General features: G+C 34.0%; 1 pseudogene; it reads right to left on the bottom strand.

Annotated features, from left to right (window-relative positions):
• Positions 1–28314: 28314 nt before the first annotated feature.
• Positions 28315–100717, bottom strand: LOC149569821 (chaperone protein ClpB1-like; annotated as a pseudogene).
• Between the last annotated feature and the right edge of the window lie 43462 nt (positions 100718–144179).

Genomic DNA, 144179 nt, shown 5'->3' on the forward strand with positions numbered 1-144179 from the left:
TACTATCTGAGTATCCTATTAGGATTAAATCATGGACCAAAATAACAATTGCATGCAAATATATCCAATAATAGAAAATAATATATCACATAGAAAAAAACACAAGACACTAAGATTTAATGTGGTTCACCCAATCCTTGGGCTACGTCCACCAAACAACAAGTATGATATTATTATGATCTAGTGATTATAACTTGATTACAATCTGTAATCTCTTACAGCTCAATACTGCCACAAGAACCAATTTCACATCACAAATATGAAACAATCCCTAACCCTAAGCTCTTTTATACAAATATTTTTACCACTTTAGGGTTATAATTAATAATTACATGTCATCCTAAAATACTAATAAAATAGGGCCCAAATTTTTTTCGGGCCGATGCCTTGAGCCCCAAAGAATTTATGAAGTATGTACAGTAATTTTTTGATTAGTCACCACAATCTAACAATCCCCCACTTGGGGACTAATCAAACTCCACACTAAACAACAATCTCCCACTTGGAGACTAATCCTGTAGCTATGCTACTACTCCATGAAGCTCCCACTAGATCAAACCACCCTAGACTCTGCTATTTTTTTAGTAATGTTTAGTCAAGAAGACCAACTAAAGCTGAAGATGACTTCAACTTCTCCCTTGTTACTACCTTTGTCAACATATCTGCTGGATTGTCATTTGTATGTATCTTCTTCTGCTTTAACTATCCATCCTCCAAAACTGACCGATTGAAATGATACCGCAACTATATATTTTTGGTCTTTGAATGTAGAGCTAAATCCTTTGCAAGATGAATGGCACTTTGACTATCTATAAAGAAATAATTATCCTTTTGAGGGTGTCCCAATTCTTCCAAGAAGAACTGAAGCCATATCATCTCCTTGGCTACCTCTGTAGCAGCTACATACTCTACCTCTGTAGTGGATAAAACATTAACCTTTTGTAACTTAGAAACCCAACTCATGGCTACCCCACCAACAGTAAAGACATAACCTGTAGTACTCCACTTAGTATCAATATCCCCTGCCAAATTTGAATCAACATAGCCCTATAAATCAGTAGTATGTAGCTAACAACTCCCACTGCATGTGCAATATCTGGCCTAGTACATACCATAGCATACATTAAGCTTCCTACTGCTGAAACATAGGGTACCTTGGACATCTTATCCTCTTCTTCTTGTGTCTTGGGACACATCTCCTTAGTCAACTTCAAATGACTAGGTAAAGGTGTGCTGACAACTTTAACTTTTTCCATAGAGAAACATTGCAACACCTTCTCCACATAATCAGCCTGAGATAGCATCAATGTTCTATTCTTCCTATCTCTACAAATATTCATACCAAGGATTTGTTTTGCTGCCCCCAAATCCTTCATAGAAAATGCATGTGCTAACTGGCATTTCAACCCCTTAATGTGATCCATGTTAGATCAAGCTACAAGCATATCATCAACATATAAACATAAAATAATGTAACTGTCATCATCCACCCTCTTAAAATAAACATAATGATCTGAATGAAACCTATTGTATCCATGCTCATGCATACAACTATCAAATTTCAGATACCATTGCCGAGGTGCTTGCTTTAAGCCATATAAACTTTTCTTCAATTTGCACACTAAGTTCTCCTTACCTTTGATCACAAATCCCTGTGGCTGAGCCATACATATCTCTTCATCCAAATCACCATGAAGGAAGGCTATTTTGACATCAAGCTACTCTAAATGCAAATCTTCAGTAGCCACAAGACTTAAAACAGTATGAATAGAAGTCATCTTAACAACAGGAGAAAATATCTCATCAAAATCAATGCCCTTTTTCTATGCAAATCCTTTCACAACTAACCTGACTTTAAATCTTTTATGACCTCCTTCCTCTTCTTTCAACCTATAAACCCACTTATTCTATAAAGCTCTTTTACCTGTAAGAAACTTGCATAAATCCCATGTCTTATTCTTCCGCAAAGAGTCCATTTCATCTTTCATTATAGACTCCCACTGAATCTTAGTATCCACCTGCAAAAAATCATCATAACATTCAAGTTCACCAGCATCAGTAAGTAAAATTGAATATAAAGAGGGAGAGAATCTTTTTGGAGGTCTAATTTACCTTATTGACCATCTAACATTCATCAGTGTGTGTGGTATTTGTTGTTGCGGTTGTTGCACATCATGAGGAATGGCTGGAACATAAGCTTTTGAAGTATCATCCAACACTACATAATCATCTTCTTTCTTCTCATGTTGTTGCAACACATCTTTGTACAACACTTTCTCATTGAATATGACATCCCTGCTTCTTAAAATTTTATGATTTTTAAAATTTCAAAGCCTATAACCAAATTCATTAATGCCATATCCAACAAATACACATTTCTTTGACTTAGCTTCTAGCTTGGTTCTATTTTCAGAATCTATGTGAGTAAATGCTTCACAACCAAATGTTTTGAGAAAAGAATAACTCACCTTCTTACTAGTCCATGCTTCCTCTAGAATATCATAGCCCAAAGGAGTAGAGGGACATCTATTAATCAAATATATAGTAGTATTAACAGCCTCCGCTCACATGTGTAAGGGCAACCCAACATGCAACCTCATGCTCCTTGAGCTCTCCATTATAGTCCTATTCATGCATTCAACTATTCCATTTTCCTGTGGAGTCGAAACAATTTTCTATCTATGCATACCATTAGTAGAGCAATAATCTTCAAATTCACGACCGCAATACTCACCACCATTATCAAATCTGAGACATTTTAATTTATTACCAGTCTCATTTTCAACCAAGCATTTCCATTTCTTAAAAGTTTGAAATACATCAAATTTTTTTCCAAGGAAATAAACCCATACTTTTCTAGTTTCATCATCAATAAATGTAACATAATAATGAGAGCCACCATGGGAAGATACCTGATCTGGTCCCCATACATTTGTATGTACGAGCTCTAATTTCTCCTTTTTGTTTTCCTTCCCAGTCTTTACAAAACTCACTCTTTTTTTTTTTCCATACACAACTTTCACATAAATCCATATTAACACATTTTAGACCTGGTAAAAATTTCTTTGAATGAAGTACTTTCATACCTTTCTCACTCAAGTGCCCAAGTTTGTTGTGCCAAAACACTGTATCAAAATTTATAGCAACTGTTTGTTCTCCCTACTCAATTGCAACAATTGTTCCTGAACATTCATTTTTCTATGAAACAATTAAAGTGGAAGGAACAATATGACCTATACAAAGATATAAGGTGCCAACTTTCACACCTTTTTCTACTACAAGGGATCCTTTTGAAACATTCTAATTTTTATCATTAAAAGTAACTACACAACCTTCATCACCAGGTTACCTTGTTGAAATTAAATTCCTACTTAGCCTTGGAACATGTCTTACCTCATGTAGTAGCCAATGATTCCCATTTTGCAACTTAATCTAAATTTTTCCCTTTCCAACAATCTGACAGGGTTCATTACCCCCAAAATAAACAAGCCCAAAATCCCCTTGGACATAGCCAATAAAATAACCTCTATGAGGTGTAGCATGAAATGAAGCACCATAATCTAAAACCCATGAATCATCAACACTTTCTAAAGATAGAAGCAAAGCATCCTTTTCAAATTTGTTACTCACCACATTTTCCTCCTCTCCATCTGGTTTATCTCTTTCATTTTTCTTTCAATTTCAAGAATCTTTCTTTTTGTGCCCTAGTTTCCCACAGTACTAGTAGTCATTCAATCCTCTTGATTGAGACCTCCTCCCCTTTGACTTTCCTCTTGATTTCCCATGATTTCTAGAATTACTTCCTCTCTTAGACATTTTGCCCCTACTTTGTGCATTCAAAGCACTTTCTGATGTAGATCCACGTGAGGATTTCCTACGATTTTCCTCACTTAAAATAACATCGATCACATCATCATATTTTAGGGTACTAGATCCAGGAACATAATTACTCACAACCATTACCTAGCCATTCCAGCTTTCAAGCAAAGAACACAAAATCAAGAGAGCACTAATTTCTTCTTCAAAATTGATACCCACAAAAGATAACTGACTAGTAATAGTATTAAACTCATTTAAATGATCTGCAATAGATCCACCTTTTTCCATTTTCATATTAAATAAATGCTTCATGAGAAATACCTTGTTTGAAGCAGAGGGCTTTTCATATAGTTTCACTAGGTTTTGCATGAATTCTTCTATTGCCTTCACTTTTGTAATATTAAATGCCACCGATGGTGCCAAGCATAATCAAATTCTTCCAAGTGCCTTTCTATATAAAAGGTCCCATTCATCATTTGACGTAATCCCTGATTCTTGGTTTTGCCTTCCAACAGCTTCCATAAATCCTTCTGATAAAGATAGTCTTCCATTTGCATCTTCCATAACTAAAAGTTCTACCCATTAAACCTATCAACCCTAAACTTACCATCATCTACCATTGCTTCCACTCAATCATGAGACTCCCACCCAATTGTGAGACTTTCCTGCAGTGAATAACTGAAAAAAAACTAGGCTTTGATACCACTTGTTAGGATTAAACCAAGGACAAAAAAAAAATTACATGCAAATATATCCAATAATAGAAAATAATGTATCACATAAAAAAGAACAAAAGACACCAAGATTTAATGTGGTTCAAAAAATCCTTAGGCTACATCCACCAAACAACAAGTTTGATATTATTATGATCCAGAGATTATAACCTAATTATAATCTGTAATCCCTTACAGCTCAATACTGCCGCAAGAACCAATTTCACATCACAACTATGAAACAATCCCTAACCCTAAGCTCTTTTATACAAATTTTTTTACCACTTTAGGGTTATAATTAATAATTACATGTTCGCCCAAAATATCGATAAAATAGGGCCCAAATTTTTTTCCCCAAGAGTTTATGAAGTATGTATAGTACTTTCTTGATCAGTCACCACAATCTAACATATCCCTCACTATAAGCTTTATGTACAGCTCTCCTAGTTATTGATGTGTTGTCCTCACACATTGTCAAGATCTCCTTAGGGCCTCTTGGGTTTGTGCCAAGATATCTACACCTTGTGGCCCTACAGTAGGCTGATCCTACATCTCCTCATCACCTAGCCCCTGCTCTAGCTGCTCAACTAGCTCCTCTACCTCTATGCGCGGTCTCTGGGTGTCTCTTCTAATTGCTCCTAGATAGCCCATCTCACTTGGAGGATGCCTTTAACCTATCCCACTGCTGCCAACATCTAGGTCTAATCTCATCTACCGAGAAGGCATAGGCATCTAACTTGTCCTCTTTTTGAATCTCTCTTACCGTGTTGCTATAATGGTGGCTATGTTTCCTACACTGGCTATATCAATACAATCATCCCCACTAGGTTTGTGAATCAAGGGAAGGGATGACTCACATAGTATGCCTAATATGCTAGAGTCATCCCCCCATCTGCTACCACTAAAAGATAATCCCACTAGGTTGCTACTATGATTTGCAAATTAATCGTCAAATGGCTTGGGTCTAACCTCACTGACCACCCTCAATCTACATTTGTAGCCAGCTGTGCATATGAAAAATACTCTTGTGATATGTCCTACGGCTGACCATACTATTGCCACACTCATGTCAGTGGGAACCTCTCTATCACCTACACAGAGTGACCAATTAGTGGTCAAGATGTGAACATGTATCCCAGATCTTGGGGTGCATCATCCCAGGCCACTGTCTCCCTCCATGGTCTCCACACTACTACTACTAGGTCATTCAATCGACCTCTCCACTACTTAGTCTTCCCCAACACTATTTGGGTAAACTAGCCTCTATATCTACATATATATGGCTCCACAAGCTACCTCTCATCTACAAAAAAAGGTCTTGTCATAGGTAAATGCTTCCATGCCCATACCTGAAGAACATAGACCCTGACAACCATGCTCTTCATATCATGATAGAAAATCTCATGCATCTGATAGAACATATGGGTGAGCATGTGCTGATCCCATCCATATTAGTCAGCCACCCCTAGCATCATCTGCAATATTCATCCCCATCCACACTCTAACCCATGCTGATCTCTATTTGGAATCAGGAAGTAATTGATAAATATGCCTAATACTGATAGCAACTTGTGAATGGGCCCATATGTATGTATTATCTCATCCTAGGTGATGGCTCTACCCATGATAAGATCCTCCTAGAAAATGGCCCTCAATGCCTCTTTATCTGTCTGTGGTATTGTGTCATATACTACCCATGGCCCATGGAATGGGATCCATAGAATCCTATAGATGTCCTCTAGGGTGATGGTCATATCTCCCTAGGGTAGATGGAAGGTGTTCATCTCCGAATAGAAATGCTCAACCAGTGTAGTCAAAAGGCCATGATTCACTAGCAATGTGGAAATTTGGCAAAGTTATGATAGTCCAAGAGGATCGATATATGCCATGTCGACATTATCTAATTATCACAAAAATGCTTTGTAAGGTGGGTAATGTGATTTGACTCTGATATCAAGAAAGATAATCTGCATACACGAAAATAGTAGGCAAATGACCAATCTCAGATAGGAAAAATGATGAACAAAAATGCAAAATATCAACAAGAATATCAATTTTCAAAAACTAAACTTGCAATTTACACCAAATTTTTGCACGAGAATTCATGTTCTCGTGTGAGCTTGCACATCTTTGCATGAGAAAACATTTTCTCACACGAAAAGAGACAAAACTTGATGAAGGGTGCTCCCCTTAAAACCATAAATTTATAACAAAAAATAAAGAAACAACAAGAAGAAAAAATATGGACTTCTCATTTGTGTCACACATGAGGAACTATAGAATTGATAAGTGCAATATGCTAACCCACATGGGTGCCTTCATTACAATAATCTGCAAGACAAGTTGTGAACTATCACCCAGAGCTGTCCTGGATAATGTTCAAGCCTTTCTTAAATAGGTAGTTTTATGCCACCCGAGAAGGTTCTAGATGTTGAAACTTAATAACTAGGGCCAACAAACCCTAACAATACATATACAGTCAGATAAATACATCTTTGACAAATTATTTTAGAAATTTTGGTAGCCCAACTTTAGAAGGCCATAACTCTCAAACTATTGTTTTGATTGGCTATTATAACCACTTTTTGGAAATGCAAGCTTGTGATCTATAGGCTTGAAGCAATGCAAGCGCCCTCCCATCAAGTTTTCAGACCTCATCTAGGAACTCTAAGGCCTTCAATGGTGAGCCTAAAGATTTTTTTTCAATTTTTTCCATCGAGAATCCACAATAACTTCTCTGATACTTAAGTTGGACCAATGAAATTTTTATGGTAGGCTTGTAACTCTAAAATGAACCTTCTTGTAGAAAATGAGAACATTCTAAGCTCATATGAAAAACTTACTAAAAATTGCAAATTCCCATAAATAGTTACCATCCTATCTTCTAGTCCTTATTAAAATAGAATAGACTAAAAACAAAATATTTTTGGGTGATGCAACATTTCTCTTACACTCAGGATGCTCCTGCATTAGACACCCAGGGTAATTTGAGAAGTGACCCTGTCACATCTCAGGTGTGCAGAGGAAAACCAAGACAATTAACCTCTTCCTTTGCTAGCCATGATGAATCCTAAACTGGCCTCCCTTTCCATTTGAGTAGATATTCCTCATAAGTTTTATTTCTGTTACTTTTTCCAACATGACTATCTAGTATCTCCTCAATATTCTTTGTAGCTGAATTAGCTATTGGAATGCTCCATTGCACTTCTACAACTTAATCTCCATCACCTCTTTCATAATACTCTATGAAATCTGAAATATTAAATATTGGTGAAATATTCAATTCAACAAGCAACTCTGCTTCATACATATTTCTAGAATCATGCCTTTTCACTATCTTGCATGGTCCAAACTTCTTCATCTTCAACTTATTATATGTACCCACTAGAAAGCACTCCTTTCTCAAATGAACCATGAATTCATCTCCAATCTAAAATTTCTTATATCTCATTTTCACATCTGCCTTAGCCTTATACTATATATTCATCTTTATGATGTGGTTCCTCACCTCCTAATGGATGTTCTTCAAATGTTTAGCAAAATCTTCTACTTCAGCACTATATATCTCTCCTTTATCCAACTACCTCATTTTAGAAGCATTTCTGGGACTACTCCCATATACAATCGGGAATGGTGATTTACCAGTAATCCTATTTACAAAATTATTATATGCAAATTCTACATATGGTAAAATCATATCCCATCCTTTTGGTTTATCTCCAACTAAGTATCTCAACAAGTTTCCCAAATTGCGATTCATCGCTTCTATCCATCCATTAGTCCGTGGATGATGTGATAAATTGAAGTTCAAATATGTCTTCAACTTTTTCCACAATGCATGCCAGAAATACTTAAAAAATTTGGTATCTCAATTTGAAACTATACTCTTTGGTAGACCATGTAATCTCACCACTTCTCTAAAAAACCACTCTGCTACATGAACAACATCACTAGTCTTCTTGCAAGGAATAAAATGTACCATCTTTTAAACCCTATCAACCACCACAAAAATAGAATCATGCCCACACTGTGTCCTCAGTAATCCAAGAACAAAATCCATGCTAACATCCTCCCATGACATCTCTAGTCTAGGTAATGGCTAGTATAACCCTGCATTCTACTTCACTCCTTTTTCCATTTGACAAACTTTGTAACTTTTTACAAACTTCTTCAAATCTTGCTGCAACTATGGCTAGTAATAATTCTCAGCAACCAAATCTATGGTTTTATCTCTACCAAAATGTCTAGCCAATCCTCCACTATGCTTCTCTTTGATAAGATTCTGTCTCATTAAACTTTTGGGAATGCACAACTGGCTTCCTTTGAACAACATATTATCCTAGATCATGAAATTAAACCACTTTGTCCTATCAAGTGTAACAGGTTTTGTACAAGCCTTCTACACTTCACCAAAATCAAGATCATTTGGATACAAAGTACTGAGTTCCTTGAACCCAACCACCTCTATCCACATTTCTATTAGCAAAGGTTGCCTTCTACTAAGAGCATCTACAAATTTTTAATACTTTCCACTAGTGTGTTTCAAAAAAGATGTATAACTCTACAAAAACTCAACCCACTTCAAATGCCTTTGGTTCAATTTGTCTTGACTATTCAAATATTGCAAAGCTTGATGATAACAAACTCCTTAGGAAGAATATAGTGTCTCCACTTCTTCAATGCTTGAACTATAGCATAAAATTCCTAATCATAAACATAATATGTTCTTTTTGCATCATTCAACTTCTCACTGAAATAAGCAACAAGTCTACCTTCTTGGCTTAAAATAACTCCCATTGCAGTACCACTAGCATCACAGTCTAGTTGAAATACCTTGTTAAAATTTGGAAGTGCTAAAATAGGTTGCTCAGTAACTTTCTATTTCAACATATTAAAACTCTTATTTGCTCCTACAATCCACTTAAACTCTTTCCTATCCCCTCATTGTTTCATTCAAGGGTCCACAAATACTGCTAAAACCTCTTATGAACTTTATGTAAAAACTAGCCAATCCATGAAAAGATCTTACCTCGATCACACTCCTTGGAGTAGGCCATTCAAGGATAGCCTTCACTTTCTTTGGGTCCATTTTTAGACCTTTTGCTATGACTACAAATCCTAGGTACACCAACTCCTTTACAAAATTGCACTTCTTCAAGTTTATCAACAACTTTTCTTCCCTCCACTTATCAAACACCTTTCAAACATGAATCAAATGCCCCTCCAATGTGTTACTAAAGATCAATATATCATCTAGGTAAAAAATGACAAACTTACAAAGAAATTTCTTCAGTACCTCATTCATGGGCCTCATGAAAGTGCTTGATGCATTGGTTAGCCCAAAAAGCATGACTAACCACCCATGCAATCCTTCCCTTGTCTTGAAAGCAATCTTCTACTCATCACCTTCTCTGATACAAATCTAATGGTACCCACTCTTTAGATCTATCTTTTCAAAATACTCACTTCCACTCAAACAATCCATAATATCATCCATCCTTGGCAATGGAAATTTGTATTTGATTGTGATCTTGTTGATAGCGTGAGACTCTATGCACATCCTACATTCTCCATTCTTCTTTGGTGGTAATATAGTCGGTACTGCACATGGACTCAAACTTTCTCAAATCAACCCCTTCTACAACAACTCATGAACTTTTCTATTCAACTCTTCACTTTCTACTAGTGTCATTCTATGTGCTGCCTTGTTTGGAAAACTTGCTCTTGCAACCAAATCGATCTGGTGACTGATCTTCCTCATTAGGGGCAATCTATCAGGTACATTATCTGATAAAATATCAAAAAACTCTCTCAATATATTTGTAACTTGTTCAGGCATCTCCTCTACTTCTTCTTTACTATCTTTTGGAATTATAGCAAAACACATATGCTCACACTTCATACCTTTGTGAAACTCTTTTCCATCAACAAAACATATTCTACCAACACTACATACCTATCAAATTGCCACTACCTACCCAAAAACATATGACATATGTCCATAAGTATGATATCACAAAGTATCTCATCCTAGTATCTCCCAATCTTGAAATTCACTGAGCACTACTCATTGACCATGACCTTGTGGTCATCTTGCACCCAAGCAATATGGTATAGACATGGGTGTTTTTGCCTCTTTAGCTTCAACTTGGTGATTGTCATTTCTAACACCAAATTGTTAGTACTTCCACCATCAATGATCACATCACAACACTTATCTTAACAACTGTACCTTTTGCAAAATAAGCTCCTTCCTTGATTAGGTTCACTCTCACCACTTAGTAGGAATCTTCTATTAACTAAGACTTCTCCTCTTTCAGCATATCCAGAATGTGATGATTTGGCATCTTCATCAACATGTGTAACTTTGGCTTGGCCTTCTAGTCTTCGATCTATCCTTCCTTGGCACTGGGTACATTCAAATTCTCTATGCCCTTCTTCTCTGCAATGAAAAATATTTTCCATGGAAGCCTCCTCTTCCAGATCCTTGTCCTCTACCTCTTCCTCTCTAATTTCTATTGTTCTGATCAATGAAATGATTGGAATCTTTTTCCCTCGAGTTTTGACTGCTACTTCTAGCCTCATCCTTGTTCTTTTGATCATCATTATGACCACCATAAGATTGTCCACTAGATCTTCCACCATGACCTCTTCCACTATTCTTATTGTCAAACTTCTTGCTCAATTTATTGTCAACTCTTAGGGAAAACTGGTATGCCTCCTCAATACTATTCATTAAAACCAGACTCATCTCATTTTGAATGCTTGGCCTTAACCCATTAAGATAATGGGAAACTTTCTCCTTATCAACTTCCGCATGGACAGTTCTAATGAGAACTCTTACTCTTGAACAAATTTTCTTGCTTGCTTTAGCCCTTGCATTTTCTTCAATAAATCAAGCTAATAATCCACTAGAATAAATTGTTGCATCAGTTTAGCTATCATCCATTCTCATAAGATGATTTTTTCCTTTCCCTTTCTAGTTTTCTCCAACTAAACCTCCTACCACCAGATCTTCACATGTCCCTTCAGTTTTGCCTTCACAAACTTGACCCTATCAAGATCTTCAATATCTTCATACTCAAAGTACTCCTCTAGTTCATTGATCCAATCGATTAGCTCCTCTAGATTTAGATTTCCCAAAAATGTGGGAACTTCAAACTTTAGTGTTTTTCCAATCTTGGAGATGGCCCTAAAAAGCCTCTCTTGCTCTAGGTTTAGAACTTCCTCTACTTTGACATTTTCTTCTACTTCATCCTCATCCTCACTTTCATATCTTATAAGAAGATTTATTCCTCTATGCATTTGCCTTTGGAGGGCTCGAAAACCCTCAGGTCTAACACCTATAGCTCGTCTGCCACACACTCTTCATGGAGACATTTTCTTGCTTCCATTAAAACCCTAGTACAAACTACCTCATAATCAATGATCTATCTACACACTCAGCCCAAACCATGGTCTTGGTGTGAACTGCCTTAGAGTTAGTGATTTGTCCACACGCTCAAGAACCAGGATTTGATACCACTTGATGAAGGGTGCTCCCCTTTAAACCATAAACTCATAACAAAAACAAAGAAACAACAACAAATGCGAGAACAAAATGTGGACTTCTTATTTGCTCCATAAATGCGAAATTAAAGAATTCATAAGTGCAATATGCTAACCCACATGGGTGCCTTCATTATAATAATCTACAAGACAAGTTGCGAACTATCAGGCCTTTCTTAAATAGGTAGTTTTATGCTACCTAGGAAGGTTCTAGATGCTCAAAATTAATACCTAGGGCCAACAAACCCTAACAATACATAGAGTTGACTAAATACATCTTTGATAAATTATTTTAAAAATTTTGGTGGCCCAACTTTGGAAGGCAACAACTCTTGAACTGTTGCTCTGATTGGCTATTATTACCACTTTTTAGAAATGCCAGCTAATGATTTGCAAGCTTAGAACAATGCAAGTGCCCTTTCATCGAGTTTTTAGATCTCATCCGAGCACTCTAAGGCATCCAATGGTGAGAATATTTTTTTTTTTGCAAATTTTCCACTGAAAATCTGCAATAACTTCTCTAATACTTAAGCTGGAATAATGCAATTTTTATGGTAGGCTTATAACTCTAAAATAAACCTTCCTGTAGAAATGAGAACATTCTGAGCTCATATGACAAACTTAGTAAAAATAGCAAGCTCCAATAAATAGTAACCACCCTATCTACTAGTCCTTATTAAAATAGGAAAGATTGAAAATAGAATATTTTTGGGTGATGGAAGATTGCTCTTACACCCAAGATGCTCCTACATCAAAACTACTAATGAAAAAGTCATTAAATTTAGGGCTTCTTGCAAGAAAAATTGGTTTCTTCTGCACGAGAAAATTCATCAAACCAGGTGAAGAAGTATTGCCATGGTACTTCTTTTCATGAAAAGAGATTGGCTTCACATGAGGAATGACATCCTCATCTGAGAACTAATAGAAAAAATTAAAAAATGCCCTAAAACATGCTAAAAATGACTCAAAATGTGTAAAAAATTCAAAACAAAGCAACATTGTTGATGACTCACTGGATATCCATACTCTTGCAGGTGGCTGTGTTGTCTAGAGCACTCGAATTGATGTGAATGCATTGGGACCACCATCTTTCTCCTTAGAGCTCTCTTCCTCACAAAAGAAAAAAGCACAAATGAATTCAAAATGACCCTTTTCGACCTTATATAGGTTTTGACCCAATCTTTTCAAAGTGCTCTGATTGGCATGGAAATCACCCCTTAGCTATTTTGGCTGCATTGAACCCATTTTTGGGATCAAATTTGAAATCTGACACACTTAAACAACTCAAAATTGTACTTTAAAATTTTAGGATTGACACAATCGAATGCTTGTGTAGTCCATTTTTTTGATACTTTGTGCATCTTGTAATCTTTTCAAAATCACAATTTCTTCAAAATTTTCAAAAATTTTGGAAAAAGTAAACTCAAGTCAAATTTGGTCAAACTTACTCTTTTAGACCTCAAAATTGCTTTGAATTGACTCCAAATGTTCTTCTGATTCTTCTAATGTATTCTACATTCTTTTGGACCTTAAATTTCTTAAGGATCTTTCAATATACTACTTTGTATCACTGTTCTGGTATGTCATCTTTTGATTTCACTCCTAAGGGTGTAGGATGATTACATCATTGAATCTTTGAAAAATGGCTTCAATTCAATCTGAATCTTATGTCTTCATCACTCGGGGCATCTCATCACTCAGGACATCTTGATCCCCTCTATCTAGCATCTATGTCGCCTATCTCATATTCTAATCAACAGATCAATGTTATAACAGTTCTTGTTAGAGTTCGATGGATAAGTATCGTGATAGTATAACCTCAACTTCTAAAGATCAATCCTTGTTCTAGGGATGATTCTATGACTCATGATAGGTCTTTTTGTCTCTTTTTATGGACCAATATCTAGGTGTTCTATCTAGACTATGGGGGATTAAGCTCCATTCTAGAGATAATTCCAAATTCTTGCTGAGGATTAAGCTTCATTCCTAGAGATAATCCTAACTCTTGCTGAGAATTAAGCTTTGTTTTAGAGATAATTCTAAGCTCTTGCTTTTGATCACTATTCAATGGATAGGTATTCAGACAATCTAACCCTAATTCTTGAGGATTAAGCCTCATTTTGGGGATAATTCTATGAATCTTGATCAATCTCGTCAACTTCTAATGGACAAGTATCGGGACAGTCTAACCTCGATTCTTAAGAATCGAGTCTCATTTTGGGAATAAATCTATGAAGTTTGAAAATATTTGTTCTATCAATTTCAATATCTAGGTGTTCTATCTGGATTCCCTAAGGTGAAGCTTCATTCTAGAGATAACCTGAAAAAGCTTATCAATTGGTCTCTATATCATCAATTTTGAAACCAATCTCATTTCTTGATTTATGCTTCATACTTCTAATTTCTTTAAATCAACGTGCTTCTTGCACATTCATTCAAAGAGGGGAAAATGTAATACCCCAAAATTGGCACACTGCCATGCTAAACCAATTTTGGTCTATTTGATCTATCCTAAGTTCTATTTTACTAGGCAATTTTGATTTTGAAAATCGCTACTTGACCTAAGTGTCAAATGCAAAATACCCTAATTTGTATTAATTAAACTCTATTTAATTTCTAAGTATTGACTCAAATTACCTACATTAAACGTATTAATTAAGTTTAATTTAATTATACGTCTTGATACTTTAATTAAATTAAAATTACCTTTAGCTAATGTACAAAGAAATTAAATGTATTTGATTTAATAAGATTACATCCTCATTTTAATTTATTAAATTTTATTATTCAATTAATTAAAAATTATTCATTTATGAAATTGTATTCTACTTTATTATATTAAATACTCTCTCCAAGTTCTTTCTTCAGTTGGAACTCTAGGTGAACTAGAATTGGAAATGGAATTAATTCTGTTAACTCTTTCTCACACTCAAAAGAGAATCAATTAACTCTCCATGACACTTAGAATTGAATCAGTAAACTCCATCTACATAAGGAATTTTCCACTCTAATTGAATCTCATTTCAAATCTCAACCATTTTTTCTACTTGATCTTGACTATTGATTGATTTTTGGAATTATATTTAAGACGCCTTCAATTCCTCATTATAGAGGTTGAATTGATTTTACATTGAACTTATGCTAGACTATTCGTTCTCTCATATATTCATAGTTCTTCATTTTCTAGCATTATAATCTCATATTAGTGTTAAAATGCATTCATTTAGAAATAATATGCTCTTTTTATTCTTAGTTTAATAAATTAATTTCATATATATTAATTTGCATATTTCATCTAGATTAATCTACATTCTCATATAGCTTACTTAAATCCTTCATACTAGAGTTCTAGTTGCTGGCTTCTCATTCTGAGAGAAACAACATAATCCATCTAGTTAGGAGGCAATAGATTGGCTCACCAAATTATTTTAGATGAACAACACAATCTTCATTCCGAGATGATTCCGTATATGATGATCATGTTGAAGTGTGTGTGAAGAGTGAGGCCCACATTTCCCGTTTACAGCCTTCACTATTTTCCTTTGTCTAATATAGTCATCTTTCTATGCATACGATTTATTCATGGATTAGTTCCCAAATTTAAGCTCTTTAAGAAGTTAGTAATCCCTTTTCTATAGTTTTTTTTCATATAAATTATTTTAGGATGTCTACCTTCAAGATTAATTCCCTATCCTAATTCCAAAAATATCCTTTAAATTTACTTCTATCATCCTTGCCTCTATTTGGAATCTTTTTCTTTTTAGATATAACAAATGATTTTTTTTATGCCAATTCTATGTTCCTATTCCACCTTTCATCCTTAGTATAGATCATTTATCATTCCATTCTTGATTAAAGACATTAATTTTGGCACCCCTATTTAGGTTCTAGTTAAAGATATTCACTACTGCTAATTTTCATTTAGTCAAGGAACAAAAATCCTTAATGAGAAGTTTCAAACCCATGGCATCTACTATTTGAATACTATAAGTTGGGTTTGAAGGAAAAATGAGGTATTGGTCAATTGATTTTTCCTATGAACCATAAAAAATTACCTTGATTTTTGTTAGCTTTCCTTTATTCCTAGGGAATTCTTCTGGTAGGTTTTTGATTCTCATTCTCCCTTCCAAAGACTTTCAAAACTTTGAGAACATATCTAAGTATCTATTTTCATTTGTGAGATATGATACACTTAGATATTCCTCTAAAATTCACAATATATTCTAGGCCAATGGGAATAACAACTTATGGAGGGTCCAAGAGCATAAAGTTGAGGCTATTGAATATAGTGCTTGGTAGGAGGGATTTTAATTGATAAAGCTTTGTTTTAGTTAATTATCTCAAAATGTTCTCTTTTTTGAAAATGTTTTGAGCTTTTATTTGATCATGGATAAAGGAATATTTCTTGAATGAGTTAAAGGGGGTCCAAATCCAGAAGTTGTGTTAAATTAGAGCTAGAGGACTCTAGATAGTATGGTGACGATTGGTCTACCATATGATAGATGAAGAATTTATGTAATAAAAATCTAGAAAATGCAAAGAAAACCACCTACATGAAAGAACCTATCACAGAGAAGCAAAGACAAAGAGAAGGAAAGGGTTTGGCTATGAAAATATGATAGAATATATTATTAGACTAAAAGAATGAATGAAAAAAGAAATGATCAATCCTAATAAAGGAGATTGTAAAACTCTAATAGGGAAACCCTAAAAGTTAAATGATATTTAATAATTAATATTTAATTATTAAATGGAAATGCATGTGCATTAAATGAAATCTTAAGAAGGGAGTAAAGGTAATTTAATGAATAAAATTAAATTAACCCTTTACTCTAACACTCCCCTTATTATGAGCAACAATGCAACTATAAACAATGTAAAAAAAGAAAGGAAACTATAATGCTGAAAGTGTAAATGGGTCATGACAACATGGCCTGATGAGGTGCCCAACACAACCAAATATCTAAGAATCAAAGAAATAGTGAAAATCACATGGGAAAAATCTACTCTAAAATTACATAGACAAAGCTAAAAAGAAAGAAAAGAAGGAAGGAAGGACTCAACACTAAGACCCCCCAAGGACAACTTCCTTCACCCCAAGCATAGAATGTAGTTGAAGATACTGTAGGGATGCAAAAGGTTTAGTGGAGATGTTTGCAACCTGCTCAATAGTGGGATTGTACTCCAAACTAAGAGAGCCATCTTGAATCAGATGCTTGATGAAGTGCATGTGAAGCTCAATGTGCTTAGTTCTCTGATGCTCATTTGGACTACAGGAAATGTGTATGGCACTCTAATTGTCACACCAAAGAAAGGTGGAACTATTAGGAAGAAATATAAACTCTATCTACAACTACCTTGTACTCTACATCTATAGATCATAATGCATAAGCATGCTGCTTCTTGCAAGACCATGTGATAGGACTAGAACCAAGATAGAAAACAAAACCAAAAGTAGACTTTTGATCATCAATATCACCAGCCCAATATGAGTCTATATAACCAAAAATGTGAGGATCCCCTAATGTGTAGTGAATTACATAACATGTAGTACTGTGGATGTACCTTAAGATACATTTGGAAGCTTTCCAATGACTTTCATGTGGATTATGTGAGAATATAGAGACAAGTCCAACCACAAAGGAAATATTAGGATGTGTGTGTGTTAGGTACAAAAAACTACCCACTAGCTACCTGTATAAAGTGGAATCCACTATAGGAGTAGTGCCAGTGGTAGATAAAACAACACCCAACTAAAAAGGTGTGGGAGAAGGCTTACAATCAAGCATTCTAAATCTATGAAGCATATCAAGAGAATACTTCTACTAGAGTATGGATATCCCATCTGAAGACTAAACAACATGTAGGCCCAAAAAATAGTGTAGAAATCCAAGGCCTATCTCAAAATGCTCTCTCAAATCTCACTAAAGACTCTGAATCATATAGGATGAGCTACTTATAATGATGATATCATCTACATAAAGAAAAAGAAACAATAAGTCAGCTCCATGACACTGAATGTACACTATAGGATTAGAATGACACCGAGTGAATTGTGAAGCAAGCAAGAAGGAATCCATCTTCTCATACCAAGTAGAAGGGGCTTGTTTGAGACCATATAAAGCCCTTTGGAGACTACAGACATAGAAGCTTCTTGTAAAAAACTATGAGGCTACTCCATGTAGATATCCTCATGTAGGTCTCCATGCAAAATAACACTCTTCATGTCCATCTGAAATACTATCCATCCCTAAGAAGTTGCAAGAGAGAGTACAAGGTGAACAAAATTCATATTAGAAATAGGAGAAAAGGTCTTAGAGTAATCAATACCCTCATCCTATGAAAATACCTTCACAAAAAGATGTGTTGTATACTTATCAATAGAACCATCTATATCATACTTGGTATAGTACATCCATTAACATCTTACCGACTTTCTTCCTTTTAGAAGAGGACAAATATCCCATGTATGGTTCTTCATTAAAGAAGAGTACTCCTCATCCATATCACTATCCCTCTCCAAGTATCCCATCACCTGTGAAAAACTTTGTGGATCATCTAAAATGCAATGACTGAATAGTCCAATACTAGATGTTTGAGTATGAGTGTGATAAGAATCTGAAGGATCTCTTGCCATTGGTCCTATTGGGTCAATAATATCATGAGCCCACTTGGGTACTTATGGACATCTGGTGGAGGTGGTGAAGGTGGGTCAACATAAAGATCTTCCTTAGAGGATACATAATCCTTTAGAGGAGAAGATGAGGTACTAGGCAGTGAGGGAGAAATTGGTGATGAAGGCTCCATCTAAGGATAACACTCATCAAATTGGACATCTTGCCAAAATAAGACCTCTTTGGAATCAAGATCAAACAACCTATATGCCTTCACATCCTCATAGTAGACAAAAAAGATGAGTGGTTGGATATTCCTCTCCATGGCTTTCTTTTGAGCATCTAGATAAAATGTCCAATCCTCACTACCAAAAATGCAAAATGTAGAAATATCAGGCTTGGCATGAGGCCAAGCCTTCTCAGAAGTCAAGTGTCATAATGCCTTGTGAGGAATTTGATATTGAATATAGTTGAGACGATTGATAGCCTCAGCCCAAAAAGAAAACTCATAGCTTGAGACTGTATCATACAATTTTCCATCTCTCATAATATCCTATTCTTTCTCTTTGTAACCCCATTCTGCTGAGCATGGGGAACTGTGAACTGATGTTGTAAAAAATACTTAGTATAAAATTCTCTGAAAGACTAAATCACATGATCTCTTCCATTTTTAGTGCATAGACACCTAACAGAAAGACCAAACCACTTCTCCACAAATGTCTTAAATATTCAAAATGAATCAAAGACATCACACTTGTACTTCAAATAGTACACCCATGTGCACCTAGAGAAGTCATCTATGAAGGTAAGCACATATCAAGCACATGAAAAGGATGGAATGGGGAATGACATAAGATTACTTTGTATCAACTCCAATGTTGCCTTAGCACATGTGGATCTACCTATCAGAAATGGATCTCTATGATGTTTCCTAAGTGCACAACCTTGACAAATACTATCAGTACAAGAGATCAGAGGTAGCCCAATCACTAGCTCCTTTGTACTCATCTATTGTAGATATCTATAGTTGACATATCCAAAATGCTCATGCCAAAGCTTTGTTATTGTGTCTACATGAGAAATAAGAGAAACACCTATAGAATTAGAGCTCTCAAAGCCATCAAACTAATATAAGTGAGACTAGATATCAATACTCCTAGTAGCAATAACCAAGTCAGTATCATGGAGATCTTGAATAACCACATAATGTGGCGAGAAATCAACTGTCTTACCAAATCTAGAATGAAAAATTTGAAAGATAGACATGAGGTTCTTAGAAATGACCAAGAGAACATCCTATAGTGAACCACCCTTGAAAGAGATAGTGCCTAAAACTGATGCTAAAAGTTGTGTAGGGTCACCAACTACAATCTATGTAGTAACACTCTAAGAAAGTGAGGTAACCAAATTAGTTGAGTATTTCATATGGTGGGAAGCACCTGAATCAAGAATCCAAGCTACTGATTAAGACAATTCTTGTGTAGAAAGAGCATGTCCTTTCCTTAAAGGAGGAAGTGGTGTATTTAGAGAAGCTATAATATGATGTTGCATGGCCTCCTCTAAAGCCTCAGGATGTCCTTCCTTGCCACAAAAACTACAAGGATCACCTGTAAACTTCTTAGTCTTGGAGGAAGACTTGCAAGACTTAGAAGATTTACCCTTCAGAGTGAATTTTTTAGCATCTAGTCTAGGAGTAGGCTTAGAGGAACTCTTAATGCCTGTTGAATATGGCTTGGGGTTCAACTTTGACTTTGAATTCCATGTAGATATCTAAGAAAATGATGCATGGATCTTTGATCCTGTGAGAGTATCCAATTGTGTAAGCTTGGACTTATCTCTAGTCAATAGATCATAGAAAACCTCAAAAGTGGCACTAGTACATTTGAGACCATTTTTCGACCATTATTGGTCAAAAATTTGACCCAATTTTTGACCAAACTTCAACCAACTTTGACCAACCCATTGGTCAAAAATTTTTCAATCGAAATTTTGACCAATATGTTGGTCGAAAAACCTCCATAGCCATGGTGCAAGTTCTACCAGGAATTGGTCAAAATTTTGACCAATGAAGGTAGAAAATTTTGACCAATAAAGGTAGAAATTTTGACCAATGAAGGAAAAAAATACGACCAATAAAGGTAGAAATTTTGACCAATGAAGGTAAAAAATTTTGACCAATAAAGGTAGAAATTTCGACCAATGAAGGTCAAAAATTTTGACCAATGAAGGTAGAAATTTTGACCAATGAAGGTCAAAAATTTTGACCAATGAACGTAGAAATTTTGACCAATGAAGGTCCTAATTTTTGACCAATGAAGGTAGAAATTTTGACCAATGAAGGTAGAAATTTCTACCAACAGGTAGGTGTAAATTTTTTTTTAGGCATTCTATAAAATAGTCACATGCCTTGCATATGATATGACATTTTGCATGCATCCTGCACTCTCTCATCCAACTGATGATGGATTACAGAGAGTGATCTAAAACCATGATGCTAAAAAACACACACAATCAAATCCAAAACAAACTTGCATTACAAATGGATTGTGGAAATTTGATATTGTTAATTTTGCATGCATGTCTACTAGGACAAATATATGTTTAAGTTGTGATTGTCCTGGTAGACATGCATGCAATTTTACCAATATAAGATTTCCACAATCCATTTTTAGTGCAAGTTCATTTTGGATTTGATTGTCTATTTTTTAGCATCATGGTTTTAGATCACTCTACGTAATCCATCATTAGCCGGATGAGAGAGAGTGCAGGATGCATGCAAAATGTCATATCGTACGCAAGGCATGTGAACTATTTTATAGAATGCCTAAAAAACACTGACAATAACTAATATGAAAAATATATAATTAGTTGTATGATTGAGACAAATCATGTACTAGTGAGTTGGTCAAAATTTTGACCAGATAAATTTTGACCAATGGGTTGGTCAAATTTGGTCAAAAATTTGATCAATGAAGGTTGAAAAATGAACCCAAGTGCACTAGTGCAAGTATGCTCACCAAGTTGACTCTTTGAGTTCGATCATCAAGTCACCCCACCAAAGTGCCTCATCAAGGTCAGTCTTTAGGTCTGCTCATTGAGCTTTCTCACCAAGTCAGCTCACCATGTCATGTCTCTAAGTGGCCTCGCTAAGTCGGCTTGCCAACTTGCCCCACCAAGTTGCCACTTTAAGCCCACTCACCATGTTAGATCGCCAGGCCGACTCCCCAACTCAGCTCGCCAAGCTAACAATTGAAGTACGCTCACCAAGTCGACTCTCTAAGTTTGCTCACCAAGTCTGCCCCCTAGGCCAACTCTCCAGGTTAGCTCACCAAGTCACCCCCGCCCAGTCACCTCAACGAGTTGACTCATTAAGTTAGCTCATGAAGTCGACTCACCCAGTGGTTTTACCACCTTGCCCCAGCAAGTGGGCTCACTTAGTGTGTTTATGAAGTTTCCCCATAGAGTTGCTTCTCTAAGCTCGCTCACCATGTAAACTCACTTGGTCGGCACACCAAGTTGACACTTTAAGTTTTCTCATCAAGTCACCCAACCAAAGCACCTCATCAAGGTCAGTCTTTAAGTACACTTAGTAGGTCAGCTCACCAAGTCGCTTCATGAAGTTGCCTCACCAAGTGGCCTCGATAAGTCAGCTCACCAACTTGCACCACCAAGTCACCACTTTAAGTCGACTCGCCATATCAGCTTGCCAGGCTGACTCCCATAGTCAGCTAGCCAAGCTAACAATTCAAGTACGCTCACCAAGTCAACTCTTTAAGTTCACTCACCAAGTCTTCCCCTTAGGTCAACTCTCTAGGTTAGTCCACCAAGTCACCCCCACTAAGTCACCTCAATGAGTTGACTCTTTAAGTCAGCTCACCAAGTCTACTGTTCAAGTACGCATGCCAGGTCAGCTCGCCAAGCCCACTAAGTCATGTCACCAAGTTGATTGTTTGAGTACACTCACAAAGTTGACTCTTTAAGGTCGGCTCGCCAAGCTAGCCCACCAATTCATGTCACCAAGTCGCCTCACCAAGTCGGCTCGCCCACATGTCCCACCAAGTCTCCAAGTTTGCTCACCAAGCTGACAATTCAAGTGCGCTCACCAAGTCGACTCTTTAAGTTTTCTCACTAAGCCCATCCCCTTTGTCAACTCTCTAGGTCAGCTCACCAAGTCACTCCCACCTAGTCACCTCAATGAGTTGACTCTTTCAGTCAGCTCACCAAGTCTACTATTCAAGTACGCATGCCAGGTCAGCTCGCCAAGCCAGCCCACCAAGTCATGTCACTAAGTCGATTGTTCGAGTATGCTCACAAAGTTGAATCTTTAAGTTCTCTCATCAAGTCACCCCACCAAAGTACCTCATCAAGGTCAGTCTTTAAGTTCGCTCACCAAGTCAGCTCACCAAGTCGTTGCACCAAGTTGACTCACCTCTTGCCTCACCAAGTGGACTCACTAAGTCGGCTCACCAACTTGCCCCACCAAGTCGACTATTCAAGTATGCTCGCCAAGTTGACTCTTTGAGTTTGATCATCAAGTCACCCCACCAAAGTGCCTCATCAAGGTCAGTCTTTAGGTCCGCTCATCGAGCTTGCTCACCAAGTCAGCTTGCCATGTCGTGTCTCTAAGTGGCCTTGCTAAGTCGGCTCGCTAACTTGCCCCACCAAGTTGCCACTTTAAGCCCACTCACCATGTTAGATCGCCAGGCCGGCTCCCCAAGTCAGCTCGCCAAGCTGACAATTGAAGTACGCTCACCAAGTCTATTTCTGATTCATTGTCTACAACTTAAAATAGGAATACATCTACTAAACAAAATACAAATCACTCAACAAATTTGAATGTGGTAAAAGAGTGATCAACAACACAGTGAATCGAGTCTATAGGTTTGTGGCATTGACGAAACTTGCTAGTTTGAGAAGAGATTCAAAAGGAGGCCTGGTTGAGGATGCATTTCAATAGCAAGCAAGAGCAAAGACATGATGCATGCATCACTCTGATGAAAAGGCTGGCAACGAATAACATGCAAACAAATGCTTATTTTATAAACTTCAATGAAATCTATTTTCTCCTGATTAGATCAAAAGACTGCAAGACATCACTCAAGGCATTCGCATCATGATCTTAGCCAAATTACAGGAAGTCTTTGTAATCAAATGACTTTCTTTCAATATAATGGGAGGAATCTCCTTTTACGAAAATTCACCAAAAACAAAAAACTCAAAACATGTAGAAAACAAAAAGTAGAGAATGCCATTTAAAGAACTTTTTTAGTGTACTGAAGAAAGCTGGTAGGCAATACAGTACAGAACTAGATTAAACATATACCCATCATTTTAATCTCAAACAAGACATCCACTAAATTGTTATCCTATTTTAAAACAAAATCAAGATTCATGAAACTACCAATTTAAAAGGTTCATAGTGCATTCTATCCATTAAGCAAAGTGCATCTTGAGATAAAATTGTTTGAAAAGTAACCTTCCAGAACACGTGTAAAATGAAACGTACACTTTTTGCCAAGTTTGGATCAGGGATGTTCTACTTCTAGATGAAGAGGTTCTACAAGTCTAAAATAAAACTACAGCTCCAAAATCAATGACAATTTTTCTACTTTATAGTGTTATTGCTGCCACAAACATAGGAAAGATACATAAGAATATGCCCACTATTTAGAAACATTAGACAGTAAGACATGAGATCTTGAAGGGAAAAGAAGAAGAGGTTCATAGAATTAAAATTACAATTAACAAAAAAAAATCATTTTGGCATATATGTGAAAAAGGAAAACTCGCACAGTCTAAGCCAAGGATAAATTCCATTTTAATTTCAGGCTGGGCATAAAATGCATTCACCAAGCACAAATGATTAAATAATATCTGGAGCAAGTCTTGATCTATTTCTCTAAATTTAAGCTCCTTCTAAACATAATATAGAAACTCTAACAAAAAGCTATTTAACTATTAGAAGTTACAGTGTTTTGATAGACAGAACTAGCACCTTTAGGCCCTGGCCACCTTGTGGTAGATAACTGTCACGCTTGACCCAAGCAAAACAATCTAGGTGGCATGCAAATTTAGCATGACATTCACCTTGAATTTTATCACAATGGAAGTCAAGTTCCTGCAATCAACCAACAGTAATATCAGAATGATACAGTATCTTCACATAATGCAAACAACTTTAGGATAACAATTTACTGGAGATGAAAACTTATAAGTAGCCAAACACAAATTAACAAATCACTTTGATAGGGTCCAGGTGAGAAATTGAAAAACCTTCTCCTATTTGAAAACATAAATTAAACTTGAATTTTAAACTATATTAGTTTTCATGAATAAGACTGTTACAAATATGAGACAGTAAATTTATTGTTTTGAAATGAAATAGAGTATCCCTCCGTGTTTTAGTCATTCTTCTTTGAGTAGTGGGCAAGGGTTGGTGGCCTGATTCTATTTAATGGCTACTTCAACAATTTTTACATAAACTTCCTTAACTAAATTTTGATCAATATTTTGACCTTCCAAATCCTAAAAGAACTTCTGAATGCAAGCATCTCCATTAGCCTGATTCAAATAAGCATGGAACATATCAAAAGCTACAGTCCCAAAATATAGTCCAATATCCAAATAAGAGATATTTGGGTGTGGAATAGAGGTTGCATTTTCCTTATGCTCATAGATGTCATTGAAAAATAACCAATGCACTAATTCAAGTAAACTGAAAGGGGATACAAATGGACTTAACACAAAAAGCACATAAAATGAAGGTAAAGGAGATATTTCATAAGAATTTCCTTTCATTCTTTTAGAAATTTCAATTTTAAATACTGCAAATGACTGCATAATGAGAGGTTTGGAAGATGCTATAATGGCTTTGCAATATGACTCCCATTGATTTAAGGTGTGACCTCGATTGATTTTACACTGGGAAGACACAAACTCCATCAGGGTCATCAATAAATTGAGTATGCCATTATCAAATACATGAAGCTCATCCTTGCATAGACCCAAAAATATCTTCCAATTTGGCTGATCAATTTTTGTCTGCCATTGATCACAATGCAAGTCCTCATGCTCTGTATCACAATTCTCTAAGCCTTTGGTATTCTTTGAAACCGAACAGCACATCCATTTATGCATAAACATGTTTATTACAGGATGACCTAGAACTATGTGAATGATTTCTTCAATAGACATCATATCCAAACTAGCATCAAGTCTACCCGTACAATAATCGCTCGAGAATCCCTCCATAGCATGAATCAGAAGATGCCTTAAGAGAGAAAAGAAAGTTTCTAGTTGCTCTTTTGAGTCTGCCTCTTCGCTCGATGATGATTCTATTTGTAAAATCCAATGCAAAATCAACGATAGCATGTTAATGTAATCAAAAGAAACTTGACATAATTTTGCCTCCAGAATGGTTTTCATGTACACGCAGCTCAAAAGATTTGATTGATAACAATTTGCACTTAACATAAACAAAACAAAGAATGGTATGGATTGGATAAAAGAAACAAAAGCTACAGTAGCCGAATCATTAGAACATCCACCACCCATGGAAACAGATAGTGACTGCTTCTCTGTACTTTTATGTCTCATTTGATAAAATTTGAACCCATCATCCAAAGAAGAGTCTTGCTTATCAACATGATGTACTTTGAGATTACCATTATCTCTACTTGTCTGATAAAAATATCTGGTAAGCTTTAGACCCAATAAGAAATAATCATCCTAGGCCTCAACAATTCTACCAAAAAGATCTCTGTGCGCACACAACAAAGCCAACAAGATAGAAAAGTTCTTTCCAAACACTTTATGGCATAATGTAACAAGGGAAGGAAAGTTTTCCACTATTTCCTCTGGCATTGAGATACTATGGAGGATGCAAATGCAGTTGCTGCGCTAGATTTCCTCTCACAATCTATATTCTCTACAAGTGACAGCACTTGGGAAAGAGATCGTTGAACAATAGGATTGCCTTTTCCCAAAAAGTCAGTATCTATTGATTCCAAACTGGATCTCACTTGCTCTTTGGATAATATGCCTTGGGAAAAATGAAGCAAACTTCTCAATGGACTCCATTCACAAAGAAAATCTTCTGAACCATGATCAGATTGGTATACTTGATTGATTTTTGGAAGCAAAGTAGTCACAATTGTGAAAGATAATGACCTTGAATTAGCCTGTGAGAGGAAATATCCACTTGTCAACATAAGGATCTGACTTCAAACTCGAAAATGAACTATATGAGGAAGAACATATACACACTTGAGCCTACAAAAGAAAGTTCATCACACTGGCTACATAGAATGAAATCATTGTCCGGTGGGCAAGCTTCTGACTTTTGGAACTTGACTCGACAACTCGAAGGAACTTTTGCAAGACACAGATCACAAGAGGGCTAAAATGTGGAGGTGAAAGATCTGCATAATTTTTAATGAGTAAGTTATTAATAAAAAATAAAAGAGTAAATGAACAGACAAGAAACTTTATTATACAGGCCCAACTAATAATTTTCACTTTTCAGAATGAAATTGTGGTTAGTGTCAGACATCTGTTTTCCATAATTCATTGTGCATCAGAAACTACTCATCAAAGGCTAAGAAAACCATGTAGTGTTTGGAACTAGGCTGTTATTTTTTTCAAGTCAAAGGGATGAAATCATTTGAAAGAAAAAAATTATTTTTTTAATAAAAATATAATTAGTGCTACAATTAAACCCAAGACAGACAAGTCATTCTATGATTCTAGATATTTTCTAATAAAAGAAATAGACAGACATGAAATGGGAGGTATGGGGCATAAAACAGTCAAAAGATGCTTCTCATAACAAAAGCGAACAAGCAAAATTCACCCTGATGAAAAAAAGATTACTTATTCTTCAACTCTAGTAACTCAGAAGAGTAAGAACCTTCAGTATTGGAAATTGAAATGAGCAATCTTATTAGTCATTTCACACGGGCTAATGACATAGAACATGAATTTCAAGACACCAAAACATTTGATGATGAAAAACACAATTCATAAATAAAGAATAAGGAAATGATGGAACTTGTAAGCACTCTTAAAAATAAAATACAACTGAAAGTAAAGTGTACCAGAGAGATGCATATTCTGGATTCGATTGTGTGCCACATTTTTGCATCAACATTTCGAATCACACTTAGTGATCCATCATCAGGATGAGAAGAGCTATAGGAGATAAAACAAATTTGAATCCAGAATATGCATCTCTCTACTCTGACTGATTGTGGAAATCTATTCTTGTTAATAAAGTGTACCAGTTGAATAGGAGTCTATAAAATTTGCAAATGGTTAACCTATATGATGGTTAATGCCCCTTGAGATCATATGTGACTAAAATAAGCTCCTTATCCCAAAAATAGAAAATAGAATTCAATTTTGAAAATGGAAAAACAGACAGTTATAGCATCACAGGGATTTCCAAATTGCTAATTGCAGCAGGTGGTGGTTACAAATGTATCTTGGAGATTAGAGAACTATTATGAAAGTTATAGATCTTTCACAGTGACTGTGGAGCTAGAAGCATAGTTCCACTGTGTTTTAGTCATTCTTCTTTGAGTAGTGGGCAGGGGTTGATGGCCTGATTGTAGTTGGTGGCATTAGAGAGGAAACATTACAATTTCATCAAGCTGCATGTAGACAATATCTGTGGCCCTTCCAAAATGAAGAACCAGAACTTTGTCCAATGTATCCCTAATGTGCTTGTCAACTTCCTGTTTCCTCATGAGAGTTTTTAGTAAGTAGCTCATCTCTTTAGAAAAAGGAATTCAACTTCACCCTTTTTCTACAAACAAACACTGGCTATTACCAGAATGCAAGCAATAAGGGACACCTCAAGCTACTATATAACATGCAAAGTAGAGAATGGATTTAATAATAAACATCTATCCTAGAGAGATTTAGAATAAGGTCATAGGAGGAATGTAAAGTAGCTCATTATGCTAGATCGAGCCCAACATTTAGTAGCATAACTTTTCAAAGATATAGATGTCACTTTTTTGGGAATCAACTACACATTTATTGAATGAAATCAATCTATATGATGCATCTTTTCACACGGAATGATTCACAAGAGACCATCTCTTGTGAGGTTGAATGTTAAACAATGGAAATCCCTCATGATCATTCCTACTAATTTTGGTGCCCAATTTGTTTACAGATATGAATGCTCACCACAATATGATAATGACAATGCTATTTGGTGGGTAGTTCGTCCACAGCCATTAATACCTTCTTATAACCATTTACTAAATCCCAACATTCTAACCTCATTAAGCTCATTTTGAACCTATGGAATTTGAAAAATAAGAACAGTACTTTATCCTACAAAAATCCCTTGCATACCACAGTAATATTCTCTTTCTATGTGTGTATACAATGCTCATGCAATATAGCAAAACAATCTTTTTAAAAGAAAGGTAGATCTCCATACTAACCTCCACAAGCCAAGCCTTGCTTGCTCTGTCTTTCTCCTTTTCAAGAGTGTGGAGCTCAATTTCTAATTGAATTTGTTTCCTTTCAAGTGCATCAATTTCTTCAGGTTGACTATCTAATTGCACTCTCACATTTGCACATGCCCCATCAATCAGATCAATTGCTTTGTTAGGAAGATTTCGGTCTGTTCATAGTCCAAACAAGAAAACAATAATTAATCAATTTCAGAAAGCCCACAAAATGTCTGCATTCTACTCAATGAAAATTAGTGTCTCAAGCTTCAACAAACTTCTTATACTTTAAAATCAAGTAATTAATTATACACAATCACTCGATTAAAATCAAAATTCTGTCCATTTATGATAAAATCTCATATCTAAAGAGCTGCCACACAATGTCATCTTTTTCTATCACCACTTAAATCATATGAATATCTATTTGAAGAACTTACCAGTTATATAATGACTCGATAACTGGGCAGCAACCACTAATGCTCTGTCCATGATCCTCACACCATGGTGACCCTCGTATTTTTCTTTCAGACAACGCAAAATGTTGATTGTGTCGGCCACACTTGGTTCAGCCACCTACACCTGCCAAAGACACTTGTTGAGATAATCTACCCACAAGGTGATCTATGATCCTACAGTGATACATACCTGAAAATAAAATGCACCAATAAAATTAATCAAGGGCCAACTTTCTAAAATCGGTGCTCGAATGCAGCATCTTTCTCTACGTATTTTTGATACTCATCCAGTGTAGTTGCTCCCACACACCTCAGATGGCCGCGGGCAAACATTGGTTTCAATAAATTAGTAGCATCCATTGAACCCTCAGCACGTCCTGGGACAAACCCCCTTTGTCAAATTGAAGACAACTAATTATAATGATACATATTTAGATTTAATCAAATGGAGAAAGAAAACAATAAAAAAAAAACACTCACCAACACCGAGAACCAAATGTATTTCATCAATAAAAAGAATGACTCTTCCTTGGGATTCATCCACCTCCTTCAAAATAGATTTTAGTATTTCTTCAAAGTCACCCCTGTACATTTTTCTAGCAACTAGGGCTCCCATATCCAATTCTATCAATCTAAATTCCAGCAAATTACTGCAACATTCCAAAGAAATTTTATGAATATCAAAGTGCAAATTCATGAAGTCCCAAACCAACTACAAAAATTGCAATTTAATGCCAGTCCCTATCCTAATACTACTTAAATATTCCCAAGCATCAACATTTTATTATATGTTAGCTTACAAAGGCAAAACTAGTTTACAAGGACACGTGCCAATCTTTAACCAGAATGCACAAGGAATCATGCTGACCAGATATCTAGAGCTTAGAATAGCTTGTGCAAGTTGCTTCAGTGTTATTAATTTTAGCTTATAGTAATATATAAGGGGGCATAGTGTTGCATCATTTGAACTGTCAATTGCTAATTTAGAAAGAGGTGTGCCATGTAGAACAGTGTAACGTATATATTGCCACCAAAGGAAAATTCGAATGTAAAGTTTGAACAATAATATAACTGACATAAAACAGATTATGAAATCCTTCTGCAAGTACTAATGTATGCTTACTACTATCTATCCTATAGGAAGCCCTAGGGTATATAAAATAAAAATAAAAAGAGTGGCATAAACGTCAAATGTTCCTCTCTTATTAAGCTTTTTCTTTACTTTAGAATTGCTAAAAATAAGAACCTATTTAGCAGAAAACAACTTTCCTTGGCACATCTCCTCTAACAATCCTTTGAGCCAGTCCCTCCACCATAGCAGTCTTTCCAACACCAGCCTCTCTAATTAGCACTGGATTGTTCTTCGTCCTCCGACACAGAATTCTGATGATTCTCTTGGTCTCTTCATCTCTGCCAATAACTGGGTCAAGCTTCCCAGCTAGTTCCACCAAGTTGCGCCCATAGATCTTTAGAGCCTAGAAGTTTGTATGACCAAAGGTAGTCTCCGAATTCTTTCATTCTACCCTCAGCTTCTCAATTTCAGATTTAACACCCAAAGCACTCATGCCTGCTTCTTCAAAGTTGTCCACAATCTGTGAATCCTCCAATAATCCTAGAATAAGATGATCTACAGCCAAATGAGAATCTCCTTTCTTCTTTTGTCTCGATTATGCATGCCTGATGCATTTGATTAAAGCAGTGCTGGAGGGATTTTCTTGTGGAGCAGGGTTATGAGAATCAGGATATACATGATGTTGAGACTTACATGATGTGAGTCCATTCCCTTACATGATTGAAGGTGCTTATATTCCTAATTAGCCAAAATATGTGGGACTAATGATTTTTAAAGGTTGTTTGCTTTAAATGTTCCCCAGAGACAAAGAAATATGCCTATTTAAGCAGTATCAATTCATGGACAAAACTAGTGAAGATTTAACAACATCTCATCTTAAAGGGCATAGTCCAAGAAGGTTAACAGGTTGATGACCACTAGTTTATTTGTATAAAAACAACATGACTAATTCTTCTATCATATAATATCTTAGTAAGTAAAGATGTTGAGTAGTGATCATAGAGGTCTTCTACCTTTGGTGGCTGGCTTCTTGAATGCGGGCTTCACTTAGAGAAACTGAATCACAACACATGCATTCATGACATACTACAGAATCCTCCTAGTTTCAGAAAATATTGTACCAAACTCTTGTTTTGTCACTCCCTTCCAATACCCACTCAATACTCCCCACACCCATTTTTATGCCGTAAATAAATTTAAGGATGGCTTCTTGAACATGTAATATGATCTTTTGAGCTAGCACTATAACTGAAATATCATCAACATGGTTAGCTTTGTAAGATGTTTATCATACATCGGCATGCTATGCGCAAATTTGACAACATAACAACACAAACAATCTTTGTGGAGTCTTTTGTCTATTGTTGTTCAAGGAGACAATCGATTCGATGGAGTGAATAGTTCTTGTAGTGGTTTGTTGAGGGTTTTGTAATTAATAGAAATCAACACTTATCTACCTTCCCAGTTTGTGGAACAAAGATCTTTTAGCTGACTGGTTTCAACAAGTTAATTTTTGGGAAAAAAGTAAAATTGTTTTCTCAAATAACATCAGAATGATTGCAAACAACTGAATAAAATGAGCTTGCATTGAAATGCTAATTGTCATCTGCATGGAAGAAACATTGGAATGAGAAAAACTAGGACACTTCAGAGTTCAAGGCCCAAATATGTATTGATAAGATTTAGCAGATGGTGATTTGTAGGAAGAAACTATTAAGTGTCAAGATTGATTTCACCTCTGCCTAACAAACCGAGCCATGTTTTTGCGCACTTCTATATAGAATTAAAAGTTAAAAAAAAATCTCTTTGCTCATCTGGCATGTTTCTAATTGCATAACTAAAAGGAAATTAAAATAAAATATTTACAAAATCCAAAACCGGCTATTGTGGGGGATACAAATTTGACTAGCTAGCAGAGTACAGAGCATCATAAGCATGAGCTACTTAGCATGAATCTATTTTTTTCAATGTGCAACATTTTCTAAACTCAACTTCTAAAAAATAAGTAAGGATCATTGAACTTGGTAAATAAGAGGTAGAATTGAGTTGCAAATAATACATTGTGAGCTTCCAAATTATCTGCTACAACAACAGACTAGTTTTTGTGTTCTTGAAATTATCATGAAGATCATTACTAAGTGCTTTGTTTAAATTAAGGAGGCTCGAGCTTAGTATTGTTTAGGTAAAGTAATTTGAAGAACTAATTATTCTGTCCATCTCTTGACCATAGATGGAATGTTGGTGTTGAAAAGAATCACTTCAATACAGTATTATAACTACAACAAGTGATGTATAATAGTTAAGATTAAAATCATTATATTTCTTATTATCTCTCTCACATCTATGAAACAATATTATTCACAAAGAACTATTAAACCTTTTGTGAGTGGATTAGAATGACTTTTATGCATCCAAGATTGCATATGAGAAAAGATACAGAGTTTTAGAGTTACCTCTCAGCTTCTGGTGCAAAGCCAATAACATAGTATGTAACTGAAACCCAAATCAATGCTTCTAGAAAAGATAGTGGGATCTTCACTATCCATGCTGGTAATGCATAAGCCCAAGTTGGATAGAATAGGAGGTCTCTTTGCTTGTAGAAAACTGGAAGGTGGCCAACTATCATTGACATTTCTGGAAATCCATTAAACATCATATGGACTAGACTGAAGAACATAGCTCCCATATATAGATTTCCATCTATAATGTTCTACTGGTGCATTTTTGTGCGCAAAAATAGCGTCATTGTGATTGCCCCAATAACTACATTCTGCATTATATATTTGTCAGGATTCATTCTTCTTTCTCTGATAAGATAAATAAAAGGAATGCTTGAGCTCCCCAAATTTGGGATCCAAGTGACTCACCTGTCCTGCTTTAAATATGTAGACAAAAGAGTTTCTCTTCATAAGCAGTACTTCTCGAGAGAAGCAAGCTTTGAGCATGTTCATTCTACTAACACCATATCTGGTAGATGTAAGAGCTGCAGTATGGTTCATTTTTTTGTCATATGAATATGATAACTCTTCTGTGAGACACTTGCCTACATGTAAGTCTCAACATTAGGTACCAACACATGAGGTATCTTATAGCATAATACTAAATTTAAATTTTTTGGACGAAACCCCAATCTACTGACGATATCCAATGATTCAGGAATTCTAAATTATTACATCATAATGAATTTAACTCTGTATAAAATGCATCGACTGCCAAAAAATAAATATCAGTACTATTTTAACAAATCAAGCCCCAGTTAGCCCATAGCTCACATTGTGCAATGTAGCTCTTTCGCAACAAATGTAAACCCTACCCTGATGCTATTTTCTCTAGAATTGAATGATAACAAAAAAAAAGTGAAATAAATTCAAGGTCAATGCACCCATCAGAGCAGATCTTTGGTCAAATAGCTCTGGTTCCTCAACTCCTGCGCACGTTGAAGCTGAATAGAATCAATGAAATGGGTGGCATTTGCCCTTTTTACATATTAAGCTCGTGTTGGTCAAAATTTCAACCAACACGGGCATAGATTTAAAAAAAACCATATTTTCCCTTTCCATACCAACCAATTTAATAAATGGTCAAAAATTTTGGTCAAAAAATGACCTCAAATGTACTAGTGTGGGCATGTTGAATCTAGGACCCAAAGTATCTAGAGTGGAATGGAAGGTAGAAGAGAAAATTTGAAAGTTTCCTCAAAGATTTGACATAATCATATAGATGCACTCCTTATCTATCTTCACTTTCCAACAACCCTGTAATAGAGATTTATGTTGTTTAAACCTCATTAGAAAGTCCTCAATAGAGGGAAAAGCATCTGGTACAAGTGAGGAAAGCTCTACCTCAATATGAAGTGCCCTAAACTTATTGATGGTACCAAGAAAGTCCTTGAACTTGGCCCACACTTCTTGAGGGGAATTCAACCCATCAAGATGAAACTGCATGCTATCTAAAACATTCAAAGAAATCAAACCCATGGCCTTATCCATCTTAATCTTGTGTTGCATTACCTCAAAAGGCCTCCATAAAACTCATTGTACTTCATCTACAGAAGACCACAAACCCTTTGAACAAAGAATCTATATCATAGAAGATGTCCATGTATGATAGTTATGTGGGTTTAGAGGAACTAGACAAGAAGAGTCTTGACCATTGTTTTAAAAGGTGTTAGATTGTTTTTTGAAAAAGTTCTAGTTTACTAATGTAAATGACATAAACAATAATATAAAACAACCCCTACAATCCAAAAACCAAACCCCAACTACTAGAAGGAATTCATATACAAGAAATGAGAAAAAAGCTTCAATCAAGTATCAAAAATACCTAGAAAATAATACTGGTGAAATAATAGAGAATATGGACAGTGCTTGAGAAGAGCTTTCTAATGCATTTTCAGATCAGAAAATGGAGCTAAAACAAGCAAGTCATGCCCGTTAGAAGGTAGAAAGAAACATCTAACTTTAAGAAAAATATATGTACAAAAATGGAAAAATTTCCAAAAAATACCTTCACCATCATGTCCATCTTGGAATTAGCTTTTTGATGATATCTCATTTTCCCAAAAATGCCTCTATATTCTCAAGTTAGAGCCAAAAAAAAAAGGCCTTTGGAAATGTAGAAAAATATGCAAATAAGACACTTAGCCCAAAAATATAGCTCTTGGTCATGATGTGATCATGGGCTAGGATAGAGAAGCACCAATGGCGGTGCGGTGGCATAGGGGCAATGAAGCTGGGCGCATATGGTGCAAGTAGTGGAGACACTGGTGGAGGTGGCTGAGCATAGAGTGATTACACACAAGAGGAGGGTGAAGCGTGGAGCAATGACACAACTGGGGAGCACAGTGGTTGGTGATGTCATGGTGGTACCATGGTGGCATAACAATGGAGTGACACTTTTTACACATGGAGGTGTAAATTTTTTTATAAAATTTTTTTTTTAACTTTTTTTTTTGATTTTGCATTTTGATTTGTGTGCCAAGGGTCATACAACCTTGATAGGAAATTTTGTTCTTGTCTTAGAATGCAAAGTTGGCCAAAATAGATGTATTCTTTTTTATGGAAGTAGGGGTTTTGACATCGTTTGAATCCAATCATTAGGTTTGTTTGGCCTCAAAGTGCTCCAAAATTTAGAGACCCCCCTATTTTCAAAAAAAAATACCTAAAAATAACTGGATCTATTCCGTCAAACCCTCGTTTCCCTTTTTCTCCAAATAAGAACAAGCTACAACAAATCTAACTCTAATACCATGAAGGATTTGAGCAATACAAATCCATAAAACCTGAAGAACACCTACATGCAGGAACCTGTCACAGAGAAACAAAGACAAAGAGAAGGCAAGGGTTTGGCTCTAAAAATGTGGAAGAATATATTATCACACTAAAAGAATGAGTGAAAAAACAAAGGATCAATCATAATAAAGGAGATCATAAAACCCTAATAGGGAAACCCTAAAAGGTAAATGGCATTTAATAATTAATATTTATTTATTAAATGGAAATACATATGCATAAAGTGAAATCTTAAGAAGGGAGTAAGTAAAGGTAATTTAATAAATTAAATTAAATTAATCCTTTACTTTAACATCCCCTTAAGATGAGCAACAATGCAACTATAAATAATGCAAAAAAGGCAAAGAAAATACAATTTTGAAAGCATAAATGGGTCCCAACAACATGGCTTGATGGGGTACCCAACACAACTAAATCTTTGAAAAACCTTCATTTCCATATAAAATGCATCCAATTTGGACGTTGATAAAATTTGAGGCAAATAGTTTTTGCAACTGGGTCATTTTGACTTGGGCACAAAATTGAGGTGACAAATTTTTTAAATTTTCCAAATTTTTTTAGAAGATTTTGATTTTAGAAAAAATTCATAATAGAGATCTTTGGGGTAACTTTTCAAAAGGTACCACTTCCTTTGTGCAGGCATGATGTCAACAACCCTATCTATTGCACACGCAAGTCCTTTCCTCTATGGCTTCACATGGGGCCCTTTTTTCACTGCTTGCACCTGTATTTTTAGTTGAGACCTACAATTCTTTAGAGGTTTAAGGAAGGTAATCAATGCCCTTTCTTTTGGGCTTGCCAAAATTTGATGGAGTGCTACCATTTTGGGAGAAGCGTCAATTGGTATAGGCGCAATGTCACATGAAAGCCCCTATTTTGGGGCTATCGTCAGATCTTGGCCACCATGCCCTTGGTATCTGCATTTTTTGGTGGAGTGTGGGTTGTATTTTCTTGTGATCCTCTATCCTATCCATCTTCCTAGGCCCACAATCAGGTGGATTAGCTTGGATATTGGCAATTTTGTTTTGAAATCATACCACATTTTATGGTGGAAGAAATTACAGATGTAATTTCCCTTGGTTTCACATGTCTTTTTGTCCTTCTACTACTGGTAGATTATATGGAAGTTTCTAGTATTGGCACACATGTTGTTTCTTGGAAACCTTTTTGGTGATGAATGGGTGATCACTTCTTTCTCAATGTGGCTCACTAACACGTACTTCCCACGCAAAACCCTCCCCTTGGTGATTCACATGCCTCAACAATCACCAATTTTTTTTTCTTTTTTCTTGGTGATTTTGGGCATGGACTGATGGTTTTTTGGAGTTTGGATGACAAATTTTATGGGCCTTTTGTCTCCATTTTTTTTTCCATGCATGTCTAGTGGTCAAAGAGTTGAAGACCCTAGTCACTCATGGAATACTAGTCCTACAATGATGAATTTCTCATACTCCTATAGTGCCTTAATTATTGGGCCTTCTTAGCACACAAAGGACCCCTTTCGACTCGGCTTTGTTTATTTTCACGTTTTCTTTAGAAATCCTCCCATCCATCAAAAGCCAACATCAACCACTTTGATTGGCATTGTGATGTCTATGTTTTCATGCCATTATTATGGCATCAACAAGTTCACCTTTTTCTAGCATCATTTATAGCTCAATTTCAATGTTTAGTGTGATGTTTTTGGTGCCCATGCCTTCTTCACAAGTGTCTTTTTTTTGATAGATTTCAAAATTGTGGGATATGTGCTCAAATCTATTCACTCTCTGTCCTTACCTCTTTGGCCATGAATGCTTTGATTTCCATGTCAAAGTTTGCACCCTATCGTTTGGAGGGAACCACATTTATGATGAAGCTTGTAGCCACCTAGCCTCCCATCATCGGCAATATCTTTGTTAAAACTTTGGTGGTATTTTTGTTTTGACACCTTGTTATCTCTTTGGATGTTGCACACTAGTACATTTTGACTTAGTTTTTGATGAAAATTGGTCAAATTTTCAATCCATGTTGGTCAAATTTTTGATGAATTGCTGTGTTGTAATTTTTGTCATCAAAATTTTGACCAATGCTAAGTGTCGAAGTTCAACCAAGAATTTAGTTTAAAATGACGTCTGTTGTTGTGAGGACCATTGGTCAAAATATCCACCAAATATTGGTCAAAAGTTTGACCAATGCTGGCCCTTGATCGACCAACATGCGAAACCCATGACCAATGAACTGGTCAAAATTTCCACCAAAGTTTGGTCAAAAGTTTGACCACTACTGTTCCTTGATCGACTTGCATGCCAAACCCACGACCAATGCATTGGCCAAGATTTTGACCAAGCTTTGGTGTAAATTTTGACCAAGATTGGTTGAAATTTTGACCAAGATGATTTGTTTAAATTTTTTTTAGTGGTAGATAAATATCCAAAATAATCATTGATGATAGCCTGGTTAGTGATTAGTTTGGATATTTATCTTCAGGTCTTTGGTGGGTCTACCACCACCTCAAGATGAGATTTCATAGACCTATATTGATGGCACTACAAGTGGCTATAGATGAATGAGGCTCTCTAATATTGTCTGCATATACAAATCCAAATGTGATTGTACCTTGATCATTTCCCTCTCATACCCTTACAAATCAAGCTACTTCACCTAGTGAATATAATCCCCAATATTAACACACCCATGCTATACAACAGACTCCTCAATCACCTTGGAAATAATCTCCTCCAAAACCCCGACTCCTCTACAAGATACTTCTCATTAATGATCATAGACATGAGCATCTTGAAGTTCAAGAAGGAGAATATCCTCTTCATGTTAATTCTATTTTGAGCCTTCTCAAATAGAGAAGTGACTCCTTTGTGAAGTTGTTGGGATCTCTTGGGAGAAAAATATTGGATTCTCTTGGGAGAGAGAAGCTCAAACACAAATCCTTTGAGAAATTCTCTAGAAGGGTCCATATGTAGCCCAAGAAAACATTAAATAATTGTACCCCAAATGCTTCTTGTGAAAGCTGATGCTTTGATCCCAAAGCTTTTTCATTCACTGTGAAACACTTTCTTGCTAACTGTGTAGAGCTTATTATCAAAATAGGGTAGCTACCAAGTTTGACATGCATAACTGGCCCATAGATTTTAGAAAGAGAAGCTAAGATCTAGTGAATTGGCCTTTTGCTGTCAAGAAGAATATGAAAGTTCCCAATTAGGGGAAGACCACTTGGGCCTAGAGGAAGATGGATCTTGTTATTAGAACTTGCAAGGCTTTTTAGTAGAAAAAGAGCATCATAAATTTTAGCAACTTCTACCACAATAAGAGGACATGTCATTGTGAGCTCCATCTCAAACCTCTAATTTGCTTTGTGAATGCTATTGAAAGTACATTGGGTTACAACATTTATATAATCACACCAATTAAAATTGTGCCTTGGGCATTTTTAGACATCTAAGCATCTTTAGTATTGGAAGATAATTGAACAAATTCCATATTTTGAATTTGATTTTTCTATGATTCTTTATATCTCTAGCAATTGAGATTCTCACATCCTATAACTTAGTTTACACAATATGCTATAACATGATATTAACGCTTATAACAAGAGAAATTTTTTGGATTAGCTCACAGTTAGAGATAATATTGAAATATTTCTTCTTGCAATAACCTAGTCCACAATCAAGTCTATGTAATTATCTTTATAAAAGTATCATATAGACTGAAAAAGAAGTCTAATTCTCATCTTCCATTGATTTTATGAAATATGAAAACTTTTTCTAATAACCAAGTAAATTTAGCTATCTGAAATTAAGATGCTGTCAATGATTGCTAACTTAAGGTACCTCTTCAATAGTGCTACAAACATGCATCAAAAATAAGTTATGAAGAAAAAAAGTATTTTTCAAATGATTTTTTTACAAAGAATGAAAAAAGACAACTCGATTGTTCCTCCCTTTGTCTCCCATCTATTAGCTCCCCAACTTGTGAAGTAGTGCACATAAGCTTAACTTCTAACCAAAAGACGTTGTTTGCAATCATAAGCTTAGACATATGTACTCTAAAAGACAAAAGAAATAAAAATTCCCAATTGATGGAAATGGTTAACGAGCACTAGAAGCAGAGGCTTTTTCTCTCCTGTCATTCAACTTCGTGTAGCCTACTGATATAATGACCTTATTCATGAGTTCTTGAATTGGAAACATGCATCATGGATTTTCATGATATCTAAATTAAAGATACACAACCTATATGTTTGTGAAACATAAATAGGAGGGACATATCCTAATTTAAATCCAAGAATAGGTGGAAATAATTGCTACAAATACCTAGCTTGTCATTCATCATGGCCTAAATCTTGGTTCTTTTCTCATTTCACTCAATCCCCATTTTGCTTTCTCTACAGGTACAAAGTACTTTGTGAAACCACATGGTACAAGTTACAACCCCATCGCTTTATGAGAAAGACAACATATAATTTCACTTGAATTTAGAAATATAAATAGCTTGCAAAAATACCTCTAATTCTAATTTTGCATTTATTGCATTCTATAATATATGTTTAAGCTATGGCTAAGAATTTTGTAACAGCTTTAATTATTTTACTAAAAAATTAATATTTGCTTTTGTTTTGGCTTCTGTGTTGTCACGTTATTTCTGAAGATTTTGAAACCTTTCACTCATTTCATTGACTTCAAGTTGTAATATCTCTCTATTTGACTCTGCTTCTTGTATTCTTGCCTTAGCTTGAATCCTGGAAACTTGAAATATTATAACTCTTGAGTAAGATTAACAAGCCATGGCAATCAAAATTTATGATAAAAGAACCTAGAGTCCTTAATGTGAATTATTCCAATCAAACATTATATGCATGAAAGATACACAATTCCTATGTGACATTTGAAAATTCAAGCACATGATAAACACAACGAAAGATTCTTTTGATTTCAACACTTGTACCAATTTTATCATTTAATTAAAGAGATATCAATTATTACTAATATCCACTAGTATGCACTAGAGATATCATATATAATTCTTAGAATAGAGAGCCTGAGATAAAATAATAATTAAATAAAAGAAGTTTAGATAGTAAATAACAAAAGAGTGTGAAAGAAAAGATGAGTTAGGTTTTGGTGAAGGACTTTGTAAGCTCTTAGTCACATAGAATTCCTTCTTATGAAAGTTCCTCTGCCAAATGTCATAGTAAAATGAATTCTAATAGCATCCAAATATCTTTGGACACTTTTTGGAGTTGTTTGAATATACTTAGTTATTTTTTTGCTTAGTTCATGTCATCTTGCAAATGAGATTACAAAACATTCTACAGTCAAACCAACCATACAATGTTTGTAAGATTTTGATGCATGAGCATCCTGGGTGTAAGAACAATCTTGCACATCCAAAAAATATTTTATTCTCAGTCTTTTCTATTTTAATAAGGACTAGTAGATAGGGTGGTTACTATTTATGAAAACTTGCTATTTTTAGTAAGTTTATCATATGAGCTTAGAATGTTTTCATTTTCTATAGGAAGGTTTATTTTGGAGTTATAAGCCCATCATAAAAATATTATTGCTCTAGCTTAAGTATCAGAGAAGTTATTGTGGATTTTCGATGGAAAGTTTTGCAGAAAAGTCTTTAGGCTCATCGTTGGAGGCCTTACAGTGCCTGGATGAGGTTCAAAAACTCAATGCAAGGTTATCTACGCAATTATGAGCTTGTAGTTAGTAGCTTGCATTTTTAAAAAGTGGTTATAATAGCCAACTAGAGCAATGGTTTGAGAGTTATGGCCTTCCAAAGTTGGGCTACCCAAAATATCTAAAATAATTGTTAAAAATGTTTTTGGCTGACTCTATATGTATTGTTAGGGTTTGTCAGCCCTAGGTATTAAGTTTCATTGTCTAGAACCTTCTTGGGCGACATAAAATTGCCTATTTAAGAAAGGCTCAAACATTGTTTAGGACAACTCTAGGTGATAGTTCGCAGCTTGTCTTGCAGATTTATTGTAATGAAGGCACCCATGTGCGTTAGCATATTGTACTTGTGAATTCTATAATTTTTCATTTGTGACACAAATAAGAAACCCATATTTTGTTTTTGCATCTATCATTTTTTCTTTGTTTCTGTTATGTGTTTATGGTATTAAAGGGAGCACCCTTCATCAAGTGGTATTAGAGTAAGAGTTCTTGAGTATGTGGAAAAATCATTGACTGTGAGGTTTTTTACACTAGGACCATGGTTTGGGCTAAGCGTGTAGACATATTGCCAATTGTGAGGCAGTTTGTACTAGGGTTTCAGTGTAAAAAAATGCCTCGATGAAGAGAGTGTGGTAGAAGAGTTGTAGGTGTTACACCTGAGGGTTTTAGAAGCCTCCAAAGACAAATGCAAGCATTGGAGGAAAAAATTTATAGAGGAATAAATCTTCCTATAAGAGATGAAAGTGAGGATGAGGAGAAAGTAGAAGAAAATGTTGAAGCAGATGTAGTTCTAAACCTAGAGGAAGAGAGGCTTTTTAGGGTCATCTCCAAGATTGGAAAAATACCTAAGTTTGAGGTTCCCACATTTTTAGGAAATATTAACCAAGAGAAACCAATAGATTGGATCAATGAATTGGAGGAGTACTTTGAGTATGAAGATGAAGATCCTAATAGGATTAAGTTTGTGAAAGTGAAACTAAAGGGACATGCAAAGATCTCATGGCAGGAGGTTTAGTTGGAGCAAAATAGAAAGGGAAAGGATATAATCATCAGATAGGATTGGATGATAGCTAAACTAAAGCAACATTTCATTCCCATGGATTATGAGCTTGATCTACTGAAGAAAATGCAAGGGTTGAAGCAAACAGGAAAATATATTCAAGAGTATACCAAAGAGTTCTATCAAGTTCTCATTAGAACCTACCATGTAGAAGATGATAAGGAGAAAGTGGCCCATTATATTGATGGGTTGAGGCCAAGCATTTAGGATGAGTTGAGTTTGGTTTGAATGAACAATATTGAAGAGGCATACTGGTTTTCCCTAGGAGTTGAGGAGAAACTATGCAAGAAATTTGACAAGAATACTGGAAGAGGTTGCATTGGAAGATCTAATGAATGATCTTATGGTGCTTGTAATGATGATCAAAAGAAGAAGGATGAGGATAGAAGTAGTAGAAAAACCCAAAGGGTAAACAATTCCAATCATTTCCATGATCAAAACAATAGAGATCAGAGGAAGAGGTAGAGGACAAGGATTTGGAAGAGGAGGCTTCCATGGGAAATCTTTTCACTGTAGAGAAGAAGGGCATAGAGTATTTGATTGTACCCAACACCAAGGAAGGAAAGATCAAAGAATAGAAGGCCAAACCAAAGTTGCACATGTTGATGAAGATGATAGATCCTCACATTCTAAAGATGATGAAAGAGGAGAAGTCCTAATTAACTAAAGAGTCTTGCTAAATGGTGAGAATGAACTGGAGCAAAGAATGAGCTTATTTTGCACAAGGTGTAGATGTGAAGATAAGTGTTGTGATATGATCATTAATGGTGGAAGTATTGACAAAATGTCATATGTTGCTAGGTAGGCCATGGCTATTTGATAGGCATGTTGTACATGATGGGTGCACAAATACCTACACTTTGACCAAGGATGGAGTGAAACATAAGTTGAAGTGATTGAAGGAGAAAGAAGAAAAGGTATGCAGTGCTACCAAAATATTTTTTGTTGATGGAAAAGAGTTTCTCAAAGGTATGAAGTGCGAGCATATGTTTTTTGCTATAATTCTAAACAATAGTAAGGAACAAGTATAGGAGGTACCTATAGAAGTTGTTGATATGTTGGGAGAGTTTTTTGATATTGTATCAAATAATGTACCAAATGGATTACCTCTAATGAGGAAGATCAGTCACTAGACGGATTTTGTTTTAGGAGCCAGTTTGCCAAACAAGGTAGCACATAGAATGACTCCAGAAAAAAGTGAAGAGTTGAATAGACAATTTCATGAGTTATTATAGAAGGGGTTGATTTGATAGAGTCTGCATCCATGTGCTCTACTAGCAATATTAGCACCAAAGAAGAATGGAGAATGGAGGATGTGCACAGATTCTTATGCTATCAACAAGATCACAATCAAGTACAAATTTCCATTGCAAAGTATGGATGATATTATGGACTTTTTGAGTGGAAATAAGTATTTCAAAAAGATAGATTTGAAGAGTGGGTACCATAAGATACATATCAAAGAAGGAGATGAATGGAAGACTACTTTCAAGACCAAAGAAGTACTGTATGAGTGGTTAGTCATGCCTTTTTGGTTAACCAATGCACTAAGCACTTTCATGTAGCTCATGAATGAGGTACTAAAGGATTTTTTTTGGGTAAGTTGTCATTTTTTACCTAGATGGAATATTGATCTTTAGTAAGACATTGGAGGAGCATTTGATTCATAATTGTAAGGTGTTTGATAAGTTGAGGGAAGAAAAGTTGTTGATAAACCTGAAGAAGTGCAATTTTTGTAAAGGAGTTGTTGTACCTAGGATTTGTAGTCTCAACAGAAGGTTTGAAAATGGATCCAGAGAAAGTGAACACCATCCTTGAATGGCCTACTCCAAGGAGTGTGATAGAGATAAGATATTTTCATGGACTACCTAGTTATTACAAAAAGTTTATAAGAGGTTTTACCAATATTTGTGGACCCTTGACTGAAACAATGAGAGGGGATAGAAAATAATTTAAGTGGACTGTAGGAGTAGATACGAGTTTTAATTTGTTGAAATAGAAAGTTATTGAGCAACCTATTTTAGTACTTCCTAATTTTAACAAGAAGCTTCAAGTAGACTATGATGGTAGTGGTATTACAATAGGAGCTATTTTGAGCCAAGAAGGTAGACCTATTGCTTATTTAAGTGAGAAGTTGAATGATGCAAAATATCAAAAAATTTATGCTATAGTTCAAGCATTGAAGAAGTAGAGACACTATCTTCTTCCTAAGGAGTTTGTTTTGTATACTGATCATCAATCTTTTCAATATTTGAATAGTTAAGGAAAATTAAACAAAAGGCATTTGAAGTGGGTTGAGTTTTTACACAGTTATACATTTGTTTTGAAACATAAGAGTGGAAAGTCTAATAGAGTTGCAAATGTTCTTAGTAGATGAAAACTTTTTCTTGCAAAAATGTAGATAGAGGTGGTTGGGTTGAATGAACCTAGTACTTTGTATCTAGATGATTATGATTTTGGTGAAGCATGGAAAGCTTGTACAAAACCTGTTACAATTGATAGGACAAAGTGGTTGTTCATGATCCAAGATAGTATGTTGTTCAAAGGGAGCTAGTTATGCATTCCAAGAAGTTCAATGAGAGAGAATGTCATCAAGGTGAAGCATAGTTGAGGATTGGTTGGAAATTTTGGCAAAGATAAAACCATATATTTGGTTGCTAAGAATTATTATTGGCCATAGTTACAACAAGATGTGAAGAAGTTTGTATAGAGTTGCAGAGTATGTCAGATGGAAAAAGGAGTGAAGCAGAATATAGGGTTGTATCAACCATTACCTATACCAAAGAAGCCATGGGAGGATTTCAGCATGGATTTTGATCTTGGATTACCAAAGAAACAACATGGGCATGATTCTATTTTTGTGGTGGTTGATTGGTTTTCAAAGATGACATATTTTATTCCTTGCAAGAAGACTAGTGATGTTGTTCATGTGGTAGAGTTGTTTTTCAAAGAAATGGTGAGACTACATGGCTTGCCAAAGAGTATAGTTTTAGATCGAGATGCCAATTTTTTTGGGTATTTTTGGCATAAATTGTGGAAGAAATTGAAGACAAATTTGAAGTTTAGTTCATCGCATCATCCACAGACTGATGGACATAAAAAAGTTGTGAATCATAGTTTGGGTAACTTGATGAGATTTTTGGTTGGAGATAAACCAAAAGGATGAGATATGATTTTACCATAGGTGGAATTTTCATATAATAATTTTTTCAATAGGATACTAGTAAATCACCATTCTAGATTGTATATGGCAGTAGTCCCAAAAATGCTTTTGAATTGAAGCAGTCGGATAAAGGCCAGATAAGTAGAGCTAAAGTATAAGATTTTTCTAAACATTTGAAGAACATCCACAAGGATGTGAGGAAGCACATCATAAAGATGAATACAGAGTATAAGGCTAAGGCAGATGTGAAAAGCAGGTGTAAAGAATTTCAGATTGGAGATGAAGTCATGTTTCATTTGAGAAAGGAGTATTTTCTAGTGGGTACATATAATAAGTTGAAGATGAAGAAATTTGGACCATGCAAGATAGTGAAAAGGCATGATTCTAGAAATGAAAATGAAGTGGAGTTTTCTGTTGACTTGAATATTTCACCAGTATTTAATATTTCAGATTTGATAGATTATTATGAAGTGATGAAGATGAAGTTGCAAAAGCGCAATGGAGTATTCTAGTAGCTAGTTTGGCTAAAAGGAGATTGAGGAGATATTGGACAATCTTGTTGGAAAAAGTACTAGGAATAGAACTTATGACGAATATTTGGTCAAATGGAAAGGGAGGGCAGTTGAGGATTCATCATGGCTAGCAAAGGACGAGGTTACCATCTTAGATTTCCTCTGAAAACTTGAGACATGATGGAGTCACTTCTCAAATTACCCCAGAAGTCTGATCAAGGAACAACTTGGGTGCAGGAGCAATATTACATCACCCAATTATTTTTCTTCAGTCTTTTCTATTTTAATAAGGACTAGTAGATAGGGTGGTTACTATTTATGGGAACTTGCTATTAGTAAGTTTTTCATATGAGCTTAGAATGTTCTCATTTTCTACAAGAAGATTCATTTTAGAGTTATAATCTTACCATAAAAATCTCATTGCTCTAGCTTTAGTATTGGAGAAGTTATTGCAGATTTTCAATGATAAAATTTGTAAAAAAATCTTTAGACTCACCATTAGAGGTCTTAGAGTGCCTGAATGAGGTTTGAAAACTTGATAGAAGGGCACTTGTGTAGTTCCAAACCCTTAGATCAGGAGCTGGCATTTTTGAAGTGTGGTTATAATAGCCAATTGGAGCAACGGTTCAAGAGTTATGGCCTTCCAAAGTTGGGCTACCCAAAATATCTAAAATAATTGTCAAAGATGTATTTGGCTGACTCTATATGTATTGTTAGGGTTTTTCGGCTCTAGGTATTAAGTTTCATTGTCTAGAACCTTCTTAGGCAACATAAAATTGCCTCTTTAAGAAAGGCCCAAACATTGTCTAGGATAGGTGATAGTTGGTAGCTTTTCTTTTAAATTTATTCTAATAAATGTATCCATGTGGGTTAGTATATTGTACTTGTGAATTTTGTAATTCTACATTTGTGGTGCAAATAAGAAGTCCATATTTTGTTCTCGCATCTATCATTGTTTATTTGTTTCTGTTATGTGTTTATGGTATTAAGGGGAGAACCATTCATCATATTTTATCAATCTTCATCATCCCAATATCATTTAAGATCTTCACTAGTTATTTATATCGAACTAAAAGATTTCATTTTGTTCATAGTATTGCTTTCTTAGGGCATCAACTGTGAGAATCTAATTTAAAGCAAATCACATCAGATAACATATGAAAATGAGAAGAATATATATGACTCATATTGGAGATTATTTCAGATTTATATCATCATCTGAGCAAATCTGGAGGAGGAGGTTCTATGCTTGTCAATTTACTTGGCCTATTCTCTACAAGAGAAACCATTGCCAATCCCCAGGTTATATGGACATCAAGGTGACAATGCATCAACCAAGCTCCTACCCATCCAAAATAAAAATATTTAGAGTTCCAAATGTTATGAAATGTTGATTATATTAATAAAATTGAAATCTAGGCTACATTCTTTGGTTCAGATTAAAATGAAAGAAATGACATTAGTATTCACAAAATATAAAAAGTAGAACAAGGAAACTGCACAACTATTATACTTTAGTAGAGAAGAGTTGATAAAAATAAAGTGTTAAAACAATTAAAAAGGTTATAACTAGTAGTATTTAAAATATTACAAGTAGAGGAATTGACTACAAACATTTAACACTTTTTTCTTGAAGTCAGCTAGTCATTAGTGTATATTACTTAAATCAACTGAGTATTAGATATAGCAAAAACATCATGAATTGTAAGAAAATTTTCTACTAGAAATATTAGAAAGTTTTAGTTGTTTATAAGGGTATAACAAAGTATTTAATACTAAGAACATGCATAATTGGTCCAAGAACACCAAGGTCACAAGTAGGAGTTATGAAGAGCACCAGGATCATAATGAGAATGTTCATACTTAATATTTTTTTGTTCATAAATTGATCTTATTGTAATCACAATCCTAAATGTAAGCCTAATGGCAATGTTAAGGTACCTAGGGGTCACTAGGAAGGGATTACAATTTGCTCCTAGGTTAAGGGATTGGGAAATGATCAATAATGATTTTAAATGATGTAATTAGGCTATTAAAGCCTCTAAGTGGTGTTCAAAGCACTAAGAGTGCAATAAGTTGTAAAATGCCTATATTGGCCATATGAGCCTAAAAAGGCTTAATTATAGTTAATAGGGGTTGGTAGTAAGGGTTTATGAGTTAGTTTGGTTTTAAAGTTTGTCCTTAAACCTTTTAGAGGTTTTTTCAGATGGCTTGAAATGGTGTTTTGTCAAGTTGACAACTTTTTTTGTCAACTTGACAACAAATTACTTGTTTTAGTTGGTAATAATCGATTTAGACTGGTAAGAGATAGTTAGGAAGTAATTAGTTAGTCTTTAGAAGAGTTAGGGTCTATTTCATAGACATCCATATGAGTGGACAAGTGAGATCAATATTAATATGTAGTGGCTTGAATTTGAAATAGTTTTAAACAGTTAAAGTTTAATTCTCTACAAATTTGGAAGCCATTACCTGTGGGTATAGCCCAGACAATAGTGAATAGTTTGAGTGTGATCTTTTATTTGGGTGGATGTAGAAATGTTTATTAGTTTAATATTTTACTTGTTCATGTTTCTATTACTTTTTTTAATTGTTGACAATAGAGAGGATTAAACTAGTGTAGGACCAATAACTGGTTTCAACTTTTAGATTCTTGTGAGCTAGATCAGCTAACAAAACTCTCTATTATTGAAAAATGCATGGACTATTTGAGGCAAGGGAAAGGAAAAAAATGCTCGAGTTACAATTAGAAATGTCAAGAAGGAAAAGCACAAGCAATATATCAAAATTTCCTTTCATTGCTAAAGACAACAATGATGGTGACTCCAATTGCATACAACCATGGTTTGTGCCACTATTTATAGAGTTGAATCATATTAATATATAATTAGGGAGTTTTGGTGTTTTTTCTATTGAGGAAGGTAGAGTCTTCTTAAGAATAAATTCTCATAGTAAATGAGTTGAATCTTCAATAATTTGAATTGTGAAAAAACCAAACTTTGCCCACAAAAATTTGGTTGTTTGGTAAGCTAAAAACACATTTTATAGAATTATTATCACTATTACTAAGGTGGAAGAGTTTCATAAAATATTGGATGAGATGAAGTATGCAACAATTATAATCATAACCTCTCTATGAGAACCATAGACAGTAACAATGAGTACACGAAAGACTAATATAGGAGACCATATCCTGCATGATAGTGTCAATAATTTTCTTGAATTCCTCAAACTGCGATAAGGAATAGATGAAGCTATAAGGTCAAGGAAGATGATATATATTTAACAAGCATTATGTCTATGAGAACTACAAATATAATTAACAACACAAAATCTTAGAAGAATATTTCTTGTGCTACACCACTATTGTCCATCCGTGTGATGTATAGATCCAATACTATCTTCGCAACACCTTCCTAGTGAATGTGTACTTTAAATGGATACTATTAATTCATATATTCAATATTTATAAATATATATCAAAACTTATTATATGATCACTAGTAATTAAAGATCAACATTTTTTTAACTCCTTGAAGAATCTATAGATCCATAGCCTCAAATCCCTAGCTACTACTTTCCCTAAAATAAATGGAAAATCCCAAATGTGATTTAAAGAATGATTAAATTAGCATAAAAGAGGGAATGTAAAATGCAATGATATTCATAAATTTCTATTGTATTTTATTCATAAATTTGTATTGATATTCAATAGATGATTCTTCAACTTACATTGATGTATTGTATTCATAGATGCCTAGAGCCAAGTATACTATTAGAAAAAGTGGTTATCATTAAAGGAAGTTGGTATAAATATGAATTGAAGTATAGAAATATAGTTAATAAAAAATTACAAAAATGTACCTAATCAAGGTTGATTGTTGTTGCAGTTTGTGATAAGGGAGAGTAACATGATCTAGATAAGGATCAGGACTAAGCATTGCAACTTTATTTACAAGGCTTGCAAGATTGCTGTTTGTGAATCCAAAAAATCCTATCATGGCTCCATACATTATTTAGATACAAAATTTAGCTAGTTATATGAAATTATTTTCTATATATGTATATGTATAGATTGAATTGAAGGTGAGTTCAAAGGTTTTTGACTGCAAGGAGATTTTATAACAAGTACAATGGTCACTTTGGAAGTAAATATGGATGCAAGGTGCATTCAAAGGTCATCCATATTTAGGACACAATGAAAATGTAGGGTTAAGGTATGCAAGGTTGTTATTTTAAGTGGTTCCATTGCTAATATTGTTTTAGATGAAATGCTTGGCAAGCTGAATATAGAAAAGATAACAAAAAGTACACCTTATAGATTGTATAAAATGAATAATGATTAGTTGATTGATGTCAAAGAATATGCATATATTTCTTTTAGTATTGGTTCATATTGTGATACTATTCTATGTGATGTTATGCCCTTGAGTGAATGTCATGTAATCTTGGGTAGAGTATGGAAAGTTGATGTTAAGGCCTTGTATGATGATAGAGAAAATGCTTATGTTATTAACAAGAATGGGAAAGAAATTGTTATGAGTTAATTGTAGGATGATAAGATGGCATTGGGAATATCAATGACACGGTTGATGAGAAGAAGAGAGTTCCTAAGGTGTAAGGAACATGAAGACAATGAGAAAGTAAAGACCTTTTTTAGGAGTGATGGTGCTTTGGGTCAAGAAGCCATCAAGAATGCTGATTGAAAGTTATGTGGTCCATCTATGATGTAGAGCCCTCTATTGTCACCATAAGTAATCTAATTCAACTCAAGGATTCAACAAGAAACTTGGAATCAATTCAAGGAATCAGTCCTACTCAAAGATCAAATGAAGTTATATGAATTTGTAAGTCACTCCCACAACCATGCTCATGATTTTACTAACACTTTTCTTTGTCCTCATCTCTCCAAGAACCAATACCCTCCTAGGCCACCTAGTGCACCTAGTGACTCCACCATACCAAAAATCCAACTGGGCTTCACACCTTGATCCTAACCCCTTAGATCATTTCAACATGGTACATTTTACATGTTACAACTTCCCATTCACTCCTATCCACTCATATTCAACCCTTTATCTTCTATAGCCTTTCTAAGCCTGCTTAGCAACCCTTCCAACACTGAAATAAAAAATTCTCTCCCAAAACCCCCAAACAAGGTTTTACACTTTCAAATACCTTTTTTAGAGTTACTAAGTTGATATCATTCTCATACTTTCATGACCTAAATGAAGAGCACTTCCTTCACCCCCTAACCCTTCAACTAGGCCTAATTAGCTCTTGCCAAAAGAAGCAACTCTACCATCCACGACTCCACAACCCAAAATTTTTTTAACAAAGGATTATAATATGGGTTGAAAATGCTTAGAGGAAAATAAGGCATCAAAAAATATGATTGGGGGAAGAGGAGGCATTAAGTTTTTCACAATTTTGTAAACTATCATATTTGTTGCTATAGAAAGATTTTTCCATTAAACTATAGAATGACAAAGTTACTTTAAAATTATAAAACATTGCCTCACCACAATTGAAAATATTTCAAAAACCCCATTCATTACATCTCCAAAATTGGTCTTGCCTACCTTAAACTTGCTAGTTCTTGCAGTGTCTTCTGTACGTCCAATAAAGTACCTGAAGAAATAGAACATGGTCAATATATGAAATGCATGAAAGTGACAAAGGTTCCTAAATTATCTTTTTTGTTTGGTACTGATCATCATCATCTAGAAAAAGTTTCAAGATATTATAAAATACTATGATTAAATTGCCAAAGTTTTGATTTAGGGAAAGAGTTTTTGGAATCACTACAACTTCCATATGGTCTATGGGATGAAGCTGCAAGTGGATTTTCTCCTTGGGCTTCTCTTCCTCCACATCACCAATTACCATTTATATTTTCTTTGTTTTTAATATACAACTATAATAGATTAATTAAACCTTCAATAAATTTCTAGTTCCTTTAGCTAAAGAGTAGTCTCAATGTGTGATTTTGCAAAGGCTAAAACAATCTCATTAGGAGGACTTGATTATGTTTAATTTGAAATGATGCCAAAATTGAAGCTTTGAACCAAGGTACATATATCCATATCAATATGATAGAAGGTAGATATTCTTAATAGAATATTGGAAGGGAGGTTTTATTTGAAAAAAGTGGATCTATATATAACTATAATATCCCCAATGAGATACATTCCAAAATGCTCACTTTTCTAATTGAGACATTTTGTCAAATAGCTAGCTTCCTGTTAATGTATGATTGTTTGAATAGTTTATGTTGACTATGATTAATATGGTACATTTGAAAGATAGATTATGACCAAGGGCTAACATTTTCTTTCCATTAAAAACATATTGCAAGATATTCTCATTGTTTTAAGTAATGAGATAAATGAATTAATTAGATTTAGTATGTACAAAACTAATATAATAATAAACTTATTTATTACATTACAATTCCTTAAGTGATTTGGAACAATATACCAAATTTGAGATTAATATTCTTGTGGCAATGAAAAAAGTAGCATACTTGTTATAGGCACCAAAGTTGGCTTCATTCATATTCCTTGGTACCAAATTAGCAAATGTCATAAATGTAGAGTGAAATTTCTTCACTCCATTAGGAACTTCTAGACCAAAGGTAGTCACCTGATTTCTAACACCTAGCCCTATGTACTTCAAAGTCGTGGACCTTTACTCTTGTCCAAGCATCACACTTTTTTCAGTTTGGCCCCTTGTAGCAGTTGTTGTTATGACGATATGCATATTATCGATGCTACAAAAGTCAATTCTCTATCCCCAAAAGTTTCCATGTCATTCTTCTTTTTCTCCCTCCTGCTTGTATCAGTCATGACTGATAAGGTAGGGGCTCAACTGAGTAAATACAAAAACATAATAGTTTAAGGTACTTTTACTTACATTATCAAAAGGACAATTAATACAAAAGCTACAACTGTGAGTCCAACATTGCCAATAAATGTGGTAACACCATTTAGGAAAACTTGTTATAACAGGAACCATTTTTGTGTGTTGAAAATTTGAGTCTGAAAATAAAAAAAGTGAATATACATAATGGATAACTTGATAAGTCAGGAAGAGCCTAAGACAAAACCTATAGTGGAGTTTCTTCCCCATTATCCTATGATATACTTGCTATTAAAATACTCCACTCAGTATTTAATCCTACTCTAGTAACCTATGATAAGCTAGTAAAATATAATTGATTAAACATAATATGAAAGCATAAGACTATTTCTTTAAGATAAATACTTACTAGTATTGTTCCATAGCCATCTGCCACCTTACATCTAGACATCAAAAAAGGATTTTTTTAATCTTTATGAATCTATGGCCAAAATAGGGAGTTAAACTGATGAAAATATCCCAACAATTGGCATCAAAAACTTATAAGATATCTATCACCTTGAAAACATGCCATTGACACAATATACAAGAGATTTGCATACAAATTTTCTTTTGCTAGTCATGTTGGATTCATCAATTGACAAGGAATGCCCTTTAATTAGAATTCCATTTGTAGGGACCTAAAAAAAATGATAAATGTCTAAAAAAACAACAATTCATTTTTGAAATAGACTAATAAAAGAATGTATAGGATAATAATGTTAGACAATTTACATATATACCTGATCACCAATATTTAAAGGTAGAACATCACCAACAAGAAGATAAAAAATGGAAACTTTAATCTTCTCCTCCCTTGGATAAACTAAACATGTATTGCAAAATATTATCAAATCAAAGATATTGATAGTAGAAGAAAGAGAGAGAGAAAAAAAACTTTTCTATTGGTGAAATACAAGATTGAGGAAAATAGAAACAAGATATATACATGTAGTTGAATGTTCCTTTTTTCTTCATTCAAATTTTGGAACTGTAGAGACTATTGGTAGTCACTAATTGCTGCAAACAAAAAAGACAAGGCACATAATAGTTTGTTTAATACAACACAATGCTCAAAAAAAGAAATTCTCATGTGAATACTAGCTCTTGAAAATGGTTTTCCACATAGCATAAAGTAATTGGAGATAATGTTAGAAAATAAAACTCTATTAAAGTAGAAATATAGCTTTAGGTAACAAAAATTTGTTTGCACCCTATATAAAATTCAAGACCTCAATTTTGACTTCTAAATCAATTCACAAGATCTTGATTTTCTGAGAAAGATTTTCTACATATGAAAAGTAGCAAGCACACAGATGAATAGAGAACATTCCAAAAATTTTGGCAAAAGAAAAGCTACAATATGCAGAATGAAATCTTAATTGTGACAAAAATTGCAAGAATAATAGCAAAAGCTATACTTCCACCATCATACCACCCTTCCTTGATGCCCTACATGTTGCAAAGTGAAAATTTGTTGCTAACTTCAATGTTTTGAAAGAGAAGGATATTCAGCCATATTATTAGCAGAAATGCAAAAGGTGCAAAATATTCTATAGCTTACTTTAGTTTTTATTTGAAAGCCAAGTGACAAAGTTGCACAGATCATTAAGATTATTAATGTTGTTTTATGACAAGCTTCCCATAAAAAAACCTAAACAGTAGAGCAATTAGTCTATCAATAACCATAATATCAATTATGGAAAAAAAAATTCATAGTAAGAGTAAATGTTATTAAGAGAAAAGGAAAATAGCATATCAATAACCATAATGTCAATTATGTAGAAAAGATTCACAATAAGATTAAATGTTATTTAGAGAAAAGGAAAGTAAATATTATGAAGAAATTGTGGGCAACCTTTTAGGGATATGTATTCTCCCTATACACATTTTAATGACATAGCAACTCTTTTGGGTTTTCTTTAATACCCTTCTCAACATCAGTGTCTAAGAGCTTTGCTACCTCCTTTACCTATTACTAGTTATATCTATTACAATCATAGCTACCCTAACAAAAATTTCTTTGAAAAACATAAAGAGAAATATTGCCATGGGAAAATCATTTTACTTTCTTACCCCTCCTCTCTATTGTATACTTTCAAAGTCTTTATCTCTAACTCAGCAAGATTTTTTGCACTGATTCCAAAGCCCACTGGAGGCTTATCTAACAATTGAAATATCTCACATGCTTCAATGTTGTATTATATTTTTTGATATTGTCAAACACAAAATGAAAAAACATAACAAAAGATTAAAATACATAGAGTTTTATAGACCATGCAAGTAACAATGAAATTATGTTCCCTCATTCAGAAAATTAAGATGATCATAAGAGTTTCACAAAGTTAAAATAAAACAAGGCAAGCCAATAAATCAATGATTATTGGAAAATGAAATAAATAGAAAGTCTAAATCTAAAAACAATTTCTTTCCAATATATGTATTCATCCTTCAAATTAAGTGGTAGAACTATAAATCAAGGGCAAAGTTGCATGACTTGTACAAAAAAAAACAACATTGATTATGTTAAAAATTGACTCACTAGACATCAAATGTGTTGAAAATAATTGGTTAATTATGTATTTTCTTTGATGTTATACAAAATGTCATATCTTTACTAGTTAGTGTATGTCGAGCTCACTCGAGCATTAAAGATAGTTTCCTATGTCTACCGAGCATTCTAGAGTTTGCCAAGTTTAGAAGACAATACCTACTGAGTTCACTCAGGTGACAAAGGCAAGTTTGCAAAACTTAAGTGTTAACTGAGCTCACTTGGTTACCAAAGGAACTGAGTGAAAATGTAGTGTTAGCTGAGTTCACTTGGTTAACATAGGGAAAACCATTTCTGAGTTAATGTCTACCTAGCAAGGTTGGCTAACGAAGGATTTTCTTGTTTTGGCATATTGAGTTCAATAGTTTTGTTTATTGGTTATAGCCAACTGAAGAGATGAATATGTTGGAATATTCAAATGGAAAGAATACTTCTGAGAGTAGGGGTGAATCAGAAGTACCAATTGTTAACCTTTTAAATTCATAATAACATATGATTGAAATTAACATGCATGCAAGTAAACAAACATACAATGAGAGCATGGATCAACACATAACACAAGAGATTTTGGTTACCCAGAAACCCTCCAGGAATAAGAAGGTAAAACTAGGGTGGGGATGACACCCACAAAATTACTACAGCAATGAATTCAACCACTTCTAATGGTTTTCCTTGTTAAAGGCCTACCCTATTAAAGGCTTTACATTGTGTCAATAGTGACTTGTTGAAAGCATTTACAAACACTTTACATGAAGCATCACCCTGATAAAGGATTTACATAAAGGTTGTTAAACCTACCTAATACATAGGTTTTTCTTGTCCTTGTCTAAAGACTTTCCTATCTAGCTATTAAGCTAACCTATCACCATAGGATTTCAATTTCTAATACAATTGTGAGAGAGTATTAGAACTTTTGACCTGATTGAATGCAATCTTGAATTGCTAGATTCAGGCACTTGATTTTCTCTTTCTCTTCTGATCCTTGCTTGATTTGATCTCTATATATGTCTCCTGTTCTACTATGGTCAACTGAATATAACTTCTATCCCTTTCACTAAGTTTTTTAATTTCATACTGATATTCAACATAATCTCCCCTTATGCAACTTTTCTTCTGCACATACAATGGTCCATTCATCTTCCTTATAAAGAATGCGAAGACTTAGGGTTAGGTATGGATCTATGATCCATATTGAATCTCAAATTCCCACTCATATTTTGCATTTTTCTCATTGGTAGCATGCCTTCATAATTTTTCTAATTGGTTGCATGCAGATTTCATAGGGATTACAAATGACTCATCCTTATCCTCTTTCTCCTTCAAGATTTCTCTAAGTCAGCTCCAAAAAAAATTTACATCTTAGTTTGTGCAGGCACAAACTCTTATGCTGATCCTATGTTGCTCAACACATGAAGTATTACTGATGCTCAGTACATACTATTTCTGGATTGCTCAGCATCTTCTATGTTTCCTGGTTTCCTCAGCACCTATTGTGTCCTATATTACTCAGCATATGTTGTTCTTAGTTTCTCAACATTTGAATGATCCTGTTACTTGGCACATGAACAATTCCTATTTTTGTTGGCATATGTTATACTGTAATCTGCTTGGCACTAACTGTGACTCGACACCTATTGAAATTTTGGCTGGGCATCTATTGTGTACTCGACATGTATGGTGAAAATGGTTAAGTGTGTTGACACTCATTTGTCAATACTATTTATTTGACCAACAATCTCCCCCTTTGACATGAGTGTCAAAAACACTTAACTTATAGCTCCCCATGAGTTGATTATGCCTTTGAATTTTTAAATTATGTACCAATATGCCTGATCCTTTCTGTCGTTTGATCTATTTCTGCATTTTGATCTATATGATGTGCATGTATTCCATGTGATTATGAGAAGTTTTATCTTGTTCACTCCTTTATTCCATGTCTCCCCTTTTTGGCTATATATAATCCTTCCACTTTATTCTCAAAATGAAAGAGTGATCAAAATTTGTCAAAATTTTGCAAAATTTTGTTCAAATTTGGTAAACCTTATATCTTCTCCTCCTTTTTTTATTACTCCCCCTATAATATATGTCTCCTCCTTTCTTCATTCTCCCCCTTTTTTGACACTAATGTCAAAGGGTTCTATGGAGTAATACCATATTTAGCCAAAAAAAATTCTATTTACCACCATTATTATTTTCAAAGTTGCATTCCAATTCTCCAAAGCAATGTCCAATGACTTGTGCTATATGGCAGTCTCTATAGCAAGGTGTACAAGTCCATCAAGAGTAGAAAGATTGGGATCTTTCTTTAATACTGTCTCAGCATAGACTTGTTCCTTATGGAGGATTTCTAAATGAGGGGTTATAGAGGACTAGATCTACATCAATTTAGCCTTTATATTTGCCTCCTCTACTATTAGCATAGCCAACTCCCTTTGTGTGTGAAGCGTCTATGCAAAATGCTTCTCACTTTGAGCTGGATCTCTAGGTAATTGCATACTAGAGATTTTCAAGTTCCTTTCCAAGCTCATTATTCATTGATTAGTTTCTTGTGTGAAATTTGAAAAATCACACAACTTCCTATATAATGAAAAAATATTTTCAAGAACAATTTTGGCCTTATCAATTGTCTTGGCCAACTTTACCTATTCAACTGCAATGACACTTGATATCTTCTCACTAACCTTGCCTTAAAACTTTCTTTCTGACCATTCCATTAGTTTAACATTCATGTCCTAGTCCTCATTTGTCCCCTGATCAACTATATCTGATAGTTGCTCAATTATTGGTTTTCCTTCATTTGGTGACTGCAAGCTAAAGGCATGCATGAAATTTTCCTTGATATCATGAAGTGCTTGCTTTTTCTAAAACTCTTTTTCTCAAAATTTCCTACCCCATCCTTCTATCCAATGCATTTTTCATTTTAGTCATTTGTGCCATTGTGATAGTTTTGGAATCATAGGAGGGTATCTCAATTTCTTCATCAAGTTTAGGGTCTCCATAGTGAAGTACCCTAGCTACTCTTGTTGAACTCAAACTTGGCATGGAAAATTGCAATGGAATAGCTTTAGTGCTTGGCTCTTGAATAGTCTTAGTAGGAGTGCCAGTCTCTTTGGTATTTCTACCAATGTCTAAATGGCAACTTGCTGCTTTTCTTTTGCTGCATCATCCTTCTCATTTACTTTCCTTGCTTCTATATTCAACATCTGAGCATTATTTGTATTTACACTTGGTGGAGGTGGTGGTGGCAGCATCAAAACTTTAGCTTTAGTGTATGTAAAAGGATGTACCTTTGGCTTCACCTTTTGTCTTTGTGGTGCTGCTACTACTCTTTGTATTTCATCTACATGTTGGATACAATTGTTCAATTATGTGTTGTCTTTGATGTCACACAAATGTCACATCAGTCATCAGATAGTGTCTACCAAGCTCAGAAGGTCAGCAAGGCAAAGGATAGTGTCTACCAAGCTTAGAAGGTCAGCAAGGCAAAGGACAGTGTTTATCGAGCTTTCAAGGTAATCAAAGAATTTTAGTTCTTACCAAGATCACTTGATAATTAAAGAAAATATGACAGTAACAGTTCTTATCGAGTTCACTTGGTCGTCAAAGGAAATTTGGAAGATTCAATTCTTACCAAGCTAACTCGATAGCCAAAGGATTTTAAGGATATTGTAACATCAACCGAGTCAAGAAGGTTAACTCTAGAAATTCCTGGAAGCAGTACTTACCGAGCAGGGTCGACCAGTAAATGATTTCATTGTCTTATGAAATAATGTTTATTTGATTAAGAGTAATATCTATAGCTGACTAATAAATGGATTATTGATAAATGTAACATGTAAATGGGCCAACTTGACAACCTAAATGGTATAAGTAAGATGTCAAGTTGCGAATTCAAAGTAGCATGATGTGGAGATATGAGAAGTTAATATGATATGAAGACTGATTATTGTGGAAGCAAATTTGAAGGATGATTAGAGATCATTGAGGAGTAGCAGAGTCATATTTGATCAAGGAGGATCTAATTAGACCTATATCTAGCAAATTTAGTTGCATCTTGTTTAGGTCAATTCTTTGTTGCTTTCTAACCATTGTAGTAGTGATTTCAAATCTCTTAACAAAGTTGGTTTAACAACCATTTTGTAAATCCTCTAACAAGGTGACAGTTCAGTTGAATTGTTCTAAAGACCTCTAGTAAGGCCACTCCTAGCAGGGTGATTAAATCCTCTAACAGGGTCACACCTAATAGTGTGTATTGTAACCTTTAACAGGGTTGGCTCCTAATAGGGCTCACTTCAAAAGAGTGAAAAATTGGTGACTAGTTACTTGGTGGTTTGGGTTTCCACGTTAAATCTGGTGTCTCTTGTGTTCACTTTATTTTTAGTTACATGCATGAATGCTTGGAAAGAAATTAATAGTTTAATTTACTGAGTTATAGTAGTTGTTTACCGAGTAAAAGTAGTAACTAGATCATTAAGACATCTAAGGGATTTGTGGATTAATTTTTGTGAGTAATTGATTCACCCCCCTCTCAGTTACTCTATCTTTAATTCCAACACTACACTCACCAATATAGGATTTGTGCATAATTGTGCTTGAAGAGTAGATTGGTGAAGGATCTTTGAGAGATCCTTTGCAGTGAGTGTTGATGTTTTGAACTATTTTATCAGTAACATCTTTTATGATGACTATTTTTGTAGGTGTAGTAGTTGAGTGAGGAGGACTAGGAGGTGGTAGTTGTGTGTCTTGCACACTTTGTTCATGTTGCTCACCTATCCCCTTTTCTTCATCTTTACTTATTTCTTCCTCCTTTTCTTCTTCATCCTTTTCTTCTTCCTCCACTTTCTTCTCTTCTACTTTCTTCTCTTGTATCTTCTTTCTTCTTGCTTCTTTTGTTTCCTTTGTTTTGGCACTTGCTTCTGCCTTGTTTTTTTCATCAAATATATCATCAATTTTCTTGTAGATAGCTTTCCACACTTTTTTTGTTTTATTCACAACCTCTTCAATTTTATTTTTTAGAATACTGAATGTCCTGTATTTGGGAGTAAATCTACTATTGTGCCTTTTAACTGCATTTGTTATTTGACTTTTAATCAAATCAAGAAACATCCTTACTAAGGTAGACTCCCTTATTTCTTTCTCAATTTGTAGAAAAAAATGCCATTTTTCTTCTGCAATCTTGTATAATTCCTTTGGCAATGAACTATCCAGTTCAAGAGCTATATGTTTATATTCTGCCATTATATTATAGACAGATGTCAATATTTTATTTTGCTAATCTTTTGTGAGCTTATTAAAATTTACATTCTTCAAATCATTTAAGTCTCCATTCTTAATCTTAACACATAATTTATCAATGGAAGACTTTGGTGGATGACTTACCACTTTAAATTGGCTTATATCTTCAAATTCTATCCTTTCATCTTCTATGTCTAGTTGAGCCACATATCTTCTTCTTCTCTTGGGCTCTTCTACTGGCTGTGTAGTACCTTTCTTCTTTTGTTTTGCTACCTCTTTGGCCTTTTGAGTTGATGCTCTTGTTGTACCCCTTCTTGTTGTTAGCTTGGTTGGAGGTAGCTTGGTTGGAGCTGATTTTGTTTCTTTCTTGGGCTTTGACATAGTTGCAGGCTGTGTTTTTGCCTTTCTCTTCTTTTGCTTGGCAGATGTAGGTGCTTCCTTGGCTTCTTCTTCCCTAGCACCTTCCTCTTTGTCCTTTTCTTGCCCTTGTTGTTCTTCTTCTTCTTCACTATCTCCTTCCACTTCTTCTGCTTCTTCTGTGTCACCTTCAATATTTGCTCCAAATGTCTTCTTTATTTTCCTCACCATTTTATCCTTCTTCTTAACAACTGAAGAAATTTTTAGTTCTGTCTCAATTTTGGACTTAACAACATCATAAGTTCCAAAGTGAGGAGCTACTTTATCAATTTCTTCTACTAACAATGTTGTGATTGCTACTGAGGTTTCATTAATATCCAGTTCATATCCTAATGGCCTTAGCCATCTTACCCTTGGTATTACAACTTGAATATATATGAAGTCAATATCAACCAAGAAGCATATGTCATTTACATGTTTCTCAACTAGTGAGACTAGTATCCTCATCCTTTGCTTCATAAATTTCGTAAAATCTTCAAAATAGCTAGTCATCTGGGCTTCAAAATTGTCACCCATTTGATCAATAAATTCATTAATTTGATTGATTCTTGTCTTGTTAGAATTTCAATTTACTTTCCCAAATGAAGGGAATTCTTCCATCACATAAAAGAATATGCACATGAGAATTGAGCCAAATACACTATGCACCTTTTGATCTCCTTATGGCTCCTAAGTTCTCATTGATTTGTTGCAACATAAGTTCAGCCAGATCATAGGTGTGATCTTTCTTTACTAACTTGTATGCCACATCAATAGCTATGCAGGGAACGTTGTTTAGTCTACTGGATTGATAAAATTTATGTGAAATTATCCTTACAACAAAGTCAAGTAGGGGGTCATTCACAGTATCAATAGTCATTCCCCTATTGTTCCATTTTGTGCCTGTGTTCTTCTCAATTACCTCCTTTCTGTCACTTCTCAATGTTGTTGGTCAATCTAGGGTTGGAAGACTAGTAACCCTATGCACAATATTCTTAGTAATCTTCACTAGTCTTGACTCTAGCCACACACATCCATCATGAATTTGGCTTAGAACAATGCAGATCTATTCTATTTTAAACACTATGGGAAAAACTAGGGTTTTAGTTAAACCCTTCTTCTCAATGATTGAAAACTCCTCCTTCAATATCTTATTCTCACATAACTTATCATAGGCAGTAAAGATTTCTAGGTCACCTATAGCACCAATTTTACAATTGTAGCATTTCCTTACATCTTGAACCGTAATGACATTGGGTGGAATGACAAATAGTGTGGTAACCAAGTCATCTTTATAGGCTACTTTGGGTATTGGTCTAAATTCAAGCTGTTTAACTTCATTGCTAACCAATTGAATCTCATGATCTCCCTTAACCTTAGGGTTTCTTGAACTAGAAGCCATATTACCAAACTAGGTCTTTAAAATGTATTAAAAATTAAAACTCTATGTAGCTTGACACTTGATAAATACCTTTAGATCGATAAGTTCGGGTTGAATGTCTATTGTATTTGAAGTGAGTGACTGTAAGGTAGCTGCTTGATCACCTCTTAGCTCTTATAATTTTTTCTCTTCATTTGAATGCCATGAAAATGAATGATTTTCACTTTTATTAGTCTTGAAACCTAGCATTTATTGCTTTTGTTCTTTACAATTGTACACTCGACTTCCAAAGGACTTTCCAACTCGGCATCAACTATTTTCCACTCACTTGGTAGCTACTATTATCACCTTTCTTGGCATCCACTAGTCTATTTTAACTTGGCTTGTACTGGAGTTTTACTTGGCAACCAAAGATAGCTTGACATCATCTTCCAACTTTTATCCTGGCATTTGGACTTATGCAGATTTCTTCTTTGCACTATTCCTATGTTCTTTTTGGGCTGATATATGATACATCTTTATATGTATCAGCCTTATGTGCCTTTCTAGTGCTTAATTTGATAAGGTGTGATCACTTGACCTCTTGGGTGAAGTGATCTCTCCATTTGATATGTTACATTCACCTTTCTTCTACCATGTCTTCTTCATATATTAACTAATGTGCTCCTCATTAACTTTTTCTTTGCCCTTATTAACTTTAGTCTTAGTTGCTTTGAATTTTGTTGGATAGTTTCTATTGATATGACCATTCTTCAAGCAACTAAAACAAGTAGTTTGATTTAACCATCTGCTGTAATTTCCCTTAAAATGCATTCTTATGTAATTTTCAGGAATGTGTCCATACTCTTGACAATAATGATAGCTATACTTGGTGTTGTAATCCCAATTGTAGTGATGTACATGATTGGTTCTTCTTGTAGGCTGATTAGGTGTCCATATAGGCTTTGATCTACACTCAAAAGCTCTATGTCCATTATTTTTGCAATTGTAGTAGTGACCTTCAAATCTCAGTGTCTTGGTTCTACATTCATGTGCTTGATGTCCTTGCTTTTTGCACTTGTGACAAAAATTTGCATTTGTAGGCTTAAAATGCTGATGACTATTCTTGCTTCTACACATATTAGAGGTATGCCCCTTTTTACCATAGCAATGAAAAGTGGGTTTAGTGTTTTTACATTTGTTTACTCTTTCTTTGGCAGTCTTAGATGATTCTCCTTGTTTAGTGCTAATGTATCCAAGTAATGAAGTATCATTACTAGCCCTTGGTGATTTCAGCAATTGCTCAAAATACTTGATGGCCTCATTGATTTTGTTGTAGCTTTTTGCTATTTTCTTTTCTCTCTTTAATTTGTTCTACAATTGTTCATTCTGCATCTTCAAGGTGGAGATATCAATGTCCTTCATGTTTAGCTCATGATGAGCATTCATCATCTAGCTCAAGGTGTCTAGCTGCATGTTTGAAATCTTTTCAAATTCAATTGTCTTTTCTTCTAGTTTATTGATGAGATTTCTCTTGTCATTTTCTACCATGACCTTGTCTTCAATAGCTCTTTTCTTTTGTTCAGTTACTTCACAAAGAATTTTGGCTTGTGATTCTTGTTCAAGCTTGAGTAATCTGATTTCTTCAACTTGTGCTATGCTTTTCTCCATTAATTCTGCTATTGTTACATCAAATTCCTTGGAATCTCCATTGGTAAATACGTGTGTGGTATCAATCTCCTTGTAGTGTATGTCATTTTAAGCTATGGCTATCTCCTTCCTTCTTTTCAAAGATTTTCTCAATTCTTCCCTGGCTTCCTCTACTTTGTGTAGAGCTAGTTGCACGTCAATCACCTGATTATCAATGATCTTCCCAAGTTTGAAGACTTCTATCTTCTGATCTTTTTCTCCATGTTGTTAGGCTTCTCCTTATGAGAACCAATGCTCTGATACCAATTATTGGGGTATTCAAATGGGAAGAATACTTCTGAGAGGGGGGAGGGGGGGGTGAATCAGAAGTACCAACTGTTAACCTTTTAAATTCATAATAACATATAACTAAAATTAACATGCATGCAAGTAAACAAATATAAAATGAGAGCATGCATCAACACATAACAAGAGATCTTGGTTACCCAAAAACCCTCCAAGAATAAGAAGGTAAAACTAGGGTGGGGATGACACCCACAAAATTACTCCAACAATGAATTCAACCACTTTTGATGGTTTTCCCTATTAAAGACTTGTCTTGTTAAAGGCTTTACACTATGTCAATAGTGGAATATCCCTATGGAGCTGCAAAGATACATTCAATCAGAAAGGATCAAGTATACAAGCCAAAATTGAGATATTAATCAGCAATTCAATTAAATTAAAAATCAAGTCATCTCATTGTTACTCTCTAACCATTGTAGCAGTGATCTAAATCTCTTAACAAAGTTTTCTTAACAACTATTTGTAAATCCTCTAATAAGGTGACATTTCTAGATTGAAGTGTTTAAAGACCTCTAACAAAACCACTCCTAATAGGGTGATTAAATCCTCTAATAGGGTCACACCTAATACTACATTTTGTAACCTTTAATAGGGTTGGCTCCTAACATGGGCTCACTTTAGAAGAGTGAAAATTAGTTACTAGTTGCAATTGGTGATTTTTCCCAAATTGGGTTTTCATGTTAAATCTTTGTGTTAGTTGTGTTCATGCTATTTATTTATGTGTATGCAACTAATTTAAGTAAGGTTAATCAAAGATAATGTATTAAGATTTTCATATCAAGAATTTGTCGAGTTACAGTTCCCATTTTAGCTCTTTCCAAGTTACAACATCTGTTAGTGAAAACTGAGTGATAGTGTGTTTACCGAGCATTAGTAATTTTAGTGAAGCTTATGTTATGTACTAACATATAAGGGATCTAGGATTTATTTTAGTGGTAACTAATTCACCCCTCCCCTCTTAGTTACTTCCTCTTATATTTTCAACAATTGGTATCAGAGCCTCTTGGTGCTTGTAGAGAGAGGTTTCAAAGACCTAAGCTAAAGATCAAGATGTCTTACAAGAGAGAGATTCTCAAGTTGAATGAAGATAACTTCTAAGCATGGCAAGAACTTATGAAGTTGCACTTGGAAACCATTAGTGATTTAGGTTTGAAATACTTAGAAATTGCTTACAAAGCTCCTACTAGAACAATGACTATGAAAGAGATTGTTGAAAAGAAAAATCATAACATCATGATGATTGACATTGCATCAACTCTTAGCTATGCTGAGTTTGATGAGGTCAAAGGATGTGCTACTACTTATGACATGTGGACCAAAATAAAGGATATCTATGGAGGTGATGATAACATAACAAGAGCCAAGGAAAAAAGATTAAGAGGTCAGTTTGATCAAATGAAAATGAGGAAGGATGAAAACATTGCAAAATATGTTGAAAGAATCAAAGCAAGTATCAGTTCTATCAAAGCCTCTAGAGGAACAATTGAAGATGTAACAGTGGTAAGTAAGGTACTCAGAACCCTTCTTCCCATATATGCAATTAAAGTGTCTACTATTCAAGAGATGAGATGTGATCCAAAAAATAAGATAACTTTGGATGCTCTAGTTGGAAGATTGACTACATTTGAACTATATAACTATGATAATTATGCTCCTAGTTCTAGCAATCTTGAGTCTGCATTTGAAGCCAAGATATCACTCTAGAAGAATGCTAAAAGGTCCACAAGAAAGCAACCTAAAAGTGAAGAGGAAGATAGTTTTGATAGTGATTTTGAAGCCATTGAAGCATTGCTTGCAAGAAGGTATCCCAAAGGAAAAGGAAAGTATAAAGGTAAAATTTCTTTAATCTATTTCTATTGTGAAGAAGTTGGACACATTTCTACAAGATGTCCAAATAGAGAAAACAAAGGCGAAAAGAAGTACATCAAGTACAAAGGAAATAAGGATTTCAATAATTTCAAGGACTACAAGGAAAAAGGTAAGAAAGCTTGTTTTATGGATAAAGATTTAGATAGTAGTGAAGATGATGAAATGGTTTATATTGTTGTAAAAGATGAATTTTATAAGGAAGGCGATAAAATGACACTTATCTCTCATGTTAGAAAAAATGATACATGGATTATTGATAGTGGCTACTCACATCAGATGATAGGTGAAAAAGTAAAGATTAAACATATGGAACATTATGATGGTGGAAGTGTGAGATTTGGAAACAATGAACTATGCTGCATAAAGGAAAAAGGTTGTACATCACTAATCAATTAAGTTAGATGTGACAATTTTTATTGGGTTGAAGGAATAAAGCATAATATATTGGGCATGGCATAGGTGAATAACATTGGATTCAAGGTAGAATTCATGATTGGGAAGGCCAAGTTGCTAGATGGAAAAGGAAATTTGGTTAGGTCTAGTAAAAAAACAAAAGGTAACCTATTCTACCTAGATCTCAATGAAAGTTCATATTTTATTACTCAAGTAGAAGAAAGCTAGTTATGGCATAAAATGTTATGTTATCTAAACTTTGATAATATGATTAAAACAAGCAAGAGAAAAAGAGTGAGAGGTATTTCTAGTTTGAGGAAACTTGATATGGGCTTATGAAAAAAAATCAAATTGGAAAGATGGGAAAGACAAGCTTCAAAAGCAAGAACCATCATTTTGAAAAAGTCTTGGAGTTGGTTCATAAAGACTTATGTGGACCTATTGGAATAGAGAGCTATAATGGAAATAAGTATTTTATTCTTTTTGTTGATGATTATTATAGAATGATGACTATAATGTATTTGAAAGATAAGTCTGAAGCATTTCAAAAGTTGAAGTGGTATCTAACAAGAGTAGCGAAAGAAATTGGAAAGAAGATGAAGTGTTTAAGGTTAGATAGAGGTGGTGAATTAATTTCCAATGAGTTCAATGAATTTTGCATTGGAAAAGGAATTAAGAGACAAGTATCAACGCCTGGTATACCACAACAGAATGGTATAGCTGAAATAGGAAACATATCCATCATGGATTGTGCAAGAAATTTGATGATAGAAAAGAGTTTTGAAATCCAATACTGGAAGGAAGCAATAAGTACTGTAGTGCATAACTTGAATAGATTACAACTAAAAAAAGACTCAAATCAAACTCCTTATGAACTATGGTATGGCTACAAACCTAATGTAAGTTACTTTAAAGTATTTGGTAGCAAATGTTATATTTTGAAAGAGTCTAGGAAAGCTAAATTTGATGTCCAAGGCGATGAAGGCATATTCTTAAGATACTCCTATAGAAGTAAAGAATATAAATGTATGAACTTATCATCTCATAAGATCATAGAAAGTGCACATGTAAGAATAAATGAGTTTTCAGAAAAGAGTGAAGAAGAGAGCATCAAAGAACTTGAGGATTATAGAAAGTTTGTCTACTATGAATTTGATACATTGCCAAATCCAATTGGAAGTCAACAAACATCACCTCATGAGTCCCCAAAATATCCAAAGGTTACCGAGTTGTAACCAGTGCAACCTAAGTTATAATTTGAAGGACCCAAGTCATAGTCAATAGTTACCAAGTTGTTGCTAGAGCAAACCAAGTTTGATGAACTTGAGTTATAGATAGTGGGACTCAAGCTTGATACAAAAGATCATGTAGAAACAAGTAAAAAAAGTTCTAAATCCAAAGTATCTGTGTTAGCAAGATATGTCAAAAGGCACCATGCACCTGATTAGAACATTGGAGACAAGTCAGATGGAACAATGACAAGAAACAAATTGAAAGGTAAATGTTTGCTTACTAAACTTGAACCTAGACCAGTGAAAGATGTTTTGGATAATGAAAGTTGCATTGAAACTATGAATGAAGAGATAGAAAGGATATAGAAGAATAAGACTTGGACTCTTGTTCCTAGACCCAAGGATAAAAATGTAATTGGCACAAAGTGGGTTTTTAGAAATAAGTTGAATGAAGATGGAGAAGTTTCCAAAACCAAACCAAGGTTAGTTGCAAAGGCTATTATCAAGAAGAAGGTATTGATTATGGTGAAAATGTTGCTACTATTGCAAGATTAGAAGGTTTTAGAAATTTACTTTCTTATGCTACATATAAAAGATTTAAAGTTTATCAAATGAATGTAAAATATGCATTCTTGAATGGAATTCTTGAAGAGGAAGCCTACATAGAACAACCTAAAGGATTTGTGGATCCTAGAAAAAAGGATATGGTCTATAAATTGCACAAAGTGTTGTATGGTCTTAAGAAAGCTCCCAAATCTTAGTATGAAAGACTTCATAATTACTCGAGAAAGATTGGTTTTCAAAAAACAAATGATAACCGTAGCCCATATATCAAAGAAGGATAAAAAAAAAAGATTGAGTTGGGTGAAACCCTTATGGATGATACATTATTTACTAGAAATAATGACTTATGCTAGTATTTTTTAGAAGATATGAGTAAAGAATTGGAGATGTCCATGTTTGGAAAGTAAAATTTTTTTGTTTGATTATAGATTCAATAGAAGAAAGATGGTATCTACATTACTCAATCTAAATGTATCAAGGAGATACTAAAGAACTTTGGAATGGAAGATTCAAGACCATTTGGAACAGCCATGTCTACTGGACATAAGCTTTCCAAAAATCATGATTCTAAGGAGGTAGATCAGACCACATATAGATCAATGATTGGAAAACTGCAATATGTAGTATACACAAGGCCTAATATTACATTAGATGTTAGTATGGTGGAAAAAATTCAGAAAATACTAAAGAAAACCATATGATGGAAATCAAGAAAATCATGAGGTATTTGAAGGGTGCTGAAGGCTATGGATTATGGTAAAAAAAAGGAGGCAATTTGGATTCAAAAGCATTCACAAATGCTGATTGGGAAAGTAGTGTTGGTCGCAAGAAGAGCACTAGTGGTGGAGTGTTCTTCTTCATGAAAGACTAGTGTCTTGGACAAGTAAGAAGCATAATTGCATTTCTCAGTCTACAATAGAGGCAGAGTATGTGGTAGCAATAGTTATTTGTTCCAATATTGTTTGGTTCAAACAACTATTGGTAGGTAGGAAGATAGAAATCAAGGATCCAGTGGTTATCTTATATGATGGCACTAGTGCAATTAATATATCAAAGAACCCTGTGATGCATACCAAAATCAAGCACATTGCTATAAAATATCACTTTCTAAGAGAATTGGTGCAAGATAAAGAGGTAAGATTGGAATATATGAATACTAAAAAATAAATTGAAAACATATTCATCAAGCCATTACCTAAGGATGCATTTTTGTATCTAAGAGGTAAGTTAGGGGTCATTACCCTATCTAAAGCTCACTAAATAAAGCTGAGTCATGCATCAACTAGAGCATGTTGAAGATCAGTCAGTTGATGCAGTATTGAATAGGGAACATTGCATATGAATCATTACATGAGGTACATTGATATTCTTTGGATATTATCTTTGGCATGAGATGCCAAAGAGGAGGAGTGTGTATCATATCATAGAAACTTTGTTTGAAGATCTTAGAGAAGAAGATGAACTTGGTCTAATATCAAAGAAGAGTTTCCTATTAGAAGCAAATTTTGCTGATAGAGGGAGAAGCTGAAGGAAGAGGGAGTTCACACTGATAGAGGGGGTTCCCATGGATGAGAATTAGAATAAAACTAAGGATATGTTACTTACTTTATTCTTACTCTAAAACTTCATTGTATTATGACATGTTGTGTTGCCATCAATGCTAAAGAGGGAGATTGTTGAAAATAATTGGTTAATTGTGTATTACCTTTGATGTTACACAAAATGTCATATCTTTACTAGTCAGTATATGTCAAGCTCACTCAAGCATTAAAGATAGTTTGCTATGTCTACCGATCATTCTAGAGTTTTCCAAGTTTAGAAGATAGTGTCTATTGAGTTTACTTGGGAGACAAAGGAAAGTTCATAGAAGTTGAGTATTAACTGAGCTCACTCAGTTAATGAAGAAAAAGTTGGATGGAATCATTATTAATTGAGCTCACTTGGTTACCAAAGGAACTTTGTGAAAATGCAATGTTAATTGAGTTCATTTTGTTAACACATGGAAAATCATTTCTAAGTTAGTGTCTACTGAGTAGGGTCGGCTAATGAAGGACTTTCTTATTTTGAAATATTGATTTCAATAGTTTTGTTTGTTGGTTCTAGTTGACTAAGGAGATGAATATTAATTATTCTAAGTTGTATTCAAGCCAACTTGGCAATGTGTATGCTATAAATATAAGGTCAAGTTGAGGATTGAATGAAAGCAAGTGAATAGAAGATTTAAAGATTGTGCAGGTACGCTCTGATACCACTAATGTAGATATGCTTTGATACCACTTGATAGAGGGCCACACCACTCTAACAACTCACAACCAAGAATGCAACAATATAGAGACCAAAAAAAAATGCTTCACAAATAATTTTATTATACTTGAAAAATCCTTACAACACCCATAAGATGATATGACTTCTTCAACATAAGAGAAATCCTAAATAAGAGTCTTCACACCAAGAGCTTCACTAATAACTCCTACTTGAAGAGCTACACCTTTAGAGTTTTCACACCTTGAAGTCTTCACGCCTTCTAGCTTCTACTTCTCAAACTTGATTAGAAATGCTCATATCCCTTGCTTAAATAGGCACTTACCACCCCATGCATGACTTATCCACAAGCTTCTAGAATTCCTCCACAACCTTCTACAACTTCCACAACCTTCTACAATATCCACAACTTTCTACAATATTCATAACTTTCTAGAATTCTTCCCACACACCTCGATAAATGGAATGACAACCATTTATTTTTTAATTTTTTTCTATTATGCCACCTATGCACCTCGAAAATAGAAATCACTTTTTCCCTTTTTTCCTGTTTTCCATTTTTAATTATTTTTCTTCCTATTTTCATCACTTTCTCTCTCCTCCAATTTTTATTTTTTATTTTTTATTTTTTATAAATTTTAAATTTTAAATTTTACATTCAACATGTCTCCCCTTTATTTAAGATGCTCCTGCATCAGACTCCCCAGGTCTGAAAAGATGTTCTAATAGCTGGAAGAACATCTTTCGGGATTCAGTACATAAATCCCAAACTGGTTCTTCACATATATGTCCTCCAAATCTTCAACTTGCACACTCTTTCCCTTATTTTTCTTCTTCTCCTTTACATCCACCATAGGTGTTCCATAGGTATGCTTCCCATGCTGATTTTCAATCTTCTCAAAATTTGCCAACTCAACTCGACTGCCAACACTCAGGTTTCTCCTACCAAGCACTTCATTCTGCAAAGGAATCAAGGAAAACTTCCTACCACCTTTCTCAATAGTAAACACATTCCTAACACAATCATGCAGAGCCCTGCAATCATACTGCCAAGGTCTACCAAGTAACACATGACAACTATTCATATCCACAATATCACACAATACTTGATCCTTATATTGCCCAATCTGAAAATCAACAAGGCATTGCTCCTTCACTTCCAAAGCATGCTCACCTTGCAACCAGCCAATCCTATAAGGACAAGGATGTCTCAATCTCTTCAAACCAAGTTTTTGAACCATCTCCTTAGCAACAAGGTTATCAGTACTACCACTATCTATAATCACCTTGCAAACTTTCCCACCAGACTTACAACAAGTTTTGAACAAACTAGTCCTCTGACAAGAATCCAATGTCTTCTTACCCATTAGTACTCGTCGAGCCAACAAACTTTCTCCTTCGTCAGGCTGATTTTCTTGGACTTCAACCTCATTCACAATAGTAGCTGTCCTACCAATAGAACATTCAAAAGATCTATGCCCTTCTTGACCACACTTGAAATAATTACCTCTGAATACACCTCCACTTGTCCTTCTTCTTTGTTCCATAGGTTTTGGTTCACCTTCTGCTTTTGGTTTAGCTTGTACCGAACTATCCTGCTTCTCCTTCCCTCGAGAACTACCTTGATTCTTCCTCTTTAGCTTTTCCTCTTCTCTCAAAGCATACTGATAAGCATCCTCCACTGTGGAAATATTTAGCATACCAACCTCATCCTGAATATTGAATCTCAAACCATTAATATATTGTGCTACCTTCTCCTTTGACAATTCTCTATGCCCAGATCGAATAGTCAACTTGTAGAACTCCTCAGTGTAATCCTTCACAGTCATATCCTTCTATTTCAGATTCTGCAACCTCTTAAACAATTCAAGTTCATAATTAGCTGAAATGAACTTTGCCTTTAACTTAGTCACCATCAATTTCCATCTGGTGATCTTCATTTCACCTTCCTCTTCTCTGTCTCTTTGCAGTTCCTTCCACCAAAGAGCAGCATGTCCCTTCAACTTAGTTTGTGCCAACCTTACTCTTAATGGATCTTCAATACCCTCAAGCTCAAAATAGTCCTCTAATTCACCAATCCAATCAATCAGGTCTTCAGGATTCAAAGTACCTGAAAAATTAGAAACTTCCATCTTATGCTTCAGCTTCAACTGAGATCCAGGTCGAGCAAACTGAGTAGTCCTAATTCCAATAGGTCTCTCCTCATGATCACTTCTATCCTCACTAGCAGCTTCAAATTCTTCGACAACTTCGTCATATCTATTTTCAGTAGCCACATGCCTAGGTACACCACCCAAAGCACTCACAATTTCAGCAATCATGTCACTCTTTATCAATGCAATCTCTGATTTGACCTCTGCTCTTATCTTCTCTAAGATTCTTTCTTCCATCGCTTCACTAAGGTCATCATTTTCCTTGGGGTCCAATCTTCTTTGAGGTATCTTCCAAAAATTTAGCAAACCCTAAGCAAAACAAATCCACCAATCTAAAAGATCAATCAGCCACAAGATCAACCTTCTTTGCAAATCTTGGTGTAAACAGCCTCACATTCGGCGATCTGTCCACACACTTAGGAACTCCTGCTCTGATAAACTTCACCCAACCAAGGTCCTGGTACAAAGTGCCTCACACTTCGGCGATCTGCTTGTACACTCAGGAACTCCCGCTCTGATACCACTTGTGTAGGTACGATCTGATACCACTAATGTAGATACGCTCTGATACCACTTGATAGAGGGCCACACCACTCTAACAACTCACAACCAAGAATTCAACAATATAAAGACCAAAAAAAAATGCTAAATAATTTTATTATACTTGAAAAATCCTTACAACACCCATAAGATGATATGACTTCTTCAACATAAGAGAAATCTTAAATAAGAGTCTTCACACCAAGAGCTTCACTAATAACTCCTACTTGAAGAGCTACACCTTTAGAGTTTTCACACCTTGAAGTCTTCACGCCTTCTAGCTTCTACTTCTCAAACTTGATTAGAAATGCTCATATCCCTTGCTTAAATAGGCACTTACCACCCCATGCATGACTTATCCACAAGCTTCTAGAATTCCTCCACAACCTTCTACAACTTCCACAACCTTCTACAATATCCACAACTTTCTACAATATTCATAACTTTCTAGAATTCTTCCCACACACCTCGATAAATGGAATGACAACCATTTATTTTTTATTTTTTTCTATTATGCCACCTATGCACCTCGAAAATAGAAATCACTTTTTCCCTTTTTTCCTGTTTTCCATTTTTAATTATTTTTCTTCCTATTTTCGTCACTTTCTCTCTCCTCCAATTTTTTTTTTTTTTTTTTTTTTTTAAATTTTAAATTTTAAATTTTACATTCAACATGTCTCCCCTTTATTTAAGATGCTCCTGCATCAGACTCCCCAGGTCTGAAAAGATGTTCTAATAGCTGGAAGAACATCTTACGGGATTCAGTACAAATTAGAAGAATAAGCAGAATATCCTTGTGGAGCTACAAAGATACATTCAATTAGAAAGGATCAAATGTAAAAGCCAAAATTGAGATCTGTAATCAACAATTCAGTTGCATTAGAAATTAGGTCATCTCATTGTTACTCTCTAACCATTGTATCAGTGATCTAGATCTCTTAACAGAGTTGGCTTAACAACTACCTTATAAATCCTCTAACAAGGTGGAATTTCTAGATTGAAGTATCTAAAGACCTCTAACAAGGTCACTCCTAACACGGTGATTAAATCCTCTAATAGGGTCACACCTAATAGGGTCATGTTAAGTGTTTGTTGAGTTATAGTTGTCATTTTAGTGCTTGCTAAGTTACAACATTTTCTAGTGTAAATTGAGTGCTTGTGTGTTTATTGAGCATCAATAATTTTAGTGAATTTTATGCTATGTACTGACATCTAAGGGATCTGGGATTTATTTAGTGGTAACTGATTCACCCCTCCCCTCTCAGTTACTTCCTCTTATATTTCCAACAAAATGAACATATAAATATTTAGTAGCTTTAAGAATACAAACACAATTACAATTTAATACAAAATCATCAATATTAACGAATTTACCAATCAAAATTTGTATTATAATATTTCTTATATGTCTAAGTATAACATTAGTACAACATGGACACAAGAAGACTCACTGATTATAAATAAATTGAAACAATTGAATAGTGTAAAATTTATACTGATCTACTCATCAAAATTTAATGTTGTATTTCAACAATACTATATTTGTACTTTTTATGTGGATATTGTATTTGCACGAACTATAAATAAAATGAAACCCTTGAACAAAGTAAAATTCATATGGATCTACTTATTGTTATTTTCATTTGATTACAGCCAACAACCACATCCTTCATGTAAAACTATTGTTTTATTGTCAACCCTAGATCCAGCTGCAAGACACAAAATTAGGCATGTGGTAAAGCTGTTGAATGAAATTGATTAATTAATAAAGGTATGTTATTTTGAGCTTAACTTGGTTTTGATAATACTTTAATAGTCTCTACTTAACAAGGCCAACCATGTAAAGGTGGAAGCTCATCTGGCCTCACCAACCTTCCCCTTAACATCAATTTAAATTCCCGATTATCATCTAATTACATATTTCATTCATCCATTTATAAACTATAACATTCAATCAATACAATAAAATAGCATTCATTAATATGATATAAAATTCATTAATACACAATACTAATCAAGACTTCATTAACACATAATACTATTCATTAACATGAAATAAAATCAATATTAATATGCAATATTCATAGATAATTACTTAAAACAACATTCTTTCATTATCCAACAAAGTTTATCAAACAAGGTTTACCAAAGAGCATTTTTTTTAAAAATCATTTTTTTTTTTCTTAGCTTTCTTAAAGTAAAGGCTAATAGGAGCATCGATATCTTCCTCATTCTCCTCATCTTGTGGCACATGTAATTTCAAATTATGATGCCTCCTCATATTTTGAGGAGTAGGAGGCAGTTGCACTAAAGGGGGCTCTATTGCAATAACAAGTAAATGGGTTAAATTAGCATACTTTTTTTCTTTTTTCAATTGTTACAAGTATTTGATTAACCAGTAGAACATAACATGCATTTTTATTACTTGACAATGCCACATCATGTACAATAACATTGTGATCCACCAGCACCTCAACATGTTGAACACTTGAAACATGTTCAACTCCTTTACCATGATGTTCAACATACTCTATAATATTCAAAAAAAGGTTACACATAAAATTGAAATTGAAGATGTTAATTTTTTTTCATAATTGTGTAATTAATTTCCAATAGAAAACTAATACCTCCACCAGTATAATGCACATCATGGCCTTCATCATGCGTAGATTTTGTGATAGGATATGAAGGCTGCAATGAAATGTTATGCACATTATTATGCAGTTAATATATGTTGGAAACTAACACCAAAAAAGAAATTTATCAACTATTCAATTTGATTTAAGTTTTTGATTTGACCAATTTGCCTATGTCTCATTTGGCGAACCATATTCTTGGGTATGGCTTTCAGATTCTTGGCATAGGCATGCAACCACAACTTTACAAACTTCCTTCAAGGCAATGTTTTAATCTTCATCTGTGGTCTCTACATTGAATTCTATGCCTATATTTTTTTCTTAACATCATTAGTTTTGCATGTATGATTTGATTAAACAAAATTGTTTGCAACATTATATAATTTATGTATATATGAAATTCTATTGATGCTCCTTACAAATCAAAAATGAAGATTCATATAACCACCAGAGCCAAGTTTGTGTTAGCCAACCTTTTGTAGCCTCTCTTTTGTAGCATTTGATGTGTCTTGTAGTCTATAAAAATTTTGAACTATGTTAGATTTTATATTTACAAAGATCACTAATTAGTGCATGATTACATGATTACATTCTACTTAATATTATCATGACATACTTTCTTTTGTTCTTTTTTGGTTCATTTCCTTTATCACATAGCCTTATCTCTTTTGCATCTTCTATTATTTCATTGCAGTCCATTAGTGGAATCATAGGAGGATGGTTGTACTCTGGATTATCCTTTAGACCCCTTCTATATTGGTCCCTCACATCCTTTATATATTTGGATTCTCTTTTGAGAAGTAGGGCAGTGTAAAAAATGGTTTTTCCAAAAAGGTCCTTAAAAGATGTAATGAGCTGATTTTTTAATTCATGACCTTGTTCATTCCACCTTTAAAAAAAATAAAAATTGTTAGATCAATAACTTTAATATAGTACAATAAATGAAAGAAAATAAAAATATTGTAGCAATGATATGAAACTACATACCTTTTATGTATGGTGGGTCCAAGTAGCTTCAATGTTATATAAAAAATATGATAAAAGAAAACATCATTTCCTATAAAAACATTGTGGGATTCAGTCCAAAATGAGTTATATATAAGTAAACTACAATTACACTGTAAATAATAACAATTTTAAAGCACCTAGAATCTACATCATGAAACATGGGTCATCGAGTTTGACTCAAAAATCACAAAGTTAAATCCTGATATTCACATCACACCTAGAATCTTTCATAATTTTAACAGAAACATAGTCTTCTTGTTTAGCAACAATGTCCTCGCAAATGAACCAGAACTATTCACACGGGTTGCTCTAGGAAATGGTTCAACTTCAGTAGTATTGGTCTTTGTTGTTCTATCAACTAAAGATCTATCTATTAGTGCAAAAAATAGGTCTATGAGTATAAAATCTATTCAATAAAAAAAAAAAAAATGCATGATTAACACATTACAAAATATAGAAAAACAAGGTTTTGTTAGTTGTACTTGGCATAGTCAAAGATGTTTGCAAGCTCCTTGTTGCTAACAATGAACTTGGCAATATTAGAGTGACAATCAAATGAGGCATCTGCACTTCATGATGAGCTCAAGAATACATTGTTAGCAAAGACATTATCAATGGATAAAGATCAAATGAGATACTAGCTAGAAACATCCAAAAATAAAAGTTAAGTGTTATAATGTTGATGAAAGCAAACAATGTTGCTCTAGTAGGGCCACAATCTTTAGTTATTGCTCATATTATTTCACAATGTGTACAAGTACTGCATTCTTTCTTATCATAGGAATACAAGAAAGTATTAATTAAAGATAAAGTGTAATAATATTGTAATTTTTAGTAATGATGAATATATGGATTAAATATATATACTAAGTTGGCATATATCTAACTACAAAATCAGACCCATATACATTGCCCCTTGTATAATATTACTATTTAACTTATCAAACTTGAATGTTTAGAAGTTACTATTCATCATTATATAATAATCAATAGAAGGAAATCTCTTAAAGTGGATTTTTTCAAGATAATTATCACCAATTAATAATTATTCTAATATGAGACATTACACACCATAATGAAGACTAAAAATATTGATGAATGAATTAGGTGCAACCATATGGAACACAATAGATGACCCTTCAAATGTTGCAAGGGGTAGTAAGAGGTGGTAAGTAATTAAACATCTTTTAACAATATAAAAGGGTACATATGTTTGCTAAGTAATTAAACATATTTTAACTTAATTATGTTAGTTATCTCTTAAAATATTGCTAAGAATGGAGTTGCTTTAAGTGCAACAAACAATTGTAAGCAAAATATAGCTTAGGCATCAATATGGGTTCTACTAGTAAAATAGGACAAAGATAACCTTAAAAATCATAATAGAATTACAAAATACTCTATTGATAACATACACATATCAAAGCCAGGTTTTGATCCTAGGACTTGTGGGTTATGGGGCAATTCTAATAGGGAATCGTATATCATATAAAAGTTGCATTCAGTTATAAATTTTGATAATAGAATGTGAAGCTACATTTCAAACTATAAATCTTACACCTCATACAATTTTCAACTTAAAAATGGATCTATTAATAGTAAATAAGTTCTTAGTTGAACTCAATGGTCATAACACTCTCAGCTTTCATCATCAAGCACAACCTAAACTAGTTCAAACAAAGACCCAAGTATGGAATAACACTTAGTCATAACTAAATCTTCCTTAAATAAGATTAATGGTGTAATAATACTATAATTTTCAATAATTTTGTAAAGAGAAAGTGTTACTTACATGAAGGTTGTGTGCTACAACCCTCACCATATTGACCGCACGGTCTTGCAAGTGTCAAAAAATCCTGTAGAAGAACACATAATATTTTAGATCATGATCCATAAGATTGTATAAAATATAAAAATCTATTGGACTTCTATTATTACTTAATATTAATTACTACTTACCTTCAAATAGCTGACTCTAAGAATAAATTCTTCTTTCAGTGCCTCTATGTAACGAACAATTTTTGATATTAAAAACAAAGATAGTTTAAATAAAAAATTTCCAACTTTCATTGATAGATAACTAAAATCCTTTTCATATGACATTAACTGATTTAATAATTAACTAAAATAACCATAACCATATCAATGATCATATGAAAATAACTAGTTTAATGATTAACTAAGATAACTATATCCATGATCATCTGAAATAACTAGATTAACAATAAACTAAACATATATGTATTTATGATAAACTGAAATAACTATATTAATCAACTAAAAATAACTATATTTATGATCAACTAAAATAACTAGATTAATGATCAACTAAAAATAATTGTATTTATGATAAACTGAAAATAACTAATTTATCAATTAACTATCCTTTCTACATACAAGTAAGTAAATGCTTAACAAGAAAAGAAGAAAAGAACATACAAGTATCATCCAAAAGGTCTTTAGCTAGTTTTGCAAGCCTCCACTTTTTTTAGAGGAGAAGCATTTACATAGGCTTAACCTCCCAACCTCAGACCATACTTATCCCCACATGATATATTGAATTAGAAAGGCCCTACCTACCTCAGGATCAGGCTTGGGATGTTCTTAGTCCAACCATCTGAGCATCCTATTGTTTAGAATGTCTACAAAGTTATGAAATGAACATGTTTGCATAACTAGGACCACTACCATCAAGTGATCATTAGATGGAAAACATGCCTTTAGACTACCTTGGCCAAGGATATTTGATTGGCTCAATGATTTGATCACCACTGCTCAACTTGAGAATAGGTTACATTTTTAGAGATGAGTATGAGCTAATAAGTAAGATTTTATTTATTTTGATTTAAAGTATCAATTTCACTCTCTTTATCCTTGCAGGATTTCATCTCACTTCTTTAGCTAAACAACCAATGAGTCCTAGGTGTTCAGAATTTCAGAGAATCTGGCTCTTATTGATTCATGAATATTGTAATCTTCCAACATTTGACAATCTTCTTTAAAAGAAAGAAAATTGCATAAACATTTAACAACTAACTTTAAAGTCTATTGGCAAAATAGTTTATGAATCCATGCTATAGACACTTCACTATGCTTATTGCTAAGTAGCTCTTTAAAGTTATTTAGTTATAAATGATGATGCACTATAGCTATAGCTATGGAAATTGCTTTGTTAAAAATAAATAAACATGGGAATAACATGAACTAGAATGGTTTTCATATGACCTATTATAAATTTGTATTTTTTCTAAAGTATTGCAAGTCATTTTGGTAACCATCTCTCCTTTAGTTGTTGTGGACATATCCAAAGTGCATAGATATTTAAACCTTAGTATGATCAGGACACATATGACATAGTTTAGAATGGTGTTGCCTATGGATAGAAAATGTAGATTGGTAATAGTAGAGAATCAACACAAGAAAAATATGAAATTGGGGGTTATGGGGAGGTGGAAGGAATACTGGAAAAATGTAGCAAATAGGGTAGTTGGGTGTTTGAAAATATGATGTCCGCCTTCTTCTCACAACTTCCATTAAAAGGAACAAGTCATGACTTCTTGGCTTTAGTAACATAAGAATAATTTGTAAATTTATTATGGCAAGTTCTTATTTGGTTATAAACAAGGAAAGAATAAAAAAAATGAAAAAAGAGTTGGAAGGTTATAATTTAAATATTATTATAATGTTATATTTATATATGTACATGTAAATATATTAGTAAGGTGACATTGTTATATTATAAGAAAATAATTTAATGGTGCCACTTCATTTTTTATATCTATATGTACGTATACACACACACACACATATAATAATAATAATAATAATAATAATAATAATAATAATAATATGGTGAAAGATCATTTTAAATCCTTTGAGGTATGTTTTATATTTTAACTCAATTATTTTATGTTTCTCAAATTATTTATATAATAGCTCATGTATATCCCATAGATATATCTTGTGTTCAAGTCATCAAGTCCTTACCAAAGAAGTTTAAGGTCATACTGTCGATCCTATTGACTAGACTAAGCAAGTATCCCATTATGATGATCCTATTTAGAAATGCTTCCCCCTCCCCCACCTTCTTCTTCTCCTACAATCACCCATGAAAACACCTCCACCATAATAGCAATTCCATAATAATTTTCATATAAATGTTTTAAAAAATTATTAATCATAATTTCAAAATCAAGCAACTGCTAAACATCATATAACAGTTAATGGTTAATGATCACCTTCATTAATAGTTAATACAATGGATATAAATAACTACCTACTTCACATGATCATGAAAGAAAAAATTTGTTAAATCCAATAGTTATGAGCAAGTTTAAAATTAGGTCAAAGTTTTGGGATGTAACACTCTGTCTCTTTAGTTATGTTTCTCTCGAGGATAATGTTAAGAATTTCATCACTGTATTTTTGTATGAATACAGGGTTTGCATTATAGGTGATGTCATCTAGAAATGATGCCTGTGTTTTAGGTCGCATTTGATCTGCTATCATTTTTTTCTTTTCCTTATCAATAAGTATTGAGTTGTGACATCAATATTAGTAAAATTCCATCAAAATAACTCCAAAGCCATAAAGAAAAGAACATAATAATATGGCATTTGTTTCTATATAATTTCTACATTGCAATAATTAAGGTTTACCTTCGCTAAAGAAGGTGTGTGAGCTGGTACATCCCTGCCTGTGTGTTGTGGTGTATGCATGTCACCTTGTGAAAAAGATTACTAATTCTTAGCAATGAGTAGCAAAATTAAAGTAATAGACTTACCAATTTTTTTTTTAATAAAATAGTAGATTGTATATTGGAGTCAATATTAATTGGAGGCAATCCGTTTAAATGTTATACTTACTAGTCCCATGATAGGGAATTTTTTTGTATTTAAACAAAATTCAAATTGTAATCTACTAGAAGCTCTTCGCCTGCACTTATTAATTTTATCATACATACAAAAACAAAATTTTCCTTGTGTGTCTCAAATATACAATTTGACCACTTATTAGTTGATACAGGTCAACAACTATTTGTTAATTTTGTAACTTTGATAGATCACATTGATCTAATTACAAATCAAATAGACCTATTCTTGCATTATTTAGAGGCCTATATTTAATGATGCTTATTCTATTAGTAATCAGCTTTCCAAGAAGAATTATTGAGAGTTAAATCATTGTCATTTTAGTTAGTTTGTTAACTAATTAAAGTCCCCTCCTTATTCACTAATTTTTAGAATTAGTCAGACGTTGACCTAGGAAAAGACACGTCCCTTCTAGGGACATACCCTTTAGGTTCATATTAATATAGGGTATATTTGTGGATAAATAAAAAAGAATAAATATACAGTCTACTCCTTAGAAAATCAACCCTATAAGAATTATTGCAAAGAAAAAAAAAGTTTTAGAATAGCATTTAATATTCTAAAAACTACCTCATACATTCCAAAGAAGAAGAATATTAGAACAAAAATAGTAGAGAAAGGTACTATCTCATATCTAAAACTTAGAATTTATAGAAACTTTACATGGTATCAAAGCCTTGGTGGTCAAACGTAGGCTCTGCAAATTTAGTAATCATACTTGATATATATCTAATATCATTTTCCTATCCGACCCAAGGATAGGTTTGATTAGAAATAACACTTTGATACTTTGAAATTCATAATCATGATGATTCTTGAAGAAAATCAATTAAAACAATTTGTTGATTCAGCATCCAGACAACCTACTATTGAACCTCATAAAACTATCTAGTGTAAGGGAAATAGGAAAGCTATTCAGATCATTTTAGATGAAGTGAAAAATGATATAGTAGCCATGCTAACAAAACATCAAACAACATTTGATATGATGAATGCATTACTAAATGCATATGAGGTTAACAATGCAACTAGAGTTCTCACACTAAGAAGGCAACTAAATCATATACAAATAAAGAAGGGAGAATCGATGAATTCTTACTTCCTAAGGGTTGCCAACCTAAGAGATGAACTTGCAAGTATAGGAACTGTCATTAATGACACAAAACTAACATTGATGGCTATAGATGGATTACCAGATTCATGGGAAACATTCACACAAGGAGTAAGTGCTAGAGATAATCTTCCTAACTTCAATAGACTTAAGGGAGATTGTCTTTAGGAAGAATCCAAAAAACTTAATAAAGGAGGAAAACTAAAAAAAAATGATGAAGAAATTCATGTTCTTAATACAAATTCCTATAAAGGCATGAAGAATAATTTCAAGAAGAAAAATGGTAATCAAAAGAATGAAAAACCTAAGAAAGATCTATCCAAAATAAAATTCTTTAGATGCAATCAGTTTGGACACTATAGATTGAATTAACCTAAGAATTATAAATAGCAAGTTAACTATACAAACATTACTAGGGAAGAAGATAACCATGATCTTGAGAATCATGTATTGTATTTGACACTATCAAATGAAGTCTCAAGTAAGGTATGGGTGACTGATAGTGGATCATCTCAACATATTACAGGATACAAAGAATCACTAAACTCTATATTAGGAAAGGTTAATGGAAAAGTCACCATTAGTGATAATTCAACACATTTTGTCAAAGAAATTGGAAATTTCACCTTGAAACTAAAGTTGAGTAGTTCTCTTCGTCTCAAAGGAGTACTCTATGTTCTAAGAATAAAAATAAATCTAATCTTAGTTACAATACTTGAAGATGATGGACATAATGTTGCATTCATGGATAGTAAATTAATAACCTAGGCTAAGAACTCCTTATTTAGAAAAAAAAATTGATTGGTCAAAGAAAAAGGTATTTGTATAAATTAAATTTAGAATGTAGTCGACCTATTCAAGCCTTAATTCATGAAGCTGCTGATATAAGCAAAATATGACATAGAAGGTTAGGACATCTAAATTTCAAAACCTTATCAACTATGGAGAAAATATTACTAGTTTACCTCAACCAAATAAAGATCACTCAAGCATATGCAAAGGATGCGCTCTGGGTAAGAACACCAAAATTTCATTTCATGATAGCACTAGAAAAACTAACAATGCTTTGGAATTAATCCACTTAGATTTATGTGGACCTATGTTTATTCCTTGTCTTGGAGGATTATGGTACTATATACTTTTTAAAGATGACTTCTCTAGGAAAACTTGGATTTACTTCTTAAAATGAAAAAAATCAAAAGAAATCTTGAAGAGATTTAAAGAATTTAAAACCTTAACTAAAAACTTATCAAGACACAAAATTAAAACTCTTAGGACTAATAATAGAGGGGAATAAACCTCATTTATTTAAAAAGGTTTTGTAAAGAAACATGAATTAAGAGGGAGTATGCAATTCCTTATAACCCGCAACAAAATGGGGTAGAAGAAAGGAAGAATAGAATAATTATAGAAGTTGCAAGAGCTATGATATTTGATCAAAATCTAGAATATTATCTTTGGCCAGAAGCCTCTTGTACTGTTGTCTATATTCAAAATAGAAGTCTTCACACCTACCTTAGAGATAAAACTCTTGAAGAAGTCTTTACTAATGTTAAACCCAATATAAGTCATCTTAAGATTTTTGGGTGCCTAGTATATATAAATGTTCCAAAAGAAAAGAGAACTAAGTTAGAACCCTTCAGGAGGAAAGGTATTTTTGCAGGGTATAGTGAAACATCTAATGCATATAGGATTTTCATAACTAGTTAGAAAATATTGAAATTAGTAGGGATGTAGTTTTTGAAGAAGATTTACCATTCAAATGAGCCCTAATTTCTAAACAACCCTCTCCATTACCTAGTTCTAAAAGAAATAATGAATTTGAGTCTCAAAGGGAGAACATTGAAGAAATTAAAGATGAAATTCAAAATCATAATCTTGAAAAAACTCAAAATTCTAAGAAAAGACCACTTTGGGCCATTAAGACAATAGAGGAAGCACAAGACTTTGCTGCACCATTTGGAACAATCAGAGAAAGAAAAAGACCCAAAAGATTTTCTAGTTATACAACAAATATAAATGATTTGTCTAAATCAGAATCAACCAATGTTTTAGATGCTATTAAACATATAGCTTGGAAGGATGCTCTGACAAAAGAATACCAATCCATTATGAAGAATGATGTTTGGGGAATTGTTCCAAGGCCTGAAGGAAAATTTGTTGTTTCTTCCAAGTAGATATTTAAAATAAAGCATGCTACTAATAGTAGCATTGAAAAATGTAAAGCTAGATTTGTAGCCAAGGGATTCTCTAAGAAAGAGGGGATTGATTATGAAGAATTTTTTTTTCCTATTGCTAGATACACCTCTGTAAGAGCAATCCTAGCCATTGCAACATTGGAGAGATGGAAAGTAAATCAGATGGATGTAAAAACAAAATTTCTAAATGGAAAGATTATATAAGAGGTATATTTGGAGCAACTTGAAGGTTTTGAAACTCATGATCTTAAAATTTTTATTTTTTGGCTCAAGAAAGCTCTCTATGAACTTGAACAAGCTCCAAGGCTCAGTATGAAAGAATTTATAAGTAGTTCACTAGCTTAGGATTCTCCAAGAATGAAACTAATCCAAATCCATACTATAAAAGGAATAAAGATGATATGATAATTTTGATATTGTATGTTGATTATTTACTAATAAAAGGTGATGATTATCTCATAGATCAATGCAAGAAAGATCTAATCAGAGAATTTGAGATGAAAGATTTGGGACTCCTTCATTACTTCCTAGAATTGGAAGTAAGAAAAAATTATGATAACATTATACTTAATCAAGGGAACTATACATTAGATACTTGAAGAGATTTGGAATGTGGAAGTGCAAGTCTATTTGTTCTCCAATGGAGACTAATCTACATAAACTTAAAGAAGTAGTAGCAGAATCACCTTCCATAGATTCTACTCTCTATAGATAGATGATTGGGTCCCTTATGTACTTGGTAAATAGAAGACCTAATATTTGATATGTTGTTAATGCCTCAAGCCAGTTTATGTGTGAGCCAATGGAGATTCACCTAGTTGCATTCAAACACATCATGAGATACTTACAAGAAACTCTTAACCTTGGGCTCAAATATGAGAAAGTTGACTTGGATTTATATGGCTTCATAGACTCAAAATGGGGTGGAAGTGTTAAGGATAGAAAAAATACTTCAAGATGTTGTTTTAGTTTAGGATCAACAATGATATCATGGATATGCATAAAGTAGTCTTCAATAGCTCAAATTTCCACATATGCCAATTACATTGCAGTAGCGATGGCTTCTTGGGAAGTGGTTTAGCTTGGAAAGTTACTTGTGGGATTATTTGGTCAAGCCATGAATCCTACAATTATTTATTGTGATGATCAGAGTTCCATCAAGCTTTCTATGAATCCAATTTTCCATGATAGGTCCAAGCATATTAAGTAAGAGATATGGTAGACAAGAATATTGTAAAATCAGAATACATTTGTAGTATATATTAGACAGAAGATATTCTTACCAAACCTCTCTCTCAAGTGAAGATAGATCACTTCAAAAAAAAACTTTTTATGGTTAAATTATAAATTTTTTGAATTCTTTAAATTATTAATAAAAATAATTTTATTGTCAGGCTATTGACTATTATGGGCTCCACCATTTGTATTCATTATTTAAGAGGTGATGATCTTTGAGATAATGAACACTTGTATGAAAGAAATTATGAGAGATTGCAATCTCTTAGATAATGTGCTTAACAGTAGAGTTCTACTATCAGATCTAGATGAGTTCAAGATCACATTGTGATGTAGACATAGTTATTCTTGTAAATCACAATTTGGGTAAGGGGGAATTTTATTATTCTCTAGAGTTTATCCTGTGTTTTGGTAGATCTTAACTTAGGATTAGGTTGTGATATAGGAATACTAGTACTTATGAGTCACAACTTGTATAAAGGATGAATTTTCCAATTTTATCTTGTATATTGCATTCCATGCAATATCATTATCACTATTATGAGTGACAAGTCATATCACAAGTATAGTAATATGACACAATATCATGTGTTTGATGATACCGCATGGTAAGAAGATTCAGATACATATAAAGTATCAATCTATACTTATTCATCTTAATTAATGATCATAGAAATGTTATCTCTCAGTATGATTAACAAGTGAAGAGGAAGTGTTAATTTTGTAACTTTGATAGATCATTATAATATGGTTAAAGATTGAAAAGACATGTTCTTGCATGATTTAGAGGTCTATATTTAATTGTGCTTATTCCTGGTAATCAACTTTCCTAAAAACTTTATCGAGAGTTAAATAATTCTCACTTTAGTTAGTTTGTTAAATAATTAAAGTCCTCTCCTTAGTTGCCAATTTTTAGAATTAGTCAAAGGTTGACCTTGGAAAAGACATGTCCCTTCTAGGGAAATTTCATTTAGGTGCATATTAATATAGGGTATATTTGTGGATAAAGAACACACAATAAATATATAGTTTGATCCATAGGAAATCCAACCTATACAAATTATTGCAAAGACAAACAAGTTTCAAAATAACATTTAATATTCTATAAATTACCTCCTACATTCTGAAGAAGAAGATCATAACAACAATAGTAAAGAAAGGTATTATCTCAGATATGAAACTTAGAATTTGCATAAACTTTATAGACTATTTATAAATCCTACAATATTCCCTATTACTTTTGGCCTTCCATCAATATACATAGCGAGCCTTTTACTTTGATCATTTTCTTTGCTTTGTATATAATTTAGTGACAATGCATACCTACGCATACTTTTTTTGTATTGCACAATCCACATCCAATTGTTGTAATTGTATCAAGTTCCTATATACTCCATCAATTCAACAACTTTATTGTAACTAACCTTTAAGAAATCCATGAAAAATAGGCCCAAACCATGTGATGAAGATGGAGCTATGTGATATATCCTTTCATTAATAGAAACTTAGTGTTAATTGGAGGTAGTTCCTTGGGTACCCATTCTTTTTGAAGATTTGTGTATCTTAAGGGAACCTTCCTATCACCTTCACTCTCATTATTTTAAGAACATGACCCCCTCGAGCAAGAAAAAAATAAATTCATTTATTGAATTTTCTTCTAATCTTTTGACCTCTAGTTGATATCCCTATTTTAGACCTACTAGATGTCTCACTTTTGTCTTCTATTCCTTCATTTTCCTCACTCAAGGAAGGTAGATTAGACAATTACCTATTTGGTGATACTTGCAATCCATAAAATGATAGACATACTAGGACTAAGGTTGATGTTGATAGTAAAGAGAAGAATGCAAATAAAAAATTGTATCTATAGGGTCTACTAACTTATACTTGTTGATCCATGTGTTTATGCAAGATCCTAGTCAAAGGCATTGAATAGCCTACATATGTAAATAATTTATCTAAGTCAAAAGTTTGGTTTAATTAATGTGTATATCTAAAAAAATATTGGACATTTTGTACTTAATGTTTATATCTGCACATATAGTTTTGAAAGAAAAATTTTGTCACCTTGCTAAAATTCACCCATATGATAATCAATGAAAAGTTATCCACTTACAATGCTCTATATACTACAAATTACATAGAAGACAAAAATTAAATGATGCATTCCTTGAAATCATTTTATATTTTTTAATTCCTTACCTCTACTTTATGTGTGGTAGCCATGCAATATCATTATATATACTCCATTAGTAGAGTTCAAAACATAATAACTTAGTTATAAAAACATACAAGTCAAACAAATTTCTATAAATAAATCATGACTCCACCATACTTGACATTGATCATACATCAATAGACATTTCATTGATCATCATCTTCATCCATGTCATAATCATCATAATCATCATCATTGTCACCATCATCATATTTGTCACTTTGATCATCATCATCACCACCACCATCTTGATGCAGGAGCATCTTGGGTGTAAAAGTAATCTTGCATCACCCAAAAATATTTTCATTTTAGTCTTTTTTATTTTAATAAGGACTAGTAGACAAGGTGGTTACTATTTATGAGAACTTGCTATTTTTAGTAAGTTTTTCATATGAGTCAAAATGTTCTCATTTTCTACATGAAGGTTCATTTTAGAGTTATAAGCCTACCATAAAAATCTCATTGCTCTAGCTTAAGTATTAGAGAAGTTATTGCATATTTTCAGTGGAAGAATTTGCAAAAAAATCTTCAAGCTCACCATTGGAGGCCTTAGACTGCCTGAAAGAGGTTTGAAAACTCAATGGAAGAGCACATGCCTTATTTTAAGCTTGTAGACCGGAAGATGGTATTTCTGAAAAGTGGTTATAATAGCTGATTAGAGCAATGGTTTGAGAGTTATGGCCTTCAGAAGTTGGGATACCAAAACTTCTAAAATAATTTGTCAAAGATGTATTTAGTGGACTCTATATGTATTGTTAGGATCTATCAACCCTAGGTATTAAGTTTGAGCATCTAGAACCTTCCTAGGCAACATAAAATAGCCTATTTAAGAAAGGCCTAAACATTGTCTAGGACAGATCTAGGTGGTAGATCACAACTTAGTCCTACAGATTACTATAATGAAGGTACCCATATGGGTTATTATATTGTATTTGTGAATTCTACAATTTTGCATTTGTAGCACAAATAAGAAGTCCATATTTTGTTCTTGCCTTTGTTGTTATTTTTTTGTTGCTATTATGAGTTTATGGTTTTAAGGGGAGCACCCTTCATCAAGTGGTATCAAAGATAGAGTGATTGAGTGTGTGGAGAGTTTACTAAATGTGAGACAGTTCGCACTAGGAACATGGTTTGTACTAAGTGTGTAGACATATTGTCGATTGTGAGGCAACTTGCACTAGGGTTTCAGTGAAAGCATGAAAATGCCTCCATAAAGAGAGCATGGCATAAAAGCTATAGGTGTTACACTTCAGGGTTTTAGAGCCCTCCAATGACAAATGCAAGCATTGGAAAAACAAATACATAGAGGAATAAATCTTCCTATAAGAGATGAAAGTGAAGATGAGGACGAAGTAGAAGAAAATGCTGAAGCCAAGGCAGTTCTAAATGGGCCATCTCCAAGATTGAAAAAAGACCTAAGTTTGAAGTTCCCACATTTTTGGGAAATCTTAACCTAGAGGAGCTGATTGATTGGATCAATAAACTAGAGGAGTACTTTAAGTATGAAGATATTGATGATCTTGATAGGGTCAAGTTTATAAAGGAAAAATTGAAGGGACACACAAAGATTTGATGGTAGGAGGTTCAATTGGAGTGAAATAAAAAGGGAAAGGGAAAAATCACTACATGGGAGTGGATGATAGCTAAACTAAAGTGATAATTCATTCACATACATTATGAGCTTGATCTATTGAAGAAGATGCAAGGGTTGAAGAGAGCAGAAAAATTTGTTAAAGAGTATACCAAAGAGTTATGCCAAGTTCTCATTAGAACTGGCCATGTAGAAGTTGATAAGGAGAAAGTGGCCCACTATCTTAATGGGTTAAGACCAAGTATTCAAGATGAGCTAAGTCTAGTTCAAATGAATATTATTGAGGAGGCATACGAATTTTCCCCAAGAGTTGAGGAAAAATTGACCAGGAAGTTTGACAACAAGAATAGAGGAAGAGGTTGCAGTAGAATATTTGGAAGATGATCTTTGGTGGGCATAATGATGATCAAAAGAACATGGATGAGGTTGGAATTAGTAGTTAGAACCAAAGGGGAAACAATTGCAATTGTTTCCATGATTGGAACAATAGAGATCAAAGAGGAAGAGGCAGAGGAGAAGGATCTAGAAGAGAAGGCTTCTATGGGAAATGTTTTCACTATGGAGAAGGGCATAGAGCATTTGAATGTACCCAGTGCTAAGAAAGGATAGATCAAAGAATAGAAGGCCAGGATAGAGTTGCACATGTTGATGCTAGATCCTCACATTCTAAAGATGATGAAAGAGGATAAGTCCTAGTTAATAGAAGAGTCATGCTGAATGGTGAGATTGAACCTTATCAAAGAAAATTTTTATTCCATACAAGGTGCAGATGTGAAGATAAGTGTTGTGATGTGATCATTGATGGTGGAAGTACTGATAATCTAGTGTTAGAAATGATGCTCACCAAGTTGAAGCTAAAGAGATAGAAGCACCCATGTCTATACCATATTGCTTGGGTGCAAGATGACCACAAGGTCATGGTCAATGAGCAGTGCTCAGTGAAGTTCAAGATTGGAAGCTACTAGGATAAGGTACTATGTGATATCATACCTATGGACATAGGTCATATGTTGTTGGTAGGTTGTGGTAGTTTGAAAGGCATTTTGTACACAATGGGCGAGAAAATACCTAGACTCTGACCAAGGATGGAGTGAAACATAAGTTGAAAAAATTGAAGGAGAAAGAAGAAAAAGTATGTCGTACTGGTAGAATATGTTTTATTGATGGAAAAGAATTTCTCAAAGGTATGATGCATGAGCATATGTGTTTTGCTATAATTCCTAAAGATAGTAAAGAAGAAGTAGAGGAGGTACCTATAGAATTGCATATATGTTGGAAGAGTTTTCTGATATTGTATTAGATAATGTACCTAATGGATTGCCCCCAATGAGGAAGATCAACCACTGGAGGGATCTAGTTCCAGGAGCTAGCTTTCCAAAAAAAGAAGTGCACAGAATGACAATAGCAGAAAGTGAAGAGTTGAATATGAAAGTTCATGAGTTGTTGTAGAAGGGGTTGATTCAAGAGAGTCTAAGTCCATTTATTGTACCAGCCATATTAGCACCAAAGAAGAATGGAGAATGGAGGATGTCCATAGATTCTTGTGCTATCAACAAGATCACAATCAAGTGTAGATTTTCATTGCTAAGGATGGATGATATTATGGTCAATTTGAGTGGAGTTAACTATTTTGCAAATATAGATCTGAAGAGTGAATACCATTAGATTCATATCACAAAAGATGATGAGTGGAAGACTGCTTTCAAGACAAAAGAAGGACTATATGTGTGGTTAGTCATGCATTTTGGGCTAACCAATGCACCAAGCACTTTCATGAGGGTCATGAATGAGGTACTGAAAGAGTTTCTAGGTAACTTTGTTATTATTTACCTAGATGATATTTTGATATTTAGTAAGACATTAGAGGAGCACTTGATCCATATTCACAAGGTGTTTGATAAGTTGAGGGAAGAAAAGTTGTTGATAAACTTGAAGAAGTGTAGTTTTGTAAAGGAGTTGGTGTACCTTCGATTTGTAGTGTCAATAGAAGGTCTAAAAATGGTTCCAGAGAAAGTGAAGGCTATCCTTGAATGGCCTACTCCAAGAAGTGTGACAAAGGTAAGATCTTTTCATGGACTAGCTAGTTTTTATAGAAAGTTCATAAGAGGTTTTAGCAGTATTTGTGGGCCCTTGATTGAAACCATGAGAGGGGATAGGAAAGAATTTAAGTGGACTATAGTAGTAGATAAGAGTATTAATCTATTAATAATGAAAGTTATTAAGCAGCCTGTTTTAGCACTTCCTAATTTTAACAAGGTGTTTCAAGTAGACTGTAATGCTAGTGGTACTATAATAGGAGCTGTTATGAGCCAAGAAGGTAGACCTATTGCTTATTTTAGTAAAAAATTGAATGATGCAAAAAAGAAAATATTTTGTATATGATCAAGAATTCTATGCTATAGTTCAAGAATTGAAGAAGCAGAGACACTTTCTTCTTCCTAAGGAGTTTTTTTGGTATATTGATCATTAAGCTTTGCAATATTTGAATAGTCAAGGAAAATTGAACCAAAGGCATTTGAAGTGGGTTGAGCTTTTATAGAGTTATACATTCGTTTTAAAACACAAGAGTGGGAAGTCTAACAAAATTGTAGATACTCTTAGTAGAAGAAAATTTTTGCTGATAGAAATGTAGATAGAGGTGGTTGGGTTCAAGGAACTTAGTACTTTGTATCCAAATGATCCTAATTTTAGTGAAGCATGAAAGACTTGTACAAAACTTGTTACACTTGTTAGGACAAAGTGTGTTGGAATACTTTAGAATAACTTGGGGGGGGGGGGGGGTGATTGAATTAGTTATCCAAGGTCTAGATGTATAAATAAAACATTTTATAGCTTAGTGAACCCATAAAACATTTATACTCGTGCATGCATCCATAAGATTATGCAATCACTTAAAATTTGTAGGTTATTGTCAAATCAACTTGCAGAAATGTAAAACATGAAACATAACAGATTCATCAACACAATTGACACAATGATTTACATGAAAACCCAATTTGGAAAAAACCACTAGTAACATGCTACTCTTTTTACTCTTCCAAAGTGATGCCCTATGAAAGGCCAACCCAATTAAATGTTACAATATAGACTGTTAAATGTGACCATGTTAAAGGATTTCAATCACCCTATTAGGAGTAAGCCTTGTTAGAGGACTTTAGACCATTCACTTGGAATGTCAACTAATTAAAGGATTTACAAATGACTATTAGGTTAACCTTAATCCAAAGGATTTACCTTAGACTTATACAATTGCTAGAGAGTAACAATAAGACTTTGATCTGATACAACTTACAACTTCATTTGTAGATTATAGATCACTATTCAGTCCTCAATTCTACTTGGCCTTCATATTTTACAGCTCTGATAGCTTGTTCACCCTTCAAGCATTCATCTCCTTAAGCCTTTCTGCTTAACATGCCATTGCAAACTCTTCTGTTAGGTCACTTGATGAAACAAAACCCTTGACTCCTTATCTCCCTTAGGTTCTTGCACATGACAACCTTACTTCATGACCAACCATTCCTATAAATAGGAAATTAAGATTTTTTTTCTCATTCTCCATCATCCAATTTAAGGTTTAGATGGAATAGGTAGGATACAATGTATCTACCCCATATCTCATATATCTTCTAGAAACTTCTCCTAAAATCCACTTTGAATTTTCCTAAAAATGGTTTACCTTGAATTCTATGCCACCAACTCATCAACCTTATCTTCTACCCAGTTCACATAATCCAAAAAAAAAAACTTTTTGGCTTAGATTCATCAAATCTATGATCTTTTAAATAATTTAGTAGCTTGGCATTATCAAGCTTTCGATGCTCGAGACATACTGCATTGCTTGGCATCCACTATGAAATTACTCGATATGAACTAAAGTTTACTGGTGTTTGACAACAACTAAAATTTACTTGATATCCATTGTTCTACTTGGCATACACTAGAATGAGCATTTACTTGGCTCCAACTAATTTTTTGCTCAGCTTTCTCTATCTTTTCTCAACACCTACTATCCACTTGATCAAGCTTAGCAGACAAACTTTGTGTAACTTGTTCTTCTAAAGTTTCTTAGTGTAACCAACCTTTGTAACCTTGAGTAGATTACCAAGACATCATGTCATCACTATCTTAACTAATTCTTTTACTTTATTACATAATCATAACTCAACCTTTCCTCTAGGTGTTATTGTTACATCTTTTGATCAAATCATTTTCATCAATGAAATAAGTGATAGTACTTGAATCTTATAAGCATTTGTCTTATGAGCAAATAGCAGGTTTGATATCAGTGACAAAATAATGATTGAAACACGGTCTTCTTCAACAATCTCCCTCTTTCAATAATTTCTCTCAACAATGATCTTTTCAATCTATTTTCAACCCTCTTTGGCATTGATGGAAAATCAAACTAATCAACCAAATTAACCAAACTGACTAAGTTAAAACAATAAGACAATACCAAAAATAAAAACTTGTACTGAAATTTCTCCCTCTATCAACAGCTTCCATCTTCTGATTAGGTTACAAAATTATTTCTTATAGCTCCCTCTTACTATATCTCCCTCTAAGGATCAGTAAAACTCTTCCTCTGCATTAATACTAGCTTGATTAGCAAATTATCTCTTTCCTTGGAAACAATGCCAAAGACTTGTCATCTTTAACATGATAGATATAAACTTTTTAGTTTATTTAGTTTTCTCCCTCTATCACCTTGCTTGTGACTGATTTGAAGTTTTAGCTATTTGATTACTTTAGGCAGCTTCTAAAGTAAGATCTTCTGGATCAATGTGTAACATATGAACATCACTTGTTTGATGCAAGGAATTCATCTTGTTACTTAGATAGCCTTTGATAGGGGTATCACCCCTAGTTTACCTCTTAGATACTCATGAGCATACTTAGGTAATGCTTTTGTGAAGATATTAGTAATTTATTCCTTTGTATTGACATATTCCATCTTCACCTCTTTATCTTGGACTAACTCTCTCAAGTAATGATACTTGATTGCAATGTACTTTGTCTTTGTATGCATCATTGGATTCTTTGATATAGTGATTGCACTAGTATTATCACAATAAAGTATCATTAGTTCTATGATCTCTTCCTTCATACCTTTGAGTAGCTATTTGATCCATACAATATTTGTGCAATCTATAGCAGCAACAACATATTTAGCTTCAACAGTAGATTGTGAAGTACAATTTTGTTTCTTGCTAGTCCATGTAACTAGTCTATTTCCTAAGAAATGCTCCTCCACTGGTGCTCTTTCTGTCATCAATGTTTCCAAACCAATCAACATCAGTGTAGGCTCTCAATTCAAAATTTTCATTCTTCTTATAGTATAGACCAAACTCTTCTATTCCTATTAGATATCTCATTATTCTCTTCATAGCCATTAAATGATTCTCCCTAGGATTAGCATAAAATCTTGCAACTATCCCTACAAATAATGTAATATAAGGTCTGCTATGTACTAGTTATTGCAATTTTTCAATCATAGATCTGTACAATCTTTGATTCACCTCATCTGAATCATCATTCTTTGACAACCTATGTCTTGTCACCATAGGTGTACGTACTAGTCTGGAATCTTCCAATCCAAAAGTTCTCAATATTTCCTTGACATATTTTGACTGAGTGATGTATATATCATATTTCATTTGATATACTTGCAATCCCAAAAAAAAATTGATCTCTCCAAACATAGACATTTCAAATTGTTGCTTCATCTAATTTGCAAAATCCTTACATAAAGCATCTTGACCTCCAAATATGATATCATAAACAAAAAATATAGATAAAAAAATATCTTTACCTTTGCTATCTTCAAATATAGATTGATGTTATCATCAATCCTTTCAAATCCAATCTTCACAAGATAATTATGAAGTCTCTCATACCATGTTCTAATTGTTAACATCAACAAAACCTTTTGGCTATTCTACGTAAACTTATTCCTCTAATATATCATTCAGGAATGTAGATTCAACATCCATTTGATAGACTTTGAAACCTTTGTATGCAGAATAAGCAAGTAAAGTTCTTACTCCTTCCAATCTAGAAGCATGGACAAATGTCTCTCCAGAGTCAATTCCTTCTTCTTGTGCATATCCCTTGTAAACTAGTCTTGCTTTGTTCCTTGTGATTTCACCATTTTCATCTAACTTGTTTCTAAATAACCAATTGGTACCAATCACATTTTTGTCTTCTGGTCTAGGAACTAGACTCCATATTTTGTTCTTCTCTATTCGTTTAATCTCTTCTTCAATGGCTTTATGACAATCATAATCTTCTAAGGCATCCCTTACTGTTTTGGGTTCCTTGATGCTCAAAAAACATGTATCACTTCTTAATTTGTTTATTGTCATTGGTCTAACATCTTTATCTCTAATAATTTGAGCAGCAGGATGATGTCTTTTGACATACTTAGATAATCTTGGTTCAACTCTTGTTTCTTCATTTTGTCTTTCAACTTCTGATTCACTATGTATATCTATGTAGGTAGCTCAACATTCCTTTCATGTTCACTAATCTTAGAATCAGAATGTGCATCCACTTCATTCTATAATTTAGCATTTGAATGTAGCTTGATTCTTGAATGCAACTTGGCATTCATAGGGTGTGACTCGGCAATCACTAAAACTCACTGTTGATTTGTAGCTTGATTTACAACATCTTTTTCAATAGGCATACCTTCATAAAAGTATACAAATAATTTGTATTGTTTTGGTTCTTTCATAGGTTTGGCCTCATAAACTTTTATGTATTTATCAAAGTTCACATTTGCACTTTCCACATTTTTGTTGGTATTAGTGTTTAAACACTTATAAGCTTTACTTCTTGTGGAGTATCCTAGGAATATACCTTCTTAAATTTTTGCATCAAGTTTACTATTCCTAACATCTTTAAGAATGCAATATTTACTTCCAAATACCTTAAAGTATGTTACATTGGGTGAGTATCCATACCATAGTTCAAAAGTCATTGAATGAGTACCTTCTTGATTTGCAGATGGTTCAAGGTATAGATAGCTTCTCTCTAGTACTTTAGAGCAACATTCTTCTCCTAATGAGTGTTCTAGCACAATCCATTATAGATCTGTTCCTCCTTTCAACTATTCCATTTTGTGGAGGTGTTCTAGGGGAAGATGTATATCTTTAATTCTTTTGTCATTATAGAATATCTCAAATTCATTTGATGTGAACCCTCCTCCTCTGTTAAATCTCAAACACTTCAAACTTTTACCTATTTCCTTTTTAACTCTTGCTAAGTACCACTTAAATATTTGGAAAGCATCATATTTCTATTTCAAAAACATAATTGTCATCATCTTAGAATAGTCATCAACAAATAACATCATGTACTTATCTCCTTTGTAGCTTTGCACATAAATTCATCCACACAAGTCAATATGAAAAATCTCTAGTATTCCTTTAGAGATATAAGTTTTACTCTTAAAACTTAACTTTGTCATTTTTCTAACTAACATTGTTTGCACTGTAGTGCCTACCCCTAGGTTGCATTTTGCTATCATTGTTGAACTCTTTTAGGGCTAGTTTTATGTTGTTAGTTAGCAGTATTGTTTTGAGATTATCAGATATTGTTTCAAATTCAGTTTATTATATGATGAGATTGCTTGGTACTTTAGATTTCATGTATGCATGATGATTATTACATTATTTCAGTTATTGATTAGTTAGATGGTTTATTATCACATGTGTTTTATTATGAATACTTACCCCATACTTGCATGTGTATGGTGTGCGTGTTTGTTCTTATTGTATGACATTTCTGATATGGTTAAGGAAGAGAGTCATAGTCACCTGCTAGTCAGGATCTACACGATGCACCACTTCCTGCCATTGCCTATTTAGCTTAGCATATATATATATATATATATTGTGCTTGTACATGCATGGTTTTTATGCAGGTTGCAGGTACCGAGTATCGACTTCTCTGAATTGCCAAGATGAGTGTACCCTATCACATTATCTCAATGGTAAGAGAGGGGAGATAAATTCTCAAGTCCAAATCCCAACCCTTTAAGTCGTTTGTTCTAATTGAAAATTAGGACAAGTATCTAAGTTGAGTACCTTCCGAATATGTCGGATGACATAATTCATGATATTAACCCTTTTGGTTTGATTTTGTATGTGTTCTGCTATGATGGATTTTCGTATTTTTACCTTATGAGTCTTTGGAGTATTTTCTATTAATTAAGCCTAATTAAAAGATTTAATTAATGGTTTAATTTAATGGAAAATTAATATGATATTTTAATATTTATTTAATTTAATTAATTAAGAAATTAATTAAATAAAATAATTAAATTTGAAAATAAAAGTTATAATTTTAAAGTTCGAATGTGATAATATTTATTTAAATTAATAAATATTTTAGCAATTAATTTTCAAAAATAAATTTAAAAGTGGAAAAGATATTAAAATTATTAAAAGATTTTAGATTTCATGCGATTAAAATATAAATATATTAAGATAAAATAAGTGGAGTTATTAAAGTTAGTGCATGAGATTTAATAAATAAATAAATTAAATTGGAAAGAGTAAAGTAAATATTATATTAATTAATGTGCAATATTTTAATGTTTGTTCACATAGGAGTTTGCAAATTTTTGAGAGTTGTCATGTGGACAACACAGGAGTTTGCACTCTAAGTTTGCACAAGTTGTCTACACTTAGGAGTTAGCATATTATTTGAGCACATGGTGTCTACAACCTTATGATTCATCTAGAAGGTTGGAGAAGACTCATGCTTAGTTGTCATGCTTATCTTCTAGTTCTTTCTAGACACATTCTAGATGCATCTAAGAGGCCTTTAAATAGAGGCTCTCCTAGTGTGTTTGGACAAGCTTCAAAGCTTACATGCATTTGAGAAGCTCATATGCTTCTACATGCTCATATGTTTCTACATGCTCCTACACTTCTTCAAGTACTTTTAATCATGTGAGAATTTCAGTTGGCTTGGATCTTGGAGGAATTGCAAATGATGGAGAAGGAAGGGATTTTCTATGGACTTCTGAGGGATGTCAAGTTAGCATCAGTGTCTAGGTGCACTCATAATTTTTGCATATTCTATTTGCACTCTTTCTCTTCCTGTAATCGTGTCTGTTATATGTGATTGAATCTGCAATTTGAATTGGAATCTAGATATGTATGTTAATTTTTATTTGGTTGAGAAGAAAACATTAGAAAACCCTAGTTTCCATTCATGAAAAGAAATTAGATTTGAATCATGTTTGGGTTCGAATTTATATTGTGAAATTAGATAGACAAGATTTGAAAATTAAAATGGAAATTCTAAGTTGAAATTTAGATGATTAGATGTAATCTTTCTATCAAATTATATTTTCAGATGCGTATGGACAAATCTATTAGATGGATTAATGGACATATTTAGAGAACAATTATTTAAAGGAGAAATTTTTATTTTAAAGAATTAGAAAACCCTTCTTGTTTAAAAGTTATATATATGTTCTCTTTTTAAAGTATACATATCTTCATACATATCTTCATATATATATATATATATATATATATATATATATATATATATATATATATATGTTATTATAAAATGTTGTAGTAATTGATAACAATCTGCATGTACACACACACACACGCACACACACACACACACACACACACACACACACACACACACACACACACACACACACACACACATATACATACACACACACACACATATATATGTATATATAAAATTAAACGTTTCTCATTTAAATATCGCAGTGAGAAACAATGTATTGTTTTGGAAATATATTTTTGAAAAATGTTATAAAAAATATATAAAAATCTGAATTGCATATGATAAAAATGTTTATTTTTTAAAAAAAATTACATTAAGCAAGGGAGGGCAAAGCCTGTACCCTCTACCTGGCTGCGGCTTTCGTGCCTGCAGTCGCAGGTACTGCGACTACCATCGTAGGCCTTGCGACAGCAGGCAGGGTCACATGGCCCCTCCATAAAGGCGATGCCTTTTTTAAATAAATGCTATTGTGTTATGCATTTCAAATTTTACTTATCATTTTTTTTAATGAATTTCGTTTAATGTTTAATTAATAATTTTTATGTATATATTAGTTATTATATAATATAATATTATATTAATTAATATATATTTATAAATAAATTTTGATTAATCAAATATTTCTTTAATTAATTAATCATTTTATGGTATTTTAATAATATAAAACTAATTTGGTTAGATTTAAATAAAGAATGTAACCTATTAGAATTTGATGGGGTCATTTTCAAATAACGTTATATTACAATTGAATTCTAAGAGCCAGAGGGAAAAACTTTTATTCATCAAATCGATTATTGCTCATTATTACTAGTTTTGATAATATTCATTGAGCTAATAATATAGTAATATAATTATTAATTAATTTAATTAATTGTAAATTAATTAAATTCAATTAATAAATAAGTTATGCAATGTGGTTTAAATGAAATAATTATTGATAATATTGATGTTGGGTAATTGTAAAGTATCTACATCGAAGTTGATAAGTCTTATTTTAGTGACTTGAATAATGACTTTAGATATTATAATGGTTGTCAATGATGATTTAGTTATTATAATGATTAAAATTAAAAGGCTTAAATTTTAGTAATATTTAAATTAAGTTTTAATTAAGTATTATTAGAATGATAAAAGTCATGGATTGTGTACCTATGTTAATTGATTGATTTAATTGATCATTTTAATAAAGTTATAATCTTCTTATTCAAAGATTGATAACTGGCTTTCTTATAGTTTAACGATAATGATCCTTTGATTATGTTGAGAAGTTGAAGTAACATTAAGGAAGAATTATTCGATTAGAATATGGATCTTAGTAAAATAAAGCGAAGTATTTAATTGAGGGTTAATGAGGATTAGTTTAATGAGTAAATATTTACCCTTAAGATATTCTTAGAAGATTATTTTAAATAATCGAAGGATAATGCTATCGAGGGAACAAATGGGTTGACTTGTAGGTCAAATGATAAACCTTATATACTTGAAGTATACTTGCAAACAGAAAACTGGAAAACTCTACACTTAATTCAACTATGTAATTTTAGTAAACCAAAACATGTGTCTGCATTGTGTTTTCTCTATGCTTCTGTTTTGAGTTCTTGGGTTGACTAGTGTTGACTAGTCTTAGGTTGTTACCAGAGGCTCAGGGGTTATGAGATGTGATGGCATGTTGATCTTATTTGGTCTCGATCTTTCTAAACCCAACCATGGTAATGTGATCGTATGCTCTATGAAATGTTTGTATTTACTGATTGTTGTTGCTTTTCAGTCTTCATGTGTGAAGCTGAGATGTATTTGTATGAGACACTTGTCTTAACCATTTTTGAGTCATCAATCAGTTATCCTTGGATTATTTTCTAGTCACCATGATGAGACTGAAGTGTTGATTTATCTTTTGATGATGTCATGTTGTGACATGTTTTGACTCAACCATTTTGGAGTCTTCGATAAGTATGATTTTGAGATATATTTTGGTTATAGAGAACCAATGGATACTTTTGATTATCAGTGATACCTTCAGTTGCCAATAGAGAATTGTTGTGGTCATGATTATTTATGGATGCTTTTCAGATGCTCATGGAGATTTGATGCTTTTATTATGGATATTTGATGATTCTTATTGTGGATTATCTTTTGGTATTTCTTTTCAGTCACTTGTATATGACTGGGGTGATTTTATGATTCCATGAGCTTAGGGTAGGTTATCTGCTTGTAGTGTCGGGAAGTGGCTTACAATGGGGGCCAGGGCCCTAAGTGGCTGCCAAGGTAACTCATTGTAAGTTTTGTTAATAAGTGATAACATTTACACACTAAATGGGGATTAAATGAACCTAAAAAGATAATTGTTTTGGTTCTCGCCCATGCCTCGAGTGCTTGTACAGACTAGGATGGGAGTAGAGAGAACGCTTGGTTGTGACCTTGCATTTCATAGCATGTCTCATCAGTATGAGAGGATACTAGTGGCCGCATGAGGATTAGTAGGGACCCATGGAGTTTAGCTAACTGCCAGGGTAACTTCTACATGATATATGTGATGACACTTTTCCGCTTGCAAAGTAGGTTTCCTACATGTCATTGTGTGCCTCTGGGATTAGATGTTAGTTTGTGATTGGAATCTTTGAGTTAGTATACTTTTAGGATTCCTGGTCTTAGAAATTATTTTTGTGCTATGTGATTTTGATAACCTGTATGGGACTTGAGATTATCTCCTCAGCATGGTGGGAGTGGACCACTTAGGTTCCACGTGGTCGGGTGGTAGTGTTTTTCCACTCTTATCATTTGAGATCCGTCTGAGACATCGAGGCTGATGTATTCTTTGTTGGCATCTTTCTTCATGGATTATGATGGTGGACGTGTATCCTCACATTGATGATTTGCATATGTTAGATGATGTTATCTTATGCTTTACTTGGCATGTTAGATTACTTTCTGCATATGATGTAGTATGATTCAGGTGTGACATTCCTACTATGTTAATACCGATGATCTCTTCGGTGATTTGAATTGTTATGCATGGAGGGATGGCTAGGATCCATGATGGTCTAATGATGCTATTAACGATTGGGAGGAACCGTGCACTTAGTTAATTATGTTGTGATAAATGGTTATATTTTATGATATTTATATCTTCTATGATGATGTATCATGTTTGATGTGTGGTTTCATTTATGTTACTGCATCATGGATTACAGTTAGTATGATGATATACTTTATTTACATAGATATATATGCTTTAAAGCCTTTTTATACCTTGTAACATGTACAGTGGATGATTGAGCAATCTAAAATGTAATTACTAAAAGGACACTCGTATATGGTTTAAGAATGTTGGATGTATCATTGTTATTTCATAAGGATGTGATGTTAGATGAATAGTTAATTTAGATGTGATTCAACTTTAAGGGATCTTTAAAGAATGTAACCTGTTATGTATGTTATGTTTACTTTTATTTGAATTGTTTCTATTTCTTCCGTTACTATGTATAATTTGTGAATGGTTTATCTTTCATGTATTAAAAAAAAAATGCTACCAAACTTAGTGAAATTTTAAATTAATTCTTTGGATCCCTTGGCGGGGCATTACATGCACATTACATTATCAGGCTTCTTCAACTTAGGAAAACCTCTAACTTTCTTCATGTTATTGATACTAACCAAGTTATCAAAGCTAACATGACATAACCTCTTGTGCCATAGCCATACAACATCAAATTTTACAACAAGACAAGTAACATCCTCTATATCAAGATACAATATATTAATTCTAGTTTGGTCACCCTTTCCAATTAGTTTCCCATTTGTGTCATATATTTTGACAATCTTGTTTTCAAACTCAACCTTACATCCTAAATTATTTAGTTTTGACACACTCAATAAATTATAGTTAAGTCCTTCAACATAGTAAGCATTGTCACATAAAATCTTATCTGTGAGTTTGATAAAACCTTTTTCTTTTATCAAACATAGTGCATCATTACCAAATCTTACACTATTTCCATCATAACAATTCAAGGTAATGAATTTACTTTTGTCTCCAGTCATGTGATGTGAATGTCCACTGTCAATGATCCATCTATCATTCTTGTTCCCCACAAGTCTCAAGTGCATTTACCTCATCTTCATCAGATTCATCCTTCATTGCAACATACACCACCTCATCATTATGTTCATCAAATTCATCCTTTGTTTCCTCTTCAAAAATGTAGAAAGACTTCTTTCCTTTTTCTTTGTGGTGGTTGATAGGATTTCAAAGATGATATATTTTATTCTTTGCAAGAAGACTAGTGATGATGTTCATGTAGTAGAATTGTTTTTTAGAGAAGAGGTGAGACTACATTGTCTACCAAAGAGTATAGTTTCAGATCAAGATGCCAAATTTGTTAGGTATTTCTAGCATACATTATGGAAGAAGTTGAAGATAGATTTGAAGTTTAGTTTATTGCATCATCTATAGATTGATGGATAGACAAAAGTTGTGAATCACAATTTGGAAAACTTGCCAAGATGCTTGGCTAGAGATAAACCAAAAGGATGGGATATGATCTTACCACAGATTGAATTTGCATATAATAATTTTGTCAACAGGAATATTAGTAAATCACCATTTCAGATTGTATATGGGAGTAGTCTTAGAAATGCTTCTAAATTGAGGCAGTTGGATGAAGGAGAGATAAGTAGTGCTGAAGCAAAATAATTTGTTGAAAATTTGAAGAGCATCCATGAGGAGGTAAAGAAGCACAACATAAAGATGAATATATAGTATAAGGCTAAGGAAAATGTGAAAATGAGGTATAAATAATTTTAGATTGGAGATGAAGTCATGGTTCATTTGAGAAAGGAGCATTTTCTAGTGGGTACATATAATAAGTTGAAGATAAAGAAGTTTGGACCATGCCAGATAGTGAAAAGGAATGATTCTAGAAAGGCCTATGAAATGGAGTTGCCTGTTGAATTGCATATTTCACCAATATTTAATATCTTAGATTTGACAAAGTATTATGAAGGAGGTGATGGAGATGAAGTTGCAGAAGCACAGTGGAGTATTCCAGTAGCTAGTTTAGCTACAAGGGAGATTGAGAAGATACTAGATAGTCTTGTTGGAAAAATTACGAAGAACAAAACTTATGAGGAATATCTAGTCAAATAGAAAGGGAGGCTAGTAGAGGATTCATCATGGCTAGCAAAAGAGGAGGTTAAGCATTTTGGTTTTCCTCTGAACACTTGAGACATGATGGGGTCACTTCTTAAATTACTCCTGGTGTCTAATGCAAGAGCATCCTGGGTGTAAGAGTAATCTTGCATCACCTAAAAATATTTTTATTTTAATCTTTTCTATTTTAATAAGGACCAGTAGACAGGCTAGTTACTATTAATGGGAACTTGCTATTTTTCGTAAGTTTTTCATATGATCTTAGAATGTTTTCATTTTCTACACAAAGGTTGATTTTAGAGTTATCAGCGTACCATAAAAATCTCATTACTCTAGCTTACGTATCAAAGAAGTTATTGCAGATTTTTAGTGGAAAAAATAACAAAAAAATCATCAAACTCACCGTTGGAGGCCTTAGAGTGCCCGGATGAGGTCTAAAAACTCAACAGAAGGGCACTTGAGCTATCTTAAGCCTGTAGATCAAGAGATGACATTTTTAAAAAGTGGTTATAATAGCCAATAAGAGAAATGGTTTGAGAGTTATGGCCTTAAAAGTTTGGTTTACCAAAATTTCTAAAATAGTTTGTTAAAGATGTATTTAGCTGACTTTATATGTATTGTTAGGGTCTGTCGGCCCTAGGTATAGTTTGAGTATCTATAACCTTCCTAGGCAGCATAAAATTGCTTATTTAAGAAAGGCTCAAACATTTTCTAGGATAGCTCTAGGTGGTAGTTTGTAGCTTAGTGTTGCAGATTACTATAATGAAGGTGCCCATGTGGGTTAGCATATTGTATTTTTGAATTCTATAATTTTGCATTTTGTGATGCAAATAAGAAATTCATATGTTGTTCTCACCTTTGTTGTTGTTTCTTTGTTTCTGTTATGAGTTTATGGTTTTAAGGGGAGCACCCTTCATCACATCTTCATCTCCATCATCATGATCTTCATCACCATTATCATGATCATGATCATCTTCATCAGCATGATCATGATCGTCATCATTATCATCATCACCATCATTGTCAGCATCACCAGAATCATCATCTTCTTCTTAATCATCATCATTACATAATAGTTGTTCATAATCATTATTTACTTCGTCTTTTGATTCTTCAATAGCTTCTTCTTACTGTAATACCCCAAAATTGGCTCATTGCCATTTTACCAATTCTGGTCTATTTCTGATAATTTCAAAGTCCTATTCTAATAGGCAATTCTCATTTTGCTATTCGCTACTTGACTTAGTTGTCAGATGCAGAAAACCTAAATCTACATTCATCATGCTTATTATTTAATTCCTATAGTATTTACTCATATTAGTCACATTAAACCTATTGATTAATATTTAATTAAATTATTAAGTATTTATACTTTTAATTAAATTAAATTATATCCTAAGGTTAATGTACTATGGAATTAAATTTATTTAATTTAATAACTACGCCTATCTTAATTAAATGTAATTAGTTAATTAAATGAGAAAGGTATTTCTAATTAATTAAAAGAAATTATTTAATTAAATGGAGTACTTACTTCTAAATAATTAAACAAAGTTACTTAATTAAATGGGAAGCCATTCCTAATTAATTAAATGAAGTTATTTAATTAAACAAAAGTGTCTCTAATTAATTAAAGATTATTTAATTAAATAGAAAAAGTAATTATGAGAGCATATCTCATTTTATTAAATTAAATATCTCAACAAAATCTCTCTTCAGTTCAAAAAGAGAAATTTCCAGTTCACTATTGATCAAAAATGAGTTAAATCAGTTAACTCCTTTTTCTACTCAAATTAAAACAGTTAACTCCTTATTTTACTCAAAATCAAATCTGTTAACTCCCTTTAATTTGGGAATCTCCCTTTATGACTGAACCTCATCTTCAATCCTGACCGTTGATCCAAATCGATCTCAACCATTGATGGATTCCAGGAAAGTCTATGTAAGAGACCCTCATCTCTTCATTTTGGGAGGATGAATTTGGAGAATTTGCATCGAATCGCTGCTGAAATTCATGCTCATATTTACTTACATTTCTTGCATACATTCTCATTCTTAGTTTAATCTCATTTTAGTTTAATCATGCATATGCTTAATCTAGTTTGCTTTATTTTTTTTTAGATTACATTGCATCTTTCATTTTAGATTAATTTGCATACTCGTTCTTAGCTTAATTTCATTGTCAAATCCTTCGTTCTTAGAGGGTCTGGTTGCCTGCACCTTGATTCTGAGGATATTAACAGGCAAAATCTCTTTAGATAGAAGGCAACCGATCGCTTTGCAGGGAAAATTTTGGATGAACAATCCAATGTTCATTCCGAGATGAATCCGCATGCAATGACCGTGTTGAAGTGTGTGTGTTAGCATAGGCCGCATTTTCACATATACATTTCTAGCGCCCACCGTGGGGCTCAAAAATCAATTTTTCTAGCCTCTTTCTGTATTTTTTTTAAAACAATTTGTTCTCTATCCGTACTGTTCCATACAAATTTGAGAATCTTAGCACGAAACTGTAAAATTTTTGCATGAGGATATAGAATCTTTGCACGAAGATTCTTTCCGCATCATGCGAGAAAGTTCTTTCGCGTGCGAAACTTCGCGCGAGACCTGTTTCTTCACGCGAGCTGAATTTAATTTCGTGCGAGCCGAATTTGATTTCGCACGGACTGTCAAGAATTTTGCGTGAAACTCTGTTGACAGAGGCTTTTTTTTTGCATTGATTTGCATGTTTTCTAATTTTTTTGTTGACTGTTTGCAGTTTCTAGTGTTTTTGTGTTTTTTGATTTTTTTTGAACAACATAGCAGCGGTTTGTGGGACAATGGGAAAAGCATGCTAAAGTTGCCAGAAATGGGTAAAAATCTACTAAGCACATTACGAGGATCACCAGGTAATCTTCCTCAGTTGATAACACTTCATTTGGATCTAAAACAAACATCTTTCGTGTTGAGCTTGTGTGTTTCCTTCTGTATTTTCATTTTACAACACATGCATAAATTGATACTAGGGTGTGATCTCTATTAGTATTCATTTAGTAGGCTTAGTCTTTAGTGATAGATCTAATTAGCTATCTTGGGTTATTAGACTCGCTAATCCATCGGCCCCTCATTCCACCCTGTGGTTGCAAGCTCAGCACCATGTTAAATAGGGGAGGGGTCTACAGGACATAAGCGTTAAATGCTCCACAAGGCAACCCTTTTGTGCTTTCTAGAACTCACTAATTTCTGAGTTGTGGACTCGTTTTGGCTTGTGTGAGGGGTTAAATTTTCCACATCTTTGGACTCACCTCACATTAGTTAAAGCGTTAAGTGTACCACCTTGCACTTTTTTGATTACTTTTAGATAGATTTGTTTTCAGGAATTAACATCTATACACACATAGTAATTAAGCCCCCATGAACACTATTCGTGGATCTTGAGGGAGTGGGTTCCTAGTGAAACTCCTCTCTAAGACGGATTCTTTATGGGCGGGGAGGATACTTTGAGCATCTCGTAGATAGATGAATCTTCGACTTGTTGATTAAGGCATCCTTTCTTCGGAGAGGTTGATAGATCACAGGGAGATGATATCATAGATCTTTAAGAGATAATCTTAGTCTAGCGTGTCGGATTAATCTTTTTATTTTGATTGGGCTAAAGGTGAAAAGGTGTCAAAACCTTGAATCTGGAAGCTAAGTCCCCTTGTGGTATACTATTGTGAGTCGGTCACCTTTAGAGAGGGTTAACCGTAGCAGACAATCCCTCTATAGGGCAAACTGAATTGATAGAAACTCAAGCGATAATAGCCATTTTCACCATGGTAGTGACAACCGCTATATAAATGTCCTTGTAGAAGAAATCTCCACAGGTGTGGTTCATTGTGGGTTTTCAGATCTCCCTAGAAGCTCTTGAAGATTAAGTTCTCAGACTGTGTCAAAACCTCGATGCGTTGGGATTGGAGGTCACCCCTATGAGTCATAAAAGTTGCAGAGTCAAACCATTACTAAATACCTTAGAGAAGCCAACTTTTATTTTCTAGGAATGTGTGCAATGATTGCAAAACTCTTTGAAAACGTACACAAATAGCTTTCTTAGGAATTAGCACAAACTAAGTCACTTGATTTTTCATGTGCAAGGTTGCTTTTGCCCTTGCTCATTGTTTTCAGACGTTCTTGAAATCACTTGCTTGTTGTTCTATGTGCTTGTTTATCTCCCTGGTTATTGGAACGATAAATTTTTTTGTCAAAATTAGTCGCTGTTGTGAAATTGTTCTGTCCTTTTGCGCGAAATCATTTTGGCCTCGTGCGAAATCATTTGGCTCTCGCGCGAAGCCATTTTGTCCTCACGCAAAATTAAATTTCTGTTGTTCATCTTCACGCGAATCGGTAAACATTCTCGCACGAAATTAAAAACTATTACTGACCTTCGCGCGAAACATAAACATCTTCGCGCAGCCCGTAAAGGTTTTTCGCGTGAGACTTTGTATCAGCATTTACAATCTGGGTCTATTCTAGCTATCTGCAGCCTGCACGCTGTCCTTTTTTATGTTCATTTATCGCTCTATGTTTGCAAACAGTCTTGAAACAGTGACACTTTGCTTAACTGAAAACTTATGTCTTATACCTTGACTAGTCTCGTCTCATACGTAATCTTGGTCCTCGTCTTAATGCTTGTCATACTTTGTGCCGCAGTGGTCATAATCTCTGGCTATTCTAGCCTTTAAATTAGACCATTTGTGCCTTAGTGAACATCATTCTTGCTACTATCTTGTCCTTTTTGAGACTCAGTCCTAGTATAGTCCTTGTCTAGGTTCTAGCTTCTTGTCCTTGCCTATGACTATCACAACCAGAAGCGGCAACGTGTTTTATCCTGATAACATTAGACGTGGTCATGCTAGGGGTCGTAATCATGATAGAGGTAGCTTACCTTTCGCTACGCAATCTATATCCAGTTTGGCTAGTGAGGCGTCTTCACAGTCTTCCTCACCTGCAAGGTCATCTCAAGTTCAATGAACATTTTCCAATTTGCAACAAATTAGGAATCCTTTTTACCAAAAGGATACTGAGATAGGTAGGAGTCCTGCATTATCAAACACAATGTATGATCCTTTCTCCATGGACCCTTTTGAAACAAAACATATGAAAACTGAACAAGTTCCTATAATGACTAATCGTGAACCTGAACGAGGTAGTCATAGTCGATCTTAAGAACAACCTAGGGATGACAAGGGGAAAGAGAAAGAAGATGACACTGATGAAGAACAAGAAGAGGTGGAAATCCTTCCTAAACACATAGCAAGATGTTGAAGAGACAAAAACTTTTAGAAGGTCATGGGAATCCTACTCAATGAAGAGAAAGAAAAGTACTTTCTCAAAATCGCCCAAGAGGGAACTAAACTACCCACACATTTCAATGTGGAGAACATTATCACACGTGAAGAAGAAACTGAGACCACTAAACTCCAAAAATAACTGAAAATTATGCAAGACCAATTGGCTCAGATGATGCATGAGAAAGAGAAACCCAAAAAGACGTACACATTGGATGCTCTTTGTTCATTTCCATTTGACAAAAGTATAAACATGCCATCTTTCCCAAGGGGCATAGAACTACCCAAATATGACAAGTACTTTGGTACTACTAATCCCCAAGATCACTTGCGGGAATTTGGTGCTTTGTCTATGGATTTTATACACAATCAAATGTACCTCATGCATTTATTCCCTAGAAGCTTAGGTGGTCAAGCTTTGGAGTGGTTCTCACATTTACCTCCTGGTATCAAGACGTTTGACAAAATTGCTAATTCATTTGTTCAACAATATTCTCACAACATTCAACATCCTGTAAATATCTGAGATCTATGCAACCTTAAACAGAAGGTTGGTGAGCCTTTTCTCACTTTCCTCCAACGGTGGAGACAACTTTATGCTAAGTACTCCTGTAAAATCCCAGAAACGGAGAAGCTCGACATTTTCACTGATAACCTCTTACCTGATTTTGGGTATAGAGTCCAACTACAAGGTCCACGTACCTTAAAAGACATGATTACATAGGCTATCCATATCGAAGAATTTATGGTTAAGAAAGGTGAGCTCACTCTTCAGAGAGACTGAAAACAAGGTTCCACTTCCAACAGGGATAAAACCAAACATGTCAACAAGAACCGAGAAATTGTACATGATGGGGTTGTTGATAATGTCACACCAAAACCTGCTAAAGCAGCATTTAATCTCACAGACTACTTCAAAGCGGCCAAAAGTGTTGAGAAGCCTCCTCCTGACAATAAGGCATCTGGGAACAAACCGAGAAACTCATGGGCAACAAGACCCAAGCGAGAGTATATGCCTTTAGGAGAACCTTTGGATGTGGTTTACAAAACATTGCTACAACACAAGCTTATCTCACCAATGGATAACCCTCATCCCTATGATCCACAACCACATCCACCATGGTGGAATGAGACCTCATTCTGTGAGTATTACCAAAACAAGGGACACAAAACCAGCAACTATATAAACTTACGTCATAAAGTCCAAGACATGATTGATGCTGGTGAACTTGTGGTAGATGGACATAACAAAAACTCGGACCACAAGGAATTCAAAGAGCCTTTCTCGGCTTATGAAAAAGGAGAGACTTCAAAACCAAAACCCTACAAAAAGGTCAACTATACGTATTCCAATGATGACAATGTCATTCACATGGTTGAACCTGTAGATTTTGAATACTGTGAGATTATTACCATAAAGGGAAAGCAAGATAATGATAAACCCAAGACACCATTTGTCTTGAGAGGCCCTACTTCCAATAACATGGATAATGCATCTTCACAGCATTGTGCTAACGCTATTACTCGCTCTCATGCAAAATTGGTGCTCAAAGGCCCTACACCTCCTACTTCAAATCTTGAACAACACAAGGACAAAGCCCTTGCTGGTCCATCTGATAAAGGTGCAAAACACACGACAAACTTGACTGCAACCAGTTATAGTGTTCTAGATCAACTAAAATGAACCAATGCTCACATTTCCATATTTGAGCTACTTAAAATCTCGCTTGCTCATAGGAAAATTCTGGACAAAGCCCTCACTGAGGCAAACATTCCTCAAGATCTTGATCTTGAGCAATTTCAATCCATGGTAGGTCACTTGACCTCACCTCATCTTATGACCTTCTCCGAGGAGGATGAAAACTCACTGAATCACCCACACAATTAGCCTTTACACATTGAGGTTATGATCCACCAGACACATGTTTGTCAGGTGCTCATTGACAATGGCGCTGGCCTAAACATTATTTCTGCTACTCTGCTTAGACAATTGGATTATTCTAAGGACTCTGTTGATCCTCGATGAAAGATCACTATTAAAGCGTACGATGAAGTAGAATGAAAGTCATTAGGTCTTGTGACTTTACCAATTTGCGTCGGTCCTGTCGAAAGGGATGTCACCTGTCAGGTACTTGACATTCCCTTAGCCTACAACATTCTGTTGGGATGGCCATGGATACATGAGATGCGTGCTATGCCATCCACATACCACCAATGCATTAAATTCCCATTTCATGGCTCCAAAGTTACTATTCCTACTACTACTAGTTATACTTGCAATATGCTCAAAGCTGCTAATTCTTTCGTCCCTGCTAACCGTGAGTCTACTGATTGTCACAACAATAAGCTGAAAAAAATTGAGCAGTCATTTAAATTGAAAGAAAATAGTATGGGAGAGTACCACATGGAACCAGTGCTATCATTAACATCAATTCCAAAGTCCCCTCGACATTTTGGGAGACCCTCAGTAGCAAAGAAGCCATTCATGTTGACACCTCAGACCAAGCTTAATGGCTCTTTTATCAAAGCTACAGTTCCCTTAGAAGATGAAAGTGAAAATAGAGCCATTGCTACATGGCTTTACAAAGAAGAGTCTCCAGTAGACCTAACAGAACAAGCTCGAGAAATCACTCCTAAAAAGTATGGACATAGTCTTAAGCTTATGAAGCGTTTTGGCTACAAGGGAATCGGACCTATTGGGTGCAATAACAATGGTTTAATAGATCTTATCAAAGCAATAGCTTGAAGCAACAGTGACACAACTAGCCTAGGGTTCAAGAAGGTCCCTTTCCATTTGGGATCCAATAAATTCATACCCGTACCTGAGAATTCATCTGAAAATGAGTCACAATCTGGGTCAGGTACTCAAGAGGAAGAATCTAATGATGAGGATTCTTACCCTCATCCTATTCCTTATGATCTTGCTAAATTCTTTGTTGAGCCAGATGACTTTGTGCCACGTGTTAGCACTATGGATGATACTAGTGATTCTTCTGAGGACAATGCTAAGCAACTCAAATATCATCCAGAAAAGGGAGAATCTAGTCAATCATGCCATATTGAGTATTTGTGTAAGAATCCAGAGGCTGAAGGAGAGTATGTCCCTATCACTGTTGGGGAGTTCTATAGTCTCTCACCATGTAGCACCAATTCTCATGAATATGAATTTGACAATCTTTCAGAAGTGACTACTGATAAAGACATTGACCAAGTGCATGTCTATGAAAATCAAATCGAAGTGAGTGAAACATCTAGGGATAGGTCATAGGGGTCTGATCCAACTAGTGTCCTAGAGTCATCAATTACTAATGTTCATACTCTGAGACATTTGAATACACCTGTGGGTGAGGTCGCCGTAGGTCTTGAATTGCTGGTCCATGCATTTAATGACTATACTGTGAACACAATTGAACCAGCCACTACTCTCTCACTAACACATCCCGAGCTTATAGACTGGAATCCCAATGCATCTAATGAAGTCCCCATGTTCTAGAATGACTATGCTCTTACCTATTACCTAAACGCTATCGAACCTGTAACGTCTTCCACCAATGAGCAGAGCATCAACATGACTGAGGCCGACATCAAATATCTCAGTCACAAGATTAAAAAGAAAAAATGCAAGAGGTCCGATGGTGAAAACCACATTGTGGTAGTGTCGGATCCAAAAAAAGTAAAAACAAAAGATGTATCCAAGGGTGAAAACCTATTTGAGGTGCCCACGGATGAGATATTTGATGTCCTTCCCAGTCACTTTCAGGAGAGATAATCAGTGTTAATAGAGCCGACACAGCCAATTAAATTGGGCACAAAAGAACATCCTCATGTGATACATCTAGCATAGTCATTGTCACTTGAAGAGAAGGAATAATTCATTGCCTTTTTCAAGGGAAAGAAAATAAATTTTTCCTGGACATATTCTGACATGCCAGGATTGGATCCTGAACTTATTATGCATCACTTGTCCATAACACTAGGTATAAAACCAGTTAAATAGAAGCTTCAAAAAATGCATCCTCATGTTGCATTACTAGTCAAAGCCGAATTGGAGAAACTTCTGAAGGCTAGTTTCATTCATGCAATTGATTATGCTGAATGGATATCCAATATTGTCCTTGTGTCCAAGCACGATAAGTCTATCAGAGTTTGTATAGATTTTCATGATCTTAACTTGGCATGTCCTAAAGACAACTTTTCGCTCCCTAATATTGATATGATTGTGGACATGACGGTTGGCTATGAGATGTACTCACTTATGGATGGTTTTTCTGGATGCAATCAGATAAAAATTGCGCCAGAAGATCAAGAGAAAATAGCTTTCACATGTGCATGGGGAACCTTTTGTTGGAATGTGATGCCATTTGGTTTAAAGAATGCTGGAGCTAGATATCAGCGAGCTGTTACTACAATTTTCCATGACATGATGCATAGAACTATGGAGGACTATGTTGATGATACTTTGGTCAAAAGCGCTAAATGCTATACTCATTTGCACGATTTGGGACCAATCCTAGATCGTATGGAAAAGTTTAGTCTTCATCTCAATCCTAAGAAGTGCGCATTTGGTGTCACATCAGGAAAACTGTTAGGATATATTGTTTCTGCAAAGGGAATTGAAGTAGATCCAGAAAAAGTACAAGCAATAATGGACATGCCTCCACCTCGAAACATCAATCAGATGAGAGGACTACAGGGAAGGCTTCAATCTATTTGTAGGTTTATTTCACGATTGGCGGATAAATCACAACCCTTCACAAAGACCTTACATAAGGGTGTGAAATTCAATTGGAGCCAAGATTGTGAGCAAAGCTTAACACAGATAAAACAATATCTTGTCAATCCACCAATCCTGATGCCTCCTATGCATGGGAAGCCTTTGCTTTTATACATTTCATCCACTGAAACATCTTTGGGAATCCTATTGGCTCAGGAAGACAATGATAACAAAGAAAGAGCTATTTATTACTTGAGCCGAACATTGGTCTCTTATGAGAAAAACTATAGTATTATTGAGAAAGCTCGCTTGGGAGTTGTCTTTGCTTCCCAAAAGTTGAGACACTACATGCTTGCCCACACTACATGGCTTATGGCTAAAATAGATCCATTAAAGTACTTGCTCAGTAAGGCAGCTCTCACAGGAAGATTGGCTAAATGGGTCATGATACTAAGTGAGTTTGACATCCAATATGTTGAACACAAAGCTATAAAGGGGCAAGCAATTGCAGACCAGCTGGCCGAGGCACCCATACAGAGTCTTCTACCAATAAACATTAATTTTTTAGATAAGTCAATTCTAACACTTAGTCACCATACATGGGTTATGTTCTTCGATGGATCCTTCACACAACAAGGATCAGGTGCTGGATTACTTTTCATCACACCACAGAAATACTCATTGCCCAAAGTGTACATGATTTTGTTTCCTTGTACAAATAATATTGTTGAATATGAATCTTTGATCAATGGTATGAAAATTGCAGCTGAATGGAGAGTAGATCAGTTGGATATCTTCGGTGACTCTCAACTTGTCATCAACCAAGTAAATGATGTGTATCAAACAAAGGATGAAAAACTAATTCCTTACAAATGCATGGTTGATGACTTGAAAAAATATTTTGCACACATCACCTTCCAACAAGTTCCATGCACAAATAATAAAGTGGCTGACACCATGGCCACTCTGGCCTCCCTTCTAAAAATGCCAGAAAATGATCTACGACACGAGTTCTTGGTGGAAGTGTTACACTACCCAGCCTATGACACACCTGATTCCAAGATGATCTATTCTATTATAGGACAAGAATCATCCTGCTACCATCACATCTATTCCTACCTTCATAATGAAACCATTCCAAAAGGTCTGACCCAGAATGAGAAACGTTACCTAATCCGTAATGCTTCACATTATGTCATTATTGTTGATGATCTGTATAGGAGAGGTCTCGACAGAACACTCCTTAGGTGTTTAGAACCCGACGAGTCCAAATGTGCACTAATTGACGTTCATGAAGGCATTTGTGGATCTCATTCCAATGGCCTAACAATAGCTTGCAAACTCCTTCATGCTAGTTACTACTGGCCTAAAATGGAGCAAGAAGCTATTAAATATACTAGGTCCTGCAAACAATGTTAGCTACACGGGAATCTCATTCACACTCCAGCTAGAGAGTTGATTCCCTCTACTACAACATGGCCATTTCAACAATGGGCCTTTGACTTGGTGGGACAGATTCATCCAACCTCTTCTAATGGACATAAGTTCATTATCACCACTACAGATTATTTCACGAAATGGGTAGAGGCAGTCCCTCTCACAATTGCTGATGGCAAAACTGTAGCGCTTTTTATCACAAACTACATCATCTGTAGATATGGTATACCGTCCTCAATCATTACTGACAATGGAGGACAATTCAAAAATAAAGACCTTAAGGAACTGTGCAAGAAATTCAAGATTACAAAACATTGGTCTTCCATTTATTACCCCCAGGGTAATGGCCAAGCTGAGGCATCCAATAAGGCGATCCTCAAAATTCTTCATCGCACAGTCAGTAAGTCAAGGAGAGACTGGCATCTCCAGATCAATCCAGCCCTATGGGCATATAGAACAAGCATTAGAACTCCAACGAGCATGACTCCTTTTGTGTTGGTATATGGGGTAGATATTGTGCTTCCAATAGGGGTCGAGATTCCTACCTTGAGAATCTCTATGAAAGGTCTTATCACAGATGATGACTATAGGATAGCCAAGCTTCAAGAGCTTGTGTTGCTGGATGAAAGATGACAAGTGGCCTGTGATCATCTACGAGCATATCAACAAAGAATGGCACGAAGCTACAATAGGAGAATTAGGCCACGTGACTTCTAGCTGGGTGATTTCGTCCTGAGAGAGAATCCTAAGAATCAACAACAACAGATGCAAAAGGGAAAGTTTGAACCAAACTGGCTAGGTCCTTACATCATTACTATAGTATATGGATCTGGCACCTATCAATTTTCCACAACTGAAGGAGAAGTGCTTAAAGAGCCTATGAACACTCTCCAACTGAAGCGGTTTTACAGTTGATTCAATCTCAGCAAGCTCTCTGTACATATCTAAATGTCCTAAAAAAAAATCTTAAAAATCAGAAAAAGGCCTGAAAAAATTGTTACCCTGGTGAAAACCTAGCAATAGATGCCTTCGTAACACCAAAAAAAATAAAATTGAAAAATCTCAAAAATACCAAAAAAAAAAAAAAAAATTTGCCAAGAAGGTGAAAACCTGGTAAACAGGCACCTCTTGTTCTCAATGCTCCATCTTGCAGTGCATCTTCTGTCCATTCTGTATAGTCAATTTCATGCTTTCACTTTCCTACTTTTCTTGCTCATGTATCCATGGATTGAGTCTTCTCATAGCTCGGGGGCATCTCCCCTTAGTGTCACTTTTTTGAGATTTTGCTCATAGAATCTCCTACGCGACAGTCACCAGTCATTCTAATTATGTCTGCCTACAGTTGCCAGTGTCACTCTTTTTTGAGATTCTCCTCATAGAATCTCCTACGTGACAGTCACCAGTCGTTCTGACTGTTTGCCTACTGTCGCCAGTCACTCTTTTTCGAGATTCTCCTCATAGAATCTCCTATGTGACAGTCACCAGTGGTTCTGACTATGTCTGCCTACTATTGCTAGTGTCACTCTTTTTGAGATTCTCCTCATAGAATCTCTTTCACAATGGTCACCAGTTGTTTCAGCTGTGTCTGCCTACCGTTGCTCGGGTCATGTCTCAAGATTTTTTTATGGAAGATCTCTTTTGCGTTAGTCACCAGTCTTCCTGGTTGTGTCTATCTACTATCGCCTAGTCCTTCTTAGGTTCTTCATCGTGAAGATTCCTCTTTGACCTCAGTCACCAGTCTTTCTGACTGTGTCTACCTACTATTGTCACTCTATTGAAGAGATTTCTTTCTTACATGTTCTGGACATTGACACTTGACATCACTCCCGAAAACATTGAACTCAAAAAAAATGATATACTTGTTTGGATATGCTGAGCATTTTCTTTGTTTGCTTTGTTTTGCTTTATCATATCTCCTCGAGCAACTCGATGATGTCATCTTCGAATAGAAAAGTAATGACTGGGGGCATGATTTTTTTTCTTTGCTTTCTATTTGCAATTTAGTTCTAATAAGTTGATCTATTCCTATAAGAGGGGTGTCCACTATAAGACCCTCCATCTCGTATTGGATAGTCATGTGTACCTCAACTCCTTTTATACAGATACGTCAATGACATTGGTTCTTCTCCTTGTTTGTTGGAGTGAACTCTTCATGCTATAGTACATACTAACACTTGTCCTATTAAGTGAACGTACAGGTCACTACGAGTATATTTAGCACATTTTTGTCTCAATTTATGAACGCAAGGGTCATTACGGACAGAATGAATCCTAAATACTTAGCATAAGAAGAATCTCCTGTGTGTTTGGTGTGCCTATCATGCAAGCAACATTCAGGTCATCCTAGCATTCATGCTTTGATGCTTATGTTAACTTGCTACATTAAAAGGGACAAATGTTCTAGTCATTCTGGCTTCTTGTGCATCAAATGCTTACATTTAATCCAGACATCCCAATAACGTATGTTATATTCATATTTTCATGATTGCAATGTCAGTGGAAGTTGTATAACATACGAGCTTTATTTTATATCCAGTGATGATAAATCATCGAGGCTTGGTAACCGGACCTAGGGTTGCATTTAACATAGTCTTGCATTACATACTTCATTTGCATTAGCACGCAATTCGACGGTAATTCTGTTCATACTCCACATGCATCAGATTCCTCCATGGCTACACAAGTGTTTGGTTCGTCGATTCTCGCTCCTCATTGGAATACCTGTGACTGTCAAACAAAAACACGCAACACTATGTAAGATGTCAGTTCATACATATGCGTTCTATCTAAGTACAACATACATCTCATATACATTAAAGCAAAACAAAATAGACAATGACATGTACACAGGAATACTCAGCTCAAAATATTGTATATATATATCAAAGAATGGGTCAGTACAAAAAAATGGGCACTACTCAAGCGCAATTGATCAAAAATGATACATGTGGTGCTGGCACACCAACTGATACATAGCTAGAGATCAAAATAAAAAATCAGACACAGAGCATCTAACTCTATCCCAAACTCTTGCCTCCAGGAGGAGCAAGAGGAACAGGGGCAGTAGGTGGCGGAGGCGGTGGTGGCATATCCGGCCTGACAGGAGGTTGTGCACCTCCAGACTCTCGTGCATACTGAGAAAATTGTTGCACCTGCAATGACTCATTTGGCATGGCGCTGGTGTATGCAGCATAATAATATGCAGCCCAAGCAGACTAGAAGCAGATCTCATCCTGTGCCAGCTCTAGCCTCCGCTCTACAGTCTGCACACACTCTCTCTGATGATCTGTCTCTCACTGTCGCTCTACCGGCTGCACATCCCTGACTACCAATGCAATGTGTAACTCTCCCAACTATCGGGGGGCCACATGAACCCCCTCTTGGTATCGTCGTACCGCATCTTGTACCCCAATTACCAGCTGATCTGGCATATCCTCATCAACCAACTCTGGTGCCTACTGCTGTGGAGGTACTTGCGGCTGTGGAGGCACCTGCTGCTGTGGGACCTCCTGCTGAGGGGCCTGCTCCTCTGTCCTTTGCCTCCTCCACCGACTTTGTCCTGCCCCACTGCCCCCAACACCTGGATCTGATCCCATTTGACATGGGGTAATAGGTATCTGTTGTACTTGGTGCTGGACCTGCGGTGGCATCTGTGGCTATGCCTACTGCTGCTGGGCCACCTGTCCCTATCTTTGTACCTGCCCTGCCATCCCTAGTGGATTCTTGAAGCGTGAGAATGGATGGCTCATCAAAAATGCCTGATATGCAGGCATCATCTTGGCATCTACTACCTCTGGCAGGTAGTCCCACTGAACTACAACTAGGTTGTGGATGTCTATCATGGATCATCCTGGATCCATTCGTGGATGCCATCCCCGCTCTATATCCTTCTGCACCCTAGCATAGGCACAGTACTTAGCTGAAATGTCTTGTGGTCGGCCATACTGCCACCACACTCATGAGATGATGAATCTCTCTATGACTGATGTCATCCTACCTTCTAGTGGTCGAGAACTAAACATCCAAGGCAGCTCTCTGGGGGCATCATCCCAGTCCTCTATCTCTCTCTAGGGTCGCCATATAACAAACACCAGGTCATCAAGATGTATCCGCCAATGCTCAATCTTACTCAGGTGGGCCTGGGTAATATGCCCTCGATATCTGCAGATGTATGGCTCTATGGGCTCCCGAGAATCCTCAAAAATTAGCCTACATACAGGGAGATGCTCCCAGGCCCAAATCTATAGCACATAAACACCTGCTGCCATGGTCTTCTTCTCATGGAAGACGACTTCATGCATCTCAAGAAAAAGATGGGCCAACATGGACTGATCCCACCCAAAGATCTCAGGTGCCTCAACCATCCTACAGAGCATGACACCCCATCCACACTCCAACCCATGCTGTCCCCTGTCAGGACATAGGAAGCAGCTCAAGAAAATACCCAACACAGATGCCAACCTGTGTGTGGGTCCATAGGTATGCATCAGCTCATCCCAGCTGATGGCCCTGCCTCTCGGTAGCTCTCTCTCAAAAAAAATGGATGGTGCCTCTGTCCCTAATTGAGGCACTATATCATACACGACCCGGGCGCCGTGAAATGGGATCCTCAGTATCTGTCATATATCCTCCAGGGTGATCGTCATCTCACCCATTAGAAAATGAAAGGTGTTCGTCTCCGAATGGAAACGCTCTACCAATGCAGTCAGTAAATCATGATTCACCATCATGGCTGGAATCTGGCATAGTGAAGACAAACCCAATCGGGCAATGTGTGCCCGATCTGCGTCATCCAAACTCCACAATAACTCTCCATATGGTAGATAATGAGATCTAAATGACACATCTCCAAAGACCTCCTACACACACAACAAAAAAAATGACAAACAAATGATTAGTATCAAGTCAAAACGATGCATCAAAACGAAATGAAGTGCAATTTTTAAATGCAAAAACACAAAACTGTCACGGGATTTCGTGCGAGATTAGTGAAATCTCGCACGAAGATATATAGTTTCACACAAAATAATTAATTCTTCGCGCGAAGAAACTCTCATTCGTGCGAAGAAACTTGCCTTCGCATGAAAAAAGATCTCTTCACGTGAAGATAGATCTGTCCGCGTGAAAAAGGACATTCTCACGTGAAACACGAATCACCTTGTGCGAAACCAAATTTTCCCCGCGCGAAGATTTTTTGGCCGCGTGCGAAGAAATAGCGCATCCTATTTCTTCGCGCAAAGAAAGAGGATCTTCGCACGAGAAGAGATCGATCTCGCGTGAAGAAAGAATTCACAAACCTAAAACATGCTAAAAACATGCATAAATGAACTCAAAATGCGTGAAAATGAAAGTACAAAGATGGAAAATCGATGACTCACCAGTGGTCTGTAGTCTACTAGTCGGCTATGTCATTTGGAGTGCTCAAAATGATGATATCTCATGTTCACTATCATGTCTCTATCAGAGCTCAAAATCACTACAAGACAAAAGCACAAACGAATTGAAAATGACCCTTCGAGCCTTTATATAGGTGTTGACCATATTTTTCAAAGTGCTCGGATTTGCGCAAAAATCGCACCACTGGCTAATTGGACCATTCTGGATCTATTTTTGAGGTCAAATTCAAAATTTGACACACCTAAGAGCTTTAAAAATGCATTTTAAAATTTTGGGGATCGACGTGATCGAACGGTTGTGCAGCCCAAATCTTTCTGATACTTTATGATTCTTGGAATCCTTTTAATTTTACATTCTCCATATTTTCAAAATTCATTTTGAAAATAGTCAACTTAAGTCAACTGTGGCTGAATCTGGTCAACTTTTATCAAACTCAATTTTTTTTCGACTTCGCAATCATTTCAAATCAACCCAATCTTTAGATCGTTCTAATCTCTTCTAGATTCTACTAACATAATATACTGCTTCAAATCATATTTCTGGTGTGTCATCTTTTGATTTTGCTCCTGAGGGGGCAAGATGATTACATCATTGAATACTTAATGCTTGGGGCATCTTGTTCCCTTTTATCTAGCATCTTTGTCATCTATCGCTTGGTGCATTTAATCACTCGGGGCATCTTGTTCCTTTATATTTGGCATCTTTGCTATCTATCCTATCTTTTCATCAACTAATCTATCTTATAACAACTCTTCTCAGAGTTCAATGGACAGGTATTGGGACAGTCTAAACCCTGAGTCCTAAGGATCAAGCCTTGTTCTGGGGATGATTCTATGGCTTATGATTGGACCTTGTTATCTTTTAATCAATCTCAAGTATCTAGGTGTTCTATCTAGATCCTTGAAGGTTAAGCGTCGTGCTAGAGATAATCTTCTAAATGCTTTCAATTCTAGGTATCTAGGTGTTCTATCTGGATCCTTGAAGATTAAGCTCTATTCTAGAGATAGTCTTCTAAATGCTTTATCACTCTCGGGTATCCAAGTGTTTTATCTGAATCCTTAAAGGTTAAAATTCGTTCTGAAGAAGCCTTTTAAGTGCTTATCAATTTTAGTTGTCTAGACGTTCTGTTTGGATTCTTAAAGATTACGCTTCATTCTGGAGGTAGTCTTTTAAATGCTATTAATCTTAGGTATCTAAGTGCTCTACTTGGATTCCTTAGGATTAAGCTCTATGCTAGAGATGGTCCTTAAAAAGCTTATCAATTGGTCTCCATATCATCACCTTCGAAACCAATCTCATGTTCACATCATGCTTTCTGATTATCTTTGAATTGAACATGTTGCTCGCACATTCATTCAAAGAGGGAAAAAATGTAATACCCCAAAATTGGCTCATTGCCATTTTACCAATTCTGGTCTATTTTTGATAATTTCAAAGTCCTATTCTAATAGGCAATTCTCATTTTGCTATTCACTACTTGACTTAATTGTCAGATGCAGAAAACCTAAATCTACATTCATCATGCTTATTATTTAATTCCTATAGTATTTACTCATATTAGTCACATTAAACCCATTGATTAATATTTAATTTAATTATTAAGTATTTATACTTTTAATTAAATTAAATTATATCCTAAGGCTAATGTACTATGGAATTAAATTTATTTAATTTAATAAATACGCCTATCTTAATTAATTAAATGTAATTATTTAATTAAATGAGAAAGGTATTTCTAATTAATTAAAAAAAATTATTTAATTAAATGGAGTACTTACTTCTAAATAATTAAACAAAGTTATTTAATTAAATGGGAAGCCATTCCTAATTAATTAAATGATGTTATTTAATTAAACAAAAGTGTCTCTAATTAATTAAAGATTATTTAATTAAATAGAAAAAATAATTATGAGAGCATATCTCATTTTATTAAATTAAATATCTCAACAAAATCTCTCTTCAGTTCAAAAAGAGAAATTTCCAGTTCACTATTGATAAAAAATGAGTTAAATCAGTTAACTCTTTTTTCTACTCAAATTAAAACAGTTAACTCCTTATTTTACTCAAAATCAAATCTGTTAACTCCCTTTAATTTGGGAATCTCCCTTTATGACTGAACCTCATCTTCAATCCTGACCATTGATCCAAATCGATCTCAACCATTGATGGATTCCAGGAAAGTCTATGTAAGAGACCCTCATCTCTTCATTTTGGGAGGATGAATTTGGAGAATTTGCATCAAATCGCTGCTGAAATTCATGCTCATATTTACTTACATTTCTTGCATACATTCTCATTCTTAGTTTAATCTCATTTTAGTTTAATCATGCATATGCTTAATCTAGTTTGCTTTATTTGTTCTTAGATTACATTGCATCTTTCATTTTAGATTAATCTTCATACTCGTTCTTAGCTTAATTTCATTGTCAAATCCTTCGTTCTTAGAGGGTCTGGTTGCCTGCACCTTGATTCAGAGGATATTAACAGGCAAAATCCCTTTAGATAGAAGGCAACAGGTCGCTTTGCAGGGCAAATTTTGGATGAACAATCCAATATTCATTCCGAGATGAATCCGCATGCAATGACCATGTTGAAGTGTGTGTGTTAGCATAGGCCGCATTTTCACATATACACTTCCATCACATTATACTTTACTAGCCTTGCTCTTGGATCATGTCTACCATTGAATGACCAACCCAATTTATGTGGAATGCCAAATTAAAACACTTTCTCACATTGACTTGGAAGAACATAGGGGTCATCTCCAACTAGCTCAAATTACTTTGTATTAATCATTATAAATGCACTATCATGTTCAATTATAGTTTATTGGGATTATTTTGATTAAGTCATAGCCTGTACCATTTGACGAAAAATAGAACTAATTTGAATGAATTAAATTCACACTCAAGTATACCATTCAAAATGTCATAGTATCAATTTTCAGATTGTTGAGGATGTATGTCATTTCTAGACAAAATATTGATGACGTTGAAGACTGAACTTATTCTGGAATCACAAGTTTTCTTCGTTTCCTCTAACTTTTTTATGCAAAATTTACAATCATGGTAGTACATAGCTTTGTGGTGTTTGATCTACAATTATTCAAACATGTCAAAATTATTTGCATCTATCTATGAGTTGATGTTAAACTTATGGGTCATGATTAGTAATCTTCTACATATCTTTCTATCTCTTAAGACATATGCTAGATCAAGTACCATTGACATAACATTGATATCTCCAATACAATTAACTTCTTTAACCAACGATGCAACATTTTCCTATGTTAATGAGTGACCATTTTCTTGAGACTGTTGAATCTATATCGTCATCCAATCAAAGATTATTTTTAATATACAAATGTAGTGCATCCCACTCATGGCCAACTATAATAAAAACAACTAGACAAGTTATAAACAACTTATATTGATGATGAATAAGAATTAATTAACTATAATAACAACTTATAATTAGCTCTAACTTTCTTCAATCTAATTTTCCATATCAAGTACTCCCCTTCAAATATGTTAATATAGTTGGGATCCCAAATGCGATCTACATGGATCTTTCATGAAAACTTGAAAAGATATTCACTAATGTACACCATGGTCTAGTATACCTTGTATCCCTCTACCATAGAACCCCTAGGATATGCTCCTTGTCAAAAGAAGCCCTTCATAAATTTCAAGTGCCTCTCAACCATCCATATTGACCTAGTTTGTACAGTTCTACAATTCAATCTCCTTAACTTGATGTATGAGGTACTGTTCTTGAGCATTGAAAAAAAATGAAGGTAGATACTTTTGTATTTCACACATAAGCTATGAAATTTTTCTCTTCTAATATTTTATATCTTTTTTATCGATTTCTTTAGATGATGACCACCTAAAAGAGATTCAACACGCAATAACATATAAATAATATTTTTAGATAAAAATATACAATAGATTACATAAAAAGTAAAGCAAGTCATAAATTTAATTTATGTATAATAAATCTTAAAAATAATACTTCTAATCTCATGTATTTTCCAAGATCATATATAACTTGTTTAATACTATTGTCAAACTAGTGTTAGAGGGATAGAGGTAGGACATACTACAATCATTAAGAAAAAAAAAAAATCAATATATTATGAAATAATACAATAGGTAGTACATGCAATTTTATAAATATATTATAAATAGAGAACATGACTTACCTTGATGAAGGTATGCCAATCATTTTTTTTCAACCCTAGCCCAAAATCATCTTTCTTTGATACAAGACTTCTTATATCTACAGAAAATCCTATGGGATTTTTTTTTTTATGACTTATTTTAATGTATCATTTTGTTTCTCCATTAATAAACATGGAAGGGTGTTCGTATTTATGTAGTCTCCATTGCTATTTGATTCAATGAAATCTTTCAATGCATGATTGGATTCATGAATGTCATTACAATTTTTGACAATTTTTTTCTCTATCACACCTTCCATCTAATATTTTCCATAATGTCTCTATTACATTCTTTCCAATATGCATAGTATCAAACAAATGCATAATTAAGAAATCCTTGTAGTATGGTAACCTACTAAATTGATTAGGATAACTTTTTATTCCTCTAGGAATTTGGTCATTGACGCCTTCACAACCTTCACAAGCATCAATTATATCATTAATAAATAAAAGACAATATCAAAATATAAATTTCAAACTTTGGACCAAAAAGTGGACATTACCTTCGCAATTTAGTCGATCATATTCCAACTTTCATAGATGAGGTGTCTATTCATGGCCTTGATGTTGTCTCTTTTTTTCCATTAAAAAGATATTTTTTAGTAATTCAATACTTATTATTATTGTGAAGAAAGTGTTTAAACTCATCAAACACCTACTTTCCTAAACTTCTTAAATGACAAGATTTCATCTTCAGACCAAGACATGCAAATTTTTCCTTTGTCTAAAGACCTAAAAGATCACGTATAATTGGATCATGTATAATTATCATGCACAACCTAAGCATATCACAATAATGTGTAAGCACTATAACAAACCAAAAATATTTTATCTTAACAATATAACATACCATAAAAATGAGTTAGCCTAGGGGCATCATGTATTGTCCATACAAGAATTGCATGGAATTGAAATTGTATTTTTTCTATTAATCTAGAGATGTCATACATAGTGACCCCATTCCATAACTTCAACAACTTGTCAATAAGGGGCTCAATATTCATGTTCATATCCTTAACTTGGTACTTACCTAATAATTGAATGAAAAAAAATATTACATAATTATTATGACCATTTTTATGCACTATTTATAAATTAATTTAGATAACTATTAAATTAAAAAATACCTAGTACAATCATTGACAACATTATGTGCTCCTTCTTTATGGGTAATCAAGGAGGAATGTTATCATTAATAATTAAAATAGGCCACATTGAGTAAACATATCTCATATCTCCAAATGGATTGACATCATCCACTGCTAATGAAAGCTTGGGATTATAAGGTTTTTCTTTAAAGTGTGGCCATGTTTTTTCTATCTCTTTAAATGCAAAACCATCCACAAACATTCACATATTATCATCTTGACTTCTATTGCATGCAAGGTAATCTATAAATTGTGCCAAGCTAGTGCACCTAAATAATTGTTCAATACATGGAATAATGGGAATGTACTAAAGAACCTTGTGAGGAACATTTTTTGTTATTTGATCTGAAAAATATCTACTAACATGAAAATCAAGGCATTCTATTACAAATTCATATTTTTTATGATATAGAATATGATCATTGGGACATGCCTGTATTTTCTAATACTTCATTCCACTTTGATTCATAATGGTAGATAATGCTCAGTATGAATGAGACAAAATGTTTGATGGTGGTAACAAAAACTCACCTATCAACCTACAACAAAAAATATGAATTGTTAATATAATGAATAGTAATGGTATACTAATATTGAAGATAACAAAAATGACAAAAATGACATACCTTAGCATACGTGACATTGCTACATTGGATAAACCATTCATAACTTTCAAGTTCACCAACAACACTATAGTAAAGAGAAGAGTTGTTTAGAACCTTAGTATAGGGGCTCATGTGCCTTCTCAAGTATACGTATATCAAGACCATCTTCATCATCATTGTCATAATTTCTAGTACCATCATTGTGAAAATCTTCATCAGCTACACCAATACCATCTACAATCATGTCCTCTAGCATATTATCATCTTCTTCCATGGGAGTGTTATCCTCAACTTGGATTTTCACACCTCCATGTTCCTCAAATTGGAAATCCACATTCACCAATCGACAAAAATCATGGCCCCCTTCAACATGACCATGTTGCCTATAATGACTTTAGGTTGTTGTGATTAAAATTCTTTGATTCTTTAAGACCTTACATTTTTTGCAAGGATAATTACATTTATCGACTTTTTTTTGGAACTGAGACCACAATCTAGCAATTGTCTTGTTATTTTGGTCTGGGTTCATATTGCTAGGTGTGGTCTTTATTCATAGGAAAATCTATCTACAAAATTATTGGACATGTTGTACTTAATGTTTATATTTGCACATATGGTTTTGAAAGATTTTTTTTGTATAATTAATGTGTATATCTGCAAAAATATTGGACATATTTTACTTAATGTTTATATCTGTACATATGGTTTTGAAAGAAAAATTTGGTCTATTAATGTGTATATCTACAAAAATATTTAACATGTTGTACTTAATGTTAATATCTACACATATGGTTTTGAAAGAAAAATTTGGTCACCTCGCTCAAATTCACCCATATTATAGTCAATGAAAAGTTGTTCACTTACATAAAATGTTAGTATTTGTGGTTAAAGATTTATTGTTAAGAAAATTGGAAAGGAAGCAAAGTAAATAGTTAGAAGAAGCCAAGGATTTCATTACAAGTATCAACTCCCAAAATCTAATCATAGAAACAAAAAATAAATAATTTGTAGAAATGCAAGATAAAGAAGTAGAATAGCTGGACAAGGTTCTAATTAACTCAAAATTGTTAAATCTTCAAAAAAATTGGAATTCTAATATGTTTGAGTTACAAAAATCCAGAGTGGGGCAATGGTGCAGGGGACCAAGGTCCTAAAAAAGATGGCCAAACATCAAATTCTTGATAGATTAGGTGATTAATAAGTGTCCAAGTTGACACATGGCAATAAGACAATCTCAAGCATCCTAGAATGTATTTTAGGCAGATTTCTTACATGTTGTAATAAAGCCTATATGCAAGTTGTAGGTCAGTCAATGTTGGTTGACGCTATGAGTTGACCAAAAATCTTCAATTTTATTTTTTTAGAATTATTGCATGATTTATCAAATTTTGGTAGGCATTTGAAGTCATTTGTTTGGAAATATTGAAAAGTTGCAAAAATTGTCAAAAAGTTGTCATGCAACTTTTCTTGCAAATTTGGAAGGTCAACAGTCACATTTATGTTTTGATCAAAAACATAGAGGTGAATATGTAAGGTCAAGAGGCTTGGCCTATAAATTAAATGTTATTCAACCTAGGAAGGTTGTTGGTGTTGTAATGTATGAAATGTGAACCAATAAAGCAATTTTTGGTGGTAAAATAAGTGTAGACATCAAGTACTATTTTGACAAGCAATCAAAGGAATGAAGTTGCATAAGAGGTTCATGATGACGAGAAGATGGTGAAGTGTAGTGCCTGCCCCTAAGTCGCATTTCAGTTATCATTGTCAAACTCTTTTAGGCCAATTTTATGTTTGATGATTAGTACTATCATTTTGGAGATTGTTAGATATTGTTTTACACAGTTTATTATCTGATGAGATTACTTGGTACTCTATATTACATGTGTGTATGATGATTATTCAGTGTTTTCAGTTATCAATGATGATTAGTTAGATGGTTTATTATCACATGTGCTTTCTTATGGATACTTACCCCATACTGCATGTGTATGGTGTGCGTGTTTGTTTTCTTTATGTATGGTGTTTTTTATGTGGTTAAGGAAGGGAGTCGTAGTCACCTGCTAGTCGAGATCTATATGATGCACCACTTCTTGCCATTGCTTGTTTAGTTTAGAATATTGTGTCTATACATGCATGGATTTTATGTAGGTTGCAGGTACTAGGTATCGACTTCTCGAGATTGCCAGGATGAGTGTACCCTATCACATTATCTCAATGGTAAGAGAGGGGAGATAAATCTTAAGTCCAAATCCTAAACCCTTTACCAATTTGTCCTAATTGATAATTAGGACAAATATTTGAGTTGAGTACCCTCCGAATGCATCGAATGACATTAATTTGTGATTATAACCCTTTTGTTTGATTTAGTATGTATTTTTCTATGATGGGTTTTCATATGTTGTTTTATGAGCCCTTGGTGTATTTTCTATTAATTAAGTCTAATTAAAAAGATTAATTAATGATTTAATTTAATGAAAAATTATTATGACATTTTAATATTTAATTATATTTAATTAATTGAGAAATTAATTAAATAAAAAGAATTGAATTTGGAGATAAAAGTTTAAGGATAAATTTAGAACATGATAATATTTATTTAATTTAATAATAATATATTTAGAGTTCATTTTTAAATAAATGCTAAATATTATTATTAATTAAATATTTTATCAATTAAGTTTCTAAAATTGGTTAAAAGTAAAAAGATATTAAATTATTAAAAGGATTCTAGATCGCATGATGCATGCATAAAATTAATTAAAAGATAAAAATAAGTGAAAATAATAATGTTATTTTAACTTCATAAAGTGCACGTGGGATTAAAAGTAATAAATTAATTAAAAATAGAAGTCAAGTGAAAATTAAATAAAGTAATTTAATAATTCAATTTAATGTGCATGAAAAGATTAATGCAAGATAAAGAAAGATTAAGGAAAGGTAATTTTGAGTTTGAGTCTAGTGAGCAAGGAGTCCTCTTGGGTGGATGCACAATTAGTGCCCCAATTTGAGGAGAAAACTCCTTATCACAATTTTGGGGGTTCATTTTTGAAGGACGATGAATTTGGGAAAGAATTTTGGGGAGACAGGAATTTTGGAGACATCTTTTGGCAGCAAAATTCAAAAGGAGAATTCTAGGAAAGTTTTTCAGAAGAAAGTTATTGAGAGGAGCAAATTCTCTCACAGTTTTTTCGAAGTTTTTGTATTAGCATCAGGATCAAGTAGGTTCTTGTGATCACTAATTAATTACGCAATTTTTCCTACTTCCTGTCTTCTTCGTGCCTATAGATTCTTTGTGATGAAAGTTTAAACATATCAATATTGGAAATTTAATAGATGCTCTTCAATTAATCTTCTATACATGTAGGGATTAGAAAAGAGATCAAGAAAAAACCCAAGTTTTTTAAATCAAAGAACATAGGATTTAATCAGGAAAGGGTTGAATCTAAAGATGAAATTTTAAATTTGGATGGTTGATAATATTTTCTCCATCAGATTATAGATGAAGTCAATTTAAAAATAAAATAAAATAATAATAAACAAAAAATAAATAAATAGATTTATATTAAAGAAATTGTTTAATAATTTTAAAATATTTTAAAAATTTCATAAACTAAATAAATTATATTTTTAAATGAAATTGTTTATCAGATAATAAAGTTTTTTTTTTTTAAAATAAGATAATAAATGTGGGGGGGTTGTTGACCCACACCCCTACTACACTGTCGCCGCATGTCGCAGTGTGTACTGCTGCGGCAGCAGTACCACTGCAACAGTAGATACTGCTGACGTAGCAGTACCACTACAACAGTAGGTATTGCTGACGTAGTAGTACCTTGCGCAGCAATATGTGCGCTACAGAATATATGTAGGCAGCAATTAATTAAATCGCCTGTTTTATATATATATATACGTGCCTTTGCTATATGCAAAATTCGGATTTTGTTATAAGTTTTTTTTAATAATATTATTTTATATAAATTTTAATATTAATTATAATTTTATGAATAAATTTTATTATTAGTTTAATAATAAGTTTTATAATAATTAATTGAGGATTAAACTCAAATTTTTAGTTGTTAATTAATTAAGTTAATTAACAATATAAATATATATTATTTATTAAGGAATTTGTTAATGATTATTGATTAATTAATTAATAATTAATAGATAATTATTAATTAGTAATTCAAAAATGTAAATGAATATTGGAACTGATTTAAGCTAATGATAAATAGTATTTAATAATGTTAAGTATATTTATCATTTAGAAATTCGATTTTTAATGGGTTTGGATTTATTTATTATTATTTTAATAATTTAAGAAATGATTATTATTACTTTTAAGTTGTGTTATGATTAATTATAAGAACAGGTTAATTCGTTGGGGTAAGCTATGAAACTAAGTTATTTGAAACATATGTTAATCTGCAAACTGAAACCTTTACTTTTAACTCGTTAATATACTTTCAAATCAAACCTACTGTGAAACTATGATGTTTTCCATGTACTGGTTGTGTTTGGGGTTTGGGTGGTCCTAGAGTGTTGACCACTTTAGAATGTTACCAGAGGCTCGGGGGTTATGCGATTGTGGTGATATGATGTTTTGGTCTCGATCTTTCTAAACCCAACTATGGTGATGTGTTGATATGGTCTATGATGGATGTGTTTACTATCTGTTATTGCTTTCCTATTTTTCGAGAGGACTGAGGTGTTTTAAGTGATTTTTTTTTTATGATGTCATGTTTTGAATTGACCATTATGGAGTTTTTTATCAGTATTGTGATTTATTTTGGGATAATATCGGGTTCCTTGTTAAGAATCGATGGATACTGTAATTTATCATTGATGCCTTCAATTGTTGATAGATGATTATCATATGATACTTTCCAATTTCTCGTGGGGAACTGATGTGATTATGGTGGCTTATATTTTGATGCTTTCCAGTCGCTTGTATAGGGCTGAGGTAAATTTTTGATTTGTGATTTGTGATTTCATGACCCTATGGTAGGTTATCTATGTGTAGTGTCGGGAAGTGGCTTGCAATGAGGGATGGGAGACCCAAAGTGGCTCTGGGGATGACTCATTGTAAGTTTTTTGTTTTAATAAGTGAAAATATCTCATCTAAATACTGACTTAAATGAACTTAATAAGATAATTGTATGTTCTCACCCATGCCTTGAGTGTTAGTATAGAATAGGATGGGAGTTGAAAGAACGCTTGGTTACGACCTTGCATTCCATAGTATGCCTCGTCAATAGGAGAGGATACTAGTGGCCGCAAGATTACTGGGGACCCGAGATTCCTGAGGGATTTCTCAGGTAACTTCTAATGTGATTCATGTGATGACACTTTCTCGCTTGCATAGTAGGTTTCCTACGTGTCTTTGTGGTGCCTCTGGGTCTAGATGTCTATCTATGTTGGAACCTTTGAGTTAGTGTACTTTTAGGATTCCCTATACTTAGAGAGTACTTGTGTTTTATGTTTTGATATCTTGTTTGGGACTTGAGACTATCTCCTCAATGTGGTGGGAGTGGACCATTTAGGTTACACATGGTCAGGTGGTAGTGCTTTTTACTCTTACCATTGAGATCCATCTGTGGTCACCATGGTTGGAGCTTTCTTGGTTGGCATTTACCTTCATTCTATTCATGGATTATTATGATGGATGGTTAGATTTTATGATGGATGTTTTATCATTATGGATGTATGGATGTATCATGTATGGTGAATGATTTCATTTATTTTACTGTACTTTGTATTATGGATTTGAGGATGAAGTATCTTTATTTCTACATATGTATATTCTTTTAAGCCTTTCATACCCTGTGACATGTACAATGGATGAATGAGCATTCCAAATTAATTTGCCAAGAGGCATTTGGAACAAATGTATATTAAATGGACTTTGGACTTTTTAATTATTCTTTCATGTAGATATGATAGTTGATAGACTTAGAATTAATTAAATTTAAATGTGACTCAACATCTTGGGATCCTTAAGGAATGTAACCTGTTATGTATGTTGTTGATGATTACATGTTATTGCTTCTGCTACTATGTGTTTGATGTGTATGTTATACTTTCTTACTTAAAAAAAAAAAAAAAAAAACTGAGTAGAACGTTAAGTTAATTCTCTTAGGTCCCTTGGCGGGGCATTACATCTGGTATCAGAGCATGGTTTCTACATTGGGAGCTCTGGGTATATTGGAATGCCACTAGTGTTAGATAGTTGAGCAAGAATGAAAAACTTTAAACTATTATGTGTCTCTTTCAAACTAAAAATTGAAACTAGTTGAACTAAAACATAACTTGAACTGTTAGTTGCATATTTTTCATACTTCAACACTTAGACTTCAAAACTGAAATTATACTTAAACCAAAATTATAGGCAAATTGAAAATTGAAACTATTCTGTTTGCAAAACATGTGTCTTTTATCTATGTTTTTTAGTAGTATGTTTCATGGTTATTATAGTATCTTGTATCTTGTTGTAGGATGGTATCTGGGATTAGGTCTTCCATTAGAGATCATGGTAGGGGTCATGGATGAGGCAGAGCTATTAGTGTCCATGAGTTTTCCCACAAAGACCTTAATTAGGAAGAGAATAGGGAAGAGCATGTCAATGAGCATCAGGAAGAGAACCATAGAGAGGAGCATGCTGACTTGGAGGAGGTTGATATGAGGAAAATGATGCAAACTATCATTGATTGCCTACCTCCTATTCATGATCAAGATAGAGCACATCGAGCAGGACATGAGCATAGACCTAGGTCTAGGATCCCTCTGAGGGATCGACATAGATCCATTGTATCTTCATAGATGAAGGACCTTCAGAGGTCCAAGGTCAAGCCCTTTAACGAGAAAGGTTTTGGATATGTAGCTGAGCAGTGCCTTATTGCCCTTAACAGGATTTTTACTATGCAGGACTTTAATAATAATGTCAAAGAGAGATTTTCTATCACCAACCTAGAGTTCTTTGGGGCCATTTGGTGGAGAATCAAGGAAAAGAAGTTGGGCTTAACCATGAATAGTGTCACATGGGAGTTATTCTTAGAGAGCTTCTGTGAGCGATTCCTACCAGACGAATGGAAGCAACATAGAGCAGATGAGTTCCATAACCTGAGATAGTACACTGTGACTGTTATAGAGTATGAGCGTAAGTTCTTTGAGCTCATGCCCTTTTCAAGATTCAGTGACAACCCAACACAGTTAGCACAACATTTCATCAAGGTGTTTGAACCTAAAACCCTCAAAGATGTGGTACATCGAGCTGTCCTTGGAGAGCAGAGTGTGAACCTAGGACATGGGGGTTTCGTAGGAGTACCTTCAGCATCAGGGTCGAAGGGTGGTCAAGGAGCAGGTGGCAATAGGAAACCTCCTTCTGGGAGTAATCAGTGATAGGAAGGAACTTATCCTCCAGCATAGAGTGGTGGCATTGGTTCCAATGCTAGGAACTATCACAAGGCTCATCACAACAAGCCCAACCAATATGATCGGTCGTCTCAGAGTGTTCAGTCTTATCCTAGTGGAGGTAGTTTTCAGCAATCTAGTGCACCTAGAGTTTAGAGGAGCTTTGATGGAGAGTGTTTCACATGCGGACAACATGGACACAAATCATCTCATTGCGCCCAAAGGAAACCACTATTCTTAGGCCAGGGACCCACAGCTTCTGAACCTACAGTTGGTGACATGGGTAGAGCCCACAGAGTGTACTCAATGGAGTCATATCCTCCTACAGGGGGAAAGGGTCCAATGAGACCCACACAGTAAGTCCTTAGCTTTATTTTCCTTGTAGGCTTCCAGGAGTAATCCTAAGTCTGCGGGGGTGGATGTAGTGCCTGCCCCTAAGTCACATTTCAGTTATCATTGCCAAACTCTTTTAGGCCAGTTTTAAGTTTGATGATTAGTACTATCATTTTGGAGATTGTTAGATATTGTTTTACACTCAGTTTATTATATGATGAGATTACTTGGTACTCTATATTTCATGTGTGTATGATGATTATTTAGTGTTTTAAGTTATCAATGATGATTAGTTAGATGGTTTATTATCACATGTGCTTTCTTATGGATACTTACCCCATACTGCATGTGTATGGTGTGCGTGTTTGTTTTCTTTATGTATGGTGTTTCTGATATGGTTAAGGAAGGGAGTCATAGTCACCTACTAGTCGGGATCTACACTATGCACCACTTCCTACCATTGCTTGTTTAGTTTAGAATATTGTGTCTATACATGCGTGGATTTTATGCAGGTTGCAAGTACTAGGTATCGAATTCCCTAGATTGCCAGAATGAGCGTACCCTATCGCATTATCTCAATGGTAAGAGAGGGAAGATAAATCTTAAGTCATAATCCTAAACCCTTTAGCCATTTGTCCTAATTGATAATTAGGACAAGTATTTGAGTTGAGTACCCTCCGAATGCATCGAATGACATTAATTCATGATTATAACCCTTTTGTTTGATTTAGTATGTGTTTTTCTATGATGGGTTTTCATATGTTGTTTTATGAGCCCTTGGTGTATTTTCTATTAATTAAGTCTAATTAAAAAGATTAATTAATGATTTAATATAATGAAAAATTATTATGACATTTTAATATTTAATTAATTGAGAAATTAATTCAATAAAAAGAATTGAATTTGGAGATAAAAGTTTAAGGATAAATTTAGAATGCGATAATATTTATTTAATTTAATAACAATATATTTAGAGTTCATTTTTAAATAAATGCTAAATATTATTGTTAATTAAATATTTTATCAATTAAGTTTCTAAAATAGATTAAAAGCATAAAGATATTAAATTATTAAAAGGATTCTAGATCACATGATGCGTGCATGAGATTAAATAAAAGAAATTAATTAAAAGATAAAAATAAGTGAAAATAATAAAGTTATTTTAACTTCATAAAGTGCACATGGGATTAAAAGTAATAAATTAATTAAAAATAGAAGTGAAGTGAAAATTAAATAAAGTAATTAAATAATTCAATTTAATGTGCATGAAAAGATTAATGCAAGATAAAGAAAGATTAAGGAAAGTTAATTTTGAGTTTGAGTCTGGTGAGCAAGGAGTCATCTTGGGTGGATGCACAATTAGTGCCCCAATTGGAGGAGAAAACTCCTTATCACAATTTTGGGGGTTCATTTTTGAAGGATGGCAAATTTGGGAAAGAATTTTGGGGAGATAGAAATTTTGGAGACATCTTTTGGCAGCAAATTTCAAAAGGAGAATTCTAGAAAAGTTTTTCAGAAGAAAGTTATTGAGAGGAGCGAATTCTCTCACAGTTTTTTCGAATTTTTTGTATTAGCATTAGGTTCAAGTAGGTTCTTGTGATCACTAATTAATTACGCAATTTTTCCTACTTCCTGTCTTCTTCGTGCCTATAGATTCTTTGTGATGAAAGTTTAAACATATCAATATTGGAAATTTAATAGATGCTTGTCAATTAATCTTCTATACATGTAGGGATTAGAAAAGAGATCAAGAAAAAACCCAAGTTTTTTAAATCAAAGAACATAGGATTTAATCAGGAAAGGGTTGAATCTAAAGATGAAATTTTAAATTTGGATGGTTGATAATATTTTATCCATCAGATTATAGATGAAGTCAATTTAAAAATAAAATAAAATAATAATAAACAAAAAAAAAGATTTATATTAAAGAAATTGTTTAATAATTTTAAAATATTTATAAAATTTTATAAACTAAATAAATTATATTTTTAAATGAAATTGTTTATCACATAATAAAGTTTTATTTAAAAAAATAATAATAAATGTCGGGGGGTCGTTGACCCACACCCCTACTAGACTGTCGCCACGTGTCGCAGTGTGTATTAGCTGCGGCAGCAGTACCACTGCGATAGTAGGTACTACTGACGGAGCAGTACCCTGCGCAGTAGTTTGTGCGTTGCAAAATATATGCAAGCAACGATTAATTAAATCGCTTGTTATATATATATATATATATATATATATTTTTTTTTTTTTTTTTTTAAAAGACTTTATTACATGCCTTTGCTATATGCAAAATTTAGATTTTGTTATAAGTTTTTTTTAATAATATTATTTTATATAAATTTTAATATTAATTATAATTTTATTAATAAATTTTATTATAATAATTTTATTATTAGTTTAATAATAAGTTTTATAATAATTAATTGAAGGATTAAACTCAAATTTTTAGTTGTTAATTAATTAAGTTAATTAACAATATAAATATATATATTATTTATTAAGGAATTTGTTAATGATTATTGATTAATTAATTAATAATTATTAGATAATTATTTATTAGTAATTTGAAAATGTAAATGAATATTGGAACTGATTTAAGCTAATGATAAATAGTATTTAATAATGTTAAGTATATTTATCATTTAGAAATTCGATTTTTAATGGGTTTGGATTTATTTATTATTATTTAATAATCAATTATTATTATTATTTTAATAATTTAAGAAATGATTATTATTACTTTTAATTTGTGTTATGATTAATTATAAGAACGAGTTAATTCGTTGGGGTAAGCTATGAAACTTAGTTATTTGAAACATAAATTAATCTGCAAATTGAAACCTTTACTTTTAACTCGATAATATACTTCCAAATCAAACCTATTGTGAAACTATGATGCTTTCCATGTACTAGTTGTGTTTGGGGTTTGGGTGGTCCTAGAGTGTTGACCAGTTTAGGATGTTACCAGAGGCTCGAGGTTATGTGATTGTGGTGATATTATGTTTTGGTCTTGATCTTTCTAAACCCAACCATGGTGATGTGTTGATATGGTCTATGATGGATGTGTTTACTAGTTGTTATTGCTTTCCTATTTTTCGAGAGGATTGAGGTGTTTTAAGTGATTGTTTTTTTTTATGATGTCATGTTTTGACTTGACCATTATGGAGTTTTTGATCACTATTGTGATTTATTTTGAGATATTATCGAGTTTCTTGTTAAGAACTGATGGATACTGTAATTCATCATTGATGCCTTCAGTTGTTGATAGAGAACTATTGTGATCATTATGATTATCATATGATGCTTTCCAGTTTCTCGTGGGGAACTGATGTGATTATGGTGGCTTATCTTTTGATGCTTTTCAGTCACTTATATAGGGTTGAGGTGAATTTGTGATTTGTGATTTGTGATTTCATGAGCCTAGGGTAGGTTATCTATGTGTAGTGTCAGGAAGTGGCTTGCAATGAGGGATGGGAGACCTGAAGTGGCTCTGGGGATGACTCATTGTAAGTTGTTTTTTTTAATAAGTGAAACCATCTCACCTAAATTCTAACTTAAATGAGCCTAATAAGATAATTGTATGTTCTCACCCATGCCTCGAGTGCTAGTATAGACTAGGATGGGAGTTGAGAGAACGCTTGGTTAGACCTTGCATTCCATAGTATGCCTTGTTAGTACGAGAGGATACTAGTGGTCATAGGATTACTCGGGACCCAAGATTCCTAAGGGATTGCTTGGGCAACTTCCAATGTGATTCTTGTGATGACACTTTCTTGCTTGTAGAGTAGGTTTCCTACATGTCTTTGTGGTGCCTCTAGGTCTAGATGTCTATCTATGTTGGAACCTTTGAGTTAGTGTACTTTTAGGATTCCCTAGACTTAGAGAGTACTTGTGTTTTGTGTTTTGATATCATGTTTGGGACTTGAGACTATCTCCTCAGTGCGGTGGGAGTGGATCATTTAGGTTGCATGCAGTCAAGTGGTAGTGCTTTTTACTCTTACCATTGAGATTCGTCTGTGGTCACCATGGCTGGAGCTTTCTTGGTTGGCATTTACCTTCACTCTGTTCATGGATTATTATGATGGATGGTTAGATTTTATGATGGATGTTTTATCATTATGGATGTATGGATGTATCATGTATGGTGAATGATTTCATTTATTTTACTGTGCTTTGTATTATGGATTTGAGGATGAAGTATCTTTATTTCTACATATGTATATTCTTTTAAGCCTTTCATACCTTGTGACATGTACAGTGGATGAATGAGCATTCTGAATTAATTTTCCAAGAGGCATTTGGAACAAATGTATATTAAATGGACTTTGGACTTTCTAATTATTCTTTCATGTGGATATGATAGTTGATAGACTTAGAATTAATTAAATTTAAATGTGACTCAATGTCTTGGGATCCTTAAGGAATGTAACCTGTTATGTATGTTGTTGATGATTACATGTTATTGCTTCCGCTACTATGTGTTTGATGTGTATGTTATACTTTCTTACTTAATTTTTTTTTTTTTTTTAAATGTTTAGCAAACTTAGTAGAACTTTAGGTTAATTATTTTAGGTCCCTTGGCAGTGCATTACATGAAGGGTCAATGCAAGACCACAAATAGTAAAGACTTGGGGTCTCTTAATGTAGAGGTAATGAGTTATCCATGGACAATAAACGCAAATTGAAGTGCAAAAAAATGAAGTGAAAACAATAAGGTTAAAGTTGCTGAATTGGATGAAGCCATCATTTTTGGTAATTGGTATGTTGAATAGTCAAAGAATGGTATTTATGTCACCAAGGCAAGGTAAAGCTTTTGTAAAGATGAAAAAAATTGGTTCATGTGGAGCCAATGTATCTTAGATAAAAGAGCCACCAGACATTGGCACAATTCTAATTATTCATATAATCCAAGACTAGGTTGAAGAAAAGAAGATCATAGTTTGGCCTTCAAGACAAATTAAAAAATTACTCTTGATGTATCCACCATCCTTGTCCAACAAAAACCCCACTATTAAAAAAATACTTACCTCAATAATTGAAAATCCAGTTAATATTTACAAACAATAATAGAAAATGATGTTGATGGTGGGTGTATGAAGTAGTGACTAAAATGGTTTCATTTTGATTATCTATTTTTTTAAAGTTTCAAAACAAATTATACAAAATCTAGTCAATTATGGCATTAAAAAATATACATAATCAAATTCAATGATACCTTGTTGAATGTAATTTAAAACATTGAAATTGAAGTTGTTATTAGTATTTACATAAAATAATAAGTTTTCTACCATCTTTAAAGCAATGATTGATTAGTTTTTATTTTGATTATCTATAATGTTTAGACCTTTCAAAATATATTATTTTTATTATCTATATTATTTTGATAATCAAAATGTCTAGAAAAATACATATAGCTAAGTTAATCAACATCTAGAAAAATATACATCATCCAATCTAATTATACATCAAAAAATGTAAATTCAGAATATTGACAAAAAGATAAATAGATTTAAGGTTGAACTTAAATAGTACACTCATGTTTTAAATTATATGAATGAATTTCACTAAATTTTCATAGAATCTTATTTATTAAATAATTTTTTGTAAGCTTTACTTTACATGAACAAACTATTTGAATCAAAATCAAATTTAGCTAATCTAAAACGTCTAACTATTAGACAAAATCAAAACCAAAACCAAATTTTCAAAAAAGTGAGAAGAAGCCACTTAACTCACCTAGAAATGCTACAAACAAAAAAGCAATAACAAGATACACAAATATTAATGAAAACTGCATTTTGAATTGAAAACAATCATAAATCATTCATATAAACACTATAACTAATCGACTATTGATGCTACAAATGAAATATTATTGAGAAGACTGATGAATTAACATTCCAAGACTCACCTTTCTTTGTTGTTTTAGGTTGTTGACACCATACCCCTACTCTTTATAATGGAGTTGGCCAAGAGTCTGTAAGGCACTTGTTGTTGCGTGAACAATAAAAGGTATCAACATTCAAGAAATGTGATAAAGGCTTGTGTATAAGCTGCATGGTGTTTGGAGGGTTGCAGTCATTCATGGGATGCTAAAGAATCGATTGAAAAAGTTGGGCAGCTGAAATAATGGAGGTTTGAAGTAATTTCTTAAAATAGCAATGAAACTCTCATTAAGGCCAAGGTTTGAAGGTTTAATCATCTCTACAATGGCTAGATGTCCAAAAGTTAGAAGTTTGGACACTCTTGATAAGGTAAATGTGTAAGAAAGTTCAGTTGTCCAAGTTCTTTGAGGGTTTTGTGAGTTTGTGGGTTGAGCATGTCTTTAGGCCTATTAGTCTAGATTAGGGCCTACAATTTGAATGCCTTAATAAAAAATTGAAAACCTAAGATTTTGATGTTTAGTAGAGTTTGATATTGGGTATCTAAATCCTCCTTTGGTTTTGGTAGTTGTTTTGAAATATTTTGATTTCTTGCTTAAAAACCCCAAGATAAGGCTACAAGGAAGAGCCCTCATTAGGTCACTTTGTTAGGAGTGGTGTTTGGAGCCCACTAAGGTGCATAGAACTTTAATAATGTTTGAAATCACTATTTTTATGGTTAGTTAAGCCCTTGGAAGCAATTGGGGTGTGGAGTTTATGAAATATCCAAGAGGGTGTAAGAGAGTGGAGGTGTTGTGTGGTGAGAGGGTAATTAATTTTGTTTGTGAAGGTCTCGGTAGGGACACTAGGAAGAGGTGAGTGTGGCATGAGAAGAAGGCCAACCACCTAATCTCTAGCCTTGTGAGAGTCCTCAAGGACTAATGGTGATATGCTTGGTAAAGCTTGGAAGAAGCCAAGTGAAAGAGTTGTAAGACGAATACGTAGAACACCTCTCTACTTCCATCATAATTTTTAGGATGTTTTAAGATATTAAGTTTAAGGATTTTGTGCACCTATACACCACAAAATGGGAAAGGGCCATAGATGCACAAAAAATGTCAACCACACTAAGGGGGAGTACTTAGCTTTTTTCCCAAAACTTGTCAAAAAACAATACAAAGAAAATGATTTTTGTGGTTGGATAGCCACTACTCCACAAAAGGATAGGGAAATAAGGTGATGTGATGGTTGTGGTATGTGGCGTGTGTGGGGTGTTGATCTTTATTATGTTCATAAAGGAGAGCCTTTATCACTTATTTTAATTTTTTCCAAGTGTAGGGTATGAGTGACGGTTGTGAGGAGGAAGCCATGTAATAAAACTTCTTTCTCATCATCCTTAAGTGACAATTATGTTTTCTCAATCAAATTCTAGATAAATAATTGATAGGGGTATTCAAATTGGATGATACATTATTCTAGTAGATTCCCAACATCATTCCAATTGAGGATTTCATGTACTTACAACACCACTACAAATTGTACATTGATATTGCAAATTAGGGGCCAAGAAGATCTCTAAAATTATGAAACTTTGATAGTAAGAATTATATATAAAGAGGGAATTTTTCATCTCTAAAATAAAATCCATAACAATGAAGTGTCATGTATGTCTAATTCTTGTGCTAGTCGTCATGTATATCTCCTATTGTTCTCCAATTATTTGCAATCTTAGGGCCCCAAGTTGCAAGGTTATAACCTTCACTCCATGCATTAACCAAATGAAAACTTTCCCTTGCTTTAGCATTTCTTCTTCCCTAAGTGAAATCATTTTTCATAGTGGGTAAAATGCTAGTATAGTTCTCAACTTTAGAGATTATTTTAGACTTGTCACTTTTCTCCTATTGTTTAGTTTCTCCTATCAAGTCTTGTAGGGTGTACTTAGCACAAAATACTTTGCTACAAATTATGAATGTAAAGAAATTTAAAATATTCATCTAGATACTCATCATTCCATTTCTTAATCCACTTTTTTAATGGAAAGAGTAGACCCATAATGAAGGACCTCAAATCCTCCTGTGTTGCACATAATGATTCTATGGCTTCTTCAATCCATTCGAAATTTATGAATCCTTTTGGCTTCATCAATTAGAGGTATTTTAATATATCTATTAATGAGGTCTCAAAAGTCTTCAATGTCTACATGTGCCTTGAGATAAATCTCTATATGAATTTCTACATGATAATCCTCAAAGGATTTTCAAAGAGTTTCTACAAATCAACTACGAGCTATCACTATTGCATTGGACAATAT

Source organism: Cupressus sempervirens, chromosome 3 (assembly GCF_028749045.1).
Source record: "Cupressus sempervirens isolate cs-2001-9-10 chromosome 3, ASM2874904v1, whole genome shotgun sequence".
Classification (NCBI taxonomy): domain Eukaryota; kingdom Viridiplantae; phylum Streptophyta; class Pinopsida; order Cupressales; family Cupressaceae; genus Cupressus; species Cupressus sempervirens.